Raw genomic sequence first — 144,179 nt, 5'->3', positions numbered from 1 at the left:
TGTATGGAGTGGAGTTTGGAACAGAAAAGAAACTTTGTGTTCCCAGCAAGCTAGGTGAAGGACGGCATTCACACACACATATCTCTCAGAACTGAGCATGTGGAGAGACGTTCGTTCATCTAGCACAGTTGGTAATGGGTTGTAAGCAGAAACATTTACTCTGGGATTTTAGTCTTTTTCCTAGTGCCGGTTTGAAGTTTCTGCAGTTCAGTGTAAAACCGATATGGATCTATTACCTCCCCATATATACGTATGGAGTGGAGTTTTCAACTGAAAAGAAACTTTGTGTTCCCAACAAGCTAGGTGAAGGACGGCTTTCACACACACTTATCTCTCAGATCTGAGCATGTTTAGATACTTTCGTTCATCTAGCACAGTTGGAACGGGTTGCAGGAGAAACTTTTACTCTGGTTTCTCAGTCTGTTTCCTAGTGCCGGTTTGAAGATCCTGCAGTTTTCACTATAAAATCGATTTGGAGCTAGTACATCTACATATATATGTATGGATTGGAGATTGCAACTTAATAGAAACTTTGTGTTCCCAACAAGCTAGGTGAAGGACGGCTTTCACACACACATATCTCTCAGAACTGAGCATGTGGAGAGACGTTCGTTCATCTAGCATAAAAGAAACGGGTTGCAAGAGAAACTTTTACTCTGGTTTATCAGTCAGTTTCCTAGTGCCGGTTTGAAGTTCCTGCAGTTTTCACTGTAAAACCGAGTTGGAGATTGTACCTACCAATATATATGTATGGAGTGGATTTGCAACTGAAAAGAAACTTTGTATTCCCAACAAGCTAGGTGAAGGATGGCTTTCACACACACTTATCTCAGAACTGAGCATGTGGAGATACGTTCGTTCATCTAGCACAGTTGGAACGGTTTGCAGGAGAAACTTTTACTCTGGTTTCTCAGTCTGTTTCCTAGTGCCGGTTTGAAGATCCTGCATTTTTCACTATAAAATCGATTTGGAGCTAGTACATCTACATATATATGTATGGATTGGAGATTGCAACTTAATAGAAACTTTGTGTTCCCAACAAGCATGGTGAAGGACGGCTTTCACACACACATATCTCTCAGAACTGATCATACGCAGAGACGTGCTTTCATCTAGCAAATAGGGAACAGGTTGAAGGAGAAATTTTTTTCTGGTTTCTCAGTCAGAGTCTTGTGCTGGTTTGAAGTTCTTGCAGTTTTCACTGTAAAACCAAGTTGGAGCTTGTACCTCCCCATATATATGTATGGAGTGCAGTTTCAACTGAAAAGAAACTTTGTGTTCCCAAAAAGCTATGTGAAGGGCGGCTTTCACACACACTTATTTCTCAGATCTGAGCATGTGGAGAGACGTTCGTTCATCTAGCAAAAAGGGAACGGGTTGCAGGGGAAACTTTGGCTCTGTTTTCTCAGTCTGTATCCTAGTGCCGGTTTGAAGGTATTGCAGTTGTCAGTGTAAAAACAATTTGGAGATTGTACATCCCCATATATATGTATGGATGGAGTTTGCAACTGAAAGGAAACTTGGATTTCCCAACAAGCTATGTGAAGAAAGGCTTTCACACACACTTATCTCTCAGAACTGAGCATGTGGAGAGACGTTCGTTCATCTAGCAAAAAGGGAACGGTTTTCAGCGGAACTTTTACTCTGGTGTCACAATCTGTTTCCTAGTGCCGGTTTGAAGTTTCTGCAGTTTTCACCGTAAAACCGAGTTTGAGCTAGTACCTCCCCATATATATGTATGGAGTGGAGTTTGGAATTGAAAAGAAATTTTGTGTTACCAACAAGCTAGGTGAATTACGGCTTTCACACAATTACCTCTCAGAACTGAGCATGTGGACAGTCGTTCATTCATCTAGCACAAAGGGAACGGGTTGCAGGGGAACTTTTACTCTGATTTCCCACTCGGTTTCCCTGTGCCGGATTGAAGTTCTTGCAGTTTTTACTGTAAAACCGAGTTGGAGCTAGTACCTACCCATATATATGCATAGAGTGGAGTTTGCAACTGAAAAGAAACTTTGTGTTCCCAACAAGCTAGATGAAGTACGACTTTCACACCCACTTATCTCTCAGAACTGAGCAAGTGGAGATCTTTCGTTCATCTAGCACAAAGAGAAAGGGTTGCAGGAGAAACTTTTACTCTGGTTCCTCAGTATGTTTCCTAGTTCCGGTTTGAAGTTCCTGCAGTTTTCAATGTAAAACAGTTTTGGAGATAGTACATCCCCATATATATGTATGGAGTGGAGTTGGCAACTGAAAAGAAACTTTGTGTTTCCTACAAGCTAGGTGAAGGATGGCTTTCACACACAGTTATCTCTCAGAACTGAGCATGTGGAGAGATGTTCGTTCATCTAGCACAAACGGAACGGGTTGCAGGAGAAAGTTTTACTCTGGTTTCTCAGTCTGTTTCCTAGTGCCGGTTTGAAGTTCCTGCACTTTTCACTCTAAAACCGAGTTGGAGATAGTACCTCCCCATATATATATATGGAGTGGGGTTTTGAACTGAAAAGATATTTTGTGTTTCCAGCAAGCTATGTGAAGTACGGCTTTCACACACACATTTCTCTCAGAACAGAGCCTATTCAGGGACGTGCTTTCATGTAGCAAATTGGGAAAAGGTTATGGGTGAAATTTATCTCTGGTTTCTAAGTCATGTTCCTTGTGCCGGTTTGAAGTTCCTGCAGTTTTCACTGTAAAACAGATTTGGAGATTGTACCTGACCATATATATGTATGGAGTGGAGTTTACAACTGAAAAGAAACTATGTGTTCCCAGCAAGCTAGATGAAGTACGACTTTCACACCCACTTATCTCTCAGAACTGAGCAAGTGGAGATCTTTCGTTCAACTAGCACAAAGGGAACGGTTTGCAGGAGAAACTTTTACTCTGGTTCCTCAGTATGTTTCCTAGTTCCGGTTTGAAGTTAATGCAGTTTTCACTGTAAAACCGATTTGGAGATAGTACATCCCCATATATATTTATGGACTGGAGTTGGCAACTGAAAAGAAACTTTGTGTTTCCTACAAGCTAGGTGAAGAATGGCTTTCACACACAATTATCTCTCAGAACTGAGCATGTGGAGAGACGTTCGTTCATCTAGCACAAAGGGAACGGGTTGCAAGAGAAAGTTTTACTCTGGTTTCACAGTCTGTTTCCTAGTGCCGGTTTGAAGTTCCTGCAGTTTTCACTGTTAAACTGAGTTGGAGCTAGTTCCACCCCATATATATGTATGGATTGGAGTTTGCAACTGAAAAGAAACTTTGTGTTCCCAACAACCTATGTGAAGGACGGCTTTCACACACCATTATCTCTCAGAACTGAGCATGTGGAGGGACGTTCGTTCATCTAGCACAAGGGGAACGGGTTGCAGTAGAAACGTTTACTCTGGTTTCTCAGTCTGTTTCCTAGTGCCTGTTTGAATTTCCTGCAATTTTCACTGTAAAACAGAGTTGGAGCTCGTACCTACCCATATATATATATGGAGTGGATTTTGCAACTGAAAAGAAACTTTGTGTTCCCAACAAGCTAGGTGAAGGACGACTTTCTCACACACTTATCTCTCAGAACTGAGCATGTGGAGAGACTTTCGTTCATCTAGCACAAAGGCAACGGGTTGCGGGGGAAACTTTTACACTGGTTTCTCAGTCTGTTTCCTACTGCCGGTTTGAAGGTCCTGCAGTTTTCACTGTAAAACCGAGTTGGAGCTAGTACCTCCCCATATATATGTATGGAATGGAGTTTGCAACTGAAAGGAAACTTTGAGTCCCAACAATCTAAGTGAAGTACGGCTTTCACACACACATATATCTCAGAACTGAGCATATGCAGAGACGTGCTTTCATCTAGCAAAATGGAACAGGTTTTAGGAGAAATTATTCCATTGTTTCTCAGTCAGTTTCCTTGTGCTGTTTTGAAGTGCTTGCAGTTTTCAGTGTAAAACCGAATTGGAGCTAGTACCTCCCCATATATATGTATGAAGTGAAGTTTGCAAATTAAAAGAACCTTTGTGTTCCCAACAAGCTACGTGAAGTTCGTCTTTCACACAGAATTATCTCTCAGAAATGAGCATGTTGAGAGACGTTCGTTCATCTAGCACAAAGTGAACGGGTTGCAGGAGAAACTTTTACTCTGGTTCCTCAGTCTGTTTCCTAGTGCCGGTTTGAATTTCCTGCAGTTTTTACTGTAAAACCGAGTTGGAGCTTGTACCTCCCCATATATATATATGGAGTGGAGTTGGCAACTGAAAAGAAACTTTGTGTTCCCAACATGCTAGGTGAAGGATGGCTTTCACACACACTTATCTCTCAGAACTGAGCATGTGGAGAGACGTTCGTTCATCTAGCACAAGGGGAACGGGTTGCAGGAGAAACTTTTACTCTGGTTTCTCAGTCTGTTTCCTAGTGCCGGTTTGAAGGTCCTGCAGTTTTCACTGTAAAACCGAGTTGGAGATCGTACTTCCCAATATATATGTATGGAGTGGAGTTTGCAACTGAAAGGAAATTTGGAGTTCCCAACAAGCTAGGTGAAGTAAGGCTTTCACACACAATTATCTCTGAGAACTGAACATGTGGAGAGACGCTCGTTCATCAAGCAAAAAGGGAACGGTTTCCAGGGAAACTTTTACTCTCCTCCTCAGTCTGTTTCCTAGTGCCGGTTTGAATTTCCTGCAGTTTTTACTGTAAAACCGAGTTGGAGCTAGTACCTCCCCATATATATACAAGGAATGGATTTTGCAACTGAAAAGAAACTTTGTGTTACCAACAAGCTAGGTGAAGGACGCCTTACACACACAATTACCTCACAGAACTGAGCATGTGGAAAGACGTTCGTTCATCTAGCACAAAGTGATCTTGTGGCAGGGGAAACTTTTGCTCTGGTTTCTCAGTCTGTTTCCTAGTGCCGGTTTGAAGTTCCTGCACTTTTCACTGTAAAAGAATGTTGGAGTTAGTACCTCCGCATATATATGTATGGAGTGGAGTTTGCAACTGAAAAGAAACTTTGTGTTCACAACAAGCTAGGTGAAGTACGGCTTTAACACACACTTATCTCTCAGAAATGAGAATGTGGAGAGACGTTCGTTCATCTAGCACAGTTGGAACGGGTGGCAGGAGAAATTTTTACTCTGGATTCTCAGTCTGTTTCCTAGTGCCCGTTTGAATTTCCTGCAGTTTTCACTGTAAAACCTAGTTGGAGCTAGTACCTCCCCATATATATGTATGGATTGGAGATTGCAACTGAAAAGAAACTTTGTGTTCCCAACAAGCTCCGTGAAGGACGGCTTTCACCAACACTTATCTCTCAGAACTGAGCATATGCAGAGACGTGCTTTCATCTAACAGATAGGTAACAGGTTGTAGGAGAAATTTTTCTCTTCTTTCTCAATCATTTTCCTTGTGCTTTATTGAAGTTCTTGCAGTTTTCACTGTAAAACCGAGTTGGAGCTAGTACCTCCCATATATATGTATGGAGTGGAGTGGGCAACTGAAAATAATCTTTGTGTTTGCAAAAAGCTGGTGAAGGTTTGCATTCACACACAGTTATCTCTCAGAACTGAGTATGTGGAGAGACGTTCGATCATCTAGCGCAAAAGGAACGGGTTGCAGGAGAAACTTTTACTCTGGTTTCTCAGTCTGTTTCCTAGTGCACGTTTGAAGTTAGTGCAGTTTTCTCTGTAAAACCGAGTTGGAGCTTTTACCATATCATATATATGTATGGAGTGGAGATTGCAACTGGAAAGAAACTTTGTGTTCCCAACAACATAGTTGAAGGACGGCTTTCACACAAACATAACTCTCAGAACTGAGCATGTGGAGAGACGTTCGTTCATCTAGCACAAATGGAACGGGTGCTTTGAGAAACTTTTACTCTGGTTTCTCAGTATGTTTCCTAGTGCCGGTTTGAAGTTCCTGCACTTTTCACTGTAAAATCGAGTTGGAGATAGTACCTCCCCATATATATATATGGAGTGGGGTTTTAAACTGAAAAGATATTTTGTGATCCCAACAAGCTAGGTGCAGGACGGTTTTCACCCACACTTATCTCTCAGAACTGAGCATATGCAGAGACGTGCTTTCATCTAGCAAAAGGGAACAGGTTTTAGGAGAAATTTTTCCATTGTTTCTCAGTCAGTTTCCTTGTGCTGTTTTGAAGTGCTTGCAGTTTTCAGTGTAAAACCGAATTGGAGCTAGTACCTCCCCATATATATGTATGAAGTGAAGTTTGCAAATTAAAAGAACCTTTGTGTTCCAAACAAGCTATGTGAAGGACGGCTTTCACACACACTTATCTCTCAGAACTGAGCATGTGGAGAGACTTTCTTTCATCTATCACAAAGGGAACGGGTTGCACGAGAAACTTTTACTCTGGTTTCTCAGTCTGTTTCCTAGTGCCGGTTATAATTTCCTGCAGTTTTCAATGTTAAACTGTGTTGGAGCTAGTTCCACACCATATATATGTATGGATTGGAGTTTGCAACTGAAAATAATCTTTGTGTTCCCAACAAGCTAGTTGAAGAATGGCATTCAAACACAATTATTTCTCAGAACTGAACATGTGGAGACACCTTCGTTCATCTAGCAAAAAGGGAACGGGTTGCAGGGAAATTTTACTCTGGGTTCTCACTCTGTTTCCTAGTGCCGGTTTGAAGTTCCTGCAGTTTTCACTGTAAAACCGATTTGGATCTAGAACCTCCGCATATATATGTATGGAGTGGGGTTTGCAACTGAAAAGAAACTTTGTTTTCCCAACAAGCTAGGTGCAGGACGGCTTTCACACACACTTATCTCTCAGAACTGAGCATGTGGAGAGACGTTCGTTCACCTAGCACAAAGGGAACTGGTTGCAGGGGAAATTTTACTCTGGTATCTCACTCTGTTTCCTAGTGCCGGTTTGAAGTTCCTGCAGTTTTCACTGTAAAACCGAGTTGGAGATACCACCTCGCAATATATTTGTATGGAGTGGAGTTTGCAACTGAAAAGAAACTTTGTGTTCCCAACAAACTAGGTGAAGGACGTCTTTCACACACACATTTCTCTCTCAGAACTGAGCATGTGGATAGACGTTCGTTCATCTAGCACAAAGGGAACGGGTTGCACGAGAAACTTTTACCCTGGTTTGTCAGTCAGTTTCCTTGTGCTGTATTGAAGTTCTTGCAGTTTTCACTGTAAAACCGAGTTGGAGATACTACCTCCCAATATATATGCAAGGAGTTTGCAACTGAAAAGTATCTTTGTGTTCCCAACAAGCTAGGTGAAGGATGGCATTCACACACAATTATTTTTCAGAACTCAGCATGTGGAGAGACATTCGTACATCTAGCACAAATAGAACTGGTTGCAGGAGAAACTTTTACTCTTGTTTCTCAGTCTGTTTTCTAGTTCCGGTTTGAAGTTCCTGCACTTTACACTGTAAAACAGTGTTGGAGCTAGTACCTTCCCCATATATATGTATGGAGTGGAGTTGGCAACTGAAAAGAAATTCTGTGTTCCCAACAAGCTAGGTGAAGGACGTCTTTCACACAAACTTATCTCTCAGAACTGTTCATGTGGAGAGACGTTCGTTCATCTAGAAAAAAGGGAACGGGTTGCAGGGGAAACTTTTACTCTGGTTTCTCAGTCTGTTTCCTAGTGCCGGTTTGAAGGTCCTGATGTTTTCACTGTAAAACCGAGTTGGAGCTATTACCTCCCCATATATATGTATGGAGTGGAGTTTGCAACAGAAAGGAATCATTGAGTTCCCAACTAGCTAGGTGAAGGACGGATTCCACCCACACTTATCTCTCAGAACTGAGCATATGCAGAGACGTTCTTTCATCTAGCAAATAGGTAACAGATTGTAGGAGAAATTTTTGTCTGATTTCTCAGTCAGTTTCCTTGTGCTGTTTTGAAATTCTTGCAGTTTTCACTATAAAACCGAGTTGGAGATACTACCTCCCAATATATATGTATGGAGTTTGCAACTGAAAAGTATCTTTGTGTTCCCAACAAGCTAGGTGAAGGATGGATTTCACACACAATTATTTCTCAGAACTCAGCATGTGGAGAGACATTCGTACATCTAGCACAAAGACAACTGGTTGCAGGAGAAACTTTTATTCTGGTTTCTCAGTCTGTTTTCTAGTTCCGGTTTGAAGTTCCTGCAGTTTTCACTGTAAAACAGTGTTGGAGCTAGTACCTCCCCATATATATGTATGGAGTGGAGTTTGCAACTGAAAAGAAACTTTGTGTTACCAACAATCTAGGTGAAGGACGCTTTCACACAAAATTACCTCTCAGAACTGAGCATGTGGAGAAACTTTCGTTCATCTAGCACAAAGGAACGGGTTGTAGGAGAAACTTTTACTCTGGTTTCTCAGTCTGTTTCCTAGTGCCGATTTGATTTTCCTCCAGTTTTCAGTGTTAAAACGAGTTGGAACTAGTACCTACCCATATATATGCATGGAGTGGAGTTGGCAACTGAAAAGAATCTTTGTGTTCCCAACAAGCTAGTTGAAGAATGGCATTCACACACAATTATTTCTCAGAACTGAGCATGTGGAGACACTTTCGTTCATCTAGCAAAAAGGGAACTGGTTGCAGGAGAAACTTTTACTCTGGTTTCTCAGTCAGTTTCCTAGTGCCGGTTTGAAGTTCCTGCAGTTTTCACTGTAAAACCGAGTTGGAGATAGTACCTCCCCATATATATGTATGGAGTGGAGTTTGCAACTGAAAATAATCTTTGTGTTCCCAACAAGCTAGGTGAAGGACGGCTTTCACACACAGTTATCTCTCAGAACTGAGCATGTGGAGAGACTTTCGTTCATCTAGCACAATGGGAACTGGTTGCAGGAGAAACATTTACTCTGGTTTCTCAGTCTGTTTCCTAGTTCCGGTTTGAAGTTCCTGCAGTTTTCACTGTAAAACAGTGTTGGAGCTAGTAAATCCCGATATATATGTATGGAGTGGAGATTGCAACTGAAAAGAATCTTTGTGTTCCCAACAAGCTAGTTGAAGGACGGCATTCACCCACACTTATCTCTCAGAACTGAGCATATGCAGAGTCGTGTTTTCATGTAGCAAATTGGTAACAGGATGTTGGAGAAATTTTTCTCTTGTTTCCCAGTCAGTTTCTTTGTGCTTTTTTGAAGTTCTTACAGTTTTCACTGTAAAACCGAGTTGGAGCTAGTACCTCCCCATATATATGTATGGAGTGGAGTTTGCAACTGAAAAGAAACTTTGTGTTCCCAACAAGCTAGTTGAAGAATGGCATTCACACACAATTATTTCTCAGAACTGAGCATGTGGAGACACCTTCGTTCATCTAGCAAAAAGGGAACTGGTTGCAGGAGAAACTTTTACTCTAGTTTCTCAGTCAGTTTCCTAGTGCCGGTTTGCAATTCCTGCAGTTTTCACTGTAAAACCGAGTTGGAGATAGTACCTCCCCATATATATGTATGGAGTGGAGTTTGCAACTGAAAAGAAACTTTGTGTTCCCAACAAGCTAGGTGAAGGACGGCTTTCACACACAGTTATCTCTCAGAACTGAGCATGTGGAGAGACATTCGTTCATCTAGCACAAAGGGAACGGGTTGCAGGGGAAACTTTTACTCTCGTTTCTCAGTCTGTTTCCTAGTGCCGGTTTGAAGGTCCTGAAGTTTTCACTGTAAAACCGAGTTGGAGCTATTACCTTCCCATATATATGTATGGAGTGAAGTTTGTAACTGAAAGGAAACATTGAGTTCCCAACTAGCTAGGTGAAGGATGGCTTTCACACACACTTATCTCTCAGAACTGAGCATATGCAGAGACGTGTTTTCATCTAGTAAATAGGTAACAGGTTGTAGGAGAAATTTTTCTCTGGTTTCTCAGTCAGTTTCCTTGTGCTGTTTTGAAGTTCTTGCAGTTTTCACTGTAAAACCGAGTTGTAGATACTACCTCCCAATATATTTGTAAGGAGTTTGCAACTGAAAAGTATCTTTGTGTTCCCAACAAGCTAGGTGAAGGATGGCATACACACACAATTATTTCTCAGAACTCAGCATGTGGAGAGACATTCGTACATCTAGCACAAATAGAACTGGTTGCAGGAGAAATTTTTACTCTTGTTTCTCAGTCTGTTTTCTAGTTCCGGTTTGAAGTTCCTGCACTTTACACTGTAAAACAGTGTTGGAGCTAGTACCTCCCCATATATATGTATGGAGTGGAGTTGGCAACTGAAAAGAAACTTTGTGTTCCCAACAAGCTAGGTGAAGTGAGTCTTTCACACACACTTATCTCTCAGGACTGAGCATGTGGAGAGACGTTCGTTCATCTAGCACTAAGGGAACGGGTTGCAGGAGAAACTATTAATATGGTTCTTCAGTCTGTTTCCTAGTGCCGGTTTGAAGTTCCTGCAGTTTTCACTGTAAAACAGTGTTGGAGCTAGTACCTCCCCATATATATGTATGGAGTGGAGTTTGCAACTGAAAATAATCTTTGTGTTCCCAACAAGCTAGGTGAAGGACGGCTTTCACACACAGTTATCTCTCAGAACTGAGCATGTGGAGAGACTTTCGTTCATCTAGCACAATGGGAACTGGTTGCAGGAGAAACATTTACTCTGGTTTCTCAGTCTGTTTCCTAGTTCCGGTTTGAAGTTCCTGCAGTTTTCACTGTAAAACAGTGTTGGAGCTAGTACCTCCCCATATATATGTATGGAGTGGAGATTGCAACTGAAAAGAATCTTTGTGTTCCCAACAAGCTAGTTGAAGGACGGCATTCACCCACACTTATCTCTCAGAACTGAGCATATGCAGAGACGTGTTTTCATGTAGCAAATTGGTAACAGGTTGTAGGAGAAATTTTTCTCTGGTTTCTCAGTCAGTTTCCTTGTGCTGTTTTGAAGTTCTTGCAGTTTTCACTGTAAAACCGAGTTGTAGATACTACCTCCCAATATATTTGTAAGGAGTTTGCAACTGAAAAGTATCTTTGTGTTCCCAACAAGCTAGGTGAAGGATGGCATACACACACAATTATTTCTCAGAACTCAGCATGTGGAGAGACATTCGTACATCTAGCACAAATAGAACTGGTTGCAGGAGAAATTTTTACTCTTGTTTCTCAGTCTGTTTTCTAGTTCCGGTTTGAAGTTCCTGCACTTTACACTGTAAAACAGTGTTGGAGCTAGTACCTCCCCATATATATGTATGGAGTGGAGTTGGCAACTGAAAAGAAACTTTGTGTTCCCAACAAGCTAGGTGAAGTGAGTCTTTCACACACACTTATCTCTCAGGACTGAGCATGTGGAGAGACGTTCGTTCATCTAGCACTAAGGGAACGGGTTGCAGGAGAAACTATTAATATGGTTCTTCAGTCTGTTTCCTAGTGCCGGTTTGAAGTTCCTGCAGTTTTCACTGTAAAACAGTGTTGGAGCTAGTACCTCCCCATATATATGTATGGAGTGGAGTTTGCAACTGAAAATAATCTTTGTGTTCCCAACAAGCTAGGTGAAGGACGGCTTTCACACACAGTTATCTCTCAGAACTGAGCATGTGGAGAGACTTTCGTTCATCTAGCACAATGGGAACTGGTTGCAGGAGAAACATTTACTCTGGTTTCTCAGTCTGTTTCCTAGTTCCGGTTTGAAGTTCCTGCAGTTTTCACTGTAAAACAGTGTTGGAGCTACTAAATCCCGATATATATGTATGGAGTGGAGATTGCAACTGAAAAGAATCTTTGTGTTCCCAACAAGCTAGTTGAAGGACGGCATTCACCCACACTTATCTCTCAGAACTGAGCATATGCAGAGACGTGTTTTCATGTAGCAAATTGGTAACAGGATGTTGGAGAAATTTTTCTCTTGTTTCCCAGTCAGTTTCTTTGTGCTTTTTTGAAGTTCTTACAGTTTTCACTGTAAAACCGAGTTGGAGCTAGTACCTCCCCATATATATGTATGGAGTGGAGTTTGCAACTGAAAAGAAACTTTGTGTTCCCAACAAGCTAGTTGAAGAATGGCATTCACACACAATTATTTCTCAGAACTGAGCATGTGGAGACACCTTCGTTCATCTAGCAAAAAGGGAACTGGTTGCAGGAGAAACTTTTACTCTAGTTTCTCAGTCAGTTTCCTAGTGCCGGTTTGCAATTCCTGCAGTTTTCACTGTAAAACCGAGTTGGAGATAGTACCTCCCCATATATATGTATGGAGTGGAGTTTGCAACTGAAAAGAAACTTTGTGTTCCCAACAAGCTAGGTGAAGGACGGCTTTCACACACAGTTATCTCTCAGAACTGAGCATGTGGAGAGACATTCGTTCATCTAGCACAAAGGGAACGGGTTGCAGGGGAAACTTTTACTCTCGTTTCTCAGTCTGTTTCCTAGTGCCGGTTTGAAGGTCCTGAAGTTTTCACTGTAAAACCGAGTTGGAGCTATTACCTTCCCATATATATGTATGGAGTGAAGTTTGTAACTGAAAGGAAACATTGAGTTCCCAACTAGCTAGGTGAAGGATGGCTTTCACACACACTTATCTCTCAGAACTGAGCATATGCAGAGACGTGTTTTCATCTAGTAAATAGGTAACAGGTTGTAGGAGAAATTTTTCTCTGGTTTCTCAGTCAGTTTCCTTGTGCTGTTTTGAAGTTCTTGCAGTTTTCACTGTAAAACCGAGTTGTAGATACTACCTCCCAATATATTTGTAAGGAGTTTGCAACTGAAAAGTATCTTTGTGTTCCCAACAAGCTAGGTGAAGGATGGCATACACACACAATTATTTCTCAGAACTCAGCATGTGGAGAGACATTCGTACATCTAGCACAAATAGAACTGGTTGCAGGAGAAATTTTTACTCCTGTTTCTCAGTCTGTTTTCTAGTTCCGGTTTGAAGTTCCTGCACTTTACACTGTAAAACAGTGTTGGAGCTAGTACCTCCCCATATATATGTATGGAGTGGAGTTGGCAACTGAAAAGAAACTTTGTGTTCCCAACAAGCTAGGTGAAGTGAGTCTTTCACACACACTTATCTCTCAGGACTGAGCATGTGGAGAGACGTTCGTTCATCTAGCACTAAGGGAACGGGTTGCAGGAGAAACTATTAATATGGTTCTTCAGTCTGTTTCCTAGTGCCGGTTTGAAGTTCCTGCAGTTTTCACTGTAAAACAGTGTTGGAGCTAGTACCTCCCCATATATATGTATGGAGTGGAGTTGGCATCTGAAAAGAAAATTTGTGTTCCCAACAAGCTATGTGAAGTGAGTCTTTCACACACACTTATCTCTCAGGACTGAGCATGTGGAGAGACGTTCGTTCATCTAGCACAATGGGAACTGGTTGCAGGAGAAACTTTTACTCTAGTTTCTCAGTTTGTTTCCTAGTTCCGGTTTCAAGTTCCTGCAGTTTTCACTGTAAAATTGATTTGGATCAAGTACCTCCCCATATATATGTATGGAGTGGTGTTTGCAACTGAAAAGAAACTTTGTGTTCCCAACAAGCTAGGTGAAGGGAGTCTTTCACACACACTTATCTCTCAGAACTGAGCAAGTGGAGAGACGTTCGTTCATCTAGCACTAAGGGAAAGGGTTGCAGGAGAAACTTTTAATATGGTTCCTCAGTCTGTTTCCTAGTTCCGGTTTGAAGTTCCTGCAGTTTTCACTGTAAAACAGTGTTGGAGCTAGTAAATCCCGATATATATGTATGGAGTGGAGATTGCAACTGAAAAGAATCTTTGTGTTCCCAACAAGCTAGTTGAAGGACGTCATTCACCCACACTTATCTCTCATAACTGAGCATATGCAGAGACGTGTTTTCATCTAGCAAATTGGTAACAGGATGTTGGAGAAATTTTTCTCTTGTTTCCCAGTCAGTTTCTTTGTGCTTTTTTGAAGTTCTTGCAGTTTTCACTGTAAAACCGAGTTGGAGCTAGTACCTCCCTATATATATGTATGGAGTGGAGTTTGCAACTGAAAAGAAACTTTGTGTTCCCAACAAGCTAGTTGAAGAATGGCATTCACACACAATTATTTCTCAGAACTGAGCATGTGGAGACACCTTCGTTCATCTAGCAAAAAGGGAACTGGTTGCAGGAGAAACTTTTACTCTAGTTTCTCAGTCAGTTTCCTAGTGCCGGTTTGCAATTCCTGCAGTTTTCACTGTAAAACCGAGTTGGAGATAGTACCTCCCCATATATATGTATGGAGTGGAGTTTGCAACTGAAAAGAAACTTTGTGTTCCCAACAAGCTAGGTGAAGGACGGCTTTCACACACAGTTATCTCTCAGAACTGAGCATGTGGAGAGACATTCGTTCATCTAGCACAAAGGGAACGGGTTGCAGGGGAAACTTTTACTCTCGTTTCTCAGTCTGTTTCCTAGTGCCGGTTTGAAGGTCCTGAAGTTTTCACTGTAAAACCGAGTTGGAGCTATTACCTTCCCATATATATGTATGGAGTGAAGTTTGTAACTGAAAGGAAACATTGAGTTCCCAACTAGCTAGGTGAAGGATGGCTTTCACACACACTTATCTCTCAGAACTGAGCATATGCAGAGACGTGCTTTCATCTAGTAAATAGGTAACAGTTTGTAGGAGAAATTTTTCTCTGGTTTCTCAGTCAGTTTCCTTGTGCTGTTTTGAAGTTCTTGCAGTTTTCACTGTAAAACCGAGTTGTAGATACTACCTCCCAATATATATGTAAGGAGTTTGCAACTGAAAAGTATCTTTGTGTTCCCAACAAGCTAGGTGAAGGATGGCATACACACACAATTATTTCTCAGAACTCAGCATGTGGAGAGACATTCGTACATCTAGCACAAATAGAACTGGTTGCAGGAGAAACTTTTACTCTTGTTTCTCAGTCTGTTTTCTAGTTCCGGTTTGAAGTTCCTGCACTTTACACTGTAAAACAGTGTTGGAGCTAGTACCTCCCCATATATATGTATGGAGTGGAGTTGGCAACTGAAAAGAAACTTTGTGTTCCCAACAAGCTAGGTGAAGTGAGTCTTTCACACACACTTATCTCTCAGGACTGAGCATGTGGAGAGACGTTCGTTCATCTAGCACTAAGGGAACGGGTTGCAGGAGAAACTATTAATATGGTTCTTCAGTCTGTTTCCTAGTGCCGGTTTGAAGTTCCTGCAGTTTTCACTGTAAAACGGAGTTGGAGCTTGTACCTCCCCATATATATGTATGGAGTGGAGTTGGCATCTGAAAAGAAAATTTGTGTTCCCAACAAGCTATGTGAAGGACGGCTTTCACACACAGTTATCTCTCAGAACTGAGCATGTGGAGAGACGTTCGTTCATCTAGCACAATGGGAACTGGTTGCAGGAGAAACTTTTACTCTAGTTTCTCAGTTTGTTTCCTAGTTCCGGTTTCATGTTCCTGCAGTTTTCACTGTAAAATTGATTTGGATCAAGTACCTCCCCATATATATGTATGGAGTGGTGTTTGCAACTGAAAAGAAACTTTGTGTTCCCAACAAGCTAGGTGAAGGGAGTCTTTCACACACACTTATCTCTCAGAACTGAGCATGTGGAGAGACGTTCGTTCATCTAGCACTAAGGGAAAGGGTTGCAGGAGAAACTTTTAATATGGTTCCTCAGTCTGTTTCCTAGTGCCGTTTTTAAGTTCCTGCAGTTTTCACTATAAAATCGAGTTGGAGCTAGTACCTTCCCATATATATGTATGGAGTGGTGTTTGCAACTGAAAAGAATCTTTGTGTTCCCAACAAGCTATGTGAAAATCGGCTTTCACAAAATCTTATCTCTCAGACCTGAGCATGTGGAGAGACGTTCGTTCATCTAGCACAAATGGAACGGGTTGCAGGAGAAACTTTTACTCTGGTTTCTCAGTCTGTTTCCTAGTGCCGGTTTGAAGTTCCTGCAGTTTTCACTGTAAAGCCGAGTTGGAGCTAGAACCTCCCCATATATATGTATGGAGTGGAATTTGCAACTGAAAAGAAACTTTGCGTTCCCAGCAAGCTAGTTGAAGGACGGCTTTCACACACACTTACCTCTCAGAACTGAGCATGTCGAGAGACGTTCGTTCATCTAGCACTAAGGAAACGGGTTGCAGGAGAAACTTTTAATATGGTTCCTCAGTCTGTTTCCTAGTGCCGGTTTGAAGTTCCTGCAGTTTTCACTGTAAAACCGAGTTGGAGCCTGTACCTCCCCATATATATGTATGGAGTGGAGATTGCAACTGAAAAGAAACTTTGTGTTCCCAACAAGCTAGGTGAAGGACGTCTTTCACCCACACTTATCTCTCAGAACTGAGCATATGCAGAGACGTGCTTTCATCTAGCAAATAGGTAACAGGTTGTAGGAGAAATTTTTCTCTTGTTTCTCAGTCAGTTTCCTTGTGCTTTTTTGAAGTTCTTGCAGTTTTCACTGTAAAACCCAGTTGGAGCTAGTACCTCCCCATATATATGTATGGAGTGGAGTTTGCAACTGTAAAGAATCTTTGTGTTCCCAGCAAGCTAGGTGAAGAATGGAATTCACACACAAATATTTCTCAGATCTGAGCATGTGGAGAGACCTTCGTTCATCAAGTACAAAGGGAACTGGTTTCAGGAGAAACTTTTACTCTGGTTCCTCAGTCTGTTTCCTAATGACGGTTTGAAGTTCCTGCAGTTTTCACTGTAAAACCGAATTGGAACTTGTACCTCCCCATATATATGTATGGAGTGTAGTTTGCACCTGAAAAGAAACTTTGTGTTTCCAACAAGCTACGTGACGGACGGCTTTCACAATCACTTATGTCTGAGAACTGAGCATGTGGGGAGACTTTCGTTCATCTAGCAGAAATGGAACGGTTTGCAGGGTTAAATTTTACTCTGGTTTCTCAGTCTGTTTCCTAGTGCTGGTTTGAAGTTCCTGCAATTTTGAATGTAAAACCGTGTTGGATCTTGTACCTACCCTTATATATGCATGGATTGTAGTCTGCAACTGAAAAGAATCTTTGTTTTTCCAACAAGTTAGGTGAATTTCGGGTTTCACACACACTTATCTCTCAGAACTAAGCATGTGAAGAGACTTTCTTTCATATTTCATCATGTTGTGTGACGTTCTTTAATCCAGTTGAATGATAGGGTGTATTTTAGTAACACTTTCTCTGATTTTTCTGTAAGTATTCATGGGTCAGTTTTAATGTATATCTTATTTGCTCTTTTAAATGCTTTTGCAGTAGTGATTGCCCTGAGATATGTAGGTAGTTTATTTTTTCTGGACCAGAAACTCTGGCTTTCCAAGAATTTATGTGAATGACTTCTCCAACACACATACTGATGTGGGAATTCACCATGTGCTGAGGCGTTCTATCATCCAGCATTAAAGTTAAGTGACATACAGAAACACTTACTCTGTTTTCTCTGTTTGTTTCTCAAAACCGGTTTCCAAGAAAACTTCTTTGCACTGGAAAACCGTGTTGGTTCTAATACATACCCATATATATGAAAGCAGTGTAGTTTCCCCTGGCCAGAAACTCTGGTTTCCCAACAAGCCAGTGGAAACTTGGCTTCCATACCCATACAGACCTAAAAATTTATCATTTATAGAGGCATTATATCATCCAGCGTAAAATACAAGGGGACTTCTTGAGACACATTCTCTGATTTCTCAGAATGTTTCCTGATGCGGTTTCAAAGTTAAAGCCGTTTCCTGTGGATAACCGTTTTGGAGATTGTGCCTCCCCTTACCTATGTAAGTAGTGTAGATGCTCTAAGACAGAAGCTCTGTGTTCCCAAAAATCTAATTTTACAACAGCTTCCACACAGATTGAGATGTCAGAAGTGATCATGTGGAGAGGCGTTGTTACATCCGTCATAAAAGGTAGAGTGACATGTAGAAACACTTACTCTGTTTTCTCAGCGTGATTCTTAAAGCCGGTCTCTAGTAAAATTGGTTTGCAATGGAAAAGCGTGCTGGAGTTTTTGCCTCCCCTTAGATATGTAACTAGCCTAATTCCCCGTGGCCAGAAACTCTGGGTTTCCAAAAACCTAAGTGAAGGAGGCTGCAACACATATTCCGTTCCCAAAATGGTACATGTGGGGACGCATTCCTTTATGTAACGTATACAGCAAGGCTACACCTCAAGCACTTACCATGATTTCTCAGCATGATTTCTAGAGTATTTTTAAAGCTAAAAGCATTTTTTGCTCAAAAACCTTATTAGAGCTTGTTCCTTCTCTTATATTTATAGGTCGGGCAGTGCCCCTAACACCAAAATTCTGTGTTCCAACAGGGTTGGTGAAGGATGATTTGCAAACACATTCAGTTTTCTCTCCTCCTCATTCTTCTGCTAAGGGAACCATGCAGGTTGTCTATTCTGGAAGCCAAGGAAAGTTTTTTCATTTAGGATCAGCCTCGGAGAAAACTGAGACCTGCTTCTGCTTCTGCTTCTTTTCCCTGCTAGATTTCCTCTTGATGCATTTCCAGATCCTTACGAGTGAGTTCCTGTAACCAAGAAATTATTTCAAAGAAAATGAACAGGTTTCCATAAAGCCGCTACTTCTTTTATATTCTTGCTTTTTAATACCTCATTTCCGTCTCTTTATCTCCAGGTATCTTATTTCTATGTTCTTTGGTTGGGGCTGAAGTCTAATCAGCAATAGTGTAGAAATTATTGCTTGAATTACTGATCTACTTTCTTTCCATGGATATTTGAATTATCATTGGATTTTAGGGAAGATACTTTCTTTAAAAAATTTCTGGTAAGTATCTTGTGGGTGATTCTGATTCTCTTTGTCTAGAATTATAATGCTTAATTTCTGAATAAGTGATGCTTTCATAGAGCTCAAAATTCCAAAGGTTTGAGTGCCACCACTGTCTCGAAGCCTTTCAAACTTTTCCTTGGGGGCACTCAGAACTGCGTGTGTCTCTGTGTGTGTGTGTGTGTGTGTGTCCTTCTGGACTTTGTTTAGCCTGAAATGAGCAAAGGGAAGTACCCCTCTTTTTACACAAACAGCAGATGACTTTCACAAATTTATAACTTTAAAAAATATATGAACTGTAATGTAGAATTTTACAAGAGGCAGTGACCTTCAGAGCTGTCAATAATGGAGGCAGAACAGTTGGAAGGACAGCAGGTTCTCGTGCTCAGTGGCTGAAGTCACAGAACACCCACCGCCACCTCTGGTTAATCTTATAGAGTTGGTGCTGTCTGCAGGCATTCAGGGCTGTGCCCCCTCCCCAACAAATATATATATTAGGAAAACTGGTGAGCCTCAGTATGAGAAACAATAAAGTATTAGAAGGGGAAATTGAGTATATTGTTTTTAAAAAGAAAAATTAGCATCCAGGTAGTTTAATTTCAGCTCCTAATAGACTGATGTGATGACATTGACAAGGATGCGTAAACACCTGTAAGATCAAGGGACAGGACCGGAGACTCTGAAGCAGCAATCACCACACACAACCTTCACTGCTGTCCTTGACAACCTTATTGAATTACTTGATTTAAAATAGACTATAGATGTTAAACTTCATCATTTTGAGAAAGCAGATCTTTTGAAATCTTATATATTAATGTAACTGAATTGGATAAAGAAATGCTAAATGTGTAATAAAGTATCCAAAGAGGTAACGATTACTGAAAACACCACAAATTGAAGAGGACCACAGCATAATGTGCATATATAGTTTAATGATCTGGAAGAATCACTCACCATTGTATTCAAGACATCTAGAGATAATGTTAAATGTGGTTGTCCTTGGATAGATTTTTGTGAATGTTAGAATGAAATCAGGGTCAAGCACACAAGTTTAGTTTAAAAGCAAAAGGTGAAACAGACTTCTTTTCAAAAAGCTATTGTGTCTGGTTAGAAATCATCGAATCCATGGGTCAAGGGAAGGAAAAAAAACCTAGTGACCACGTGACTGTTTCAGGAGCTGGTAGTAAAATGAAAGTTGACAATTGTGTAAATTAGATATGATATTGATGTCCAACTGACCCAATGATTTTTAGTCCATGTGTAAAAAATATATCAAGGAATAAATACTGATTTATGTGTTCTCAGCTCTGTTGCCCCCCTTCAAGCCTGCATTCTGGTTGGGAAAATAAGAACTTCTACTGCAGGGAGGAGGATTTTCAAAAAAGGAATGTCCCCCAACCGAGAAAATAAAGAAAAAGTAGACGTACACTGTAGAGACACAGGGAGATCTGTTGAGCCAGATGACACTTGCTTTACTGTCAATTAGGAGGAGGCACAGCTTTTTGATGAGTTGGGTAACGTATTGCTGCCTTTCTCAAGGTATTGCCCACGGCTCTTGAGAAGCGATGAAGTGGGGTCAAGGAATTAGCCTCCGAATGCCCTTTGCCATGGATGTTGTCTCTATTTTCCACTTTTAAGCTTTAGCTTAGACAAGTTGCCGTGTCTTGCCAAGTGAGCTACAGACAGTAAGTACATCTTGAAGCACACGGCTCTTTCCTCCTCACTGCAGCAGAGAACCTCTGCATTGGAGCATCCTGAGATGTCATTGGTGGTCATTTTTCATGTTAGGAATCAGTAAGGATGCTATGTCCACATGGATGAGGAGGGTAAGATTTCAGTCTCTAAAGTGTAATGATGGGTTTACCTTTTTACTTAAAGAGTCTCACATCAACAAATGCGGGTCTGTTCTGGACCAAGAAGAAACTAGTGTTTCAAAAATAATAGCTTGAAAGGTCAGTGGGACATGCCAGGCATCTTCTTCATGTCTTCAAGTTTGGGTATCAATCATGGGTTTCCTATCCTGAGTGATAGTGACAATTTGTCATGCTCTGTGCCTCATGTATACCGAAGGCTTTCCTAGATAAAAAGTCTAGAAATGGTATCATTCTTGATATCTGTTAAACAGGGGAAGATGAAAGAATTAAATTTAGTCCCTAATGTGCATTGATTTTTTTAAAGGCATCAATTTTATAGAAAATTTGAAGAATTAAAGTGACAGAAAATTGCAAAGCACCTTCTCCTTCTGGTAGAAAACTATTCTGTTTTCGTTTTTTGAAGAATGTGACATAGAATCAGTACTAATATTGTTTGTATTGTACTTAGTGTTTACAGAGTGATTCACAGATATTCTCCTATTTCATCTGTGCAATGACCTCTGGAAGATAAGATTTCCTAGTTATGCTTTTTAATGTCTATTTCCTAACTCTGTCTAAAAGCAGATTGATTGAGCTCCATTTGCTCAATTTAGAAGGCTGGACTGATTAATTGTGTCAGAACATTCCAGGAGGCAGAGGAAAGGAAGAGACAGGGGTTCTACACGATGGAAGCTGCTCCTAAAATGATTTGACCAGCAGCCTTATCCATTTTTCCCAAGGCTGGAAAGAAAACACAACCCAAGGCAAGGAAAACAGGGAGCCCATGAGACTCCAACCTTGGCACGTAGAGTCACGGCTGTCCTCCTGTGCCTTGGAGAAAAGGATGCTTTGTGTCTCTGTTCTATAATCTCTGTTTTGCTTTTTCTCCACAGTGTCTTGTTTTACTAGCATATGCTGAAACTTGATTTACATTTCATAGCATTAAAACAAAAATCAGGAATTCTTTATCATTTATTAACTATTTGGTAAATAGTTTTTGGTGAATCTTTAACTTTATTATTAGGACTTACCGTGGCAATGTACAACAGCTACTTCCCCAGATAACAGCAGTAGCTTACACATGCTAAACTTGTATTTCCCTCTTACATAAAGAAGTCAAGCAATCGGTACCACAGGGCTGGTTTGCATGAAGGTCCCAGGGACAGAGAACCAGATGCCTCTTATTTTCAGCCCGTCAACTTGGTGGCCCAAAGTGTCTGCCTGAGGGTCAAAAATCAGGTCCACATTCCAGGCAGCAGAAAGGAGGGAAGAAAGGTGCTTCAGTTCCCTTTTGGTTTGGTTCTGTAAAGTCCCAGGTAGCTTTCCTGCTTTTATCTTGCTTTAGACAGAGGGCTGAGAGACAGCTTGCTATGAGGTAAGCTCAGCTCAGGACCAGGCATCTCCCTCGAGGGGAGGGGAGGGAGGGGGCGGGGAGGCACTGCTCATCCTGCACATAGTGTAAGACACCACGATGAGACGCCGGGGGCCTCCGCAGTCTGTCCATTGCTTCGGGCTGCACTGATCGGTTGGTAACGGTTGAGATTTTCCCGTAGAATTGCGTGTATGCTCGAACAATTGCTCGATTCATTTAAACTAGTGGCTACCAGAGCACGTTGGAGAGCACATTTGTTCTCACCTTCTAGCCAGTGACTCTCCCGCCATGTTTCTGTCCTACTGTTCATTTCCACCTTATTTTCCAAGACTCCCGGAGGAAATGTAAGCAGCCTGATTCTCAAATGCTTTTCTGTGTGATTCCCCCCTTGTTCTTTGAAGGAAAAACAAATTGCCTAGAGAACAGTGGACGAAATGCCAACCCCCCATTTCTTTAAGGGTCTGAGATTTGGTGTTAGGAAATAGAAGGAATTTCCAGAAACACACTTAAGAAACATTATTTCTTTCAAATGTTATTTGGAACAACAAAGGACAATATATTTTATAGCACAGCTTTTAAGACAACTGAATTGGCAGTAAGTTCGCATAATGAAACTTCCAACGTCTTTATATTTCTCCTGGAATTTCCTTGGTTCTTGGTGTAAATTTTTAATAATTAATATCAGCTTTCTATTCTTTCTCTTCTTGTAGTTGTAGAGTTAACGTGAAAATAGCTTGTTGTGTCACTGAGAAAGCCTCCTGGTCAGCCTTCTAGTTAAACAGCTTGTGTGCGTTTCGGTGGCAGGTGTGCCAAATAGTAGTTTTCAGGCACTGGAAGGATGCCCATCACACCAGCACTGCAGAAGCCTATTTCTCACCCACGACCAGGTGAGACCCTCCTTTCCTCCGCTGCCTCGCCCAGGCCCCCACATTCTGGTTCTTTCTCACGACCCATTTTCATAAAGTTCAGCCCTGCACCAGCAGAGCAAGTCTTGGTTTCTCAAAGACCAGGAACTTAGTTCAAGGTTTTCTGTTAAAGGACAGTGTATAAAATCAGGCAAATTGATATGTCTTTTGAGGCCTCAGGATCTCTGCATTTAAAACAAGAACTTGAGTTACAATACTATACACTTCCACTTTTGAAATTCTAAAGCTCCACACAATAGCTTTTTTTAATTGCTAAAATTTTTTTCTAGACTATATTTTTCGAAGATTCACAAATATCTGTTAATTTAAATTTAAAGATGTTATATTTAAGAAATGGAATAATTATTTACATTTAAATAGGTATTTAAGTCAAGAAATATTTGATACTGAATGTTTACTCTGAGTTCAAGTATGTAAGCTTAATTTTTGTGGTACTGTCGATAAACCACAAAACGTGAGAGTTGTTGGTTAAAGTTTATCTGGGGCAAAATAAGGACCAGAGCCCAGGTGACAGCATCTCAGAGAGCTCGGAGGAACTGCTCTGAAGAGGAGGGGGAGCTCAGAATTATATAAGATTTCAGTGAAGGGGGACATGCGGTCCAATACAAGTTTAGGCAGAGGCTGCTGCTAGTCAAGGAGCAGGTGTCTCTGTTAATGATTTTAGTGCTTTTCTAGATAGGAGGGGATGCAAGAATTTGGGTGCATAAAATTTCCTGAAAATGTCTAACTATCTGAAGACTCTTCTGCCCATTTTCCCAGAGCACAGAGCGCCCCATTCCTGATCTCCACACTTAACTACTTTCAGAGGGTGTTGAAGGTCAGCAGCTGCAGTGGCTCATGACTTAACCAAATCAGAGGCAGATGACAAGTGCCAATTTTTAGTTGACAATATGTATATATTGTAGGAAAAAATGTTACTTTCCAACCCTACCCGTGTTCTAGGTTTAGTTAGAGATCAACGGATAACTGTGTTCGATGACTTAGGTCAGACGAGGGGGCGACGGGGTCGTCTTGTGAGCCGGCCAGTGCTCTATATCAGCCTTCTTGATCACATTCAATTTTCTTTCTCTTCAAACAGTATGCTTCTGATTTTGTGAAGTTTGGAGCCTGTCCTGAGCACATGGGGTCTGGAGGTGGCCCTATTCCTGTGGTCTTTGTTTATTCTCTGAATTATGGTGTGAATCTTTATGTGCCCAAGCTTCATCATAATTTCAAACTTAAAGGATTTAAATATGGGAGATGGATGCCACGTTCTGGGAATAGATTTTCAGGATAACAGCCAGGATTGGTAAAAAGTAGGGAGAATGGATACAGCCTTCAAAAAAGAAAAGTTATTTTACAATTTCTTGTAGATAAATTAAAGTGCTTGTTGGGATTCTATCAGGAATGTTTAATTGGGATACCTACCTCCCATTTTCATGAAACAAAATAATTTTATTATTTGTTTAGTGCCTACTGTCTGGCAATGAAGTAGCCCCTTTGCATACAGTTTTATCATTTAATATCTACAAAGAGTCCCAGGAGAACACACGTGTCACCGGTGAGGGAACCAAGATCATCCAGGGTATGTGGCTGGAAGGCAGATGGGCTGGAGGGCTTACCCTCCTTCAGGCTGAGACAGAGACACCAAGGTTTATTGACAAGCATGTTGCAGAATGGTTTACTTAATACTTTGCTTCCTTGATGAAGTGGATCTCTTGAAATTGTTTATGTCTGGCTTATATTCCCCTCTCTCCTCTGCCTCAGGACTTCTCGTAAGTAGGATGAATTCAGCCTGAACTGATTCAGGAAAATCAGAAAATATAAAATTAGTTCACACAAATGTCTGATTAGTCCTTGTAATTCAGTAATTCCTAAAACTCCTAGAAATGCAAGGAAGGTGTGTTACCTCGGGGACTGAGTGCATTTGAAGAGTGAGAAATTTAGTGTGATCTGGTAAAGGCACAGGCTCTATAGACAAAGATCCGGGTTTGGATCCTGGCTCCACCAAGTACTGGAAACATGACCACACATAGGCTCAGTTTCTTCATGTGTTAAATGGGCTGATGGAGCTCACCTCTAAGCAGTCAGGTCAAAATAAGATGGTACGAGTGACTCTCAGGCAGAATGCTTGGCAAAGTGCTAGTTGCTCTTGCTGCTTTATAATGTCTTCTTAGGTAATTCCGTTGTCCATTGGCTTGCAAATATCTCCTCATTTGATTTAAGAAATATAGCATGCCTTAAGAATTTTAAAATAAGGAATGAAGATTTACTGATTAATGCTGGGTGTATTTTTATAGGTCATTTATTAAAAACAAGTAGTTCTCTAAAGAGAATTTATTCAGTGTGCCTAGAATATGATTCAGTTAAAAATGATTTTCCTTTAAATACTTTTCAGAAATTTTCTGTGATATTTTTATCGAATAGTATTTGAAGTTTTCTGAGGAGGGGTTACATTTTGAAAAGATTATTCTAGTAACAATTGATATATTAAATAAATGATTCATATCCCTGGACAGCGTAAAGCCCTGGTTTTTTTTTTTAAATATATATAATTTTGGGGGTTAGTTCTATGTCATTTTATTGGGCAGAAGTATTTCCCATTTCCATTTTACAGGCAGAGAAGATGAGTCATACGATACTCATTATACAAGAGCAGCAGAGGCTGATTAATTTGGGCAGAGGAGGAAAAGTGTGTGGAGAAAAAATCCTTGATTCTCAAACTGGACACATTCTGCAGTGCTGTGCAGCTGGAACGGTTTTGAATTTGCTTCTGGGTTGTCCTAGGTTTCGGCCCATGTGCCTGGAAAGGTCTCTCGGGTAAACATCCTAATTTAAGAAGTTTGTCATTCTAAATGCTCTTAAGAGGATTAAACAAAGTCCACAGCAAATAAATGAACATGTTTGGAAGGTTTTCCACCCTCATGTAATTTCCAGAAAACAGACATGATTCACTTGCTAAACCAAACACACAGGTATATTAATGAGCCTGGTTCACATGACTGGTCAGCACGGAGGGAGCCTCATCTATTGGCGTGGGTTCTGCTGCAGGAACCGCACCTGAAGGTTTAATTAGAATTTATTTCCAGCGAGTGCTGCTCCAGCCTTTTTCTCCCCAATGTAAGAAAGTGCCCTCCTTGCCTGGCCGTTAGTCTGCAGAGCCCCGTGGCTCACACACTCCCCTGCTCATCAGGAGGCTGATGGAGCCAGTTTGCTTAGACACACTTAGCTACACTCGCAGCGGGGATCATCAGTCTCTTCTGTGTGTTCACCTCCACGTGCAGGGGAGAAAATCGAGTTTTGCTGGCGACAAACACTAATTGACCACCAGTTGTTTCAGAGGGACTGTGATGTTGAAACCTGGAGTCCCTTTCATTTTTATATGTTGGATGCCGACAAACTGCATTTTATATGTTGGATGCGACACCCCCACTGTAAGTACACCCACCAGGGAGGGGGTCGGAATTTTGATCTGCACGTATTCAGATCCTGGCACTGGTCAGCTTACAGTGTTCTCGCTGGGTTTGGGAGACTGTTTCCGTAGTGATTTATTTGGTTTCCAATAAATTTGCACAGCCGTCTCCTTCAGTTGAGTTCTGATGAGTTCAGTTGGGAGGGGCATGTGAAATTGGGGCAGGCAGAGAGGTGCAATGAAGACTAGACACCATCTGGTTACCTCTCATTTTTTATGGGCCCAAAAATGCTTGTCTTGTTTTCTTTTCTCCTCCATCCACCCCTTCACGTCAGGGAGTCGTCTTCAAGAATTTCATCCTAAAATATAAAGTAATGAAGAAGGCAGTGTGTCTCTTTGGTTGATTTCATTTGACTTGGGTTCATTGTTAAAGATTTTCCTGTGAGGATTTTGTGAGCTTTTAAAAGCTGGAAGAGCAGCACAACCAAGGAGAGAAAGTCAGAGAAACGAGTCAGCGGCCCCTGTGAGTTCTGCAGGACGAAGGCAGGAGGTGGGGCGGAGGCAGCACCGTGTCCTCCCCTGTAGCCCTGAGGCCAACGTGGGCATGAAAAGCCAGCGTCTCTTGTTACCATGTGTTCTATCAGGTCTCCAACTAAAGGAATGCGAGGAGATTTGGGGAGGCCTTACCTTTTAACCTCTTGTCAAACATCTTTAATGCTGACTGTATTTATTCAAGATGACACAGAGATCACCTGCAGAGCTTGAGGGAGCGGTGCTTGCTTCCTGACTTGCCCGCCCCAGGCTCACTCATCAGACTCCTGATTCTTGCAGGCACTGCAGTGCCCATGAGGAGCACTCTGCTCCTGGGGGTCTCTGCTCCTGTGGGGGGAGCTGTGCTCATCGAGGAGCTGGGCACTGGAGTGCTCACATTGGAGCCGGTCGCACCAGCGCTGATCCCTCACCACGTGATGAGCCCTTTGTGTAAGTTGTAGAGGTGGGAACCAGAGTCTTCCTGTGTCTACGGAGTTCTCCAGTAAAGCCAACTTGGAGGAAAGAAAGAAAATGCCTACTGTTCCATGACTGTGTCCTAAGGGTTTAAAGCTCACTGCGGAGAACACGTGAGAACTCATCCAGTAAATACTCTGGGGTCTTGACTCTGACATGTCATGAATTTGGCATTCTCATAATGTTATTTCTCTTAAAATATGTCTAAGCAATCATTTTTGTGTGATGGTTATATGTGCATAAGTGTCCTGAAGAAACTGTTGTGGATGGAAGTGTGGGCATCAGTGGTACCAGAATGGCTGGTGGTCCTGGGGGCTGCCCGAGCTCCACACCATTTGTTACCAGCAGTCTTTCAGGTCGCATCTTATTCCAGAGCTCACCGGGGCTCCCATCTCTCACTATGTGTCTTGAGAGAATATTTGTTCAGAGGGGAGGGGATGGGGTGCTTCCAAGTCTGGGTTCTGGGGTTCCCTGTCTAAAGGTGGCACTGGCACAAATCCTTTATTCGTGGGGTAATTAAGCCACACAGTCTCGTGGTTAATTTGGCCTCCCTGTCCTTCTTCATGTTAGGAGCTGGAGGGCTTGGGTAAGGCCCCCAAACCTGTTTTTGGTAAGCTTTCAGCCCTACTACACAACCTGGGTTGTTCCGTTTCAGTCACATGACTTTGATTTTTGCAGGTAAGTGTGACTCCTGGACAGTGCCTGGGACTTCCAGGTTTCCCCTACAGTAGGAACACTGAAGAAATTTCAACCCGTAAGTTGTGTTTGGGGGCCTCGAGGACAAGTAGGGACCCACAGAAAGATATCTGGATGGGTGGCGATCAGGCCCGAGTCTTGGAAGGACAGAGATTCCATTATTGTTGTAACAGTGAACTTAAGGGAGGAATTCGGGAAGGTCTGATGCAATTGAAGTTAAAAATATTATCTGGCTTTTATTGTTAGTAGTAGTGGTTTTTAAACCTTAGACCCATTCCCGCTTTTTATAAGAAATATTTTGCAACCTTTCTTTTTTGGTGCCCGGAATTGAACATCATGGAAAGTGTAACCTAAGTATAAATATGATAAACAAATAGACAGGTAGATGGAAAAATGGGGTACCTAAATTCTTATATTATGGGGTATTTTATATTTATGCTAATTAGTGACCTCTCAGGACAAAAGGCACATACAAAGGGAGTCACTTCTAATAAACTGTTTTTCCAAGCCTTACCTAACTGGGAAACAAGTGGGTTCAGAATGTTAGAGAACCTCCCATGTCCCCGGGGAAATCTCCTTGTCAGAGTTACACTTGCTGATGGTGTCCTGTGCTAAGTGCAAGCAAATGCGGTTCGGAAGCTGCCCGGAGGCTGACTCCGGGGATTCCTTCTCCGTCGCAGCTGTGAGGGAGCCTTGCCTTTCCTGACCACAACTACAGAGGCGATTTTGAATCTCTGAAAACTGCCATACCAGTGTATATCACAACCCCCACAAGATATGTTGAATAAAGTAGAAAACTTTAAGTGCCTCCTTTAGGATAGAAATAGGGTATAAAATAAGTCATGATTTAAAAAATTCTAGTGCCCGAATAAGTGCTACATTACACTGGCTGCATTATTAGGTTAGACAACTTCATTACTGCTTTCCATACCACATCTTCTAGTTAGATTTTATTTATCTTTTTTTCCCTAAAGAAAAAAAATCATATGATGCTTTCTTGTGTCAGAGGTGACAAGGAGAGAGCAAGTGTAAAACCAGAAATCGTGATACTGGTCAGTCTAATATCAGCTCCGTCACTGCGCAGATCATCTTAACTCATTTTACTGCACTTTTTGGAATTAACTTCTCACTTGGAAAATCCCCTGTGTCAGTTAGATTTGCTAGTAAAACAATTTTTTTTTTCTTACTTAGTGCATCAGTGATGTTTTCAAGATGATAAAAAATTTTGCCCATGGCATTTAAACAGTTGCTTCTTCTCGAAATTCATGGTTCACGGTCTTGTATTTGTCACAACTGGAGAACTGTGTTTTCTGTGTGCAAATTCTCATTGCTTTGGTGACGCAGGGACACTTGTCCTTACTGGATGGAATATGATAGTTGTTGTTTGCATTCTCTCCCTAAATCTGGAGTCCTGTGTTATGATTCCTGTTAACTTAAAAAATATGAATATTGTTATTTACCTAAATAGATAACATCACACCAGTGATGTATATCAAATTGGTCCAACTAGGAATTCCAATATTAAATGAGACAGTAATTTCACAACTCACTATTCCAAAAATTTGGATTGATGGTTCAATTATACCAGGGACATTACCTGTTGTAATTGAATCAATCATTGCTTTCTTCAATAAAAGTTTCCATTCCATCTGCTCTTTTGTTTTATTGTCCTTCAGTGTTTTGTTTACTTTCTTTCCCAAATGTATATGATTTTGGATTTTGTCATTGAAAATCCTTGCTGGTTTTGCTACCTCATGCTGGAGAGGAAGCCTTGTGACTGTTTTATAGTCACTGATTTCATGGTTGTATGAGTGCTTAATGCCACATTGCAGGGATGTGGAGACCTAATGAAGTGTGTGCATCAAAGGCTTAGTCTACATTGAGTGCAGGGTTAGTGTGAGCAGCTCATGTCATCAGTATCATAGTTAATCCATTACAATCATCCTCTGTTAATCAGTGTTATCATTCTAACATCTCCAGTAGAGGAAATGTAGTATTCTAAATGCAAATCTTTGCCACTCTTTTAGTCAATTCAACACCTTTAAAGCTTTGCTGTAATAGGACTGTGTGCCTGGTATCCCTACTTCTGCTTCTCCTGACCCAGGACGCGGTCTCCACGGCTGATGATCCATGAGATACTGGATTCTTGGTCCCATGGCTCTGTGTTCTGGGACATCTGGGGACTTCAGCACTGTTTTAGGGGCTTTGGGTCCCACCTCTTCATAGCATTGCTGAGATGAGATCTGTGGGTTCACCCTCATTCTTGAGTGTATGGTGCATTTTTTCTAGAACCAACACACACCACCGTGGCAGCACTGCTTTGACCATGTGCTGGGACAGCGTGTGCTTCAGTTCTTGGGTTTAAATTTTCTGTTCAAATTTCTAAAATGGGGTATATTGACAGATACACTCCATGTAAACAGAAGCTCTGGGAGGTTTTCAGCAACTTCTAAGAGCATAAATATTCCTGAAGCAGCTAATCTTCCTCCCAACAAGTGAGGAGCAAGCCGGCAAGTCCTGGGGGCCTGTGGCGGCCAAGCTGTGCAGCCCAGGCTGCTCACCGAGGAGCAAGGAGAAAATCTTAAAAACCTACTTCCATGCTGTCTTTCACAAAATCTCAGAAATGAATGTTTCAATATCTATAGAGGGGTGATTTTTTAAAATAAATTTTTTATTTTTTTCCTTTTTCAGTATTATTAGGTAGAATTTTTACAGTTCAACTCCACATACACATTGCATGTAAATACATGTATAGAGCATACTGCATTTTTTAGTTTACATATATGTACTAATTATTCTTTCTAAGAACAGATTAGAGCTTTAGATTTTTAAAATTACAGTTACCAGAGGAATAAGGACATCTACAAAAGAATAAACAGAATATGGTAATCCAACCAAAAAGGACAGTCAGATGTGCTTGCATATATTCAAGAAATCAAAATAATATTTAGTTCATTTGTGGTCTTATTATTATTGCTATTAATTTTAGATTCCCCATAAATGAAGCCTTATGGCATTTTTCTTTCTCTTTCCACCCCACTTCACTTAGAATGACAGTCTTCAGGTCCATCCATGTTGCTGCAAATGGCATCTTTTATGGCTGAGTAGTATTCCATTGTAGATGTGTATCACCTCGTCTTTATCCAGTCATGTGCTGATGGACATTTGTGTTGTTTACATGTTCCTTGTTCTATGTCTCTTCTGTCAACAATTATGGATTTTAAATATTTTCCACCTTAAAATCCTTCCTGAAGGAGATGTGGTAACTGGAATCAAAAACAGTTACAGCACAGGGTTGTGTGTGAAGGGCCCTGGGGGCTTGGTAGAAAGGTTGGCAGAAAGGATTTCAGATTCTGATCAAATGATTCCTCCTCTTGTAGCCCTGCTGACTGCCTCTCTCACGGCCGGCCCTACAAGTCTGACCAGTCCCTTCTGTGAATCCTACTGTATTGTGCACAAAGTTTGTCCAAATGGTGTCATCCAGTAGGGACCTTAAGTGAGGCACCCAAGCTCCTGTGTTGGTTTCTTCCATCAACCCTTAACTTCCTTGGGAGCCAGGACTGTCTCATTGCCCCAAGGGTCCCTAACGCCTAGTGAGATGCCTGATACAGCTGGTACATAACGAGCACATGGGTCAAATGGAAAAACCTGATCAAAGAAAAGGCCCTCATTTTTCAGACATGCCTACTTGAGTACATAGGGTAAAATGACATGTCTTCTTGGATTTGCTGTCAAATAGTTCAACAATGGACAAATTAAAGAACAAAGGTCTGAATAAAGGAAATATGGAAAAGTTTGTGCATTCCTTAATCTGGGTGATGGGCTTATTGTACTATACTTACTGATGTATACTTAAGTTAGTTTATAATTTTACTGTCATTAGCTGAATGGCAAGTATTATTACGTATTAATTGAAATCCTTAGAACTGACCAAACTTACCCCACACAAAATCCTTAATGTCCTAGTTGTCTGTCTTACAGAAATCTTTCCCCACAAAGACAGGAAAAAAGGGAAAGGCAGATCCGTGCAGTATTTCCACGTTGTCAAAGACCAAAGTCCGACACAAAAGAATAGATTGTAAAAAAGATAAAGAGGCTGAAATCAATGTCCAGGAAACCTAGCTAAGAATCCTGAATGGCCCAACTTAACTAACCTCAGCCCTGCCACATCAAGAATGGGGCAAATAGCACCTAGTGGATTTTCTTTTTTAAATAAATAAATAATGATCCAGTTCCTACCACAGGCAATTATGATAAGACTGAGTATAAGATCTAACAACAAATAGTGTACAAATCATAATTTCTACTTGATTCAAACTGCTTCTTCTATAAAATTTGAATCTTTTTATTCTTAAGACAGATTTGTGGCATATGACCTAGTGATAAAATTTTCAACTGGCTTGTATTAAAAAAGTTCACCATAGTGAGAGTTTATTACATCAACTATGCCTTTTTGGAAAACCGATGTGCCTTGTCACTCTCTTTCATAATATTTCCTGTGGAAAATTCAATCCTTCATTCAGGAAAAGGCTGAGCAATATATCTCATGGAAAACCTTCATAAGCTGCAACACAAGAAAATGAAAATGACAGTGAGCAGCCCGTGAAGCCGGCAGACACACACAGCGCACGGCTGTGTTTCCGCCTCGACTTTCTGTAACCAGCAGGGAAAATGTGCATTTCAAGAAATAGACATAAACACTTTTCAGGAACTGAGCACACAATTTCCCTTTCAGGGTTTAGTGGGCTTCCATTTAATTCTATGAGAAATGTTTAAAACAACAGAACAACATCTGAGATAGAGTTTAAAGTTACTTTTATGGCTTAATGAAAATAAAACCAGCCGATAGTTATCATTTTTACTTTATTTGATCTCACTCTCTTACTTTACCTCCACAACATCCTCCACAACATGATGGTGAAAGTCCCCTCCTGGGTCAGAAGGCTAAGTAGAAAGTACCAATCACATGGAGGTGTGCTTTGTTGTTTTATTTTTCAAAACAAACAAGTTTCATTCATGTGATTTAATAATTAAGATCAGAAACAAAGTCTACTCAATAAATGGTAGCCAACACTTGTCATCATAGCTGCTCATCAGGTTTGGCCCCACGTTACACACTTTTACATGGACATGTGCCATGTGCTGTCATGGGAAACGGTGAGTGGGGACAGGGCCTCTGCTCTCACAGGGCACACAGCCTGGTGGGGGAGGCGGTGTTCAATCATTGCCCTTCTTTTTTAATATACTTACAAATTATGGGAAATGCTATTCAAAAAGAACAAAATGAGTCAATGAAAGTGAAAAATACAAGGACAGTATTTAGGCTGAAGGAAGACAGGGAACCTGTTTGAAGTGCTGACACTCCACTGAGACCCAAAGGACAACTCGGGTGCTGCAGGTGAAGGGCAGGGACACACTGATAAAGGGCTGATATCCAGAATATACCAAGATTTCTTTAAACTCAACAAGAAGGATGAATAACCTGATTAAAAAATGAACAAAATGCCTGAACACACACCTCATTAAAGAAGAAATCTAGATGCCAAAGAAGTCTATGGAAACATGCTCCACAGCATCTGTCATCAAGGGGATGCATACTGAAACAGCGAGGTACCACTGCATACCTGTCAGAACTGCCAAAACGCAGAACACTGACAGCACCGAATGCTGGTGAGGATGTGGAGTGACAGGAATTCTCATGTATTGTTGGTGGGAATGGAAAATGGCCCAGATACTTTGGAAGGTGGTCTGGCAATTTCTTACAAAACTAGACGTACTCCTACCATATGATCGGGCAACTGTGCTCCTTGGTGTTTACTCGACGAAATGGAAACTTGTGTCCACACACAAATCTGCATACAGATATTAATAGCAGCTTTACTCATAATCACCAGAACTCAGAAGCAACTAAGCTGTTCTTCAGTAGGTGAATGGATAAACTGTGGTCCAGCCAGAAAATGGACTATTATTTGGTGCTAAAATGAAATGAGTTATCAAGGCATGGAAAGACATGGAGGAACCTTAAACACATATTACTAAGGGAAAGAATCCAATCTGGGAAGGTTCTGCAACTGTCTGATTCCAACTGTATGGTGTTCTGGGAAAGGCAAAACCACAGAGACTAAAAGATCAGTGGCTGTCAGAGGCTAGAGGGGAAGGAGAAATGAATGAGGTGCAGCACGGAGCATTTTTAGGGTCACTAAGACAGACTACTCTGTATGATGCTGTGACGGTGGATACGTGTCATTGCACATCTGTCCAAACCCACAGAGTTTGGACACCACCAAGTGTAAATCCTAGTGTCAAGCATGGGCTCTGGGTGATGATGACGTGTCAGTGCAGGTTCACCCATTGTCGCAAATGTACGCTCTGGTGCAGGCGTCAAATGTGAGGAGGCTGTGGGGACAAACTGCAGTTCATACACCCAATCCAGCCCCAGCCACCGCGGTGAATAAAGCTCTGTGGGTGTGTGGACTGTCCGGCTGCTCTGGCGTTTGAAAAGCAGAGCTGAGCAGCTGCACCAGAGATCAGGAGGTTTGCAGACACTGAAATATTTACTCCCAAGCCCTTGACAGAAAAAGTCTGCTGAGCCCTTTACTACACGAACCAGTATTCACCCTGATGAGACAGGACAGCAGGGCCCAAACCAGGCATGGTTAATCGGACTGAAGCAATGTTTTAGTTCCAACACCTTTGCTGAAGTCCTGCAGAAACAGCGACAGACTGTAGCCAGGAAGCGTCTGCAGAAGGAGTCGGTAGCAGGCCTTCCTGCCAGGCTCCGGGATGCCGGGGGCCGTGCGCTGCACGGGGGCCACCAACTTGAAGAAGGCGGAATTGCAGTGGAAGCCGATCAACTCATAGAGCTCGGAGAGGATGCTGCACTGCTGAATTCTCTCCTCGGAACGCTGAGGCACAGGGAGAAAAGCAACAAGCATCTGAACAAAACAGGTAAGTGAAAAAAGACACGAAAAAAGTTTTCCCTTAAAACAGAGACCCGATGACACAGGAAGGAAGAGGAAGGCTGACTTAGTGCCCTGATGGGACCGGATGCAGAAACGCAGGGAAGCAGCGCTGTGCAGACTCTCCAGACCCCCTCCGGGCCCCACCTCTCCGCGTTCCGCCTCTCCTTTTACTAGAAAGGCCCGTATTCCCTGAAATAGAAGAATCTGCTACCTAAACATTGGACACAGAGAAGGGAAAGAGGAAAAGGAAGGGAAAATAAAGGGAACACCGTTTCATCTAGACCCGAGGGTTTGGGCGGGACTTTCACCGAACACACAACCTCTCAAAGCACAGAGCACACAGTGAGAGGCTGACAGAGTGACTGCGACTTCTGCTCCTTAAACACCAGCTACCTGCCAGCACACGCTGCGCCCGTTACTGAATCATTACAATCATCTCAGAAACTATTACTACCCCGGCTCACAGGCAAGGAAACCTGAAACTCGGGGAGGAATTATTATCATCCTGGACAAAGCCCCACAGCCGAGAAGTGTCAGAGACTCTGGCAGACCCTGGACTAAAATGCTCCTCATCACCACGGGCCCTGAGCCTCAGGCTGAGGCCACGTCAGGTCTGCACTGGCCCAGAGCACGAGTCTGTGGACAGGGAATGCTCCCACTCGAAGTGCAAGGCCAAGGCCCTCAGGAACCTATGTAATGAAACCAAATCCCCAAACTCATTTCCAACCCACTGCCCTGTCCGGGAGGACTGCTCGGCACATCTGGCTTATCACCTGTGCACAGGCTGTGCAAGGGGCCCAGACAGTGACGTGACGTCACAATGGAAGTGGCTCGGTGACCGCTTCATCGCAGGACAGACTCTCCCGGCTTCCAACGCTAACTCTCCATTCCATTTACAACTGGAAAGTAAGTTTAGACTTGTTTTCCTCTCCAGAAACAAAGAGAGTGGTAACATCAGCGGGAAACTCAAGACTGAGGAAGAGTCTCCTGGCCATTTGGAAGGATAGGCCGGGGAGGGAACAGAGACAGGGATCAGAAAGTCCCGTGTTCCAGTCCAAAGTCTGCACGTCACTCGCTTTGACAGTTTCCTTTTTAATACAGGGGATAAAATCTAATTATGATTGTTGGGAAAACTAAATGAAATAACGTATGCCACTAGCATAGGTGTAAAATCCTCCATGAGTGTTCCAGAAATGGACGTGACCGTGGTTAGTTACTGTCTGCCAAGTCTTGGGTGCTAAGCCCACATCAGCCAGCCAGATATGTGCCAGAGAATGCCTCAACAGCCAGCAGCCTTCTCCAACTTGGAAACTCACAGTGTCTGAAGAACAGGCAGTGGTGGATGCTTTGGGGCACTCTGGAGGTAGCACTCCAGTGATGACTTTAAAAAGATGGGGAGAATTTAGGGTACCATACAGTTCAAATACAGAAAACTCATTCCATGTCTACAAATATTCATCTCCAGCCATGAAGATTCAGAGAGGAAATACATATTCAAACGTACATCATTTTCCCACATAAGTGCATCAAAACAATTTGGAAAGAATGTAACTTTCTTCTCTAGATCACACAGCGGAGATTACAAGGTTTGTACTGAAAGCCCTACGTGTAAATCATCTGCAAATGTAACTCGGTCAACTATCAGTCATAATCATTTGAAGGGGAGGATGGAAAAGAACAAAGCCAAGCTAATACGCTCCAGTCTTTTGTTTAGTTACGATGTCACAGAGGAGACGGACACGTCAACAAGGAACCACTCTGCAGTGATCACGGAGCCGGGGAGCGGGATGGGCGGCAAGATGTATGGCGCAGCCGCAGCTGTGCCCTCGCTTCTAGGCAGGTACCCAGTCACCTCGACAAGGTGTCAAACGTTTATGCCCACTTCCTCATCACCTGACATGTATTAAAGAGAAATGGAAACCTATAAACGGCCAATAACCTCTGTGGGTACACCGTCCAAAGAGCAAAGTCACAGTTTGACAACTGGCCATCTCGGTTCCCTGGGATTCATTCTTGGAGAACCTTAAAAGCCACTCCTCTGTCCTCAAGAAGTGCTGCCTACTTGTCCTATCTTTGGCTCAGGGAGACAGCACGTTCACGTGGACTTTAATGTCTGTACAGATTTGACTGTCTTTCTCCAGGTTCACTTGTCCATTCTGAAGAGGCCTGAGTTAAGTCCAAATTCCATAAGATCAATTCCCTCCAGTGACAACTCAACGAGCCTGCAATTACAAGCCAACTGAACAGGACTGTCCTCAGCTAAAAATGTCACCCAACCTTCACTGCTTTCTTAATCTCCTCCCCTGGCTAATTGCAACAGACTAACACCACCCTCCACCAGGTTCCCCAACTATGTCAAATAGAAAGTAAGGTCCATAAAAGAGGAGACAACTCCATAGTCACCTCTGAATTCCTAGCATATAGTAATGCCAATAAATAGAACTATGATTATGGCTTCTTTTCTTTAAAACCTTTCCTGTTATTTAAATGAGACCATGGAAGGGAGTAGTTTGGGTCCAGTATCTTGATCCAGAAGACTCTGGAGGCCTTTATTGGAATGGCTGCCCACTGATTCATTCAAAACACAACTTCTCTTTCCGGGAGGAGCTGTGATTTTCTGCCAGGAGTTTGTTGTCACTCTCATGCCAGTACAGATTTAAACTAAATCCTTACTTTGGATATGTTATTTTTCCCCGCTTCCAAAAAAATTGACTTTTCTTACTTCCTTGCCTTGAGGAATGCTTTTTTATTTTTCTTTCTAATTCACCCTTTTATAAAGCAGGATTCTCAGGATGTGCTTGGCCTTACATAAGAACAGCCATCCAACTCCCAGTGTGAGAGGCCTCGGGCTCACCTCCTGCCCTCCTGCCAGGGCAACTGAAACTCAGTTCAGGAGCCAACCGGCACCCCAGGGCTTCTAAGGCTCACGTATCTCCCAGAATCCCTGCTTTCTGGTTTGTCTTGGCTTCTGAGAATTTCCCCTCACTTTCTTGACAATTAGCTGTGCAGCTTGAAAGATGAGGAAGGAAAGTTTTATTTCTTAATCAACATTTTAAGGAACTTATGTAATGAAGGTTTTCACGAGTTTCTAGAGCCCTCCATTGCCGAGACAGAAAACACACTAGATATTTTCTAAATTTAGATATCATGTGCATTTTTTCTTTGCTTTTGTTTTCTTAACTGCTAACATTTTTTAATTAAAAAATAAAATAAAGCCACAAATAGGATAGAACATTGAAGAGGAAACAAAATTAAAGGGCAAAGGCAGAAAAATGATAAGTACTCTACAAAGTTAATAGAAAACATACACTAAGGATCAGATCAGCAATTCTCAGTAACAGCTAATTGAAACCTGACCATGAGGTAAAACGTGTCTCCTGTCAGGAGACGGACATCAGAAAATAGAATTAAATCAACAAACTAAAATTCTAAGTCTGGCGAGGTACAGAAGGCTACCAGCTAAATGTGTTTTCTTCTGGAAAAGAGGGAGGCTCACCAGCTCTTTTCTGTGGAGCCTGAGCCCAGGTGAGGACGGTGAAGTGAGCTCTGTAAGTACCCAATTAGCAAAGTGAGTGATGAATAAAGAGAAGTGAGCTTTGATGACTATTCACTTGTCCTGTAAAGTATGCCTTCACGTTCAGTGATCAATACCTCGGCGTCCTCAGGGATTGAGATTATAGGAAAATGCACAGCCTGGGCCCAGACCTCCTCTGTGATTGTGACATTGCACTTAGATGTTTCAATGGCACCTCCAACTCCACCAGCAAAGAGCTGACTTAACGGTGCTCCTCCCATAGCCGTCCTGCCCAGGACCCATTGTTGGGGGGCAAGGTCTCCCTGCCTCTCCCAGCTCAGGCCCATAACTCACAGATGTGACTGGACCCCTCGTTCAGGGTCCCGATTTCCTCAGTCACCGAGTCCCACCACCCACACCTGACCTACCAGGTACTCAATGGCACTCCCTCAGCACTGGCTGTGTGCTGGGGACCATGCTGCACACTGTGCACACGTTATCTCACTGGACCTCCAGAGCAGTCCTGGGAAGTCTGTATATCACTGCTTCAATTGATAAGATAAATTATTTCACTTCCTTGAGTGCGTCATCCAAAGTGACACGGCTACTGAGCCACAAACCTGGGACTGAAAATCACTTGAAAATTGAACACTGCTACACCTTGCAGCCACCCTACTCTGACTTATCACATCACCTCCTGCCGAGCCTTCTAAATGTTTCTAAGCATTCTACAAACAAAAGTGATCTACGAGAGCACCCCACTCCCCTACTTAAAATCTGTCAATGACGGTCCACTGCCCTTAGGAGAAAGCCCCACCGGGCCTGAACACAGCCCAACGGCCCGGCATCCGCATTCCCTGCGCGGCCTCGCCGCCTCACCCACCACGCAGCTCTACACGTGACATGTCCAGGACAGGGAAGCTGACTCCGTACAACCCGGGGCTCGTCTCACTCAAACAATGATCACCCTCTTCAGTGGTCACCCTCTTCAATGCTGACTCTCAGAAAAATATTTTCTCTGGATGAATCAATATCTTTTTCCTTACAACTTCCCATCATTGATAATGAGCTAACCCCAAAAGAGAGAAGACCTAATCCTCAGTCTCCTTATCTGTAAATTGCAAATAACAAGGAAATATGAGAGGTTTTAAGCAAAATAATATTCATCTGAGGCTGAGGGACAATTCCCAAAACACAGTAATCACTCAATATGTGCTTACTTAATACTAAAAAAATAGATTCCATTCCAGCAACCTTAAATCAATGCTTTATGTCTTTGTCCAAAAGACTACCGACAAACTGTTGGACTAATTTGAGCAGATCAGCCCAAGCGTACTGGGATAGGTAAGCCTTGACTCTAATTACAGCTGCAGCCACTGAGCACTACGGGGCAGGGGCAGTTTGCTCAAACTATTACATGTTGTTTGAGCATTTAGTTGTAGTTATTGAATAAAGACAGGTATTATATAGTCAAAGCTCCTGAAATATAAATCTTCAAAGATTGATGCAAATTAGGTTTCAAGTACAACACTGTCACTAGAAATTATTTGAAAATCATAGTCTTAGCTCCTCCACACATCAAAAGGGCATGTTCTTAATGTATCTGACTGTATACACTGAAAGGATTCTTTGAAAGAAATTAAGATGAAGCCATACTGAATAAGCTCTCAGTCTAATCTGCACAAAGCCCCACCCAAGGGTCTCACTTCTCACTTCCACATAGGTGTTCAGGTAGCTTAACCTGGGTTTTGGTTTCTTATGACACAGGGGTGGGAAGAATTGTGGATAGATTTATGTAGCAAATATAAATCTAGGGTATTTGCTGTGTAGGAATCCTAGAAATAAATAAATTGTTATATAGTCCCACCCTTAGGAAGCTCAGCCTTTCCAATTACAACAGCATTAAAAATAAAATGAGTGATACATTTAACAAAATTTTACAAGATTTGTACATTGGATATTTTGAAGTATCACCAAAAAATTTTTTAAAGATCTACATATATGGAAGGCATCCCATGTTCATGGAATGGTAGACAATATTGTTAAAAATGTTAAGACTCCCCAAAGTGATCTAAAAATGTAATGGAATCCCTATCAAAATTCCATCTGACTTGTTTGCAAAAATTAAAAAACTGATCTCAAAATTCATATGGAATTGCAAGGGACCCAGGTCAGCCAAAACAATCTTGAAAAAGAAGAGCAAAGTTGGAGGACTCACTCAAAGGTTATTACAAATCTATAGTATTCAAGTCATTATGTTACTGGCATAAATTTGGATGCATAAATCTATGAGACACAATAAAAAATCCAGGGGGGAAACTTACATTTACAGTCATTTTTCCAGAAATGTGCCAACAACACTCCATTGAAAGAATAGTCTATTCAACAAATGGTGCAGAGACACCTGGGTATCTGAAGGCAAAAGAATGAATCTGGAATCTGGACCCCCGTATTTTATATAACAAATAAAATATTAATTCAAAATGGATCACAGACAGAAATGTAAAAACTAAATGTATAAACTTTCTAAAAGAAGACAGTATAAATCTTTGTGGTCCTAGGATAGGCTATGGCTTCCTAGATACAATATCAAGAGCACAAGTGGAAAAAAAAAGATAAACTGGACTTCATCAAAATTAAAACCATTTGTTACAAAGGGCATCATCAAGAAAGTGAAATGAAAGGGGAAGGGGGTAGCTCAAGTGATAGAGTGCATGCTTAGCAAGAAAAATAAAATGAATAAATCTAATTACCTCCCCTATAAAGAAATAGCTTTAATGTTTAAAAAAATTAAAGTGAAACAACAATCTGCAGAATAGGAGAAAAATTTTGCAAACATATATCTAATAAGAGACTAGTATCCAGGATACAAAACAAATGCTTACAACTGACCAATACAAAGAAAATCGACCCAATTTTTAAATATGACAAGGATGTAAATAGATACACAATTGGCCAATAAGCATATGAAAAGATGCTCAGCATCACTACCGAAATCAACAACAAAATGAGATCTCATTTTAAACTCACTAGGATGGTTATAATCAAATCATGGAAAATAACAAGTGTCGGTCAGGAGGCAGAGAAATGGGAACCCTCAATACGCAGCCGTTGGAAAGGGGCAATGGTGCAGCTTCTTTGGAAAAGCCTGGTGTTTCCTCAAAAGGTTAGAGTTATATGGCTCAGCAATTCCACTCCTACATATAAAGTCATCCCTCAGTATACTCGGGGGGTTCGTTTCAGGAAAGCCCCACCCTGGATACCATAATCCAAGGATGTTCGAGTGCCTTTACAATCAGCCATCTGGATCCATGAAGTGGAAACTACAGATATGGCGGGCCAACTGTACAGCCAACAGAATGAAAACATATTCTCACAAAAACTTGCACATCAATATTCATAGCAGTATCATTCAGAGTAGCCAAAGTTACAAACAATATCCATCCATCAATGAACGGATAAACAAAATTACCAAGAATAGGCCCACAAACTTTTGGTCATTGAATCTTTGACAAAGGAGGTGAGAACATACAATGGAGTAAAGACAGCCTCTTCAGCAAATGGTATAGGGAAAACTGGACAGCTGCATGTAAATCAATGAAGTTAGACTACTCCCTCACAGCATACACAAAAATGAATTCAAAATGGCTTAAAGACTTAAACATGTAGACAAGACACTATAAACCTCTTAGAAGAAAACATAGGCAAAACATTTGTCATACATTTCAACAATGTTTTCCTAGAGCAGTCTACTCAAGCAATAGAAATACAAGCAAAAATACACAAGTGGGATCTAATTAAACTTACAAGCTTTTGCACAGAAAAGGAAACAAAAAGCAGAACAAAAAGACAATCTATGAAATGGGAGAAAATAGTTCCAATAAATGAAACTGACAAGGGCTTAATTCCCAGAATATGTAAACAGCTTTTACACTTAATAAGAAAGAAAACAAACAATTCAATTCAAAAATGGGCAGAAGTCCTAAAGAAACATTTCTCCAATGAAGAGATACAAATGGCCAATAGGCACATGAAAAAATGCTCAATATCATTATCAGAAAAATGAAAATCAAAACTGCAATCAAGTCTCACCTCTCACCATTCAGAATAGCCATCATTCAGAAGTTCACAGACAGTAAATGCTGGAGAGGCTGCGGAGAATTGGGAAACCTCCTACACTGCGGTGGGAATGCAGTTTGGTGGAGCCATTGTGGAAAACTGTATAGAGGTTCCTCAAAAGACAAAAAATTGACCTCCTATATGACCCAGCAATCCCACTCCTGGGCATATATCCAGAAGGATCTGTAGTTCAATAAGACACTTTCACCCCAATGTTCACAGCAGCACTATTTACAATAGCAAGACATGGAAACAACATAAATGTCCACTGACAGATGACTGGATAAAGAGGTTGTAGTATATTTCTCCAATAGACTACTATTCAGCCATAAAATAATAATAAAATAATGCCATTGGCAGCAACATGAATGGACCTGGAGAATGTCATTCTAAGTGAAGTAAGCCAGAAAGAGAAAGAAAAATACCATATGAGATTGCTCACATGTGGTATCTAAAAAAAAAAAAAAAAGAAAAGAAACAGAAAGATAAACTTATCTACAGAACAGAAACAGACACAGAGACATCGAAACCAAACTATGGTTACCAGAGGGGAGAGGGTGTGGGAAGGAATATATTGGGAGTTCAAGATTTGCAGATACCGACTCTGTATAGAATAAACAGCGAGTTTATACTGTATAGCACAGGAGAATATATTTAATATCTTATAGTAACTTATGTTTAAAAAGAATATGATAATAAATACAGGTATGTTCCTATTTAACTGAAGTGTTGTGCTGTACACAAGAAACTGACACAACATTATAAACTGGCTAGACTTCAATGAAAATATTTTTAAATAGACGAATAACGAAAAAAAAGAAAAAGGATATTATCAAACCAAAAGAATAAAGTACTGATTCAGGCTAAAATATGGATGAAACTTGAAAGTTTATGCTAAAATAAGCCAGACACAAAGGGCAAACAGTGCCCTTTTAGGTGAACTGTATCTAAGCGTTTACTGTACTACTCCTCTAAATTTTCCGGAGGTTTTAATTCTATCAATATCAAAATAAAATGTATTATTCATTAAAAACATAAAAGGCTTCCTCACAGGAGGGCTTTAATTATTAAATGCAGAAATGCATGTAAAGCTCCTGGAACAACACTTTGCACATCCACACACAATCACTGCTGTCACTGCCACTCAGAGGGTGGTGCCAGCGCTGATGAGGGCTGCATCCACTCGCTGCCCTGCAGACAGGAGTGAGGGCCTGGGCTCTGACACTCAGGGTGACCGTGAACCTGAGTCAGACACAGCCACGTCCCAGACTCTGCGTTACCCAACTTTCTAATACAAACTGCAACATGTAATGTAATCACGCTAGAGGGATGTATCTTACAACACAGGGAATACAGCCAATGTTTTACAGTAACTATAAATGGAGCATCTATTGTACACCTGAAACTTATATCATATTTTAAATCAGCTATATCTTTGTAAAAAATTAAAAAATAATTTAAAAATGTTATCATTTTAATATTCAATTCAGTTTTTAAGTAACTACTAAACAGCTTAGAATGTATAAAAGCATTTAAGTGTGCTGTTTGTTTACATATTTATTTACTTTCAGCCTCCTGCTAAAAGAGAAATTAAACAATTTTTTTAAACACAGCTTAACAACCATAACAACAAAAAGGCAAAACTGACAGTGAAGAGAAAATAGAGATTCAATACTTAAATGAAACCAGGGGGAGGTAAAGTCATAAAAATGGATTCCATGAAGTCAGGGCAAGTGTTAAAGGCCGACTAGAAATTCAGATGTAAGATTCTTGGCAGCTAAAGCAAAAAGAAAAAGATGATGGGGCGGGTGGTAAAGCGTGTTCTTAGCGTGCACAGGGACCTGGGTTCGAGCCCCACGGCCTCCACTAACAGATAAATACACCTTATTACCTATCCCCCCAAATGAGCCCCAAAGAAAAGAAAAAGAGAAATTTCTTTCCAAAACAAACCTGATATTAAATTTGGATTAAATACTTAAAAAAAAAAAAAAGAAAAGTAGAAAATGTGAGTGACACTGTGAAGGAAAATCCCAGCTGGGCTAACAAGCTAAGTCACACATCTAAGTGTGATAAGTGTCGGTTTACTGATCTAAGTTTTGCTGGGCTAACTCGTTAATCTGAAGTTTAGTGTCAGTTTACTGGGCTAATAGGCTAACTCGTAAATCCAAGGTTAACAATTATCAGTAACGTGATCTGTTCCAAATTGATAAGCTTCAGTGTACTGATACCTCGCTTTTTGTTGTTTGAGCCTTATTGGCTAATAGCCCCTTGCTTGTAATTAACCCTATGAAACCTCATGTGCAGGTCTTGGAGGTGCTCAGAGCTTCGGAGCAGAAGCCCCTCTGAGCCCGCCTGCGTAATAAATCTCAGTGCTTGTTTCTTGGCTGGCCTGTTGTTTCCGTAACAACACAAGCGATAATGCCCGTGAGATAAATCTGCGATGGCTGCTGGCAGGTCCCCATGTCCCACGTGGGAAAATCTGAAACATCCTTCTCACCACTCAGAGTCATCCTCAGCCCACCCCACTGCTCCCCCTGTTAAATGCAGGAGAACAGGCAGGGCCCAGCCTTTGCTCTCTCTGTGTCATCACAGTGAGACAGGATGGAATCAGGCAGAGCACAGCCATTCAAGGAAGGCCACAGCAGTTAACAACAAAATGGTGAAGGATTCAACCCCCAATACGCCTTGAGGCTCAGGATGAAGAGATTTAACTTCTAGCAGATCTTGAGCTTAATTATACACCCATTGTAATAGTAACATGGTGAATAACACGCCCCCAGGCACCATGGCAGTCCCAAGGCTAGCCACAAAATGTCACAAGGTGGGAAATGGCCAACTCCCTGGGAATCCCAGCCCCTTCCCCTTAGGCCGGTCCTTCTACTTATTAGCATATGAAACCACCAAGCCCAAGAAAACAAGCAACACAGGGCCGCCTCGCCGTCACCACTCTCTCTCCCTCTTCGGAGAAGTCCCACACTCTGTCTGTGGAGTGTGTACCTACTTTTAATCTGAGCATCAAACCCCCACACCTCGTGACGTTTCTCTTGCCTTTCAATGTATCTCTCTGAGTAAATCTACCTTTACTCAACAGTTGCTTGCTCTTGAATTCTTTACTGCACGAAGACGAGGAACAAAATCTGGTGGGGCACATCCCAGGGGTTCAACAAAAGCCTGGGACACAGCCCTTCTCATGCCTCACATTTTTTTTCTTGTATCAACAGGACTGGGTTGTGAAGGGAGCTCTGAGGCCCCAGATAAAGGACAGAAGCAGCACCCGGGCTCGAATTGGCGAGCAGCCTCTTCCCCAGCAGGGGCCTTGGGGTCTGCCCGGTTCTCTGAGGTTCCCTGTTGTGCTGACTCCCCAGCCAGACAGCGTTCTCCCTAGGCCTGTCCCCACAAAACCCTTCTCTCCAAAATACAAGCACATCATGTCACAATCCTCTTGTTCAACCAGGAAATGTACAGCCCACTATTTCCCTCCCCAGTAAAGTACCTAACTGTCCTCCCTCCCATCTCACCACTTCTTTCTTTGTGAGAACTCTGCTCTCCACACACACCATCCTGAACGCAGGTGCCTTGCCAGCTGGAACCGAGATGCTTCAGTCTCACACAGCCTGCATCCGTTCACTTTCCCCTTGTTACCTTAAAAAAGCCTTTCCTGAGTCACCCACAAATCTGATTCTGAACTTCACAATGTGCTGAGGTTGCAGTCACTGTGTGCATACCTCCCAGGTTTTGACTAGGTTTCCTTCGCAAGATCTTCATTAAGGAGCTGCATCAAGAATATTAAAGAGGCTATTCTTACATCTGAGCAGCGGAGCCTGCAAAAAATTTAAATGGCTTTGAAGAGAGGGTTAACCAGGTACAGAGAGGTCGCAGGTCCTAGTCAACAGTGTCATGAGGCAAAATGTTCTTCAAAGGCTCAGAGAGGCTTCTGAAGGCGAAGTCGGCAGGGAGGAGGTGCCAAACAGTGAGTGGGGTGAGTGACACAGGGTACGCTCCCCTAGCTGGGGAAGAATTGGAATTTTTTCTAGTTTTCCAAACAATTTCTTAATACCTTTTTCTCCTATTGTCACATACCATTTCCTATGAATTAAGAATATCAATGTCAGTCATTTGGGCCACTCAGGAGAAGCAACAGGATGCCATTCACAGGGCTGGGATATGACAGCCACACCAGTCTAGGTTGAAAGACCAGTGGGGGTATTTCCAAGGTAATCACCGGCATGCAGCAAACACCCCAGCTTCAATGACCTCATCTCAAAGGTGGGGCCAATAAAACTACCAAGCAATGTGCGTGATGATTATGGCCGACAACTGTTTACTAGGTAAGTGCCCGTGACAGCTGCAGCTTAATGGGGAATGAGTATGACCAACGAGGCCCAGTCTACCTGGTCACACGCGCCCTGCCTTCCTGCCTTGGTGCAGCAGCAGAGCTTGTTTAGCTGAGATGAACGCCCCCAGAGCAGCCCCGACGGGAAAGCTCCCAGCTCTGCACGGCGAGATGTGTTCCTTTCCTTCTCAGAGCTGATCACAGTTTGCAGTCGTCTGTTTTTATGTTTATCCCTTTAGTACCTGCCTCTCCTCCGGAGTTTTTGCTCAAGCAGCGCAGGGCCAGGTGTGTCTTGCGGCCTGCCGGATATTCTGGGCTGGGAAACAGCCGACCACACATCTGGCTCTGGTGCTGAACGGAGACGGCAGAAGGCCCAGGGGCCCATGCTGAACCGAAGCCCCTGCACCCAAAATTATGGTCTGACTTTCGGCAAATTACACAGTCTTCTTTACCCTGAGATTCCTCATCTGTCCATGAAAATAACTGCCCATGGCACACAGAGTTACAAGGATTAAAGGAAATCACCAAATTCACAACCTAGCCAAGGGGATACAAGTGCGCCCTCAACAGGCAAATGCTGCCTTTACGGCTCTGACACACGCCAAGTGGGGCGGCCGCACACAGTGAACACTGCTAAGTGCCAGTGTGTTAAGTGCTTCATGTGTGCTACAATACTCTTTAGAACTTACAACAATCCCAGGAAGAAACGAATATTATCATGCCCATTTCACAGATTCATCAACAGGTTAAGGGAGGTTACATTCTACTCCAAGGCCCTATGGTGAGGAAATGGCGATTTAAACCGGAACCTGGGCCCAGGCCTTGGCTCCATCTCTCTCCCTTCCACCTGACCACTTGCCTATGAATTCCACCTGTCCAATACCTAAGTTTGCAGCTGGCCAGCTCTTAAATGCAATGTGTGCCACCGTTTGTCAATGTTGGTTAATTACCATAGACTGTTCTCAGAAATCACTACAGTAAAGAAAGGTGGACTTAAGGAATTCTGCTTTGCGTTCTCCTGTAATGTGCAGAAACCCTTCCCTACACCACCAAATCCTTTTTTATGCTTCCTCCATGATTATGTTTGCACACAGCTTATTAAAGTAGGAGGTACCTGCAGTAATTCCATCTCGGTTGCTTTCCAAGGTTGCAGATTATCCATAATCAGTCCGTGAACGAAAATACTACAATGGGAATGAAAATACTGCAACCATGTCAGTAAACAAAGAATGCTGAAACCAAGTCATTAGCGGCTGCCACCACCCCCCAGCGAGGACAGGCCTGCAGCCCAGCCTCTGCAGCAACTCACAATGGTGCCCTCTGAGCAGACTCAGAATAAGAAAGGACAGGATACTGGCCCTAGATAGCTAGGTGCTTGTCTAAAGAATGAATTCAGTGAGTCCAAAATGTTTGCTTCCTCCCATACATGGAAAAGCACTAAATACTTGAACTTGAGATACCTGGCTTTCTTTAGGTAACAAGCAATCTTTTATTGTTCCAACAACCTTGTCTTTGTTGTAAAGCTCCTATATATCCTAGCTCCTCCTCAACCTCTTGGGAGCAGTCCCTCAGAGAGATCTGAGAGGCTGTCATCCCCGCTCGAGTTGTCCCGCCAAATAAAACATAACTCTTAACTTTTAGGCTGCACATGTATTTCAGTCAACAGTTTTGGAAACCATGAAGGGACCCAGAGCAGACTTTCTCCACCTGAACTCTCCGAGGAACTGGAGCCTTGGTACCAGCAGTGGCCCTTTGTGCCCGTCTGCCTCCTCGGGGAGTCCAGATGAATTTGGGTGAGTCTCTCCTGGTTCTCGGATCTCACATATTGGTTGATAATCCTGAGTTTTATTTGGTGGTGTTTCCAGGTACCTGGCCCTCCAGTTGAAGGAGACTGGGGGGAATTACCCACCCAGTGGAGACATACTGGGTGGGACCTGGTTGAAAGATAACGAGAAATACCCACCTTGAGGAGACGTCTGAAGTGGGCTGGTGGAAACATATCAGGAAAATACTCACCCAGTGGAGACTACCCGAGTGGGTCCAAGTTGAAAGACACTGGGTTCAGGACTGAGTGGTTAGGTAAGAGGCTGGTCTAATGTTTTCCTCAATTTGGTTACCTCCATTGAATTTTTCAGGATAAAAGTAAAACTCTTATGAGGAACCTTTCAACTCCACAAATGGGACCCTCCTCCTGGCTGGTAACAGCTTTCTCGGGTGACAGAGAAACTTGCAGGAGTGGTAGAGGCAAAGATTTCATGCCATAGAGTTGTCCCTGCGGGAAATCTTACTAGCAAATTTATTCTGAGAACCCGACTTTACAATGGGGAATAGAACTTTCAAAAAAATTTAAAAAAAAAAAGAAAAGAAAAAGAAATGACAGATTGCCTGCCTCCAACTATTACCCCAGCCAGGTTTATGTACGTACAAAACTTACAACATTAATTAGGAATTAGAAAAAAAAATCTCACTCTGAAAGTAACTAACCAGGCCTGATAAAAACATTTTTTCGAATTCTGAACTTATAAAAACAAAATCCCCGTTAGGGGGAACTTGGATTTCTCTTCCTGTTTCCCTGAAATGTAAACGTTTTATCTTTCTCTGTTTCTTTTAAGTGTGTGTATGTATGTATATATATATGTTTACTTTTTTTTTTTTAAGGAAACCTTGGACTCTGCCATACAAAAGGTTCAAGTATTGTGTACATATTGTGGCCATGCAAATAAGTTGGGATTCTAAGCAATTCTTTGATTGTACCAATTTTCAGTTATTTTGCCATCTTAAACTTTGTTGCATCAGCCTGGACCACAAAGGCCTTTAGCTTTTGGGGAATAAACCTTTGAATTTTATTTAGGCAACACCCCCACTCTCATGTGGAAGAGGCTCTTCATCTTATTGGTTTAAAATCACTATATATATATAAATTGATGGCCATATGATGGATCCTTTAATTTGGGAAAACTTTTAAATTGGTGAAAGTTGAAAGAGATCTCATTATAAACAGCTGTTTTATTCGTACCTATTAAAATCAAGTTTAAAGGTAGAAAATTATATCTAATGTTTAACCTAAGAAATTAGTTAAAAAAAAAAAACTGGTTTGAAAAGCTACATTTGTGTTTTTCCTTTCCAATAAATGGTTCTAGAGATGTTAATAAAAACTTAGAATAATTAATGTTAATTAGATTGAATAACTGGAAAAAGGATTGTAAAAATGTCGAAAAAAAAAAAGATAAGGAGCTTATCCCAAGTGGATAAATATTTTTATATGGTTATTTTGAATGAGATAAATAAAATGGACATTTTTGGATTTAGATATAAGGTTTTGATAATACACTACTTAAAGTTAAAAAAAAAAAAGGGCCAAAGAGATCACCTACTGCCCCCCAACATTAAAGTTCAAACAAGTCCGTTTTATTTACCACAGTTTAAAATATATGTATATATAGACTGAAATACTTGATCAATGATTGGGACAACAGACCAATTAATCAAATTAAAAACTGAGAAGGGTCTAAGCTCTTTGGCTGAAACTTGGGCATCTAGAGAATTTTCTATAAAATTAGATACAATGCACAAAAAAAAAAGACTTCTGGCACTCCTTCTAGAAATTAGAATTATTGATTAAACCTAATAAAAATAAAAATTAGAGGTATAAGACTTAATCAAATTGAGATAAAAGTTTGTAAAGTTGGTATATTTAAATGGTCTTTATATAAAACTTTTGCTTATGTTGTGGGATAGATACGTTTCAATGGAAAAACGCCTCCCCTTCTTGGTATTATAAGGCTGGGCACATATCTGTCCCTCAGAAAATATTAATTGAACAAAGTAAAGGAAACCAATAGAGTTACATGAGCCGCCCAGTATAACGTAAAACTAAAAATTAATATTCGGTGGCTAATAAAAAAATATATTAAGAGGTTTACCCTGGGTTTAACTTATAGCTCAAGGAAAAGAGACCTTACTAAATGCCTTATGCAAGCTTTGGAAGACATGATAAAGTAAACCTTAAAGTTTTAAAACACGGAATTCTTTGTTTACAGCTCTTCTCACTGATAAAAAAAATGCCAATTAAGGAGAGAAAATTGGGTCTGGGTGATAGAGCAGTTCTCTGGGGAACTGGAAGCTTGTGTCTTTGTCTTGCAGATCAGAAATGTAAACACAGCAAACAGTGACCTAGGACTGAGCCTAATTAGCTCAACGAAATAAAACTTAAGGCCAAGAAATTTTTGGCATATTAGAACTCAGAACTCTGACGCATCCTTCAGACTTTGTCAAGAAATCTTAAATGTCTGTTTCATAAACAGTAAGCCTTAGTGATTTGAGCAAGCAAATTCAGCTTACTCCAACTATTATTATACCTATCTTATAAGTAAGTTTTAAAGTGAAGCTATGAGATCTCTAGATTTTCTCTGTTTATAAGACTGCATACACATTATAGATGTGAGATACTTCTACAGCTAAAAAAAAAAAAATCAAAGTCAAAGTGCTCTGCTTAATTGACGTAAAAAATAAGAGCTTACAAATTAAGTATTTTTAAAATAAAAACTGACCAAATTGAATTTCAGCTTCACGTGAACTGGAAAATATTCAATATTAAGATAATATTTGATATTGTTTAGTTTAAGAAAGTTCTAATTAATATAGACATCTTTAAAGTCATCAATATTAAGTATAATACCTTTACTGTACCTAGGTTTAATGAAAGTCAAATACGATCCTGTTATATCTGTTGCAGATTGGTCAAGAAAAAAAAACAGTAATGTGGTGTGGTAAAATTTTAAGTAAATTAAATGCAAATGAGATGAGAGCTTTGGGTAAATTTTTAAAATATATTTTTAAAATGTATGCTTAAGATAATCTCTAAATGTTTGGTATCTTTAAATTCTAGAGTTGTACTAAATTAAGTCAAATGATAGGATTTTATTAAATAGCTATGCCATTTTCAGATAAAATAATATTGAAATATGAATTACTTAACATGTAACTTACTCTTACAGAGAAAACAAAGGTGTTTAGAAATATTAATAAATGGTTGGTGCCACCCTGAAATAGTCTCTATTATTAAGGGAATGATCTCAGTATCCTAGGAAAATAAGATAAATGTGTAAAGAAGTTATAAGAATGGAATTATATTTTGTTAATGAAAAATAGTGAATATCTCCTGAAGCTGGTTACTTCTGAATGGAAGAGAATATAAGGGACACACTAATATGAGTATAGAAAGCTGTGGAAAGCTTGTGGAAGAGGAACCCTGAGGAAAGAGCTTCATACGTGGTAGGAATTGGCTAAGTTTAGAATCAACTTGGGCAAAGTAAATGAATCTTAGAAGTAAGCAGGTACAAGACTAGATTTGGTTTTCTCTCTGTTAAGAGGAAAAAATTTTCTTAAAATGTTAATCCACCTTCAGTAACAGATTGTAAAACTTCTTATATCACTTAACTGATCTGTTCTGCCTTTACCTTTGACGTATTTTCTTGTTAATGAATAAGTACTACTTTACAGTGATCTATATGTTTATCTGACCAAGTGTTCTGAAATCTTTTAACAAGCTCCCCAAATATCAATTTCTAATTAAAGTTCTTTTAATCTCCAGTTAAGTTTGGGATGTTACAGAGGGCCCCTGAAACATTCCAAAGAGAGATTTTAATCTAGTAAGTTTCATTTGGCATGTTAAATAACATGGTATTGTCAAATGAATAATAAATCTTCTAAGGTTATATTGTATGAGAAAATATTATTAATATAGATATTGTAGAAATTAAATGGACTCCCTAAAATTCTGGTATATCTGAAATGTTACCAGTGATAATTCTGGGTATAGTGACCAGGTTTCTTTATCGATTATAGTGTAACAGTTTAACCATGCTTTTAAATCTTTTGTCATTTATAGACAGTTAATGGTTGTCTTCTGATGGTTTTGCAAAATGATTTCTCTTCAAGGAGATTTACTGGTTTCTAATAAATTTCAAACTATAGCACTGAACTAAACTTGGTAAGAAATTTTAAAGTTCCAATGAAAACTGTGATTAAAAGAATTAGTTACATGGGACTGAGTAAACTGTTGAATATGGTTATAATTTTTGATTTTGTTTAAAATACTACTGGCTTTTAACCTGTTTCCCAGACATAAAGAATCTCTTCTCTTTAAGCGAGTTATGATTCACAGCAATTTGATAAATTATACCTATGTAATCAGACTTGGAACAGTTATCTTTTCTCTCTATCTGATCCCTCAGTCGACTAAAAACTCTTAGGTCCCCAGTGGCTCTATCAGACAAATTAGGAAGATCATCTCCTAACAGATATAGGAATCTCAAGGTATTTTAAGGATTTTAAAGACAAAATAATTTACCTAAATCTGTAAGGCAGAAATCCATGACAAGACCTTGACGGGGCTTTCCTGGCCTTAGCAAACCTTATTAACATTCTACCCTGAGACTCCTAATTAAAAGTTCCAACACAGCCAATTTAAAAAAGCCTATATGATCAAATAATCAGACTTAAATTGTAAACAAATTAATCTTGACATGGCTTTATTTGAGAAAAATGAGGGTAACTTTAGAGAGAAAAAAGATTATAATTTAGTGGATATTAAATTCTAGTTTTGTTAATTGAGGTCCGTATTTACTAAGACACTTCCCAGATCATTCCTTGCTGTTATGTCACATTGCTGTACAGTTTAACTGAATTATGAAAAGGATACTCTAGGTTTGTTTCTGAAGCTCAGTAATCTATCCTTGGGTAAATTTCCAATGCCCCATGACCTGCAGCCAGGGGATTATACATACTGGAACAGGCATGACTTAAAGAACTCTCTCCAACCTGAATGGAAGGACCCTTTATCAGGAACTCTTAACTAGACCATACACACCAAAACTGAAGGAAATGGACTTTCGGGTTCATTTCCTATCAGAAATAGCCCCTGCAGTGCACTGGCCTATAGAGCACTGCTCACCTTAAAACAATGCCCAAATGGAGAAAAAGCTACCAGGCCAGGATGAGAAGAAGACGACATCTGAGGTAGACAGCTGACCCAAGAAACCGGACCAGGCCTGCATAACAATTACTGTGATAATTTCTCCTACCTTTAATTATGAACTACTCCAATTGTTAAGTTTATGGTAAATTGCCTATGTCTAGTACTTCTGTGTTACCTTGGTGGGTTTCCCTACTCCAAGGCTCTAACTAGATAGCCCTCAGAAACGTTATTCTAAAAATAAATTATAGTTCTGTTTAGGCCACTATTAATCTTACAAGGTGGGAGACATCACCCGGCCAATTAATACCTGCTCTGACCCTGACCATAAATATGAAATTTCTCATAAGATCACTCAAACTCAATCAAAAACACAAGCAAAATTTTAACCCAAAAATACAACTCCTTGACTATTAAATTCTTACTCGTGACTTTATTAACGTTACTAGCTGTATTACTGATATACTGTCTATTTTATAAAATTGTTGTCTGTTACATTTCCCAATGTTTAACTAGGCCTACAAGATTGATGATGGCTAAATATCTTGAAGAAATAGATAAAATTTATAACCCTGAATAAAGTAATTGTAATAGTGTGATTCTAGGTATGGGAATGAGCAATGAAGGGTAAACACTTCCTGGATCATAATAGACTAGTAAGACAGGTGATCCAGAGAACTTTTAGTATCAACAGGGCCTGATAAAAAAACTAACACCTTGAATGGCAACTCAGAAGATTCTTCGCCTGAACTAGGATTGAGCCATCCTAGCACCGTGGGACGAAATTTGTCATGAAATGTCTCTCAAAATATTGGTCGAATTTAGGACCAAAGGGGAGCACTGTGAATGAAAATACTGCAACCATGTCAGTAAACAAAGAATGCTGAAACCAAGTCATCAGCGGCTGCTGCCACCCCTCAGGGAGTGCATGCCTGCAGCCCAGCCTCTCAGCCACTCACAGTGGTGCCCTCTGAGTGGACTCAGGGTAAGAAAGGACAGGATACTGGCCGTAGATAGCTAGGTACTTGCCAAAGGAATGAATTCAATGACCCAAATGTTTGCTTCCTCCCATACATAGAAAAGCACTAAATACTTGAACTTGAGATATCTGGTTTTCTTTAGATAACAAGCAATATTTTATTGTTCCAACTACCTGGTCTTTCTTGTAAATCTTCTATATATCCTAGCTCCTCCCCTACCTCTTGGGAGCAGTCCCTCAGAGTGATCTGAGAGGCTGTCATCCCGGCTCGAGTCCTCCAGCCAAATAAAACATAACTTTTAACATTTAGGCTGAATGTTTATTTCAATGAAGTCCCACAATAGTCACAACTCATAAATTCTGTAATGGAACACACTGGATCAGGAAACAAAAGCGTGTTTTAGTCCAGAAAAACTACGGTTTCCTCTTTCTTCCTGTCATTATACAATCCCACCAGAACTCATTAACTTGCTGTCTGCTCATCTGGCAACCAAACTCAGAGAAGAGTCAACTCAGCAGAGTGCTCTACTGGGGAGAACACCCCGCAGCAGCACTGCAGGCTACCTGCCCTCCTGCACGCTCTGCTGACCCTTGGTGTCCTCCGTGATGACCAGGACAACAGAGCTGTTCCCAATAGTTGCAAAGTCCCACACGTTAAATAAATCATTTTATTTTATACGATATTTTACGTATATACCCATCTCTGAAAACAGATTTGCCAGAAGCCCAAATCTTCAGCATCAATCTGCAAAGGCAAATCCAGTCCGCAAGGGAAAACAAGACTTAAGACGAAGCTAAGGCGTCCAAAGTACTCTCCACGACCTAAGGCCTCCAAAGTCCCCTCCAGGACCTTCAACCAAACTGCCTGCAGGTCTGCAGCTGCAGGCGGCAACATGTCTGCATTTAAAGCAACCCCTTCCTGCCCTCGGGCGCTACAATGTCCCTGTACGCCCTCCCTTCTCAGGGTAAGAGCAGCCGCTGCAGAACCTTGCAGGGCAGCACTGACAGGACTGGACAAAGAGGATCAGAGCTAAACTAAGCCTTCTGATGACACGAGCTTGTCACTCTGTCACTTTACAGATGAAGATATATATAGAGAGGTGGGGTGATCTTGCTCAAAGTCACACAGCTAATAAGTGGCAAAGTCTATAACTCTTCTCCTCCCTTCAGCGTGACGCCTCAGCTGGGACGCCCACAGGGTTCTCTCGTGCCTGCCTGACCTGTCCTTTCCTGTCACTCATAACACACCAAAGGGTCTGACCCTAGCCTGCCTTTTCAGCATCTTTTCCCTGCAGTCTCGCAGGAACAAGGCGGTTCGGGCCACTGTATGACTTCCGGCTCCCAGAAGCCTCCGTGCTCAGGCTGGTCTTGCCTGTGCATCCGGCCCACTGCTCAGAGGCTCTTCCTCCCGTGCAGGAGGACGTTCCCATTCTCCGCATGACACCCCCTCAGGGGAGCCCTCTTCTCGCCCTCAGCATGGCAGGTGTCCCAGGCCACATCCCGAGCTGCCCCATTAGGACTGCGGGTGCCCAGGTTTGCTAGTCAGACCAGCAGCCTCAGACCCAGGGATTATGCCCGGTCACCCTGCAAACCTACTGCCCGCCTCACAGCCCCCAGCCAGCAGCTCACCTGGAAGTCGCAGCAAGTGCCCCACCCAATCCCGAAGTCTTCATTTGCCAGCACCGCTGAAGGCTGGTTTCCAACCTTTGGTCAGTTTCGCACAAAACAGCAGCTTCAACTGTGAAGCAGGGGGTTTTCTCTTCTGCTCCCATACTTACTGGAAACGTCAAGGGAAACGAAAAGGCCTTTCCTCAACACTTTTGTGATGACACCCTCCCACCCACAATACTCATATGCACAAGAGATTTGGGTCTACGTGATTTTGTTTCCCTTACGCTAAGTGGCTCAAAACACTGTGGGATTCTTTCTCTTTGGAGGGTATTTGTTCTCAGTTTATCAGCTTTAATCTGTTTTTGTCTCCTTCAGTATCCCTAGAAGTTGCCACTTCTTACTTCCTTCAGCAGCCTCCCTCCAAACATCCAGTCTAGGAAATCAGCTGTGACGAGGGGCCTGGGGGCAGTCACAGAAGATGCAACTAAGGCACAGAGAGGTGACATAATTTACCCGAGAAGATCAGCTTCAAACCCCAACACTGTGTGTCACGTCCCTCTGTTTAACTCTTATGCTAAGCAAGCTAAATTTTTGTAGATTATGGTTATAAACAGATGAGGTATCAAAATACATACAAGGACACACATCAACTCTAAGATGTTCATTAACTCCACTATTTTGTTTATATTTATTTTATTTCTATTAAAAAAAAATTAAGAACCACTGCAGTCAATATACCAAAATGTTACTGGGCTTTAAATACAGAATATAGAGGTGTTAAGTGTGTCATTGCTCATACTTATTTGTATGTTCACAAGACAAAATGATTTGAAAGTCCCTCTCCGCTCCCCCTACTCACTACTGCCTTCACCAGAGCTCCCAGACCACACATCTAAAGGCCTTTCACTTTACCCATAGCTGAACTCATCAGTTTTTCCCCAGAACACCCTCTGCAGCTTTCCCTCCTCAGAGCACAGCAGGACCATCATTTACCTCATTAATCCACCCAGAAACCTGGGCATTACTCCATCCTAACTTCACAGACAGTATTCATCCTTTCCTTTTTACCATCTAAACATGCCCTCAATCTGTTCACTTTTACCCACTGACCTTCCCACCGCTCAAGTGGAAACCATCAACACTGCCCACCTGGACTCACGGGTCTCCAAAGTGGCCCCACAGCCACTCTCCCATACTTGAGACAAATGGGATTGTGTCACTCCCGCGCTTTTTGGACTCTTTTCAAACCCACTGTTCTTAGAAGAAACTCCAATTTCTTCACCTGGTGAAGGTCTTTGCCATGAAACTGTCAGCTCAGGGAGGGCAGGACACGCCCTCTCCCCTCGGCCCTGCCCTCTGGCAGATCATCAGCTTGGGAGGACCTGCTGAGCTACACCAGCCTGTATTCTAAACCTGGTCTTGGGTTCTTAGCAAACTGCTTCACTTATCCATACAAATCCAAGGTAGATTAGAAAGATTTTAGATGTTGAGCTAGACTATTGATTTGGGGATTTTGCACTAGCAACCTGCAAGTACATGTTCTAATGATTCTGTCTTCTTAAAACCACACCCAGATTTAAGTAGTATTTGTGGAATGTCTTCGGAGTAAAAGGGATTGTACTTTTACAGACTTTATGTTTTATAACATGAACAACCCGGACAGGGTCACAAATTGAACCGCCTCACAAGTGACAGAAGACAGGTGAGAGACATATAGCAACAGGTCACAAAGATGGTAAGAGCAAAGTTGTTTTTCCAACCCCTCAAAAAATTTTTGAAAGAACCGAAAACTCTGAATTTTGAAAGTAAAATTCTATCATATAAAGAAATAAAATAATCCTCTTCATCAGGGTTTCAAGATCTGACTCCAGAATTTTTAGCATGCAATATTGAATCCTAGCACAGAAAAATCAGATGGACTAGTGGTAAGTAAGTTCCAGGAAAACTGCAGTAATTCCTCCACTTATAAACGGACATAAACTCACCTGCTGAAGGTGAACGTAGACCGCATTCTGGAGAAATTCGGAAGATTCAAGGCTCCGCTTCTCGATGGCGAGGATATGGACAGCTTCAAAGCATGCTTCTAACTGAGTCAACAGCATTCTTACACTGCAGGGGGAAACGGAGGCCCCCAGTCAAGAGCAGAGATGTTCCTGTCGTGTCTCACAGCCCGTGCCTCGGGGACTCAGTGCCCTGCAGCAGCCCGGCCCCAGGTGAGGACCCGCAGTGCGTCCCACCCCAGCAGGAGGTGCACTGTGCCTTAGAAATCCCATCCCCGATGGGGGCAAGAGGGGCTGGTGGGGTTGAGTGAACCTATAAATGCCCACAGAAATATGCCTGCATTCATTCAAGTGATACAATCAATAGTAGCAGGCTATTTAACAAAATTTCAATTGTCAGTGGAAATTTACCATTCCTTTCTGCTTGTCCCCTGCCCTCTGAGACAGGCTTAGGCTCTCTCACACCGGCAGCTCTGATGCAATAGTTGTGAAGTTGTTTTACTTTGCTGCAAGTGTCCTCACTTCCTGTGTTGCTGTGTTTGTCGTCTCTTAACACAGTCAGATGTCTTCCTGGATCTCTCCCTGCGTTCCTTGTTCCTGCTCCTCAGATCCTAAGATAAAGGGCAAGTGAAGACACATGACCAGAAAAGGCACCGTGGACTTGAACGAAGTCCTCAGTGATCCCCTAGATGAGTGCTGCCCACCCCTTACCTTCGATTCTCAAGGTTCTGCCCAGGGTGACATGCAGACAGGAAAGCGTCCTGGTCAATTAAAAGCTGTGTGGCCTGGGTGCGGGGACAGGTGCAGGAGCTGGTTCCGGAGCCGGGCCCCTCCCCACCTCTGCTCCCCTCTCTCCCGAGGCCCCACTACCAAGCCCCCAGGCTCCCTGATCTTCTGTCCTTCTCTTCTACTCTAATCCAAGCCCTTTTCCTCTTCCTTTATTCCCTAATTATCCCCAGTTGAAGTGGTTTTTCAGTCACAGTATCTGAAAAAATTTCCGGCAGCTGAAAAAGAGGTCTCCAGAGGTCAATGCCCATACGCTGGTTCCTGAAGAGATCCCCTGGTTATGGGGTCCCTCACCAACACCCAAGGGACATCAGACATGTTGCAGGGTCGGCCACCCCCAACAAGAGTTTGCTGTGACCCCAGTGCCCGCACAGCATCCCTGCTCTTATAAATGTATTTGGCCCACTTATCCGTTACTAAGAAGCAAAAGTAAAAAAATTACTCATGTTTCTTACTAAAATTATTTATGAGGTAGATAAAGAAATTGTAATACAAAAGAATAAATTTGACTGCATGTTAGATCTGTTCCTTTGGCTTTAAACCTGTGCCGTTTTCTAGGCTCAGACTTGCTAGCTCTGTACCTTTTGTAAAAGTAAGTTGCCTTTAGCCTGAAATATCCAGGAGAGCCTATTCTCCGGGCTCTGAACTTTCAGGATGTTAACTCTTCTACACTTATGTAGAGATGGCAAGTTGCAAAATAGAGAATAAGCTTTTTTTTTTTTTGGAGGTTTTACAGGGGCACCATGATTTGACACACATGGACAGCTGCAAGAACAAAGGATTCCAAGAACAAACAATTCGTACAGCAAGAAGTTTGCAACAACCAACCATACCCCCGCCCCTTTTTAGTCTAAAAGGAGACTGAATTCTGACTTGGGGAAGAGGGTTCTCCAGGATAACAGTATGCCATCTTCTGAGTCTGCCAGCTTTTCAAATAAAGTCACTATTCTTTGCTCCAACACCTCATCTCCCGATTTATTGTCCTGTCATGCAGCAAGCAGAACGAGTTTGGACTTGGTAACAAAATGACTGCATTGCTGGTAGTATGTCTCCACTCTTTCCTCAACTCCAATATGTCACAACCTATCAATTTGATATGCTGTTTAACAACACAACCATAAAACCTATCATAGGGAATTGATTCTACGGAAATAAAGTTATTTCTATTCCTTCAATACTTGTTTTTCTTTTCTATTTTATTTTGTTTTGCTTATTGAAAAGAAATTAAAAGTGAAATCATTTTATTTCACCTATTTTTTTTACAGCTACATATTTTAAATACAGAAAGATTTAAATTGCATTAAAAATTGTTCATATATTAGTATAAATATATATACACAATCAATGCGGATTAAGAAAGGAATGGATATTTACTAAAAATCCACTGCACATCCAGGCTTTTACAAGCATATCCTGGAATATAAGCTCTAGAATCCAGGGTTCCCCCACTCCCTTTCTCACTGCCGAGTGCCTTAGTAATCAACAACCAAGGCACCATCATAGAACAACGCAATCAGTATTTTAGGTATAAATGAGGGAATTAGCTCATTCAATTCTAAAACAAAAACCTTAAAATAAATACTGAACTTATTTACAGACAAAAAAATTCTACACAAAAAGTAGTTCCTTCCCCAAGTTCAGAAAGCTAATAACTGGTAAAGGCAAGATTTGAACTCATCTGCCTGATTCTAAAAACTAAGGTGGAAATCACATTTGATTGTTGAGGGTCCAGAAGCACAGCCTATAACCCTATCTTTGTTCAGATCTAGCCATAGACAGCCTGAGACAGCACCCCATTTCTATGGAACTCGAGGGCTAATGATAACACAAAGGATTTTATATCCAGTAGTTTCTTAGGTCTCATTTATTTAAAGTGTCAGCAGGTCAGCAGAAAAAACTGGGAAATATGAGTGGGTTCAGAGCTTTTTGCTGATTAGAAACTCTATTTATCAGGACAGAGTGACCTTCCCATGAGAGGCCACATGGACCTAAACTAAAGGCAGGTGAGCAATGAAAACTAACAAGACCCTGGAACTCAAGCAAGAAGGATCCCTGCCATCCCCCACCAAGTTGCCTCGTCACCTGCGTGGACACGATGGCAGAAGATCCAGGTTCTTGTCCAAGTTACACTATCATGGATTCTCACCCATAAACAGTTATGACTCTATGCTGTCTTAAGGCCTTCCCAACACAAATATGATGACACCAACGTCTCAGCAGAATGTCTATGTCTCCACTTCCTCTCTTCTATTAGGAGAATAATTCTATGGCCACAAAGCAGAAATCCAACTAAAAACACCATGCACTAAGCCAGGTGAAGTCTGCGTTACACACTTTGCTCTCATGGTCAGTGAATGAAAACTCAGAATAAGTGGTTCTTCTCCCTCAGTAAGTGGGAGGTAGCCTGATTGTGTGTGTGTGTGTGTGTGTGTGTGTGTGCACGCACGCATGTGCGTAAATCAAATACAATGAATTCTGGGATGTGTACAGATTTTTTTTAAGTTACTATCATTTCATCATTTTAACTAATTTGAATCTAGTGTTCTGAGACAGTCTCAGGCTCTTTTGATGGAGGAGGGGAAAGGGGAAAGGAAAAGAGGAAAGAAGTAAATGAAGCAAAGGAGTAAGAATACTGCTAGTGAAAGGCAAGACATTAATTTTGTTCCTACTTGCATCACACACAAATTAGGGACTGGCTTTCCCCTGATGTCTTGTCGAGCACTGAGTTGCAGAAGAAGAGGCGACAGCCCATTTCTCACTGAACTTGTGCCAGTACTTGGCATCTTATAGACACAAAACATTTACCCTGATCAAACACTCTAGCAGCAGGCCATAATTCTCCTATTTTGAGAGACAAGAAAACAGGAGTTCAAAGAGTGTATGTAACTTGACAAAAGTCAGAGGACCAGTAAACAAGAGAGGATGAATTCAACCTCAGATCTGAATGCAGAGTCTGAGCTTCCCACTCCCAGGACTGGAAAATCCTTAACACACAGGCTCCCCAGCTCCCCTGCAGTGTTTCTGGCACCAAGCATTTCCCATGGCGATGGACTCCAGTTCTCACAGACACAGCGCTCTGTGCAGCCAATGGCCTCCATCGGACCTTGTTCATCTACCTGCCACGCCCACCAGGCTTCACCATAAAGGCAGGAAAGCTGGCTTTCAAGTGCATACAAATCCATCCCTGGTCTTACCTGGGCTCTTCGGAGGCCTCTCCAGCCTAAAGGCAGCCATGAAAGTGCTCACAGTTTGTACGTGAGCCACACTACCTCTCTCCATCTGTCTCCCCACCTATACTACTTAGCTATGACCGTTTTGAGAATCTTGGAAACAAATTTTGAAAAACAGAAAAGAAAGGATTCTGGAACAAGTATTTAATACTTACAATTTTAAATGAAAAGTTACAAAGTGAGTATTGACAATCCGAATCTGCCTTCCTAGGTGTCAGTTTAAACAGTTAAAAAATATAATCGCAAAAAATTCTCACTTACAAAATTAACTGAAACATAAACAATAATCCGGAATAAACTCAAGAATAATGCCCATGTTCTATATGGAGAAACTACAGGACTGTACTGAGGGGTAAAGTAAGAGATGTGGATGTAGAGACATCAACATATTGCATGGAGGAAAGCAGTTTTGTAAAGATGAAAGTTCTGCTAAAGATAATTCAAAACTTACAAAAAAAATCCTATGAAAACCCTTATCTGTTTTTTTTTTTTTAACTTGAACAAAGTATTTTAGAAATCTTCAGGAATAATAAAGTCATAATACTAGCCAAGAAAATTTGGGACGGAAGGAAAGAATCAAAAAAAATCACACTTTCAGATATTAAATAAATTTTTACATTATGTAAGTTATGATGCTGGAATAAGAAAGTAAGACTGACAGAAATAAACCATGAGCTCAAAAAGAGACTCTAGTGTACATAAGTATTTTGTACACGTGGGAATTCAAATCAAAGAAGCAAAGAATGAATTCAATAATTGTCCTGGGACAATCAGAGAATCACCTGGATAGAACAAATTCTATTCCTGTCATAATGAACACCAGAAAATTTACAGATAGTGATGTAAATATTAAAACGTACTAATAACAGCAAATACAACTCTTTGCTCATATTAATTCAACTTCCCCTCATTATAACAAGTACTATTATCATCTCCATCTTAGAGATTACAAAACCTACAGAAGAGATTTGTACCATTATAAGAAAGTATTTCTAAGAATAATACCAAAAATAAAACCGAAAAAGGAGACATTTACTATCTTAAGTATATTTTGGGCCACAACAAAAGTAAACCTACTGAACAAAATGAAAGGCAAGAAATGACAAGTAAAAGCTGTGTGATGCATGTTGATGAAGACAAGGGGTTAATATTTATAACATACAAAGAGCTGTCACAAAGCAACAATAAGCTCCCTCACTTAAATGTGTGCAACGGACAAAAGGGATCATTCACTTTTTAAAAGTCAGATGGCTAATATGTGAAAAATGCTGAATACCTCACTGGTCATCAAATGCATGCTAAAAAAATGAAAAAACACTTTTGCTCATCATATTGGCAAATATTTTTAAAAGATATTCTAGCTAGTGTCCATCTGTGAGAGAACAAACTGTGAGCGACTTGTTTGGAGGACGACATGTCAGTGGATATGTAAACTCTGAAAAACGTGTGTACACACAGACTCAACTCCACTTCTAGGAATCGTTTCGTTTAGAAAAAAAAAATCAGTTCAAAAAGATGTACTCATCAGGATATTTTCACAGCACTGTTTACAATGGTGGGAAGAAAAGCTGAAGTGAAATCATATCTAGCAATAGAGAAATGGTTACATAAGTAATTCTACATCTTTTCATTCCCCACTGGAGAAGAAATTTCTAGAGTCACTTGAAAAGAGCCTGTGATGAATGTAAATGTCACATCCAGGGACTAAATTTCGAGAAGACTTAACTAAAGGAATACTCATACGAGTTCACAGGAATATTTGCAGAAGAAGGATGCCAGTCAAACATCTTTTCTGATAGTGGAAATTGGAGAAAACTTAAGTGTCCACCATCAAGACAACGATGCGGTAAATCACGGCGAGCTGTGGGCACTGATGGGGCCGGCGTTTCGGCATGGTCCAGGGCCTTGTCCACAGCACTCTCCCACCATAGGTGTCCTTGCACAAGAGGCCACACCTGCACATCAGGGGACCCCTCCACTCTATCTGAAAGGACCGGGTGAGTCTGGAGTGGGAGGACGTCAATGATATACCCCTGAGTGAATAAAGCGAGCTGCAGAAAACATATAGTATGGCCTTATTTTTCAATAAAGCATATATACACACACATATACATAGATTTCTCAGATTCGTGTATGTATGTATGTATGTATGTATGTATGTATATATATATATATATATATATGTCATAGGCATAAATGTCATGAAATATATACACAACATTGTCAACAGCTTTTACCCTCAGGAAATAAGGGGAAGGGATGTAGGGGCCTATCGGTACGACCACAGTTCTCTTTTCAGTATTTTAGTAAAATATACTTGGAATTTAAAAGTTTATTTAAGTCCGAAGCAAAATGGACGATGCCTCCACAAGACAGAATGCTATACTGGTCATTAAAAATCATACCAGGGGAGTTAGAATATTGTAGTAAAACGTATAAAAATCCGAACGGAAAATGGAGTTCTCCACACAGTAAACAGGCACAGAGTGCTCGCTGGTTTTTATGAGATAGTTGATACACGCTGACAAAAAGGACAGAAAATAGATGTTAAATTGTTAATTATTATCTCTGAGTAGTGGGACCAGGATAGCCTATTTTGTCCCTTTTTTCAGACTTATTATATTAAATACACATTATTTTTCATCTGAAAAAAGCATTTTTAAGATGTGTAGTACCACACATTGAAGAAAATACACGATTACATACAGAAACAAGTAACTAGGAGGCACGGCAGCAGCGTCACACAGTGTAGAACGGGCGATCCTGATTAACACCGCGCAGTTACGTAAGGACCCACAAAGTGAGAGCACCTGCTGTAACAGGACACGGCCCCCTTCTATTTGTCAGTTGTGTCTTCAGGGCTGAGGCAGTTCTGAGCACGGACAGTGTCAGTGCTGGTGTCTGGATGGATGCCACTGTAGGTGAGGGCACCTGTAAGCCGAGAGGAAGAACAGAAATCATCCTCTGCTTTTTCTGTCCTGTTTCTTTGTTACTTTAAAAGAGAGGCATAAATAAGATAAACTGTGAATCTTCCCTACTGAAATTTCAGTAATGAAACCTTTCTTAAAATCTTCACAGCTTATATTCTGCCTATAACTGTCTTTTCAACAAAGCATCATATTTATTAAATGTTAATTAACTCAGTTAATTAGCTCTCTGTTGAAACCTTCTATTAAAGAATATGAAAAGCACTACGTAAAAGCACCACGCCTGTAGTGACTACCTTAGATGTCTTGACGGCAGTGCAGTCAGCCCGCACCATCCCGTGGCACTGAGCTCCTGATGCTGCTAAGAGAGCACGCTGCCAACTCAGATGGAGAGAAACGGTGAAAGCATTCTCGGAAAACTACAGCACTGACAAAACATAACTGACAAATCCCAGGCTCCTTGGAGGCTGTCATTTTCTGTTTCTGTCCAGACACAGTCAATGAGCAGAACCACCCCATTCCCGAGCCATGGGACTCAGGTGGGAAGGAGTTTTGGAGAAATTTCCAGATATAGAATGTAACCAACAATATGTAGAACTCTGACAAAATAAAAGATGAAATACTCTGATTTTGGAAGACACTCAAAGTATTCTCCTAAGCCTTAGTAGCAGGAAAGGCTGGGCCTCTCCTAAGCCACTTATTTATTTCACAGCCAGTGAGCATCTCCCACAAACCCTGTTTCCATGTGTCTGCTGGGAGCCTCAGGAAAACTCTTGCGGTCAATCTTATAAATCACAGGGCAGAGGCGTGTGTCTCACACCTGCCACCCTCACACAGGCTCGCCTCCTAGCCTCACTGTCTGAACTTGGCCCCATTTTCTCACCTGTTTATTTGGTATCTGTTCTTCTGTAAGCTGCCTGAAGTGCTCCTTGGAACAAGTCAGAAGAATGAGTGGGTAGAGAAATGGACAGATGGACAGGTGAGAGATGGGCAGACAGACAGACTCCAAGAAAAGGGGAACAAAGAAAATTTCCTCTGCAGAACCCTCTTCTAGTCAGGGAAGAAAACCACCACGGAGAAGAGTGAAGGGGCAGGTAGCTTAGGGCTGTTTCCTGGATTCCATGAAAAGTCACACCAAGAGATGAGAGGGTGGAACTATAAATAATAAAAGAAAAAAACACGCATGCTTGAAAAATATATCTACAATATGTACTTTCTAAAAAATAGATTCAAATCAGAAGAGCCCAATAACACAATCATTGGGTATTTACAGAAATGAGAATCCCATCTCCAATCCACAAGGCATCCCTTTGGAGCACTGAGAGTCTACACGGTGGGGCCATAAAGCCGTCTCCACAAATCCATTCTATCCTGCACTTACGAGGAACGAGCAGCTGTGCTCGGGCTGCCCACGTGCGTCATTTACACCCCACAGCACCTCTACGGGAGAGGGGACGCCTAGAGAGCCCCGTCTCTGCAGGACAGAAAACAAGTCCGGGAGAGGCTAAGCCGACCTACCAGTTCTCCATCTCACAGGACTGGTCACTCCAGAGCAGGACTCGAACTCGGACCCACGTTTGTAATCACGGTACTACCGTGTTTTGTGTGCTTTTTGTGTGTATAATACATTTGTTTCCGGCATGAAAGGATATTTAACAAATGTTCGGTTGTCTTGTCTATCTCATTAGCTCACAATCAATCTTTATACTGTTGAATTGTACTCTTTTCCCCTGGAGAAAGTAACGGAAAGAGCAGGGGTCAGAATGAGGTGGGGCTCCATTCTTTATCTCGTACCTCATCTCATCCAAGTCCCCAACCAGGGAGAAGGAGCAAATGTTCTCTTCATCTTTTAAAGAGAGGGCTCCACTGATGGTGACTTAACTCCAAAACCAAGGCTGGGGGAAGGGCACAGGCAGCAACCAGAGCAGTATCACCTGTAGGAAGGCGAAAAGTGCTCACGGGAGGGCTAAGGGGTGTGCCTCATTTAATTTCAATCGATAAAAGAATACCACACTCTAAAAATACTAGCATGCAATGGATTTGCTCTTCCTTGACATCTAGCAAGTTTCCACAGCCCCCATGTAACATCATCATGTACCAGTGAAAGGAAGAGTCTACAGACAGGGAAAATCTGTACCACAGGCAGGCTGAAAACCAGGCTGGAGGAAAGGAAGAGAAAGGGCATAATTAAGAAGAGGGGAAAGGCTGGGAAAAAGACATCATAACAAGGACTCTCAAGCATCATCCAACAATCATATAATCATTCATTCAAGAGAGAGTTACTGAGGTCTTATTTTGTGCAAGATCTTACACAGGGCAAAGCAAGAGTGCAATGTCCATGGTGGCAGCAATTGGCGGGGATCAAATACACTTCTGATCCCGGTACCTGGCACACTTGTCCTCAGTATAAAGGAAAAGAAAAAAAGTAAAATAATACTCTGTAAACTCAACGCATTGTTGAAAAAAATTAAAGAAGACCTAAATACCTGGACAGACACACCACGCACATTCATGGATCAGAAGACAGCGCTCTTGGGATGGCAGTGCTCCCCAGAGCGATCCGTGCATTCAACGTGGTCTCGATCACAATCCCAGCGGCCTCCTCTGCAGAAACTGACTAGCTGCTGCTACAATTCATATGGGAATTCGAGGGTCTCAGTAACCAAAACGTACTTGAAAAAGAAGAACAACGTGAGAGGACTTGTAATTCTCAATTTCAAACCTTACAACTGAATCTCCACGTGAGTTTAGACGCCATTTTTAAGTTATTATTGTGTTTATCCTTATTTTCCAAATTCTGTACAATGAAAATAACTGTTACAATAAGAAAACTAAAAAGCAATGTATCTTTTAAAACATGCACACCGATTCACTCATTGGGAAAAATATATTTTAACTAAAAGTGTTAAACAAATATCTAGTGAAAAAGGACTACTTAAAAACAAGAGTGCATTTACATTTTTCATAAATTGAAAACTGAAAAGCACAAACACATCAAGTTTCTAGGGAGACCGATGCAACATATTAATAGTTATTTCCATAATTCTAATTTAATGATGAAAACTCAAGAAAGAGTAAATCGTGATTGACAGCCAACTGCAAACACATGGAGAGCAAAGGCCTAGAAATCACAGTTCCTTTAAATCTGCTACGAACTCAATAGGAGAGGAAATTCCTCACTGAGGGGACAGTGGAATCCCATGCATAAGACAGTATACACAGTACAAACTGCACTAGAATCGGGGGTGATTTTCTTAGAAGAATTCTAAAGTTACAACATTGCTGGAAAACTATAAATACACTGACAGACAGATTAAAAGACACAGTCATATATATTATATAGAAACATATGAAGTCTGCTCCCATGTTGCATAGATATACAAACATATTTGTTCATTTATGGGCACTGATTACTTTATCCCAGGTAGAGTATTTCAACTAAAACAAATAATCAATAATGCACTCCTCCGGTCAAATCTAGTTGATAAGTTACTCTGCTTTGTAACCATAATGTGTCTAAGATAGATCTAAAATTAGTGAAAAGAGCTTTGTATGGCTTCTTGAACTCTTCTCAAAATTCCAATCTTAATTTTAAAATAGATCTGAGCAGTATTTCTATATGATCTTTTCCCTCGTGAAATAAACAACACAGTCTGTTGTCAAAATTCTGTCCTTACAATGATTCACGAGCACCGTATCCTAACAAAACTGCTGGACAGCTAGGCACTATCCAGACACTGTGACCAAACAAGTGAAACACAAGGAAGACAGTGACCCTATTCTGGAGGGCTTATAATCTGTGCCAACACCGGGGATTTTATTTGATTGGTTTGATTGGGTTGCAAAATGAAATCAATTAGGTACTTTCTCCTTTGAGCATTCTGTAAGTCATGACTCAGTTTTTAGTGTCATGAACAGGAAAGACTTAAGCATGAATTGATTAGGTCAACTAGCAACAATCATCACTGGAGAGTGAGTAATAAAGAAGTAAACTGATAGCAATGCTTCTGCCTACATGAGACCTAAAATAAACCTACACTGATCTCTGCAACAAAATGAGGAGATGAGGTCCCCAGTGAGAAAACAAACTAACAAGAAATCATAAAAGGAAAGACATTTTTATTAACAATTCCAGGAAGGAGTGGAGCATGTTGGTGAAGAGCACAGATGCTGGGGACAAACATGAGGGCCTGAAGTCCCACAGCACAGGGTAGCTATGACACTGATATGTCAGTGAAATTTTCTGCATCTCAGTCTCCTATCCATAGGCTGGGGACAACAACAGCACCTGCTTCCTAGAACGGTCCTAAGAATTAAGTTATTTTATATATTAAAGTTTAAATAAAATACCTCAGATTTTAAATATTACCCCAAAAGCACAAGGAACATAGAAAACAGTGATAAATTGGAATTCATCAAAATGTAAAACTTTGCTTCAAAGGACACCATCCAGATAGTGAAAAAACAACAGACAGGAGAAAAGTTATTCAAATCATTTATCTGATTAGGAGTTTGTATCTTCAAATAAAAAAAAAAGCTCCTACAACTCAACAATAAAATGGTAACTCAATTAAAAGTGAATAAAGGATCTGAAAATGTATTTTTCAAAGAAAATATACAAATGGCCAATAAGCACAATCAAACGATGTTCAATATCACTAGCTCTAAAGGAAATCAAATCAAAACCACTAGGAGAAACCGCTTCACACTCCCTACAATAGGTTCTAATAAAAAAAAAAAAGTGTAACAAGCACTAATGAGGACACAGAGGAAGTGGAGCTCACAGCCCTTGCTGGTGAGGATGTAACGCTGCGTGGCCACTTTGGAAAACAGCCTGGCAGGTCCTCAGAGAGTTGAACATTTGGTTTATGAATGACGCAGCATTTCTGCTCTCTGGTCACACACGTAAGAGAACTGAAAACAAATGTCCACATAAAAACTTCTACAGGAATATTCACGGCGCCATTACTCATCACAGCCAAAAAGCAGAAACAACACAAGTGTCTAACACCTGATGAATGGGTAAACAGTGGGGCCCATCCATACAGTAGAATATAATTCAGCAATAGCAAAGCATAGAGTACTGACACAGGCCACAACGTGGACAAAGATTGAAAACGTTACTCAGTGTGAAAGAAGTCAGTCACAATAGACGGTTCCATTTACATGAAATGACTCATTTTACATGAAATGTCCAGCACAGGCAAATCCACAGAGAGAGAATAGTGGCTGACTGGGGCTGGGGGAGGATGGGGAAGATGGCAATGACTGCTTGTGCATACGGGACTTCCTGTTGGGGGATGAAAATGTTCTAAGATTGACTGTGATGCACAATTCTGGGCATAGAGTAAAAACCGCTGTACATTTTAATGGGTGAATTGTATTAAAACTGTTAAGGACAAAAGCACCTAGGTCCAGTACCTTCAAATAGTAAATTCAAATTGCTAACTTTTATTACAGGAAGAAGAAACTGTCCTCAGCATGAAAGCAGCAGATCAGCAAATATGGGTTAATTGAAATTGGACAAGAGCATTTCACTTGAAACAGTTGCGGAGTGTACACGAAATATTCAGAAATAGGAAAATCAGCTTGACATCACGAAGAAGCATTCTGCTTCAAATGCAGATCAAATATTTAGCAAGCCCAGCTGCTAGAAATGACCAGAGAAGAAACCTGGTTCTTAAAACAAGCACCAGAGCCAACAAGGAAATGGTGGTGAGTAAAGCAGGCCGCCGAAAATCTGGAACAGTTAGCTACAAATAATTTCTCCACTGAAAATTCAAAAATAAAATGAAAGTGACACAATGCTGTGCTGGCCTGATGTGAATGGGCTTCCTCCGGTGCTTGACAGTTCTGTAACCCCGAATGAGAGACTCAGGAGAATCAGCATGGCTCCTGGCAGTCCCCAAGTGACTGCCCACCAGCACGCCGACCACCATCACATCTGCCAGGGTTGAATTGCAGAGAAGAGACCAACTTCTAAAAGGCACAGGAAATGTTGACAAGGGAAGAAAAGGCTGCAGTAAGTCCTGGGACAGAGGCCCTATGAGCAGAGGCCAGAAGGCTGCAGGTGAACTGGGGTGGCCCTGGGGCAGGAAGGGACCACGGAGGAGAAGATCTCAATTCTCTACTCTCTCTCCCTCGGGTAGGAGAGATAAAGCCTGCATCCTTCTCACCTGGAACTGTGGGTTCTGGCTGGCATAAGTCTTACCTACAGGGAATGATTACTCAATACTCTGTGGAAAAAGTCAAGAAAGCGAGAGGGAGTAGGGAGCCAACTCCACAAGCCTCTTCAATGCTCCCATATTTATTGTGTATAATCAAAGGAAAAAGTCATTAACAGTTGTGTGATAGTAAGCAGGAACTTGGGGAAAGACGGGGTGAGACAGAGATTGCAGAATCCACAATGAGTACAAAGGCTTAGTGTATCTTTAGGGAAGTCATGGGGTGAGGGGAACAAGATACATTCTTTAGACATGTGAATTACAAAGCAGACCACCAGACCAGCTAGGTCCTTGTTTTGGGGATAATAGACTATCTAACTGCACACAAGCCCAGCGTTTATACCTGAGGGCCTGGGTCATTGCTTTGCATTGAGCAGAGTGCAATCTAAAACCTCAACTATGCAAGCAAAGCATTGTCTCTGCTTTTTAAGGCAAGGAGACAGGTGTGAGGATGCACAGGCCCCTGCTTGCAAAGCAGTTACTAAGCATATTTTTTTCTTCTTAAAGTTGACAGGCAGCTGGGGTCGGTTAAAACTTGTTAACCCAATCATGGGCTCCCACATGAAACCATTAATGAGGACACCCTAGGGTGACATATCCTGGCTTTGGGCGTTTTCCTGCCAGCTTCAGCCACTCTAGCAGGGTCTAGGCACATCCCTGAATAACGATCCCACAGTACCACCCACACTCTTAACTCCTGGTGCTTGAAACTTAATTTTAGCTCTACACAACTTAACGTAGAAAAGTTTCAGAAATAAAAGATATTATATTCATTTTATATCTCATAATAGGACTGATTTTTCTGATTGCTCTAAGCTGCTTCTTCTTGGTAAAGCACCTAATTCTGCAGGTGAATTCCGTACTTTCCTTTGGGCATAACTAGCCAGTTTGGTCTCGCTAACTTCTATTGGTCAAATACCGATACACTTAATTGATTTCATTGTTCATCAATTTCAGCTGGGAGTAGAGGGAGTGTCACTTTGATCCTCAGCCCACCCTCAACTCTTTATCATCAGCAACTCAGGCCTCTGGAAAACAAAAAAAAAGCATCTGTTTCCCTTCTGCACTTTCAACAAACCCAACAGGATACATCAGCCTGGAGAAAGAATTCAACACATATGTTAAAACAAAAATCTATGAACCTGAAGAAACTCCATCTCCGAATCATGTTACACAATGACATGAAAGTAAGTGTGTCAGGCACAAAGCATGGGTGAGCCTGACCACCTGATTTCTATTCTTCAAAGGAAGGAAGGTTTTCCCATTTTTTATTATCACTCTGTCATTGTTTCTGATTAAGCCAAAAAATAGTTTATGAAATAATTAAGCACTGCAATAACAGATTATTGTTGTATCAATTACAGAAGACATTCAGAGGGGTTAGGAAAACCCACCTCTTTAAAAAAATGCAATATTTCTTCCCCTGTGAAGAACACGTGTACAAAATGCAACAGAGAATTCAAACTCTTGTGGAGAGGAGCAAAACCCACAGAAACAAAGCAAAGTCATTAGTATGAGTCAATACAAAATTCACTGGACAATCATGTTCAATGCATTCAATGAAATTTAAAGGCACACTGCAAACCATTCACTTAATGATCTGCAGGCTAGAGGAAGAATTTCTCTCTTTAACAGACAACAGTAATAAATAGGGTGAACCACCAAACTAGGACCAAAGAACAATCAGGTTTTTAACAGTTCTGATAAATCAGCATGTTCTAAAGATCAAAATCCAAAAATTTTAAACATTCATTCACACCACAATGAAACAAGCACTTAAAATAAACAAAAAACCCAAAGAAACTAAGCACATAGATCATGTACCTGGATCAATGAGAACTTCATGAACCGCTGGAAGAAAGAACAGGCTATAGCCTTTTACTTGAAAAATAAAACTACTTTTAAAGATAAATGCTAAAACACATTTCATCATTCATGTTGCCTTGAAAAATCTGAGGCACTTGTATCTGATTAGAAAAGCAATTCTGAGTAATAGTAGGTTACAATTCAGCGCCAGTTTGCTTTAGGAGAAAAGAGAAGAGAAAAGCTACTGTTTCTCATCCTGCACAGAGTGTGAAGTGCCTCCCTGCCTCTTTCTCCTCCCGTTTTCTAAGCTCATGCTCCCCAACCCTTCTGAAACAAGTATGAGAACGACTTATTCCCACCAATATGCCAAATGACAAAAGAATATCAATTTATTTGTGTAAATATATGCCTACAGCTTAAACTAGAGGAGAAATATATCAGAAGTCTATATGGAACTTCTTTCTACCTTCCTGAAATCACACACACAATCATTCACACACACAGACATATTCCCCCTGGATTACTGGACACTTCACAAGCTTAGGACTTCCAACTTCTAGAAGATAACTTTGTAGTTATTTTAAAATACAAAACTGTCAGCTTTTGAAAGCCTTGTTCATCTGCTAAACCATCCAAATATCAAAGAGACCCAATTAGCCTTCTCTGTAGTACGTAATTTACCATGATGGCAAAACAGACCCTTAGAAGCACTGGATACAAGTCTCGTGTTTATCACTAGCTATGATCGTTTTTAAGCACATTAGCAGATTCAGAAAGGTATGTCCCAACATTTATTCTTATTGAAATAGTATACGTGTTCAATTGCCTATACAGAGACTAGGTCCCATGATGGTGTTTAAAAGCTATTTTGTGTATTGCAATATGCAGTTTTAAGTGCAGACAAGGAGGGTGGGTATTACTCAGTTGTAGACCACCTGATTAGCATGCACAATGTCCTGGCTTCAGTCCCCAGTACCTCCAAAAAAATAAATAAAAGTAAGTGCATATTTAAAAATAAGAGAAAAGTTATAAAAAAAATGCAGACTAAAAACCACTGCCATCTTGGAGCCACAATTAAAATAAAAAAACAAGAGTTTCTATCAAATATTGACTATATGCCAATCACAGAGACAACCACAAATCACACCTGACAACCATCACGTGTAATTCTCAGCAATCCTACTAAGTAGACACGGAAGAGAAACCCGGCACTGTGGATGAGGAGACGGAGCTCGGAGTAGCCGGGGACGCTGACCGTCCTGCTCCCCGTGACAACACGTCAGCCCAGGGCAAGCGCTGACAGAGCTGCAGTGAGGGGACACCCAGCTGCATGGAACCTTGGGGAACTGGGGAGTCCTAGAAAACTCAAAAAATTGTTCAGTGAAAAACCAGCTCAAATATGTTACACAGTGCCACATCCTTTAAACAGGGAACACGACTGAGACCTTTTTGATGCCTCCGTGTCCTTTCTGCCATTATCAGTTTCTTGCCCTCTCAGCATGACCAGTGATGATTTGGACCCCTTATGAAGTGCACTCAGATGGCAGAGCTTTTAAAGCTGTTTTATGAAGTTTGTAAGACTCTGTCTATGCCTCACACAGGCGGTCATCCATCACTTCTCACCAGTGTGGATGTACCACCTGAAAACACTCCTTTCTGCTTTTTAAAATCCCTTCATCTAATCCAGACATTTCAACAGCAAAGAAGCAGCTCAACCACAGACAGTGGACAGCTCTTCACCAAATTACTCGAACAGCCCATCGGACTACCTGGAAGCCCTTTTCTTCTATTAAAACCACTTCCAGGTACTTCATCATTTTCTGATTGGTGGACTTGGCCGCTGACTGGCCTACTGAGAGAGCTCCCAGCCTCACATGCGGGGGTGGGAGAGGACCCTGCTGTTGGGGGAAATCAGTGAGGAAGGCGTACATCTTCCAGTCAGATCTGCACGGGTAGAATTGCCACAACGTGCTCAGACATTATACCGTCAGCACCCCTGGGCTCCCATGGACTGGTTTCACATTAACCAAACTCATGACACACTGATGCAAGAAAACCATAAATTTAACTTATTAATGTAACAGAAGACGTGAAACTATGAACCAGACTGCAATATCAGAGTTCAACCATCAGTACATGTTCTCCTCAATGGCCCAATCACGGGCAGGCAGTCACATGGCAAGCGTGGACAGAAGCAGAGCAGGAAGGGTTTCTAGATAAATTCAATGGACTAAATTTCTGTTATACCAACAGATCTACTGCCTGGAAAACAACGCTAATCACGGTGCACTCTTCATGGACAGTGGCCGAGACACGACTGTGAGCACCTGTGTGACTCTCCTTTCTCTGTCCTTTCTGGGCTAAGTGATGCACAGACGTTCAGAAATCCAAGGATGCAGATACATATAAACACCCAAAGCCCATTCTAGAAGCCTCAAAACCAGACAGCCATTGTTAAAATACTAGCTCTGCCACTAACTAATTTTGTGACCTTGGCCAACTTATCCTCTGTGTGCCTCAAATTCCACACTGTAAAACTGGGATAACAATCAAATCTTTCTTACTCGCTTGTTGAGAAGATTGAAGGATTCATTTCTGTAAAATGCTCAGAAATGAATGTAGCACATTTTTGGTGCTCAACAAATGTCAACTTAATATTACAGTGGTTTACAAGTCTCCTTTCTAATCATCTTCTGTGTTTCCTGGCTAGACTAAGTCCCAAAGGAAATCCTTATTTCTCCTCTTATAAACTCTTGGGGTCCACCCTTCTCTTCCATCCCACCACCTGTTTAAACTGAAGGAGAGGATGCCTCCTCCCCACTCCTCTGGGCCATGGAGAGTGCTTCTCCCTTCACACCTCTGACCCCTGGCAAACGGCTAGCCCTCCTCACACTAACAGAGTGAGGTGTGATTCCAGGGAGACAAGCAGGACATGTGAAATCCTTCCTTTCCCTCCAGGGTTGGCCACCCTTGGGAAGCACCTGGGATGCTCAGCTCCATGGCAGAACAGCCCTGTGCATTATGGGGCTGATCCTGTCAAGGGAAGGCTCGCTGTGGTCCAGAGCTACCTGGGACAGGGTAAGTCTCTACTTCTGGGACACAGTATCATGACACTCATTTACCCACAGCCCTGAAGTTCATGGAGAACGTGGCTTCATCAGTAACAAAGAAGACATTTATCACCTGCCTAGTCTTTTGTGTCATCTCTCAGTTGGCTGCTGGAGACAACATGTGTATAAGTATTGGATCCACTTAGGCCCCAACATATATGATGTAACGAAAAATTCTGTGGCTTAACGTTGGTTCAGGGCGACTGTGTAACAGTTCTGACTCTGCTGATGCTAAACTATGGGTATAGAAATTATAGAACCTCCTCAAATATCTTTCAACATAAAACCAGCTTTTCTTATTTACCTGTTTCTTAGTAATTGCCAAAGACCATCAAATGATGGCTTCACATAAAACAGCAGCTAAAGTTTAAGAGCCCTCTTGACATACCCACTGTGGTAAACACTTTACGTAATTTCTAATTCTCACAATTCTACAAAGCAGATATGAGCGTCTCCATCTCACAGACAAGGGAAAAACTCAGAACGAACTGACTCAGGCTCACGTGGTTCAGTGGCAGCATGTGCACGCAAACCCAAGTCAAAAAACTACACCCCTTCGTATATGTACCTAATCATCTCCCACCAATTAACACACAGCGGCGGGTCAATACTCAGGGAACTCAACAAACTTTTTAGCTTTAAGTTGCTCCAGAGGCCGCTTCTAGCTCTTTTATAAAATCCCGGCTCACTGGTTTCTAACACTGGAAGAAAACTCCGATTTTGCCATTGTTTTGCACAGCAAGTCTGAAATGTTCACAGCGAGATGACAGAATAAAACTAAGATATAAGCAGAATAATTTTTCCAGTTAGACAGGCACAATGGACATTGTGCTATTCTGAAGCATTAAGCAAAGTAATCAAAATAAAATAACGTTGTTTAAGCCTTCTTTTACAAACAGGAAAATTAAGAGTGTAAGAAGGTGCAACAGTGCCACCTATGGCTAAAAAGACCTTCCAGGTTGCCGGGAAAGATGCAACACAAAAATTGCCTGTAGGATGAGAAACGAGAATCAGATAACTAAAAGCTTATGTAGCACATACTGCACTTTGGTTCTGGGGAAGGGAGGGGTATTCAGTATTTAATCTGACATTGTTAATACTCCTGAATATAAACAAAAGACATAGGCTCATGGAAACTCATCTTAGAAGAAGAAAGAATCAAGTCCAGCCACTTCATTTTACAGGAGGGGAGACTGAGACTTTGGATTTGTCCTCCTGTCAATCAGCAGCAAAGCTGTCCTAGGCCTCATGTCTTGCACTGTAGCAAAAACCAACAGATCCATACTAGGCCTATATTCATAAAAGTCACGTCTGTATTTTTCCAACAGTAGGTAATCTAAGTATCTTGCAAAATACTTCTCAAAGAGCCAGGAAATCGTACAAGTTTGTTGAAATACAAAAACTTTTATTTACATATTAAAACAGCATGAGCTTTATTCTCTCTATTAAAAAAGTGACATGTGAAATAAAAATTTTGATATTTTAAAACCTGTTAAGAGTGCAGAAAAAAAATCAAAATTTTATTTAATCACAAAACAGAGAAGCTTATTCCCTGAAAATGATCAATGTGGATTTTTCTAAACTTAATGGTTCTGGTCAGAATCCCAGGAATTTAAATATCTGAGTGGATGGTTACAGGACAACAGGAATTCTGAGTTCTATCAATACACATTCTGTGTAAATAATTTTCAAGGTCCTCTGCTTAAGGCAATTTAACTAGTCCCTGTTTCACTAGAATGATACAGATTTCATTAAAACTTCATACTGCCCTAAAAGAAAAGAAAACTGAATCCTTGTTACTTTAATCCATATTCATAAATATCATATATATACATAATGAATATGCATCAGAAATAAGCTACCCTTTTTAGTATTCAGAGTTGATACTTCTAAAGTATCAGTCATTGTGACAGTACATTTTTATTAAGCACCTCTACGGTGCTTTGTATACAACGCGTCTAACTCTCACAGTCAGACAAGGTAAACGATATTACTCAAATTTCACAAATGACAAAATGTACTTAAGCCATGAAAACAATTAACATATTCATCATCAGGAAAGGAAAGAGTAAGGATTTTACTTACAATACTCACTGACAATATTTTCTTACATACTAAGACTACGTAAAACCAATTCAGTCTTTGTAAATTTTTCAGTCAATAAGCGCCCCTAGAGAAAAACAAGTAACATCATTAGCAACGGTTGGACGTTCAAAGCCCACTTCTCTTTTGCACTATAATTACTTTTAATGATTTGTTTTTAGTGCTTACAGAGCACTAAAACAAAAAAAATATTAATTTTAAGTCATTACCTGAGAATAAATCATTTGTGAAAATGTACAATTTTATTTTATGCCACTCTGTCTCACATTGTCACTGGTGTCTCTCCTTTGAAGAACTCATCAAGCTAAGATCGCTAAAATCGGTCATTTATGGACTCACAGGAGTTCGGGAAACCACTCAACGGGATGCTGATTAGAGGAGCAATTGAGAATGCATCATGTGCAGCCTGGATTCCAGCACCGAGCTAGCCACCCCCAGCTGAGTGTGATTTGGGACAAGCTGGCCCATCTCTCAATCCTTCAGCTGCAAAAAAGGAGACACTGATACCTATGCTCAAACACCTGCTATGAAGTAAAACATGAGGAAAGCATTTTGACTTTAGGTATGTGTCCACTCACAGCGAGTTGGTCATTATGATGATGAGGATGGCTGTTAATAAATTAAGCTAGACCAAAAAGTAGAAGTCACCATAAAGGAGAAACACTTTAAGTCAAACAGCATTTCCTTTTGGAGTGGATTGCAGAATATTCTATTGATTTTTTTAATAAACCAAATTTTGTCCATTAATTATAGATTTACAAGTTCATGGACAAGTCTCCAGAAAAAGTATTAGAGAACTCTAACCTCTGATTACTAAGAAATTAAAGTTTAAAAAAATCAGGGGGGATATTTTACCTCATTTGGGAGAGTATGTGCTTAGCATGCATGAGGTCCTCAGTTCAGTCCCCAATAACTCCATTTAAAAACATTTTTTTAATAAATGGAGAATTAAAGCAAAAAGTTGGAGGAATACAGAATTTTTTTAGAGACTCAACTCAGATTTAAGATGAGGAAAAAAACTTCCATTTCTCAGAGGAAATCTTGAGAACTATGTAAACTGGATCTGAGATGTCTAGTCTTTTAACATTATTCATGAATTCATATTACCAAGTCTTAAAACTACCTGATAACCCACATTGGTGATCCTGATCGTAACAGCTGCCAACGCGGATAGAGCTCCGGCTAGGACTGCTGTGTACTGACATCTCTGCCCCTGAGGCCTCACCAGGCTGAGAGCACTAAATTCGGTCATTCATGAGCATCTCGTTTAAGTCCTCCATTTGTGCTTCTCACTCCCCCCTCACCATCTGAGGGAAGCACTGTTATCATCTTCTCCACCCGCAGATAAGGCCACTGAGGCACTGAGACTAAACCCGTTCCAGGTCACATTGTTATTAAAGGATATCTGTATTTCTGCTGTTTTTCTTTTGACAAAGGAATCTGAGATATCAATTCAAGGGAGACTGTTAAATAATCAAGTCTGTCTGGCCTTCACAAAGAGCAGATACTATAAATTCCTGATGTAGGATGAGGCTGCTGCCACAAACTGACTCAGCTTGAAATTAACATCCAAAATGAAGCAGCGGATACACGTAAGTATTCATGACTGTCAACTCCGCTCACGGGTCTGGGCCCTTCACTGCCTGAACGGGGGTGAAATCCCCACCCGTGTCATGGAGGGATGCACGGCTCTTCCAGGTCTCACCTAGGCTTCACGGGCAGTTTCCCCGCACAGACTGTCCTCAACGATTAAAAAGCTCTCAAGATTTTTACATCATGCAAAACTGAAAGACATTTCTGCAGATGGAGCACTTTCTCAGGCTTAAACCTTTTTTGCCTACACTCACCAAGGGGGAAAAAGAAACATGACTGTACATAGTCTCTGACCCTCACCACTCACAGGAGTAGAACGGCCTCAGCACAAGATGACTCTTCACATTGCAGGGTGAGAACAAAATAAAGCCGCCCCAACATCAGGCACTCCCAGAGACAGCGCTCAGCAGTCTTCTGCACACTCACGGTTGTGCAGCCCTCACCACCATCTATTTCCTGAACACTTCATCACCCCAGAAGAAACCCCCTGTCACTAACAGTCACTCCTTAACAGCCCTCCACCCAGCCCCTTGCAACCATCACCTGCTCTCTGCCTCTGCATGTGCCTATTCTGGGCATTTGAGATCACTTAAATCAACAATATGTGGCCGTTTGTGTCTGGTTCCTTTCACTTAACGTGCTGTTATCAAGGCTTGTCCATTTTGAAGTGGCATAAGCATCTCTCTCTCTTTTTTTTTTTTTTTGAAAACGTTAAAGTTTTTTAGAAGGTGGTAAGTACTATCAAAAGAGTATAGTGGAATATAAGGGATTGGGTTTCAAAGGGAAAAGGGCGGGTTGAGCAGTCAGGGTGGACTTCCCAAAGCAGGAGGCCTTTTTCATCTTCCCTTTTATTATTTTTTTCTTTTTTATTCACTCTTACATCTGAATAATGTTCCACTACATGGAGATACTACATTCTGTTCATCCATTCAGCAGCTATGTATGGACGAGGTCCAGAAGAATGAGTTTAAGAGGTGACTAGCAGGGATGGCATTTAAACAAAGGGCAAGATGTGCTTTAAAAGAAAAGTCAACCAACAGAGGCACAAAGAAATTCACTGCGTTTCTGAGCAAAGTGCTTTCTTGCTTCGGCAGGACTATCGTGCAGGGCTGGGGCGGATATTGGAAGGGATCACGGTGAGGGAGTCACCTGAGAAGACTCCCCACTGCAAGCAGCTCAGACAATTCTCCTCCCTCATCCTGTATTTTTAGAGCCATGTTTCTATGTTTCTCTTATTTCAAGTAAAAGCACTTTAACTACACATCTGATCATCTGCATCAGACCACCTTACCTCCAAGCCACAGAAAATCATCCACTGACCGGAGCAGCTTCAGGACATTACGGTGATGGATCAGGGAGTCCTGCAGCATCCCAGCCTGCAGGAACAAACCCCACATGTGCCCTGTTGATGTCCAGAAATTAAAATGCGTGGAAATATCTCACTGCTGGTGCATGACATCTACCCCCAAATTACCCCAAAATCATGCTGGCAAAGCACTACTCAACCCTCTCACTACAAAAAAAAAAAAAGCTAAGAAGGCAAATTTAGGGTCTTCCATTGAAAACCAGCAACCGTCACTGCCAGTATCTCCGCTGGAATGCTCCTGACTTCAAAAACCACTGGGTTTTTTTAAACGTGTAACGCATATATGTATTCCACGTAGATGACATTACAGAAGGATTTTTCTTTTCAAAAGTTCCAGTTGCAACATTAGCACAAGAAAGTTTATGTTTCAGCTCTAAAAAAATTCAATTATCTTCCACTTTCTTAAAGTTGATCCTATTATTATTTTTTAAAGGGAGCTATGCTGCATATTATAAACCAACTGTTTGGCTTCTGCAAACAAGACCTTTATGACCTCACTATTTCAGAGCAAACTTTAATGATGCTTTGAGGGGTGGGGCCTGGGGCGCTCACTAACAGCTCTTTAAATACAGACAAGGATGTGCTATTAAGTAATGCAAAGGCTCTAACTCCACATTAACTCAGAAACCAAAGAAACTACACCAAAACGTTACTTTATCATTTTTAAATATTCCGATTCTTTTGAATATTAAATTTCTTAAAAGATAATTTCTTTTTGAGAAAAACAACAGCTGTATTAAACTTCCTTTCACCAAGAAAGCAATCTTTATCAAGAATAAAAACCCCTATAAAAATCCAAAAGACTGGACGTTTCTAGCTAAGTGAACATGCAGATCTGAAAACAAACATATGTCCTATCAGATCTCACTCGAACGAGCGCAACAATGTACTGGGCTACCCTAGAACTTACCTCTTCTGTTCCAAATGTTGGCTGAGCTAAGATCATCAGCCAAGGCAGGGAAGGAGAGAAGAGGAAAGTCCACCTGGAGGCCTCCATCAGTTTTCTTCCAGCCACAAGGTGCCGCAAGGGCGGCCCCACTAACAAGCCCTCCCCATAAGGAAATCCGTCATCCACTTGCCCCTGCCGTCCGCAAGCAGCCCCGACGCCCCACTCCCACTGGTCACCTCCCAGCCTGTGAATGGTCTTCTAATGACCCCGCCAGTTGGTGGCAACCTCCCCCTCTTCCCCGCTACACACACACACACACACACACACACACACACACAGAGCCAAGGCAGCCTTCCCAAAGCACAAATTTGATCACATCAACCCCCACTTCAAACCCTTCAGAGGCTCCCTGTTAGAGTTCTAGCCCCACCCCTGACCCTGACCCTGACCGTGCTCGCCCAGCCTCACCTCAGTACCCAGGTCCCCAGTGACCTCAGGGGCCCCCTGACTTGCTCTTACTTCCCACTTGCCTCCAGGCTCATTTTGACTGTTTCTCAAGGAAGCCTTCCCTCCCTCCAACCTCCGCAATTTGTTCCTCTGTTCCTAGAACTTTCTAGGTTAAGTCAACTTCTGACACTGCTAAGCTCCCAAGAAGCAATTACATTTTGCTTACTAATGTGGGTCCACCCTCTCTCCACTAGAAACTCAGAAGTGCGCGTGTTTTGAATAAATGAATGACGGGGTGGGTCTCAAAGGGAGAGACATACCTGCTCTCGCCCATCCCGGCCCTTCTTTCTGAAGAATATCAGAAGCAAAACCAGAAATACCTTTCCTGAGGGTCACTTCCTGCTGACATCCTTCACTGCCTCCTGGGTCAGTTCTAGTAAAACCCAAGCTCCTCCTAAACCCTCCTCCCAGGACCTCTCCAGTGTCCTCCCCAGCAGGGTCACCATCCACCCTGGACCACAGAGGGCAGTCTCTATGAGTCCCCACCCACAAACCTCCAGACCTCTGCCCGGGCTGCACCTGCCACCTGAGACACCTTCTTGACTCCTTCTCCTGGCTGACTCTTACTCTGTCCTCAGAACTGAATGTAGAGCCCATTTCTTCCAGGAAGTCCTCTCTGATGATGTCCTTTAGCTCTTGGCTGGGATCCCTCTACAGCAGGACTGCTTGGTGACCAACTGGTGTTTGTCCACCTGCTCCTCGGAGACCATGACCTCTTGGAGGCCAAGTGGGAAAAAGGAGCGAGACAACAAGAGGGGTGGGAAGAGCAAAAAGCAAAATCAGAGCCCAAGTCCCAGATTCACGGATTCTGTCTCAGAAGAATAAAATGTTTCATACATGTGTCATTTGGCTACGATTTTTGTGGCTCATGGAAAGCAAGAGCTTGGTGTTCTAGTCCAAAAACCAAGTTACATACAAAGAAATGTATATATTCATATATAAAGCAAGCCAGAACTGCTCGACAACAGTTTGCCGTTAAATTCCAAAGGAAATTTGATAAAGGCAATCTCTCTCTCTCCTTTTTTTTTTTTTTTTTTTTTTGGAATCATATAGTTTCAGAAGCGTTTGTATAACTAAGTGATTGCTACAGCCCATGATTCAAACACTGGAGTGTTTGGGTCTGAGGAAGCCCAGATTACATGCACTGTGTAAATGCAATCACACCAAAACACTGACAGGCGCCCTAGTGGCTGAGCTGAATTTTCAAAGCAGACAACCTTACAATGGAACACAGTTCTATGTAGAAAGTAAGAAATGCAATGTTCTGTACTCAATTTCATACGTTATATGGGCCATTAACCAATAGTGCATCTTGTCTAATGAAACCCAAAAATAAATTGCCAACGTCGATTTTCTCCATCTGATCATTTTATGTTAACATTGGTTATCAAACCCTCAATCCATACAGAAACCTCAGGCTTACGCTGCAGCAGAGTTACATCCCGCGGAAGAAAGCCGATCAAGGAAGAACTGGAGAGTTCCCCTTCAGAAGCTGCTAAGTCTGTTTTGCACCTGTACGTCATTTGCAACCACGTCATCGTCAAAGGAGTAAGACCTAACCTCTGTGGGGCGTAAAGCACTGCGTTGCTTCCGAACAAAGAACACTGAGCTTTGTGAAACAGTCCTGAGGCACTTAAATCTCACTTTTTCTGAAAGGCTCCAAAACTGACCTACTTGACCATTCCAGGTACAACAGGGAGGTACCGGAATTAGTAGAGAAAACATGCCCTTGAAGTCTGACAAGGCCCTGCTTGAATCCTGCTACAGCATTGACTAGCCGCTAAATGGACCAATAAATTAACCCCTCTGAGAAGGCTTGCCAATCCGCAAAAGGGGTCTACCACCTCCCCCATGGGAGGGATGGATGTGAATGGAACATGCAATTAGGGCTGCCGACTGGTACCTGAAACGGGGCCTGGCTAGTTTCCCTCCACTGCCCTTCTCCCCCTTTAAACTTGCACTGTTCCCCCTGGTAAGGATCAAGCCCCCAGAATAGATTGCCCGAATCTTCTGTATATCCCCGGATACATGCCTTACCCATAGGAGGCCAGAAAAAGAACTGTCTCCTCCCCAGTCACTATCACTGTTCTTAAGAGTCTGACTTTTTTAACTCTATTTGCAGGGAGACTATTCCAGAACTGTCCAAGCACCATTCTCCAGGTTGGCTCCTCTCCCAGCGCCCATACCTTCTCACCTCAGATCCTCTGTCTGATTGCCTTCTGTTCATGGGAAAGAGAGTCTGGTAGGGTGGGGACTCCCTAGGCCTCCCTCCCTCCCTGACAGGTAAGTGTGACTACCTTCTCCCCACTCCCCACTCCAACTCCAGCTTCTGAGGAGTCTCCCCTCCAGGACCCTGCAGCCTCTGCATCGTCCCAAGTCGCACACGTGGCCACGACCCTCCCTTTAGATTTCATCCTGGCTGGCCTGCCCACCACCCGGCCCTTTAAGGATAAATGGCATTGCTCTGAAAATCCCAAATGCCGCTGACTGACACAACAAAGCTGCATTGTCTGGGCTTTCCTCCAACCGAGGCAAAGCCCTGCCCTCCCTCAGCCTCAGTCTGCACCTCTTGGGAAGAACTAAACCACATTTAAGGCTGTGAACACCAGTTAAGAAGGACGAATCCCAACGTGTATCTCTAGTCCAGCACCTTCAGCTGAGCCCCAGGCTCATAGAATCGCGTGCCTATTTGAAGTCCTAACTTCGATGCCAAATGACATCTTAAAAATGCCTCATGTCCACCATTTACTCTGGAATTCGATTCCTGGCAGTTACCTCCCAGACTCCCCATTTTAGTAACAGCCCCAGCACCCACCTAGGTGTTTGAGGTCACATTCAATTTCCCCTGTTCCCTCCCACCAGCCCTGCCCTGGAATCAGTCCTGTTATTTCTGTCGCTAAGCCTATCTCATGTCTGGTTCCGCAGGGACCATGGCCGTAACCACACAAGCTCACAGCAAGGTGCAGTGAATCACAGTCCTCCGAAGGGAGCTCCCTGGAGGAGGAGGCATCTCCTGCCGATGGTCACCTCAGAAGGCACTGGATTCTCACACAGGAGGCCCAGGAGAAGGGACTCAAGGTTCTCCCGTGGTCTGAGATTTGAAGGACCCGAGGTCTGGGGGATCTCCTAATTAGCAGACACACCTGCCAGTGAGCAGATGAGGATGGAGGAACCCAGGCAAGGCTGTTCTCACTCTGACCCCTGGGCTCTCAGGAGCCACGGGAAAGGCCTGTGTCCAGGGCACAGCCCAGCCATCACAGATCCCAGCCTGCATTTGCCAACCCGGACAGCCTAGACTCCATTTGCCACACTTACTTCTGTTCTGTTCCCCACCCAGAATGTGATGGACTATTTCAGAAAATCTGGCCTGTCTGAAGCGATACCAAGTCAGTGAAAAACGCAATGTCCACATTTGGACCAGAGCATGAAGGGAGAAACAAGGCCTCATGGTCAGCATGATGGTGGTGGCCAAACCCTTCCCCCGGGGGAGATGAACCATGGTAGGGGTGAGAATGCAAGGTCCTAGTTCGGCCAAAGCATCTTCCTTCACAGCTGACTGTGGTGTTGGGGTCTCACTATCGAAAACTAACGACGCGGCTGTCAGTCGTGGACGTCAGCTGCAACAGACACAGAGTTAGCTATTTACTGTAAACGTGGGTTAAAAGTAAAGGCCGGTACAGGGAGGCCTGCACGGCTGCTGAGGCAAACCACAGACCCGGCTCTGAATGCCCACTGGATGAAGCATAGTAGAACATTCGGTCCCCTTTAGCGGTCCGTTTGTCCACCAGATCCAGGTGAGCCAGCCTCTTTGGAGAAGGCCATGTTGTCCTGATACTCAGAAAAACCAGCCTCGTACAGGGAAAAAAAGAGTGGCATGGATTATAGACCCGGTACTGTCCCTTTATGAAGGCAAACTAAAGTAAATGGCAGGGGGAAGTTGAATGCAAAAAAAAAAAAAGTGACTGCTTCCTCCAACAGCGTCCCCTGCAGCTGCTCACCCCCGAGCTGGCCACTTCCTCCTCACCAGTGACCACCGGCCAGTAAGCGCCATCACGCACGTCACACAGCGACAGCCAGGAACCGCGTGCTGAGCACTTTTGTGTAAAAGCAGGAATCGAGCAAGGTGCTGAAGACTTTGACTTTCCAAGTTTAAATACTCCATGAAAAGAATCCCTCAGCAGCAGCCTAAATCAATTCGCATCTCACTTCTTCAAAACAAATTTAATAAGGGCGCATTTGTCACCAAATTTAAGGAGGACCAAACAGCTTCTTCAAAGCAAGGATTTTAACAGGTATCAAACACCAGTGGGTGATGTGCTAACAAAGCAAATATTCCAAAAAATTAGAAAATAAAAAGTTGACTAGGATAATACATGGATCAAGGCAGCTGTTAAGTTTTTGCTTTTTAAAGCGATGGAGACAGCACGGAGGGCGATCCAGCTGTTTCCAATGCAGGGTGTGCACAGCCCACTTTTTCAGACGCAACAACATGCTCACAGGGCAGTACAAGAGAAAAAGGAAAAAAGAAAAAGGAAAAGAGGAACAAGCGAAAATTAGAAAGAAACAAGAACAAAAGTGACTTTGACAGCCTGTACAAGATCTTACGTGAGTGTGATGAGGACAGGGACGTGGGGACGGTGAGACCCACCCTCACCTCCTGCTCCAGGGAAGGCAGGGGCCTGTGTGGAGCGGCGCTGCCGGGGGACACCAACGTGGTCAGAGCCCCAAACCAAAATTCCACCTACAGCGTCTAGATAGCTTTTGAGCTACAAAATGTTGTTGCATTCCAGGCTGGAAAATTTTACTCAATCCCACCAAGAGCAGCAGGAGAGAATTAGGCTCTGCTCCTGCACCAAAACATTGTTTTATAAATTAATGACTGCGGAATAGTAAAAGGAACAATGGAGTAAAAGTGACTGGAGGAGAACGTGATTGACCCGAGCTCACTGGCTGCGTTATCTCACTGACGTTCAGATGCTGGCTGGGCGCTTATTGTACCAAAACAGAAAGACCCACCAGGAGGGAGGTTTAATGCTCTGCTGTATTTTGATGCCGAGAACCATGACTGATACACGAGGTTCTGGGTAAACTATGGTGACAGTGTCAAACACTATGGGCTAAGCACACATCCAGCTACTCTGCCAAATCCCAAGGACAGACTTAAAAAGGCAAAAACAAGCTGGCATTCTCTGGTGGGTCTACAGACTCAGAGTCAAGCAGTTGCTGAGCAAACATGTCACCAGTGCCTCCTATGACAAAAGAGGAGGCACTGGACAGGGGGCTGGGGCAGGGCTCCAGGCTTCCACTGCTCACCCACCGGTCTGTGCAGGGGGAGAAGACAGTCCCTGCTTACGTTGCACCGATGCACCTACCCGGACTAATGCCTGGGGGCTCACCAGAAGGTGACAGGTGAGGTGAACGGAGCCAGTCTGGGAGTGGCCCGGTGCTGGCAGCTGTGCCTTCAGCAGTGCCCAGGCTCCTAAACTTGCCACCTCATCTCCAAGTAGCAGAAGGGGAGTGTGGACATGTAGATCACAGGGCCCTTTGAGGACAAGTACAGATCATGGCCACGACATGCCTTACCCCTTCCTTAAGCCATAGAGGAATGTCCGGGAAGGAACTGAAAATTCATCCAGAGTTTGCCAGGCACCACAGGCAGGTGGGACTCGGGTCCCCTGTGCCTCTCACTCACAGGGCTGGTCTGGACTTTCTTTTTATCAATTCTCTGCAATCTTCTCCTCCAACTGACCAACAACCAGAAAGTAGGATCTGATCTTACGTAAGTTCAAGAATCACAGAGCACCGCCTCCACAGTGGGCCCGGCAGCACGTGCCAGATCCTCCGACCGTCACCTGTGGGACCGCCATGAGAGCTCTCCAGACTCAAGGCCCGAGGCCGTAGGCCGGGGGGACACAGCTTCCCTCACTCTCCCCAGCAAAGGGGGACCACCTCTCGGCAAAGGCTTCTCAACCTCTCCTGCCCGAGGGACAGCACATTGGACACATGGGGAAACAGAGCAGAAGATGGGGGTTAGGCAGCCCAGAAGAGCTCATCTGCACTTTTGAGGCAATGTGAGGACTTTGACGTAATAACAGGGACAAAGTGAAGATGAACCATTCCCTGCTCTGTCCCATACTCCGTGACACGCCTTTTCCTGTGTAAGTAGTTCATTCGGAAGTCCCTGGCGGTGTTTCTAATGTCCTAACCTGGCATGGTGGCTGTCGGGCATGAATAGAGGGCCTGAGCCGTGCAGGTGCTGGGCCTAGGAGTCAGGAGACACCGGCTGCACCCTCAGCTCAACCAGAGCCTCGTTCTGCATCTCAGGATTCAGCATCTTATCTATAAGCAAAGGGATGAGACTGTCCCAGGAAAGGCTGTCCAACAATAATAAAATGAGATCCATGTAAAAAGTTTCCCATTTGCCACATTTAAAAAGTAAACAAAGAAATAAACAAACAAACAAAAAACAAATACTAGAAACTGATTTTAAGAACATATCTTACTTATTCTACTGTATGTAAAATACTATCATTTTGACATGTAATCAATATAGAAAGTAACAAGGTAGATTACATTCCTTTTACTAGATAAGTCTCAGCGTCTGATGTGCATTTGACCTACAGCACATGTCAGCTCAGACCAGCCCCCTCCCCAGCACTCCTAGCATCAGTGGCTGTGGCTACTCTATTGGACAGCAACTCCAGGGGTCCCACCAGGGGTCCTGGCTGAAAAGCGGAAGAAAGTGTCCACAATAACCATAAAAGGATCTCTCTGAAACAAAGGCGGATTCACTTTTAAATGTCTGTAAACCGGCGGGCTGCACCTCCCTCCACCCTTGGCTACAAGACAGCCCTCTTCCTTGCTGATCCCTTCCTGGATGTAGGGAAGCAATCCGGCACACAGCCAGGGTGGCCGGGCCTCCAGGTAGACTTACCTGCTGTCTGTGTCCAGTCCCATGAAGTCCTCCTTCTCAAACAAGGTGCAGAGGAGGGGGATCTTGTCCCCAGACTTGTTGGGGGCCCTATCCAGCCACTTGTACTTGAGCATGATGAAGAGTGACTCAGTGAAGTCCTCGATCCTCTTCTTCACCAGTCTGCAGTCCTCGTAGATTGAAGGCCACGTCGGTGCGTGTCTGCTCGGCTACCTCCCCATGCAGCACAAAGACAAATAGCTGAGAGTCATTAACGAGGTGCCATACAGCTCCTCTGCACGTGGAGCTTCTCAAAGGCCTTAGCCGAGAGGCAGTCGGTAATGGTGACAAGGCCCACTACATTGCTGTGGGTCTGGAAGATTCTCCACCCATTCTCAGGCGCATAGTGGTGCCTGTAGTGGATACAGAGTGCCCAATGGGAGCCGCACGGGCTGATTTGGCTCACCAAAGAGATTCGCTTATAGATGCAAAAGAAATTCTCCTCTGAGATGATCCCAATGGCTTGGATCACCACGGGGAGAATCTGGTCGTTCTCAGCGCACTGCACGTAGAGAGGGATGCTCATGTTGCAGCCCCTGCTGAGAGGGGAGAGGAGATCGAGATACATACTCTGCTGTGGGCTGTGGGCTGCGGGCCCCTCTGGATTGTGGTGACCTGGTGTGTACCAGCCAGAAGGCAAGGGAAGCCCAAGCAAAGCCGGGGGTACAGTTTATCCTCAGTGTCTGCACATGGCTACCGTAGGTCGGATCACATTACCCAGCTTTTGGTCCAGGCTTCCTGCCCATGCAGAGCAGGGTCATTTCTTGTTTTCTGTTCCAAGCACCTAGCCAGACCCTGATGGAAAGTCAGTGCTCAAAACTGCTAAATAAAGAAATGAACAAAGGAACTGCTTTCCAAACCCCTTTAAGCAGAATATAAAGAAAAGAACCACAGTGGGATCAAAACATCTGGATTTCAACTCCAATTTATTTGAACTCCTAAGCTGCAGAATAATGGATAAGATAACTTGCTTTGGGGAGGAGGGTACACTTCAGTGGTAGAGCACGTGCTTAGCAAGTACGAGGTCCTGTGTTTAATACCCAGTACCTCATTTTAAAAAGTGAAACAAATAAACAAACCTAATTACTCTCCTCAAAAAAATATTTTTTAACTCAAAATTCAAAAAAAAAAAACCGCCTTGCAATTGACACAACATTGTAAACTTGACTATACTTCAATTAAAAAAAAAATCCTTGCCTAACAAGAATATATCTGGATTATGGAAGTTTGCAAATGTAAAATGCCTAGGTTACAACCTGCATAAAAAGTGGGGACTGTACAAATTTACTATCCCTCCTTTATGAGCTATATTTCCTTTGGGGGTGGGTTATAACATCTCAGAGCTAATTTTCTCAGATTAAAAAACAGAAAATATTACCTGATTCTCAGTACTGCTGAAGAATCTGATAACCCTATTAAAGCATCTGACACACAGAGGTTACTCAATAAATGTTTGTTGAATGAATGAATAAACACGCAAGTGAATGCTGCCCCTGCCACAGACCATCACAATGGTACTGCCTGGAAATCCCAAGCCCATGTTCCACCCGACTCTACATTAACCATGTGGGTGAGCTGTGCAGGTCTGTGTGCTTCTCTAAGCCCCAGTTTAGTCATGAATACAAATGAGGGCAATAACACAAACCTCAAAGGGTTAGTGAGTCAGTAATGAATTGTCCCCGAATTTTGCAAGATTGAACCATTAAGGAAAATTGGGCAAAGGGTACATAGGCCCTCTCCAAATTATCTCTTATGACTACATGGGAATCTACATTACATCACAAAATTAAAAGTCTAATTTTTTAAAGAAGCTATTGAGGTTAAATGAGCTCACTGTCTCAAATAAGGAACACACAGCACAAATAGGACAATCCCTAGGCCATGAGATACACTCAGTTAAATTACCCACTGAACCCACTGGTCCCTCCAACTTCAGAACACGAGGATGGGTCCTCATGGCCAGAGGCCACTGCACCTGAAGCTAACAAAGCTAATGGTCCCCACTTCCAAGAGCCCCTGTCACCACCCTAGGTCTAAGTTTGTGTTTGTAATTTTTTTCTTTTTATTAAATAGAAACCCCCAATTGCATAGCCTTCAGGTCACCAAAACCTGACCACAGAGATCAAGATGGCAGCCCTTGGTGAAACAATAAAATGAAAAGCCATTTCCACAAGAACTCTGTGTAAATCTACTAGGGAACTTCATCCTGGACTGAGGGGAAGAGGACTGGGGAGGAGGGGGCAATCTGGGGCACAGAGAACTGTGGGCCACCTGTCCCACGATGGACTTTAGTTTCAACACTCACCCTCTAGGAACTTCAAAATACACATAGACAGAGTGCTATGGACAAGATTTTTTTTTTTAAAGAAATCACTGACTCCCTAGCAGGTCTTGTTTCTACCAAGACACAAATGGATTATGTGTATAATGTTTCACAAAAACCCTAAAATACTATCACCCCAACTTGACACATGAAGAAACTGAGGGAGAGAGGTTTATCACATTGTGCAAGATTAGAGAGAGGCCACATTAGACAACGTATTTAAACCCAATCCCCTGCTCCATTGCTCACACTAGAAAGTGTGATACACTGCACCTTTCCTGCCCTTTCCCTGCAATAAATCTCTGAAGAGTCTTTTCTGTGCCACCTGGAATCACAATCACATCAGTTTTCCACAAAGAGCTATGTCACTCCTTGGAGGACGTATCAAAATCTAAAGGGTTGGAATGGGAGGAGAGATTTGCATTTTCTGTTTCTCAAAGGAAACATGACTTTAAAAGAAACTGAAAAGGACTTATCTAGTCTAAACCCTCATTGTGCAGAGAAGGAAGTGGAGGCTCAGAAGAGATTAGGAAAGGTCCTTATTAATAAATATTGCCTGAGCGCAGCACCAAGCCAGCCCTGGGCACTGCTGTGGGAGGATCTGGGAGGCCCAGGAGAATGAGTGTTCGAAAAAGGAAAGAGAAGAAGCATACAAGGCGCTGTCTCTACATCACCATAACATGGAGTTCCAGCAAATTATCCAGTATGGGTGCAGCCAACATTAAGATTGGCTAGAGAGGTTATAGAAACCTGGAAGTCTCAAGCATAGTGGAAATTCCAACATTTACTATGTTTTTTTCCCAGTTCAAGCATCAACTCAGTGGGTACTCTGTACCAGGGACTACATGAGGCCTGGAGTTCTCCCAAATACAGATCTCTATTACCACGTGTGCAAACCTCATAAAGGCCACCAGAAGAAAAGCGCCCACAGATAAGATGGATTTACTGAAACTGAAAGCAGCCAAGCAGCATATATTAACTAGGAAAAATGGTGCTGCTAGAAATGGACTCATGGGCATAGAAACAAACTGTGGTTAGCAGGCAGGAAAAGGGGGATTAACAGATACACATTAATTAATATAAAATAAATGACAAGGACCTGCTATATAGCACAGGGAACTATACTCAAGTTCTTGTAATGATTTGTACTAAAAACAATCTAAAAGGTATATATATATGCATATTTTAATAACTGAATCTCTGCTGTCACCTGAATCTAACATTGTAAGTTAACTAAACTTCAATAAAAAAATAATTAGAAAAATAAAAGCAAGTCATTAAAAAAAATAAAAGAACACTGTAATACCTGTAGCTGTAGGTGGTGGAGAATTCTGGCTGCAAGCAGCAAGTCCACTGGATCACTCCAGCACTGACTATCACCCTTTCTGACCATCAGAGAGTCACTTGGCTTCACTGAGGTTACTTTTCTCTTCTGTGAAAGGCTACAATTGCAACTAACAATGTATAGAATTTCATCATTCACAAGCCCAAAAATTAGTGAGGACTTCCCATGGGCCAGGCTCTGGACAGATGAAAAGATAGGGTTTCAGATATATTCATGTAGAAGAAGTTTTTGCCATAAAGACATTAATTCTTACTGTTTTGATAGACAGATTCAATGCAATTCTGATTAGAATGCCTATCAGATGTTTCATGGAATGTAACAAGTTAATTTATGGTCAGGAAAAGCCAAGAAACTTCTTTAGAACCACCACTGGGGAAGAGTGGATAGGTCATTGATTTCCACTGTTCTTTCTGAAGTGATGAAAACGTTCTGGAATAATAATGCTTGCACCACTGTGAATATGCTAAAAGCTGCTGAATTGTACCATTTAAATGGATGGACTTCATGGTGTGTGAACAATATCACAATAAAGCTGTTATATGAAAAAATGTTTCTTGACAATTATTTTCACCTCTATACAACTAGTCTGCCACACAATTTAAGAAAAACAAAAAACCAAAACAAACCAAACTGTGCCAGGAGCTATTTAGGACTGCAATGTCCCTCGGTCTCCAACGCCTCTGGTGGTGCTGTTCCTGTTAACACACACTAGCTGGGCTGGGCTAGTTAGGGACTGTAACTATCTTTCTAAAATCGAGGTTCACACGTTTCACCCTGGGAGAGGGAAGCCTGGAGGATGTCACAGCCTCATGCTTTCAGATCATTTTTAACTGAACCAAGCTCTGCTTTCAACACTGTAATCCCTCTCACTATAAAAACACGTGACATCATCAAGCACCGCCATCATAACACCTGAAAGTGTTCAAGGAATTTACCTGCGGCAGAAACACTGAGGGGGGAGACGGAAGTGCCCTCAACACTGACGCTCCATTTTGCCGACTTCACCAGGAGAAGCTGGTATTTACAGCCTGAGGCTCTCAGCCCGGGGAGCAGCGCCCATGCCACTGAGCTGGCCCTGAGGGAGCGGGAAAGGGAGAGGAGGGCAGCCCCAGGGTCGCGGGGCAGGGAAAGCGGGGTGGGGGACGCGGGCTGCAGCCCCGTTCGGAGGCCAGACCCAGCCCCAACCGCCCGCCCCCGTCCGGGTACGCAGACCCCGCCCGCCCGGGACACAGCCCGCCCAGGGGCGGGGACGGGCCGGCTGCCATGGAGAGGAAGCCCGGGAGGAGAGGACTCGCGGGCGGGAGAGGGGAAGGGGACGCCAGCCGCGGACTGAGGGGAGCCCGGCTGGGGCGAGAGGCGGCAGGTGCACACCTGGCCCTGGACAGCTGTGGCCGGGGCGCCGGGGCAGGTGGCGCGGGCAGAGGGGCCTGGCCCGAGCAATTCAGCTGAACACACGCTGACTCGCGCCCTCGCGGGTTGTGACACACGGACCGCCCTCCCGCAGCCGCCTTGAACTTTCCCGTGAACCCCCTACCTTGCACTTCCACAGCCGGAGGCCCCGGCCCCGGGCAGGAGCCAAAGGCCTACCGGGCAACAGAGCTGAGAAGCCTTTGGGGCCGATCCCCGGCTCGGAGCTGGAGCTTCCAAACCTCGGTCCAGCTGGCACCGACTGCACATGCGCAGGAGGTCCAGCGATCCTCTGGTTTCTGAGAGAGAAGGTGGGGAAGCAAGGGAGGGAGAAGATGGGAGGAGGAGGGGAGAAGGGGAAAAGTGGAGGGAGACCGATGGACAGGAGGTGCAGAGAGAAGGGAGGGATTTAGAGAGGGGAGGGGAGTAGCAGAGATGGAGAGAAAAACTTTACTTCTGGGGGCACCCCGACACAAGCGGCAGTCCTGCCTCTCTACCCTTCTCTAACACTTCAAGACCCGCACCTCAAAATTTCCCTCCCTTGTCCACCCCTTCAGCCGAGGCCTCTGCAGAATCCCTACGGGTATCACACCCGTTGCCCCCACGCAGAGCTGGGTTTTCTGTTGTTCTGGGAACCAAGCACCCGCGGGTGTTGCCGCTCAGAACTACCTTGGGAAGAGTATATATTCCCCTTTTACACGCTGAGAAACAGGCAGGCACGATCTCTGCCTTAGCTCCACTGTCCCAGGTGTTGGGCTGCCTGGGAGCGGGAGGTACAAGATCAGAGCCCCAGACAGAGCAGACTGCCTGAGTGTTGGTGCATAGTCCCCTTCCCTCCTGAGTAACCACACACCACCCTAGTGGAACCATCAAGGGCTCACAGTAGGTCCCTGGGTGTGGGAGAGCTGTCCTCAGTTCCAGTGCCCAGCTTGCTAGGTAGATAGGAGTGTTACCGAGTCCAAATTCATTCTCCTCAGTGCAGGACAGGCCAATAATTTGGGAGACCAGGTGTTGGGGCATGGAATAGCCAGTTTCTCTAGACCTTGATAGCAAAATAATGTCCTGGAAAACCATCTCCCCAAGTCAGAATTCAGGCTCCTTTCCTACATGCTTGGTTGTAGCAAACTTCTTGGTGTAGGAATTCTTTGTTGTTAGAATCCTTTGTCTTGCAGCTATCTGCCTGGGTCAAATCTCTGTAAACCACCAGCAAAACTAACGTTATTTTCTATTCTGCAAATTGTTATCTTTATATGAATGGAAAAGTGTTAAGTATCCTTAAAGGTCAGAGCTTTGAAAATAGGCTCTCCTGTATATTTCAGGCTCTAGGCAACATTGTTTCACAAGCAAGATGAAGCCTAGGAGACAGAGCACAGGGTTAAAGTCAAAGGAAAAGATCTAGTACAGAGTCAGATTTGTTCTTTTCTATTACCCGGGCAGAAGGCACTTGAGGATTTAAACCCGTTTAAGTTAAAAATAAGTAAAAGTTTAAAGGAATTTACATACATAGGTGGGAACGTGCTTAGCATACCTGGAAAAGCACACAAAGGATAATAAACAGTGACATCTCCAGGGAGGGCTGAAAGAACAGAGGATGAGGGAAAACTTCTTTCACTTGTGTATTTTTGTGCTCTGTTTGAATTTTTTTAACCATATGCATGGATTTCTTTTTCAGTTAAAAAACAATTGTAATGGAGCAAAGGAGTAATTAGCACAGCAAATACAGCAGCCATGGAATCACTGAGCCATCAGTTTTAATTTAAGCCAGGAAACATTTATTGACTCTCCTATGTGCCCAGTGCTCTTTTAAGAGTTCTTTTATTATTTTTATTATTATTAATATTTTTATTTTTATTTTATAAAATAATAACATGCTATCCCTCACCCCTGCCCAGGGTTGGCGGAAAATCAACTGAGTTTTCTTGAGTTGTTTTCCAAGGAGTAGAGATGATTTATAAACAGAACACATCTTCCAGGCAAAACAGTCGGAGTGGTTTTCCAGCAGGCCAGACAGCTATGAAGGGTTTACAATAGAGGCGCCCAGAGGCTGAGAGAGAAAGCCTCCAGGACCCTACAAAAAGCTGCCCAAAGTGCCTTCTCCGTGGCACTACAGAAATAGGAAAGAACAAATATGACTCCATATTAGATCTGTTCTTTTGACTTTAACCCTGTGCCCTGTTTCCTAGGTTTAGTCTTGTTGGTTCTGCACCTTTTGTAAAAGTGTTGCCTAGAGCCTGAAATATACAGGAGAACCTATTCTCAAGGCTCTGACTTTAAAGGATATTAACACTTTTCCATTCATATAAAGATAACAAGTTACAGAATAGAAAATAACATGTGTTTGTTGGAGGTTTACACGGATCTGACCCAGGTGAAGAGCGGCAAGAACAAAAGATTCTAACAACAATGAATTCATAAACCAAGTTTGCAACAACCAAGCATTCCTGCTTCCCCTTTTTAATATAAAAAGAGCCTGAATTCTGACTTTGGGAGATGGTTTTCCAGGACATTAGACTTCCATCTTCTCAGCTGGCTTTCCAAATTAAAGTCGCTATTTCTTGCCCCAAAACCTGGTCTCCCGATTTATTGGCCTGTAATGCACGAGCAGAACAAGTCTGGACTTGAAAACACAAACATACATTGAAAGTACCCATTTGGTATATTAAATGACTTGCTTCCACTCTTCTTCCTGACATTTTCTTCTCTTGAAAACTCCTGCTATGTTTATGAAAACCCTGTTATGTGGACACATTTGCATCTCTAGCCACTACCCTTCCAGGTAAGAACTGATGCCAAGAAGTCAATGGAAGTTGCTAGAAGGTATTACCTGGCCAGAAAAGAGCAGAAGTGGTTACTGGTTGATGTTCAGGAGCAGGCTGGGACACCTGACAAGATGTCATATGTACGGATAGACAGCTGGGCACCAAAGGAGAAGCTTCTAAGCCTCCATGAGGGACTTGTTGGATAGGAAGGAAAAGTCCCAACCTATAGCTATGATCCCACCACGAGCTTCCTGGGCGAGGCTGGACAATTCATTTAAATTCTCTAGGCCCGTGCTGTCCAACATGGGAGCCACCAGCCACATTCAGGATTATGAAGTTACTCTGTAGCCAGACAGAATTATAAATACACATTTTATTGCAAAGGTTCAGCAAGTATAATATTTAAAAACATTATTGGTTATCTTGCCCTAACGAGTTATTTTTGTATGTCTAGCTTTCTGTGGTTTGCAATGCCTGCGACTAATGTTTCCCTTACAGTGAGTTATTTTGAAATTATAAGTTACTGGACACAGTACCCTCATATCACACTTGAAAAAAATTGATCCACATAATCAAGGTGATCTGACTTAGTAGTTATGAGCAGGGGCTCTGGGGTCAGCCTGCCTGAGTATAAATTCTCACTCTGCCTCCAGGGGATTCTGTGTGAATCTTGGAAAAATTGTTGTTGTTGTTGCTGTTGTTGTTGTTGTTATTTGTGTCTCTTTTTCCTTCCCTTTTAAATAGCGAGGAATATGTAGACTATATCTCGTACAGTGTTGCCAGGATTAAATGAGTAAACGTCTGTGCTGCCCACTTCCCTGGGTTTCAGCATTCTCCAGGCAATCAGTGTCAAACTCAGAGGCATTCTCCACTGTCTTCGTCAGTCTGGGATGCTGTAACATATTACCATGGGTCGGGTGGCTTAAACAACCAGCATGTTCCTTAAGTTGTGGAGGCTGAGGTCAATGTATCTGGGAGAGGATAGCCTTCATAGCTCGAAGATGGCTGTCTTCCCACTATCTTCATTGGCCAGAGAGAAGCAAGCAATCTGGGGCCCTTTATAAGGGCAATAATCCCATTCATGAGGGCTCTACTCTCATGACCTTATTTTATCCTAGTAATCACTTCCCAAAGGCCCCGCCTCCCAATACCATCACCATGGGAGATGGGGTTTTGACATATGAATTTTGAGGGGATGCATTCAGTCCACACATCGGCTAACTCTCCCCAACATGCAATCATCAAACCTGTAGCTAATTTCAAAGTAATGTTTATATCTCTCTGCCCATTTCCATTCCTGCATCCACTAACACTGAAGCACTGTTATATTTTATTCCTTATTTTTCTGGTAGAGATTTAATTGATTCCTCTACTCCAAAGCTCTCCTCACACCAAACAGTCCTATTAACAGCCCTGTCAGGTAGGTCTTCCTTAAAACACCTTCCCACTGCACCTGGTTTTTTTTAGGTGTAAATGTCAGAATTCTCTCCACACCCCAGCCTAGAACTTTAATCCCTTACACTACCGCTCACTATGTTATTTTTCTATTACCACTGTAACAAACTTCCATAAGCTTAACAGCTTAAACCAGCACAGATTTATCACCTTATGGCTGTGGAAGTCAGAGATCCAACACAGTTCTCATTGAGCTAAATTCAAGTTGCCAGCAGGGTTCCTTCCTTCTAGAGGATCTAGAAGTGAATGTTTCCTCATTTTTGTTTTTTTTTTTTCCAGTTTCCAGAGGTCACCCACCTTCCTTAGCTTGTGTCCCACGACTTCCTCCATTTTCATGGCCAGCAGCCTTTCTGAACACTGCTCCATGGCTACACCACCCTCTGATTTTAAACTCAGCTGGGCTATGTCCTCCATTTTAAGGACCCCTGTGATTACATTGGGCCCACCTGGACAATCCAAGCTACTCACCCTATTGTCTCATCTCAGGATCCCCTTCTCCCCTCCCATTCAGGCATTATGTATGTGGCTGTGACACTCACCTTGTGTGACATTTCCTCTCATGAGCAAATTAAGGTTCAAGGCACTTATGAATGACTTTTTGTTTTTCTTCCTTAGTCTAACTACCTTCAGTATGTGTGGTGAGATTATATGAATCCTTTTTATTTGTGGCCCTCCACTAATCTTTAACAATGTATCATGGGTTTAAAAGGCTAATAGACAATTTAGAAGACAGAAATCCTCTAAGATTTTTCTCCTAATATATCTGTCATCCCTTTTGCCATGTACAGTAACATGTCACAGTTGGCTAACCTGTGGCGGGGGAGGAACATGATTCTGCAACCACACCCCCCTCATTCACACCAATTTGATGATCGGCTAACCAAGGATCTATGCTCCCCGCTTCGCTCACTTCCTCCTCCTTTCCATTGACTATCCTGTTCCCACTGTTTCCTTCATTCACCACATCAGGATTTCATGACCACATTCTTCTCTAAGTAAAATGGATATCTTGCATCTAATGTCTGATAACTGTTCTTATTGTATATGCACACACTGACCTACACATAACCCCACCCATCTCTTTATTTTCCTAGAATCTTCCAGAGGAATCAGTTCCATGATAATGATGATAATGATACTGACAGTGATGACAGGGGCCTCTCAAGGATTCTGATAAAGAGGGAATCAATAAAGGGAGGGAATCATTGCAAAATTGCCCCAGGAACAGGCTTAAACGTAAATAACTGTTAAAGTGTTTAATGAAATTGACTAATATTTAACTATTTTTAAAAGTTTGTAACACTGAATTTAAAATTTTAATGGGAATTTTCATTCACCCCTAACCAAGATTCAACTCTAGGTCCAAAATCTAACAATTTCTATCTTCTAACATATTTTCCACTAGCCTTTTAAACACATGATCCTTTAAAAAGGGTAAGTGCTGGGCTGAAAATAAGCAGGATTCATATAATCTCACCAGACACAGTGAATGTGGAAAGACCAAGGAAGAAAAACAAAAAGTGATTCATAACGTCTTCAACCTTACGTTGCTCACAGGAGAAAATGTTAGCCAAGGTGAGCGTCACATCAACATGACGCCTGAGTGGGACGGGGAAGCCGATCTTCCTCATCAGACATTTATGCTGATTTGTTAGATGCCAACACAGTTTCCTCATTGGATTTGCTTCTAACAAGTATGGAAGAGTTTAGGCTCTACCAAGAGCAGACTAAACATTTTCCCCTGCTGTCAGATCACTGGACTGAATGTCCCCACAAGAATGATATGATTATGTTTCATAGAGAAGTCTTCCTGAGAAGCAACAGGCTTTTCGAGGGCAGAACTGCAGGTCCCCCCATGGGGGGCTTGAGGAGGGCAAGAGGGGACACTGGAAATACAGGAGGAGTGAGTTCAGATACTGCTGCTCAGGTCACCAAAGTCAGCAGTGCTATGTCTAAGTATATGTCATTGTCCCAAAAGTTCCATGAGTGAAGGAGCCTGTGAACACTAAGCAGGTTTTTAAGACACAGCAGCACATAATTTGCATCACAACTCAATTACAGTATGTTTTGATATTTGGAAAATAATTAGCCCATTGTTATTTGAAACTGCAGCAGTAGTAATAGAAATAAAAAAGACTGAGCCGTCTTGGAGACAATAATCAATAAACAATTCTAAATTTGCAGGATTCCTTGACAATATGCAAGCAATGAGCTAGATGTGTGCTGCAGATACCTCTTAGTGCAGGGGTCACCCCTGCAAAGCACAGAACTAGTTTTCTCAGCAGACATAGGGAACCAAGTCAAGATTCCTAATCTTGAGAGGTTTACTATATGGCAGGGAATATCAGACAAGTACATACAGCCAAATATGAATAAATGTAATCAAATATTATGAAATGTGAATGGAGCACAGACAAAAGAGAAATTCCTTTCACCTGGGATCTAGAGAGACTTCTTCTGAAAATGTGGCTTTGGAGATGGCCAAATTCACGGGTGGAATTTTGGCAGAACAGGATGTAAGGAAATTAAAAACTGATTCTAAAATTCATATAAAAATGCAAAGGATCCCAAATATCCAAAACAACTTTGAACAAGAAAAACAAAGTTGGAAGACTTACACTATCTGATTTTCAGACTTTTTTTAATAAAGCTACAGTAATCAGAAAGTATGCTGTTGGTGTAAAACAGGAAAATAGAATAATGGAACAGAATAGAAAGTTCAGAACTAAGCCAACAGTTATATAGACAATTGATTCTCAAAAAGGATGCAGTGGAGGAAAGGATCTTTTCAACAAGTAGTGCTGGAATTGTTAGATAGTGATATGCAAAAAAAAAAAATGAACTTTGATCCACACCTCACAAAATATACAAAAATTAACTCAAAGTGGATCATAGATCTTAATAGGAAATCTAAAACTATAAAACAGCTAAGAGAAAAAGTATAGGCTTAAGCTTTATGACCTTGGGTTTGGCAAATATTTCTTTGCTATGATATGAAAAGTATAATCTATTTTAAAAAGTAACTGATAGAGTGAACTTTACAAAAATGAAGACTCTTCAAAGCTCTTCTAAATACTGTGAAGCAAATGAAAAGACAAGCCTTAGACAGAAGCTATTTGCAGATCATATATCTGGTAAAGGTCTCTCTTTGTGTCTGATCCAGAATATAATGGTTTCAAAACTCAATAATAATGCAAACACCTGAATGATTGAATGAGGCCAGAAAACACACGTCAGTAAAGATATCCAGATGGATAATAAGCATATGAAAAGATGCTGATTAAAGATGCCATTAGTCATTAGAGAAATGCTTTTAAAAACCACAGTGAAATACTAGTACACATACATACTAGAATGTATACGATTAGAAAGACCGACCTTACAAAGTGCTGGCAAGGAAGTAGAGCAACCAGAACTGATACATACCATGAGGAACTTACAATAGCACAACCATTTTGGAAAACTTTTTAACAGTTTATTTAAAAAAGGTAAACACCTATCTACCATATAACCCAGACATTCCTCATCTGATGCTTTAGAAAATAAAAGCATATGTCCATACAAAGACTTGTAACCAAATATTCACTGCAATATTATTTATAATAGCTCAAGTTGTAAATAACCCATGCATCCATCAAAAGTAAATGGAGAAACAAAGGATGGTCTATCCAAACAATGCTCACAATAAACTATTCAGGAAAAACTCAGCACTAAGAAATACTCTGCTATAAGAAAAATAAGCTATTAATACAGCAACACAGATGACTCTCAAAATAATTACACTGACTGAAAGAAGTCAGACAACATAGAGTAGATACTGCATGAATCCATTCATACAACGATCTTGAAAATGCAAACCAGTATGTTGTGATAGAAAGCAGATCAATGGTTTCCAGGGGAATAGACGGGGAGGGAGGGAGGGACAACAAAATGCAGGAGAAGAGTTTTGTGGGTGATGGGTATGTTCACTGTCTTGAATGTGGTCATGTTTTCTTGGGGATATACTTATGTCAAAACGTATTAAGTTGTACATTTTAAATGTGTGAAAATTATTTTGCCAAGTATACCTCAAAGCTGTTTTAAGAAAAAAGGCACTTCTGTCCTGACACAACTCAGGGCCTGATTGGAGTGAGATGATCAGTTCCTCACCCTGTCTGCCTAACGGGAAGGTGGAAAACCTCTCATGGAAGATAAGATATGGATTTTTCATTTGAAATGTCTGCCATGTAATAAAGAATTTCTAGACATGTAACATGTCAAGACTATATGATGGATAAAATGAGAATAAGAATCATTAGACAATGGATGCAAACCCCCAGGTGATGTAGGCATCAGAGTTACCAATAAAGGCTATGAAATACTTTTAATATATTCAAGAAAATAAGGAAATGATGGGAGAATATATAACAGGGTCAAGACTTTCACCAGAGAAATATACTGGAATGTATTTTTAAGAAAAATCAAACAGATACTCTAGAACTGAAGCTTTCAGCTCTGGAAACATGTAAACAGAGTTAATCAGGATCCCTTTTAAGTAAAACTTTCAGTAATGCCGGATAAAATACAACAACAAAAGTAACACAGAGCTAACTATGGAGAGAGAAGTTCCCAGGTGACAATAAAAAGAGGACACTTAACGCCAAAATGGTAATCTTGTGAGCTGATGCAACCGCACCCTGGAGGGAAGGGGTTTTAATCTGCACATAAATAGGGATACAATGTCCATTTAGGAAAAAGGGTTCATACCAGATGTAGAAGAGTCTTCCTTTATAGAAACCTCTGCATAAGACGTATTGGAAGACTTGCCTCTTCACTGAAAGGGAGACTCACAGTTCTCCACATGTGCACACAGGAAAGGGGTGAAACAACCGGTTCTCTAGGGAAAAACAAAGTCTCCCTTAAAAAACTCTAATCTCCACGCCCTTGCTTTATATGAATGTGGAATCCAAATTGATACTCCACTTAGGATTCCGGAATTCCCAAACCAAAAAATATAATAATTCAAGGTTGATCATATCACCTGGAGCCTTAGGATAAGCAACACAAAATTGTTCTCTAGGGAAAATTTAAAAACCAGGATGTAAGGGACAATCATAGGAAAAAAATTGTACTCACTATAGAGAAGATCCCACAACTCTGCACACACACAGACACACAACTAAAAACAGAAAGAAATAAGTGCCACAGGGAAGAAAGAGCTAACCGTAAAACACAGGATGATTAATATTCCAGAGCCTAAAATTATGAAACAATCTAAGAGAGAGCATAAATAAGTATGACTGAATCATTAAAAGGTAAAATTAATCTTATATAACATAATGAACAATCAGGACATCATGAAAAAGAAAACAGATCAATTTTTTAAAGAACTAAACAGAACTTATGGAAACAAAATACAGATATCATTTGGTATATAAAATTCAATGTATGGGTTAAGTAACATTTTAATCTTCAATATCTAGGGTGTTCATTAAAATTCAACAGTAATCTCTAAAGTAATTGTTTAAAAAGAGAATAAAAATAAAGAAGTCAAAATGAAGAATGCAAAATAGGCCGGTCACTATTCTAAGTTCTTCATCTATTTTATCACTTAATGCTCACATACTGTGAGGTGGATAGTACCACTCTTTGTATATGAAGAAAGTGAGTCTCAGAGGGATTACATATCCTGGTTACATGGTTAGCGAGGGAGGGAGCCAAGCCCGGATAGGCTGTCTCTAGACGCCATGCTCTTAACCATGACTGCAAGGTATATAACAGGCAGGAGAAAAGCAGAGCAAAGCAAATAGAATTCACAAAACAAGATGCCAGAAATAAAACATCATCACTAATCACAATGTATTTAGATGAAATAAATAATGAGTTAAAAGATTTACAGATTTCATTTGTTTACCTGAGACAAAGCAAAATTAAAACTTAAAACTGGTTGAAAGCTTAGAAGAATAACAGAAAGAGGTCAAAAGTTAGAGCCAGAAAAAGAGACACCTGAGAAATACTAATCAATGGAAAGGGAATCACTCAAGCCTCCCTCAGGTTCATAGGTACCTGAAACCCACCTTGGCCTGACACTTACCAGCTCTGTGCCTGAGCGAAATACTCAGTCCCCCAGAATCTTCGTTCACTCACCTGTGAATGTAAGGAAAGATCCCTCCTTCCATCTGGCCAATTTGTATTGACTGCTGTGCCACGGGTCCTGGTCAAGCCACCTGAGGTCCGTCAGTGAACAAATAAGGATCCTTGTCCCTGTAGGACTGAGGAGGAGCAGAACATAGACTACAGTCGTGACAGTCATGTGAAATATATGGTATTCTAGAAGGTGATAGAAATAATATGATCAGGGAGAGGGGGTTTCTGGGGCAGAGACAAGGGGAAGGCAGTTTCCAGTTTAAAATGAGATGGCCAGAGCTGGCCTCACTGAGGACCTTGAGAAGGGGGTGCTAGTTGCTGAGCTCCCTATAACACAGCACCGCACACTGGGTGACATGAACCACAGAGGCTCACTGTCTCACAGCCCTGGGTGCGGGGAGTCTGCAGGCAGGGTGTTAGCAGCGCTGGTTCCTCCTGAGGGCTGGGAGGGAGAGGCAGGTCCAGGCCTCTCTCCTTGGCTTGGAGACGACCGTCTTCTCTCCACATCTCATCACGTCATCTCCCATGTACACGTGTTTCTGTGGGCACATTGCCCCTTTTTATCAGAACACAAGTCATATTGGATTAGGGCCCACCCTAATGACCTCTTCTTAACCAATGACATCTGCAACAACCCTATTACCAAATGGGGTCATGTTCTGTAGTCCTGGGGGTTAGGACTTCAGCATATGAGTTGGACAGAGACCTGCCAGGGCAACAGGCCTGTGGGTGCATGTCTGATGTCCCCAAGGGCCAGCAGGGAGGCCAGTGTGGCTGGAGCGGAGAGAGCCAGGGAGAAAACCGGAGATGAGCTTAGCTTGGGGAGCGGGAGGAAAGCTGTAAAGTCACCATAAGGACTCTCACTTCTTCACTGAGTGAAATGAGAAGCCATTGCAGGATTTTGAGCAGAGAAGATCACACCCAGGGTCTCAATCATGCCTGACTTAGGCAATGAGGATGAAAATATTCAGGCTTTTGAGCTGATAATAGTCAGACTACATGTTGGACTTTGAGTTGATGGTGTAGTAAATGAGACTCTGGAGGGTGTTCGGATGAGGTGGATGCATTTTGCATGTGGGATGGACAAGAACCAGTGGGGCCAAAGGGAAGAACTTGGTAGAATAATGGCCCCAAGTATGTCCACGGTCTGATCCCTAGAACCTGGGAATATGTCACTGTGCATGGCAAAAGGGACTCTGCAGGTGTGACTGTCAAGGACCTTGGGATGGCAGATCACTGTGGGAAAGCAAACGTCATCACGGAGGTCCTTAGAGGAGAGAGGCAGATTGGTCAGAGACAGAGATGTGAAGTGGCAGCAGAAGTCACAGTGACACAGGGCCCTGGGCCAAGGAGTGTGAGCACCTCTGCAAGCTGGGAAAGGTAGGAAGATGAATCCCTCCCAAGAGCCTCGGTTTGGAACGTACACTTGGCCACACGTTGGTTTTAGCCCACTGACAATGACTTTGCACTTCTGCACCCTAGAACAGTGAGACAATGGATGTGTGTTACTTTAAACCAGAGTCTGTGGTCCTTTGTTACAACAGCAATAGGAAAGGCACTCAGGAACCAACATGAACATGAACCACAGGCTGCCTGCTGTAATGGCAGGAAGTCCTTTGTCTTTGATCCTGGGGGAGTGTCCTGTCTTCTGGCAGCATCCACACACTACCTCATGCTAATCTGGCAGCTTGCAGGGGGTCAAATCTTAACCCTGCACAGTTCTTGATATTTAGTTAATAAAAAAGATGGTGTCATCATGGGTATTTTTCCATCTTTTAAATACACTTCAGTCTTCTAATTGAGAGACAGTGTACATAGTTTTCAATCTTAATAATAAATAACTGTGGTATTATTTGGTTATTTAAATTATGAATAATAATATTCACATTAGTAAAAGTTATTAAAATCAACATTTTTCAATGAAAATATCAAATTTTTTTTTGCATGAACATGTATTAACTACAAGAAATGTTCCATGATTTGTTCTACGATTTAGTGTTAGAGTCTTAGAGAATAATATTTTCCTCAAAAGTTATTATGGCGAGGGGATTTCTTTTGGTGGTACAGTTCCTACATAAAATCTGGTGCATGGCTCAGGCCACTGGGAACCTAGAGATGATAGAAATAAGGAGGCATTATAAACACAGAACAATTTTTAAAGGAATTAAAAAACTGGATGTGTGAAAACAAAGAATCAGAGAATATTCTGGTGAAATAAAAGTATTTTCCAGCTTAAGCAAGACACTGGGTGAATAAATCTAAAATGAAAAAAACACCCAGAGATTAGCAGCGAGTCATGCATGCAGTGTGACTGATCAAAACCAAGTTGTTTCCAAACCAGTGTGCAGGCTTGATGCCTTCATCAATCAAGTCTGTGTGGCACCAGACCACCTCGAATACATGTTGATGAGGTATTTATAAGCTCTTCAACATCCCAGCTCAAAGCCCACACACGAGCCACACGACCATCACCTACACATCTGCAAAACACACAGCATGGTGAATAGCACTTTTCTTGCTCAGTAGCCAGTGTCAGGGCACTGTGAGCAGACAGAGATACAGGGACACAGGGACACAGAGGCACCTCCCCTTACTCAGCTGAAAACCTTCCGTGCATTCCTGGGGACAGGATTGTCATAAAATGCACCATGGATTGATCCTCCTCCTAGGAAAGAAATGACAGGGTTGTCCTCAGGTTTGAGCAAGGGTGGCTGGAGGATCTCAGCTGAGCTGTTTCAGCACAACCAATAGAAATTATGGCCACCGTGACCAAGAGAGACGTCCCCTGGCATCTCGGTAGGCATTTGGGCTCCTGACAAAAGCTGGACTCAGTAAAGGGTTGAGTAGAAGGCACAGACCTGAGGGATGCCCCAGCGAGAGACAAGTCTCCTGCCATCCCGGTAGGCATTTGGGCTCCTGACAAATGCTGGGCTCAGTAAAGTGTTGAGCAGAAGGCACAGACCTGAGGGATGCCCCAGCAAGAGACAGGAGGTAGGGCCTGGTTTATACTGCTCTGGGTGTATCCCAGCCTCATCCGAATACGAAATCAGAAATTTTCAAAACAGCAGAGCTGGGATGGATCACCTACTCCAGACTCCTCTCCTTATAGTTAAAAGGGTGGCAGCCCTGAGAGGCAAAGCAACGTGCTAAAGGCAGAGTGTGGAAGTGGCAGCGCCAGATGAAACGCACCGTGCCAACCCCCATTCAAGGACGCTGACACTGAGTACGGGGCCAAGGTTTCCAACTAGGAGAATGAGACAGTGTAAATACATTGTTGCCCCCAAAACCCCAAATGTTTTTTAAAGGCACAAAAACTCACTTTAACTAGCTCTCTTCTGAGGGGGCGCTCTTCTGTCTCCGTCTTTCTGTCTGTCTCCATTTCTCTCTTTCAGACACAAACACAAACAATTTCGTGAAAGGGGAATTCCTGCCATACAAAGACATACTTCACATCTTCAGAAAGACACTTGACAAAGCACGTTTTCTCAATTCAAGTCTTTGTGTGAGGTCTGAGCAACTGGCTTATCTTCTAGAACAATTGGTGGTTCCAAAATCAGGAAATCATCTTCCCCAAAGGAAGAGTTCTGGTCCGTGTTGATGAAATTGGGGATGTCACATTTCATGAGCCTGTTCGGCTCCTCCTCTGGCCACCTGCTGCATCTGATGGCTTCCTGGAGCCGAATATCACTGTCAAGGGCTATGGTTGGGATACCAGCTTTGGCCTTGTCCAAGCGGTCCACTTCATTGACGTAGCAGTGAAAGAGGGACCTAGATTCGTCATTGTGCTGTCAGAGAACCCCTTGGGCACCAGCGGTCTTCCAAAGCCTGACACAAAGCTGTTCAGTCTGAATCTCTTCTCGGGAGACTCTGCATTGCCATAAAGAAAACCAAAATAAAATATCGCTCACACTCTAGCCCGGTGACCTGAAGAATCATAGTTTTTGCCATCTACTGAGTGCAAGTCCCTGCACAGAGCATGGTGACAAGCACTGGAATTGAGAGACATCACTTCTGAACACATACAATTATACCCAAGGCAAAAGTCTCAAGTGAGGGCCCTTGGACCATCCTAAACAGACATCATTCCCTGAGAATCCTCAATATTGTTGTATCGCACAACACTGTTTCTCAATGGGGCACTCAGATCATCTTCATCAGAATTAGTTAAAGTGCTTCTTAAAATGCAGAATTCTGGGGTGCAGACCCACAGCGTCTCCAGAGTTAGGGACCGGTAGTCTGTATTTTCAGAGCCGCCAAGGTCACTAAACATGCTCAGGTTTAACACCGCCGTCTACATCGGGTCACCTGAGCATCGACAATGCTGTCTCACGGGGTGGGGGGTTGCCATGTGTGTCAGGGTGCTGTCCTACCCACGAGACTCCCCTGATTCTCAGAACTGACAGTGCTGCCCCATTGGGCAAGAAATACCACCATTTCACAATGCATACACAGGGTGCCCGACTGACAGATACAATCAGTGATAGGAGAGGGGACAAAACTCAGGTTCCTGATACCTTGTTTCACTTACTATGGGACAAGTGATCAATTCAAGGGTAATAAATCAGTGAATGAGTGAATAACATGACTCTCGTTAGTCCTACGAGTGCCTGGATGAGGGAGCCTAGGCATAACAGCCCATCTACTTAATTGCCATCCTCCCCAGATCTATGTAAAAGTTACTTCCACCCAGGCAGTGACTCCTGAAGGGCAAGAATCATGTCTGAACACACTCTCAAATCCAGAACAGAACCTGACAACAATCAGGCTCTGGAGTCTGTGTTTAGCGAGTGTGGAATCTCAGTGATGTCAGCTCTTACACCTTGCCTTCCCATCCCACCCCTCACGATATGGCCCTTATGACCAGCTCTCCCGGGGCTGGGGCCACGGAACCCATTTACAGGACTGGAAGAATCTGATCATGTAAACCATCCCCAGATTAACATCAAGAGTCACCTGCATTTCAGGGATCAGTAATCCCAGAAGCTTTGCAGTTCAGGCAGCTGAGGGACTTTTATATCAGCTCTGTCTTCTACTGTGACTGCCTGGGTGACATCAGACAAGGAATTCTCAAAAGCCTGAGCTTTTCCTTTCAGGAATAATCTAATTAACAAATCTCGTTGACAAATCAACAAATGTGATGTGAAGATCAATGATTTACACAGGAGGACAACATTCACTAGGTCGTGGATTTAGAATCAGAGAAAAATCATTTGAGAAAGATTGACAGAATGTAGCTTTAATGCAAATTTAAGTATTCTTACCTTTCAGTAAATCATCTTCCCCTACTTATCACTTCACCCAAATTTAAAAGATGTTTGAGAACAGGGATGAGTGTGCCAGCAATCTTTGACCCAATAACCTAAAATGTCACCTAGGAAAAAGAGGGGAGTAACACATTTTTAAAAACATGGTGAGGATGGCGGGAACATCCCACAACTCCAGACTAAGAACCTCTGAGTAACAGCTTTCCTGCCTGCCTGGGGCATCAGCTGATGTGAAAACCCATCCAGAAACCTCACTGTCCAACAGCCCTTCCGTAACACAGGCTACACTTTCTCAGGATTAACAATTGGGTCCAGTAACCACTTCGCTGAAGAATAAAGACAAAGGACAACAAGAGAGTTCTGCCCCTCCCCAGGGGAGAGCCCAGACCTTGGGCTGCATGCACTGCGCCCACCTCCCAGGAGAAGGATAAACTGGAGAAGGGCGTCTTGCGAAACTGGGCTGCAAAAGTTGAGATGGGAACAAATTGGCCAGCTGGCCAGGGACAGCCCCTTCCGTCGCTGCCTTGGCGGCTGCCTCCGCCCCCTCAGCACACCCTGCCCACTTCCGGTGGTTAAACTGTCAGGGAAACTGCTTTGCGACCTGGGGCAACAGAGGCTGCCCCCAGGGTAAGCTGCAGGGGAGATGGGAGCTAAACCACTAGCTCCCAAGCGGCAGGCTCCACACCCCCGCCAACACCCCGCCGCCCCCGCACCCTACTACTCCCCCGGGGCAATATGACCAGGAGAAGTGTGACCTGGGAACGAGGGGCAGCAGAAGCCGCCCCCACGTCATGCCTCCAGAGAGATGGGAGCTTATCCTCCAGCTCACCAGGGGCAGCCCCCTCTGTTCTCCACCCCCTGATCTCACCGCACCCACCTCCCAGGAGCAAACTGACCGGGTGTGGGGTGTCAGGCGAATCTTGGGCGGGAGAGGCCATCCCCAGGCCAGGTCAGGGGAGAGGAGAAGAAGTGGCCCTATTAGGCGGGGCAGCCGGCCGTCGCAGCTGCCTCTGCCCCTCGACCGCATCGCGCTCGCCTCCCAGGAGCAAGCTGACCTGGAGACGGGCATCCGGCTTCTTGAGCAGCAGAGGACGCCCCCATCATTGGCCGCGGGGAAGAGGAGAAAAAATTGTCAGGCTCCGTGCTGCAGGTCCTCTACCCCCGCCTTCGCCACCCTCGCACCTTAAAGGCACCGCCCAGAGCGCCCCTCCCCCAGCAGGCTCAATGGAACAGGTGTGTCTGGTGATCTAGGGCTGGAGAGGCCACTCCCACACCAGGCCTTCGGGGAGACGGGAGCCAATCCACCAGCTCCCCAAGGCATCCCCCTACCCCCGCAGCAGCCACCATTCTTGCCCCCTGACCTCACGGTGGCCTCCTCTAGGGAGCAGGCTGGCCTGGAGATGGACGTCCGGCGAACTAGGGACAACAGGGTCCGCCCTCAGGGCGCACCATGGGGGGAAATGGGAGCAAATGGACCAGCTCCATGGGAAAACCTGCCACTGCTGCCACGACCCCCAATGAACCACGCCCGCCTCCCGGGGTCAGGCCGACTAGGATACACGTGTCTCGCAACCCAGGGCAACAGAGACCGCCCCCAGGACAAGCCGCGGGGAAGATGGGAGCAAATGGGTCCGCTCCTCTGCTGCAGGCTCCTGAACCCAACCACACCTGCACCCTGACTACCCTGCCTCCCGCCCCCAGCAGGCAATGTGGGACAGGGGTGTCCCGGGACCTGGCGCAGCAGAGGCCGCCTGCAGGCCACGCGGCACAGACATGGGAACTAATCCACAAGCTCCCCCAGGGCAGCCTCCCTATCACCGCAGCCACCACCTTACCAGCCCCCTGACTGCACAGCACCCATCTCCCTGGAGCAAGCTCACCAGGAGTCGGACCTAAGGCAAATCTCCGGCGGCAGAGGTCGCCCCCAGGCCAGGCCTCGGGGGAGAGAAAAAATGGAGCAGCTAACTGGAACGGACCCCCTTCCCCTGCCGCCGCCGCCGCCGCCTCCCAGGATCAAGCTCACCTGGAGACCTGCGTTCAGCCTCTAGGGCAGCAGAAGCCGCCCCCAGGCTCCGCCGCGGGGGAGAGCGGAGCGAATTGACCGGCTTCCGCGCGGCAGACCCCCTACCCCCGTGGGCCCCGCACCTTAATGGCACCGCCCCTACTCCGCACTCAGCAAGCTGAGTGGGACTGGTGTGTCCGGCGACCTGAGGCAGCAGAGGCCGCTCCCAGGCCCGGCAGGCGGGACAAGGCAGCTATTCCACCAGTTCGCCAGGGGCAGCCCCGCTCGCCCCCTTGCCGCTGCCACCGCCCCCTGACCTAATCGCCCCACCTCCCAGGAGCAAGCTTACCTGGAGTCCAACATCTGGCGAATCTCCGGCGGCCAAGGCCCCCTCAGGCCAGGCTGCAGGGAAGAGAAGAAATCGACCGGCTTGCCCGGGCAGCCTCCCACCCGCCGCCGCAGCCGCCGCCGCCCCAAACCATTGCACCAGCCTCCCAGGGTCAGGCTGACTGCGAGGATGTGCACTTGCCTTCTGATCCTGGCCACGTGCATAAGCACCTCCCTGCACCCCTACACTCCTTGCACCTCTGCATTCCCTGCACTTCTGCACCCCTGCAACCCTTCATCCCCTGAACTGCCTGCGCCCTCCACAGCCCCTGCACCCCTGCCACCACTTACACTTTTGCACTGCTTACACTCCTGCACCCCTGCATGTCCCACACACCACCTCTTGGGCCTGTGGCAGAGTCTCTGCTGTTAGACCAATGCACAGGAACTCACATCTTTGCCAGTATATGATGCATCAGTGGACGTCTGGGGTTGGCTGCAGGAAGGTACATGTTCCCGGTCACTAGCCTGGGCCACTAGGGTGATCTCTGTGAGGTCACCCAGGACGGGCTCAGAGATGCTGTTTTCCGGGAAGAGAGGAGTTGAAACCGGTCTTGAGGGCAGAGCTGTGCTCACCAGGCCGTCCACGCTTCATGTTTTACACAGGGCTTGGGGATGTGAAATGGATCTGGCCAAGTAAGACCTGCCTGCTATGCGCCCACCTCAGTCCTGGGCTCTGAGGCAGACTGACTGGCTCCCACCCTCAGGGCCCATTTTGGGCACCTGAATGGTCCCTTGGAGGCATCCCATCAGTTCTCAGGAAGAAGTCTGGATGCTTCCACCCCATGGCCCTCCCTCCCACTGTGCTGGCCTCAGGAAGTTTCCTTATTTGGGGAAGAAGGCAGCCCACCCCTACCCCACCCCTCACCATGCTCTCACTCAGGCTGGTGTTGTCTCTGCACGTCAGAGTCTGGAAAGCCATCCCTCTTCAGTTATGCCCCTTTTAAAATGGACTTGCTTCCACTAAATTCTAGGTGAAGATGCACCATGGAATGCACTGGGTAAGAGAATCAAAATAAATACTTTCTTCTGTGAGGTTTTCTGTTAATCTACTGGGGCTGGGCTGTGTGTAGTTTGCTACAGCTATTCGTGCGAGAGGCTAAAGCTGCCTGTGTGTCCTCATTTTCATCTCCCCGCTGTCTTTGGGTTTTCCCTAGACACTCCTGAGACATTTACTTCTTTTAGTTTTATTCCTGTCATTACACAGGGGCCCTAATGATGTGGAGGTAAGGGTTTGGGGGAGCTGGACAGAGCAGGGCATCTGTAGTCTTGTGATTAGTTCTCATTGAGCCTGTGCCCTGAGCTGTGACCTCCAAAAGTGTGTCTCTTTCCTCTCACCCCAATTTGGGTGACACAGAAGGTATTTCCCTTCCCCCAGGTTGGTTAGGTTTCGGTAAAATAATTTCTCATTAAAAAAACAAACAAATAAAAGACAACTTCCCCCAGTGAAACACAATGTTATGGGTGTATTTCAATAGAGTTATTTTCTGCTTTCCAGGCAGGAAGCATGAGGAGTCTTTCTCTGACTTTCAGTCTGAGAACAGAGTACGGTCCTGGAGGTAAAATGTATGAAAAAGAGCAGGGGGCCCCTCTGACTGACCCCCTGGAGTGGTCACACTCAGACTTCCCCACATTGAGCCTCCCGCTGGCCTCATGGACCTGTTAAATCTGCCTGCCGCCGGGGTTCTTACAAAAGCGGGTTCTGCCCTGGGAGCTGTGACTCTCCAAGCCTGCCCGGCTGCCTCTCTGGGTTGGGAGCAGCTTTCCCCCTCAGTTTTCTTGTGGATCTAAGAAGAGCAGTGGGTTTGCAGCTCCCTCAGCCCTGGTGTTGTTTTCAGGACAGAAGGAGCAACTTCTGAGCTCCTCACAAGCAGGACCAGAGGCTGGAAGCCTCCCCTCCTCTGCCTCCGTGCAATCATTGGCTGTGCTTCTGGCAGAGTTTCTGAAGATGTGGATTTAAACACACACATCCCAGCCCCTATAGGAGCACACAGTCCCAATAAATCCCCCCAGTTTCGACTGGGAACTACAGAGCCAATGGGGACACGAGTTTTGGGACCACAGAGGCCTGACTGCACGACTTGCTCCGTGGCCTATTAACGTGGTTGCTCTGGGCCTTGCATGAAGTGGCTTGCTTACCACACCTGGTACGTGGGAAACACAAAATAAGTATTAGAACCTTCACTTTTGCTCCCTCCAGGGCCTTCAAACATAGAAAGTAATAAGTGAACTCAGACGGCCTAGTCACCACAATGAGGTCCGACCAGCCTGGCTCTCCTGAGTGATGGGCACTGACTTGCACCTTAACTCGGAACAGTAGGAGAACCGCCTTCCTCTAACTGGGCCTCTCCCCACACCAGGCACGCCCTCAGCTGAGACGGTGTCAACTCCCTTATTGAGGTGTGTGCTGGTGGCTTCAGTGTGACCTGGCCCTGCCGGGACGTGAACCTGCAGTGAGTGAGGTGGAGGGTCAGGTGGAGGGGGGTCCATTCTGGGGTGGCAGGGGGCCCGGTAGCACCCTGCCTGGTCTGGTGCCTGGGGCTCCCTAACACCTCCTACAGCTCCTGGATTGGCTCTGGTCCTGGCCACTCCACACACCCTCCCAGTATCTTCTCATTAAGTCCCTTTTTTGCTTTTATCAGCGAGAAGTGGCTTCTGTTGCTTGTTCAGTGGAACAGTGCATCGGGAAACCAGACTATTTCTAACATCAGTAAAATACCAACCTCGGTCAGCTCGCCGGACAGACCGCGCAGCACAAAGGCCTGTAAAGGGCTGTGCGAACGGCTTAAGTGAAGGGTCTCCATCATCTGTCTTCAGAGATACAGAAGCTGGTGGTTCAGGTAAATCCTCAGGGAGGGATTGAGGAATCCAAAGCTGGTTGGTTTCAAAGGCTAACTGGTCAGACCAGACCCCTGAGCTGTGGTCAGAAGCCTAGCTCAACATCACGCAGACTCAGCGCCCTAAGTGCCGGGTGGGGCCGGTGTTGTTCCCTTTGCAGGCTCTCGTTGGGGATTCACTGTAGCCCCTTACATGCAGCAGAGATTCCAGCCTCCTTAGCCCCCACCCTGAGTGATCCATGACACAAATCCCGGGAGTGTTTAATTTTCATCTTTGTTTAGGAGGATGAAGGTGGGGCAAGAGGAGACATAAATTCATACTGACTGACACAAGGTCACAGCCAGTACCTCCTCCTCGGAGAGCTATGTGCTCCCACAGTGGTGGCTGGGGGGCTGGGCAGAGACCCTCCGCTGGTCCCAGAGGGACTCGATCCTCTGGCCACAACTGATGGGTTGGAAAACAGATCCAGAGGGAGTCAGAGCATCTTTCCTAAGAATTTGGAACTGACACACAGAAATCAAGTTCACTCATCTAGCGATTAGCGAGGGGGAGGGGAGGTGGTTGGAAATCAAATGAAACCAGAGCATGAGAGAAAGTTAGAAGTGAAAGAAAGAGAGACAGAGAGACTGAGCTTGTGAGAGCAAATAGTTAGAAAGAAGGAAAACAATCAGGGGACAGAGGAATTCCAGCTACTGACTGTCTAGTCTGTCCCAGCCCATCAACGACCCCGCGGGATGGTTAATATTATTCCAGTTTTGCAGATTAGGAAACAGGCTGAAAGAGGTGGGGGCTGGGTTTGGGTGCACAGTTAATTTAAGTGCCGCTGGACCCCTCACTTCCCATTGCCTGAAGGCACCTTAATCCCCACTGGGACCCCTGCGGTCCCCTGACCGCCCAGCACCCTGATCAAAGGGCCCCTGCGGGAGTGGGAACCCCTCTGAGTGTGGAGAGTTCCCTGCACTGAGATGCCACGCATCAGCAGGCTCCCGCTCACCCCAGGTTAACATCTCCCCAGCTGTGCAGTCTCCCGACCCGCTTCCCTCCCTGCCAGGCACCCCCGTCCTTACCACCAAGTGTACTGCAGGAATTCAGGCATAGAGATGTCCAAAGCAACACGAGCCCACCAGCTGTACAAACAGCAGACTCCCAGCCCCACCTGGGTTCGGAGGGGACAGTAGGCGTCCTCAACTTTCATGTGTCTAAGACAATCTTCTTCTTCAGCTGGAGGTTATAGAGAAAAATAAAATGTCCAAAACATAGTTCATTGAGGAATTCCTCCAAGGACCTGACTCCAGAGTCTACAACCACGTGTACCTACCCCCCGTACTTGAGGTGAAGGTGGATTATTGATCAGCACAACCCCCAGTGGCCCAGCTCCTTGGCTTGGCTGCCCAGAGGGGGCTGGGGGAATGGGTAAGGCCAGGGCACTCAGGAAGAGCACAGAGGACCTGAACTCTCCCCTCTGCACTTGTAAACCCTTCCTCAAATCTCAAGGCATCGGACAGAAAGCAGCCACCACAATAAGGATATGCTCCCATCTCTTCACTCAATCCTGTCGATTCACTTACGTGCTGAGCATCCACTGGGTCCCAGGACATGACACACAGGATGGCCGATGAGACAGGCTTGGTACTTCCCCCTGGACCCTGTTCAATCTGATGGAAGAATGATCACTCATAAAGAGTTTCTCAAAATTACACAGAGACTAAAGACAAACTGCAGAGTGAACCAAATTTAAAAATATATATGAAGATCCCCCAGTCTCCCCGCCTAAGGTTAACAGCATAAAGCAAAAAGATCTTGCCTTTGACCACCAAGGAAGTTGTCACCCCCTCTCAGGTGGAAAGGAGAGTTATTCTTTGAGCAGGACACAGAAGTGCTCCATCGGATTTGACCAGGGCATCTACATTCATTCAGCAAATGTGTATAAGCTCCTACTACGTACGGGAATCTCCTAACTAGACCCGTTCCCAAGGCTCTCGGGCTTTATCAGTCAACAAAATAGACATGACTCCCCATCACTGGGGGCTCAGAGTTTTAGCAGAGGAAACAGGCAGCATGTTGGGAGTAGCAAGAGCTTGGAAAAATTAAAAAAAAATGAGTGATATGAGCAAACTCGGGTGATGGCGGTGGGGTGGGAGGCAAGCAGGAGGGAATAAGGCAATCCTGGCAGATCTCACGGAGTAATGAACTTGAAGCAGAATAGATCCAGAGGAAGAAGGAAGAGCCGCAGCCAGTGGCCCCCAGAGTGAGGGGGAGAGTGTGGGCGGAGAGGCAGAGCACGCCGGGTCCTGAGGCCTTTGTGACGACTTTGGCTCCTAATGAAATGGTGAACCGTTTAGTGAATTTTGAGGGGAGGGGTGATGTAGTCCAACTTATGCTTTTGTGTTTGTGTTTTTCTGGGGGAGGTAATTTATTTATTTTAATGAAGGTGCTGGGGATTGAACCCAGAATCTCATGTATGCTAAGCATGTGCCCTACCACTGAGCTGCACCCACCCCCTCAATGTATGCTTTTACAGGCTCCTTTTGACTCTGTGTGGATGAGAGATTGTAGGAAAGCATAGATGGAAACAGGAGGCTATTGGTGTCCAGGAAGGGCTGAAGTTGGCTCTTAGGAGGGCGGGGAGCAGGGAGCAGGTGGTTAATGAAGACAGAGTATCCAGAATTTTCTAACAAGCTGGATTTTCTGTCTGTGTGTGTAAGAGAAAGAGAGAGAAAGGACATGGTTCCAACATCTGGACCTGGACAATGGGAGGGATGTCCTCTCCATCCACAGTGTATGGGACAAGGTGGGGCTGAGCAGGTGGAAAGGGGCTGGTTTCAGCTCAGTTCTTCAATGTCATGGTTAAGTGTTGTATTACATATTGCCACAGAAATGCTTAATAGGTAGACGAGACTGTTTTCTTTTTATTTTTAACATTTAAAAAATATAAATTAAATGTATTAATTGCATTATGTGAATGATTTGGGAATTTTGTTTCATGCCAAGGTATATGTTATATATAGCCAAATGGAAAATATATCAGAAAAGGGGAGAAATGAGGGCTTTCACATAAACTGACTGTCCGTAACGTAGGTAAAATTTCAATAAAACCAGTTTTCAGTGCAAAAACCTCATCTCGGTTTTACATAAAAATAAATGAAAAAGGACTATGTTGATGTATCATTATTTCATGTTACATAACAGCCCGAAACAAACACACTGTTTCACTTTGAGGCTTGTAGAAATACTATTTGCTTTATTCGCATAAATACAGAAATGCAGAAATGTTCTCAGGTAAAATAAGCATCTTAGTGGAAATAATACAGATTTGAGCATTTTACATGATATATATGTACTGATTCAAAATTTGGAAAAGTAATTACATAGTAGAACACATGTATGAATGTGAAACCAAGATGAATGAAAGAAAAAGAATGTGAGTCTCAGGGATAAAGGTCCAGATGGAAAGGGCAAATCAGGGATTTCTGGAGAAATCGAGAAATTGATGGCATGCCAATTTCCAAGGCTGGGTTGTTTCCACCAAAGGAATAGCAGAAAGAGAGAGGAGAGGCCTAGGAACCAGCTCTGGGACACACCCACAGTATATGTTTGGAAAAAAGAGGAGACATTGCGAAAGGACCAGCCAGTAGACCAAAAGCAGACAGAGCGATGGGCTAGAGGTTGAGTGAAGCAGGAACACGGAGGAGGAGGGATGGAAGAGCTGGGTCAAATGGTGCCGAGGGGCCACGCATGATGAGGACTGAAAAGTGACCACTATATTTAGCAACATGGGGTCACTGATGGCCTTGACAAGGCAGTTTCCATAGAGCGAGGGGTCAGGGGAAAAGCCAGAGTGGGTGTAAAAGGGGATGGTTCAGGAGAAGATGCAGACAGTGAGTTTAAACAACTCCTTAAAGATTTTCTGCAAAGACACAGGGTGGCAATTGGTGGGGGTGAATTAGGGTCAAGGAGTGCTGTTTGTTTCTTTTAAGAGGATGTACGTTTATATACTGATGGGAGCCAACTAGCAGGAGAACAAAATAAATGAGGTAGTGAAAGAGAGGATGGTTTTGGGAGTGACAACCCAGAGAAGATTGGAGGGAAGGGGCCCCGGGGACTTTTGGAGGAATTGGCTTTCCATGTCACTTGTAATAAGAGGTGGGGAACAGAGTGAGGTCACAGACATCAGAAGGCGAGCGGATGTGCTGGGAGTTGCTTGTGAAATTTCTCTTCTGTTGGCTTGTAGGCTTGTTCAAAGTAGAAAAGTAACCTTACCAGCTGAGGGACGAGGAGGAAGAAAGAGTGACCGGAGCCATGAGCAGAAGATAAGAAAGAGCCTTCCAGGGAGAATGGGACAGTGAAAAGAGCAGGGGGAGATGGGGGATTGCGCTCCCAGAAAGTTAAATTTTATCTTTGAGGTCCCCAAGTGTGTGATGTGTGATTACCCTTCCTGCTCTCTACAAAATAAAAATTAAGTATGATTCAGAGGAAATGCTATTTCATTCTAAGAGGCTGCCTGTTTCTCAGGAATGGTCATCTTAAACTGCAAACATTACAAAAATTGTTGAAAAGATGAAACTGTGTACCTAAAATCCCCTATTTTCTATTAATCTGGTTACTATTTAGTTCCTCTATGAATAACACATAACCAATACTGCCGTGATGGAGGTACATCAAAGCTTAAAAGGAAATGAGATCTGTATACTTTTCCTAAATTCCGTGCCTTCCTTAATATGCAATTCCCCTTGGAATTTAGGAATGTCTGGTATAAGAAGTGAGAAACAGTTTGAGAAAATCCCTGCTCAGAATTACACAGCACAACCGCATCTCAGAAGTATATACAGCTGTAAAGAATTTTAGAAGCAAAACTCCGTAACTACTCTTAAAGACTTTTGCAAACCTGGGCCTGCCCCGTTGTTTCCAAACAGGAAAGGAACTCCAATCACTTCCCTGGTACCGGGACCAGAGGCTGGCCAGCCTTTTCTGTAAAAGCAAGAAAGGAAATATTTTCAGTTTTGCAGATCATTTTGTTGTAACCATGCAGGTCTGCAATAAGAAAGCTAAGAGCACTGGGAGACAGGAAACAAATGGGCATGCCCACACCCTCCCTTCCACTCAGGGCAGCTTCTCTGTGGTGGGGAGCTTTGCCACAATCACTTGCTTCTTTGTTTCCATTGGTTTCTTTGTTTCCACCTTACTGCTCAAGCTCAGAACTTCATGTTGGCCTGGTCCTTCTGCATCCATGCAGAGAGAAGGCTGAGCGGGGGTGGGAACCCCACCTGATGGAGAAGAGAGATTGCTGGGAGGGACACAGCGGTGGCCACCATGACACGACACAATCACACCTTCCGAGGTGAAAGGGAACGAAGACAAGGGAGGGACACAGCAGTGGGACCCCTAGGTCGCCTGCCAGGCTTGCTCTCCCTCCACGGCCACCCTTGGGGCCTGGGGGGTGTTGGGCTTCAGCTACGGACTCAATATAAAGGACCCTCCACCTCCTCACTAGGTTCCAAACGCAGCTCCTCTAAGCCCACCCTCTGAGTTTCTGGAACTCAGCTGGAAGAAAACGTGATCAGGCCAGACCCAGAGCCCAAGCCAAACACGACAGGGGTCACGTGGGGTTGTAACCCCGTGCTCAGTGGTCGGGGACTCCTTGCAAATCTGCAGAAATCCCTGTTCCGCCTCATTCCTGGGAGAAATCCCAGATCTCCTCCTGCTCTGTCTGTTCTTCTCTTGAGGCTATTGTCCTGGAGGGATGCAGAGTCCTTGAACCTGGCCCTCCAAACGTACATAAGCAGCTTGTTCAATAAAACAAATTATGCACTTTTTCACATTTGCAATTTTTTTGATTCCAGAAAGGCTGTGGGACTCATTCTCACAGTCTCCTGTGCCCCCAACACTTGGTGGCCCTCTGCTCATGGAAACACGATTTCCCACAACTGCACCCTGCCTCCCAGATGGTCAGAGGGGAGTGTCCCACAAAGACACAGGTGTTTGTGAGGATCCTGTCCCCCAGCAGAAAGACTAATCCTGGAGTGACGGACAGGGATCTGGCCTACTGAGCCGCTCAGCTCTAATTCAAAGCGTAAAGTGGGGACCCCGAACATTGCTGAATGACTTTCTGAGTCACCTGGGCTGGAGGGGCCTGATTTTTCTTTCCAGGAATGGAGGTAACGCAACTTCCACTTTCAAGGCTGACATTGACGATGGATCTAGTTCCCCACACTGCACCGCAGGAAGGAGAGACCCTTCCATCCCACAGCTAGGAAACCCAGCCCAGGGGAGTTCTGAAGCAGTGCATCGCTGCCAGATCCAGCATCCCTGCAGAGTGGCCTCTGTCCCTGAATGAGCCCCTTCCCTGGGCCTTTTCTGCCCCGACACGACCACACTCCAGCCTGTGCCAGAGATCTGGGGCTGTGCATGTCCAGGGCACACAGGTGGGACCTGAGCCACATGTCCCCTGGGCCTCAAGGGGGAGAGGTCTGCCTCTGCATCAGGGGAAGGTGACCACACATGGCTGGCAGGACGCTCTCAATATGGACCTCCAGGAGCCCTGGGAGCAGTTTCCCTACAGGTGTTAGAAGCCATCATCAGGAGGGCAGGCCCCTCTTTGTGCAGGCCATCCAGCAGTGCTGGGCCCACGTGCTGACCACAGAAACCTACATGCCCCCAGGATACCCCAGGCAACCTCACAACTTCGTCACCTAGTGACCAGGGTACCACGGGCTCCTTGGCCATCCCATGAGGGTGGTCCTTGCAGGCATGGTCTCCAGGTGCTCCCGTTAAGAAATCCCCCTGGGTTTCTGTGGTCACAGAGCCCACACCAGAAGATTCTAGTCCTGCAGTGACCCCCACAGCAGTCAGCTCCCCTGTGCATGTCCAAGGACAAATGACAGCAATTTATTGCCAGGAACCATAATGAACAAGGGGGTGGGATTCCATACTAAGTTCAGGATCCTGGTAACTCACTCTGCACCCCAAAAAGCATCCATGAGAAATGTGTGTATTGGGATGCCTGTGCCCCTAGAAAAGCTGTTCCAGAGGGCTCCTGGGGCCCTCCAGCCCCTCTCAAGATTCTCAGAGCCTGGGTCTAAATTTCTATCTCCCTCCTTTGGTGTACAGCCACCTGTGTCTCGTGGTCACGGGTCACTTTATTGCATGACTTGGCATGTTTTTAGTTCTCGTACTCCACCCCTGCACTAGACTCCCAAGATGTTCCCACTGACCCTTGGTTCCCTGTGTGGGTCAGGGGGCCCTAAGTCTGCACCCTTCACTCTCCTCCTCTACTCCCACCACTGGGGCCACCCCTAGGTGGACTGGGAGGTGTTTGTAAATGAGTCTTACACAAGGACATGACTGGACAAAGCAGGACCCCACCCCCGGAAAGCACACCTGCTCCCTTCTCTGAAGAGGACCCCACAGCCCCACATTGCCTCCCAGGGGTCAACTCAGGACACAGACGCCTGTTCTGGGCAAGGCATTTCCCTGGAATCCTTGCTTCCAGGCAATCTCTCTGTCCTTCTTCAGAGTTTAGAGTTGTTCCCATGTCTCTGAGCAACTAGGTGCCCAGCACAGGCCCTTCAGTGACCTGGAGAAACAAGGAAGATATGTGGCCACAGGTCTCACAGGACAAACCTGCAGGGACCCCAAGACAAAGGGCCGTCCATCTGCCTTCTCAGGTGTGGATCACTTTTTGCAGGGGGTCCAAATGGAGAGTGGGGCCCAAAGCAGTTCATGGGGCTCTCTGGGCAGGGAAGACTTGGGCCAGGCGGCCTTGCCTGGTTTCCCTTCTGGGCCACTCTGAAAACCCAGGCTCCTCTGGCTGTGGCTGGAGGCCCCCCAAACCTCAGGGCGGGGCCCTTTCTCTCAGCCTCCACTGCCTCCAAACCACGCTGGCTCTGGGGTGGGGAAAGAGCTTTCTTGCTCCCTTGTGGCCAAGTTGCCATAGGTGGATGCTGCGGGGAACTGGAGAGAGAGGTAGCACTTGCTCAGATGTGAGTGGTTAGGCAACTTGACACCCTGTCAACTGGCCTTAAACATTGGAAAGAGGACTTTCCCGGGAAAGCTGGAAGTTACTTTCAGTAATTTGTCTAAAGATTTCTTTTTTTTTTTCCCTTAAAGACTCATAAAACCTCTCCCAGGTCATTCCTGGTATGGACCATTATCCAAGGATCAATCAAGAACTGCAGAAGGAGAGGGGTGGGGCTGAGGGAGAGGGGAGGGGAGATCAGAGCCCACGGAGAGCAGATGCACCTCCCAGGAGCCACACATTAGGCAGTGGCTGCTGGCATCCAGCTCTCCTGTTCTCAGGCCCATTTCATCTGGGGGGTGTTTCCAAAAGAAACAATGGTGGAAGGGCCATGGAGGACACCTAGACCTCCCAGAATAGACAGGGGGAGCAGAGTCACCATGCTGGCCCTGGGCTTGGAGACAGACCTGTAGTGGAGACCACAGGTCTTCTGAGAAGCCAGTTTCGAAATGAAGGCAGTATGCACTGAAATACCCAGTTCGAGCGAGTGCTTCATCGTAGACATGTAATTTACATAGTCCTTCTCACCACGAAACTCTGTTCCCAACACGCTACGTGAATGACGGCTTCAACACACATTCATTTCTGAGATGTGAACAAGTGGAGAGCCGCTCTTTCATCCAGCATAATGGGCATGGTTACACCTAGGAACGCTTACCAAGATTTCTCAGCAACAACCAATTTCGACGTAAAGGCAGTGTGCGCAGGAAAAGCCTGTTGGATTCAGGGCTTCCCCATACACCTGTAAGTTATATAGTTCCCCTCACCATGAAACGCTGTCCCCAACATGCTACATGCATGAAAGCTTCGACACAGATTCAGTCCTAAGATGTTAGCATGTGGAGAGCCGCTCTTTCATTCAGCATAAAAGGCCTGGTTACACCCAGGGAGATTTACCCAGGTTTCTCAGCTGGTTCCTTCACCGAGATTCAAAATAAAGGCAGTTTGTGCTGGAAAAGCCTGTTGGAGCGTGTTCAGAGCTGTTTCGGGCTCTGTCACAGCTGGAAGGTGCAAACCCCAACCTTCAGAAAGAGGGGCCAGGCCCCCCACCCGCCAGGTGGTGTTGCCTTTGTTGGGGAACAGTGATCTTTGCGTTAGATATTTTGCGGCTCTCTCTAAAAACTGCTTTGACTTAAGTTTGCATCCTAGTCACCAGTTCCAGGGCAACAGAAAAAGCATAACCTCCATTCCTTTTCACTCAAATCTTCCCAAAAGAGCAAATATTTGCCCATGAAAATACCAGCTGCTCTTCTAAGGCCCCCTAAATACCCAGCAGTTTGGGCAGTGCACTCTTGACCAGGGACAGTAGGAGAGGGACCAGCGGCCCTCAGGCAGGCTTGGCCCAGTGTGGCAGCTGCGCTGTGGGTGTGTGGTGGGGAGGGCCATGCAGGGAATCCTGTTTGAGGGGCCTCTGTGCACGACTGCATTATGGTCTGAGGTTTCATACAAGGCTCCAGGCATCCTAACAGGTCAGATAAAGCACCCACCCTCGGGCTGGAACCACCAGGAGTTCAGTGCCTGTAACAGGGACAGTGCCCGGTGTGGGGAGAGGTCATGGGACACTCCGGGGGCAGGGGCGGTGGTGCTGGGGAAGGCAGGGGATGCAGTGAAGGCTGGAAGGAGCAGGGTCCCTTGCTTGGGGGTGAGAGTTCTTGGGGAGACCACAGAGCATGGCACACACCATCCCCACCCCATATCCCAAATTCCTAGCCCCGCCAAAAAGGGGCTGCTCTACACCCTCTCACCGTGGCTCTCCTGTAAGACCACACCCAACCCGGCATCTGGCACCCCTGCCCTACATCCCCTCTTGGGACAGATCCCGTCTTCTTGGAAACTGCCCAGCAGCGCGATTTCAAGTCCGACAGAGGGCCTGGCGGATCTGCACTTCAGGTGCCCTACCTGGCCAGCCATGCGTGCCTGGGCTCAGTCCTCTATCTTGCCCACCGGCAGCCTGGGTCCAGGTCCGGTGCAAGTGGAGGCCGCGGAGCCCAGGCTGAGCCCCGCACACGGACAGCTGAGGGTGCACCCGCCCCGCTGCCCCGCTGCCCCGCCCACTGGTGGCAGCAACGCCCCAGCCTCCGGCCGGCTCCACCTGCATGTGAGGATGTCCGCTCGGCCCCGCCCGCCCCGGCCCCGCCCAGCTGCCCCATAAGCCTCCCCCCACCCCCGTCCTGGCCGCTCCCTGGCTCCCATTGGCTCCGCAGGTTCTGCCCTCGCACGTCTAGCCTCGGGAGGGCGCACGACGCAAGCGCTAGGGGAGGGCCCCGTGACGTTGCCATGGCTACATGCGCCGCGCTCCGCGCGTGCCGGCGTGCGCTTCTTGGGCGGGCAGCGGGCTCCGGAATTGTGCAGCTGCCCGGGACCATGGCGGTGCTTGCTGCTGGGGCTGGCGGCTTGCTCGGCCGGGCGACTAGTTCTGGCCTGGTCTGTCGGCGGCCGACATCCTGTCTGGGGCGGCGTACCACAGACGGTAAACTTACGTCCGCGCCGTCGGCGGGGCCGGCGGACATGAACCGGGGTGGGATCGGGGTTGGGGCTGTGGCCGGGGAGGGCTGTGGTGCCGGGGAGCGTGTTGGGGCGGGGCAGGGCAGGGCTTGGGCACAGCCTCAAGCTTTCCTCCCCCTCAGGCCCTGGGGCTGGGGCCGCGAGTCTGGGTCGCCCTTGGTGGCCGCGGCCTCCCAGAACCCCCCGGGAAGGGCAGGCGGAGGACCCATCTTATATGAAGCGGGGCCTTACCCGGGTTTTGAAGAGCCCCAGAATCAGATGTTGGAATGGGGTGGTTTATCAGCCTTGTTTATCTGCAGGGAAATTTCGGTTCCATCCAGATGTTGGTTCCTTCAGTCAACCTCAGGAATAAGACACAAGGGTCAGTGCCGATTAGCAGTTATCTAGGGCTTGACTCAAAATAGACTGTGCGGGCTGTAGGGATGGTAGATGGGCCCTCCCTCTCAAGGTTGGCAGTCTTCTGGGATTAGAGGTCCCAGTTGAGGATTACCTCAACTGCAGTAATGGAGGCTGTGGGAAACATTAACACAGAGAAGGGAGGGGTGTGGCTGCGGTAACTCATTAAAGAAGCCAGGACACTTGCCTGGCTCTTGTGTAGGAGAGTCTCGCCTAGGGTAGGGCAGCAGTTATCAAAGTGTGTCCGAGGCCCCTGAGATGCAAGACTATTTTCGTAGAAACGCCGGTATGTCACCTGCCTTTTGCACACTATTGCACTCCCGAGTTTCCTGTGGGGTTTTCCAGGGAAAACCTGGTCTGTGATACCACAAAACAGGGAATATAGAGGCAGATAGAATTCAGCTCTCACCAGTCCAAAAGATATTTGCAGAAATTAAAATCACTGCTATTCTTCTCATTAATGATTTTTGTTTAGAAAAATATACTTATTTTTTGCCTAAGAGTATTAATGGTAACAGGTAGTAGGTTGTTATTATTTTTAAGTGAACTCATAAGCATTTTTTAAAGTTCTAATTTAACTTCTAACACAGGAACTATTGATAGATTTAACCCACATAAATAGCAGCCTTTTGGAGTCCTCAGTAATTAAGAGTGTACAGGGGTCTGTAGACCAAGAAGCTTGAGAGCCCCTGGAGAACGGGTGCTCAGGTACTAGTCAGGTGCTTAGCGTTATTAGACAGATGCCAAAATGTCTTCTGCATGTGCTCCTGGACTCGAAGTAATTGGCCACATGGAGATGGGTGGGCAGTGCCTCCACTATACAAACCAGAAGCTGCTGAACGTGTCTTGAGTCTAGGCCATGTGCTGTGCAGGGATTCCCATTGTATCTGTTATATCTAAGCCCGGATTCCTGTGCAGAGGCCTGGCCCTGAAGACCCGCTCTCCTTTGCTCCCTGCAAGGTACCTTCTGTGTGACGTCAACCCTCCAGAGGGCTTCAGCCTCCGTAGGGGCGTCTGTATCCACATCACCTTCTTCCTGAAGACCCTGCTGAAAATGGTGGAGTTGGTGCTGGTGCTACCCCCTTGGGGTCGCCTCTACCATTGGCAGAGCCTGGACATCCACCAGGTCCTGATTCCCTGGTCTGACTTTTTTGATCTCTCAAGTCTCAACAGAAACATCCCTGACACTGAGTACAAACAGTTCATTGCAGGTGAGATGGTGATCGTTTAACTGGAGCCAGACGGTTGTTGTTCTGGTTCCGATGTGAACATCGGGCCACCTTGCTTCGGGCTTGTCGGTCTGCTTAGGGGTCTTGCTGCTCATGTTTCCCGCACTGCAGGTGAATTTGTTCTTTCCATAGTTTTTCTCAGGAAATAGATCTGAAGTGTATGAGCTCTGTGTTCCCTCCCCTCTTAAAACCCTGGCCTCCTGGTGAGATGGAGCGGTGACAAGGAGGCCACTGCCACAGAGGCCTTGTCCCAGCAGGACTCGCTCCCTGGGCAGTAAGGGCCATTCTTACCTGAAGGAAAACACGATGTGTGTGTAGCATGGGCCACATGATGGAGAAGGTATGTAACCTCTCATTCAGTATAATCTGGTCTTGCTCAAGCTTCCCATTTTAATTTCTGTAAGAGGTAAGTGTTGAAGATTTTCTTTGAATAAAGCTATTTAGAGCTTACCTTTTTTTAATTGAAATGTGGTTGATTTACAGTGTTTTGTTAGTTTCAGATATACAGCTGTTTTGTTAGTTTCAGGTATACAGCATAGTGATTCAGTTGTACATATACATAGTCTATTCTTTTTCAGGTTCTTTTCCATTATAGGTTGCAAGATACTGAATACTTTCCCCTGTGTTCTACGGTGAATCCTTGTTGTTTGTCTGTTTTACATATAGTATTTTGTAATTGTTAATCCCAAACTCCTAAGTTTGTTTTCTAAGTCTGTGAGTGTGTTTTTGTTTTGTAAATAAGTTCATTTGTACCATTTTTAAAAATTCCACATATAAGTAATATCATATAATACTTGTCTTCCTCTGTCTGAGTTATTTCACTTTAGTGTGGTAATCTCCAGGTCCATCCATTTTGATGTAAACGGCATTATTTCTTTCTTTATTAAGACTGAGTAATATTCTTTTATATCTAAATACTACATCTTTATCCAGTCATCTGTCAGTGGGCCTTTAGGTTGATTCTATGTCTTGGCCATTGTAAACAATGCTGCTGTGATCACTGGGGTGCAGGTATATTTTGGAATTAAGGTTCCCTCTGGATATATGCCCAGGAGTGGGATTGCTGGATCAAATGATAAGTCTTTTTTTAGTCTTTTGAGGAATCTCCATACTGTTTTCCACAGTGGCTGCACCAAACTACATTCCCACCAAAAATGTAGGAGAGTTACCTTTTCTCCACAGCCTCTCCAGCATTTATGGTTTGTGGATTTTTGAATGGTGGCAATTCTGACTAGTGTGAGATGATAACATTATAGTTTTGATTTGCATTTCTATGATAATTAGCGATATTGACCTTTTTTTATATGTCTATTGGCCATTTGTATATCTTCATTGGAGAATTGCTTGTTTAGTTGTTCTGCCCATTTTTGGACTGGGATGTTTATTTTTTTTATTAAGTTCTATGATTTATATAGTCTAGAAGTTAAGCCATGTTCAGTCTCATCTTTTGCAAATATTTTCTCCCATTCCATAGGTTGTCTTTTTGTTTTGTTTACGGTTTCTATTGCTGTGAAAAAGCTGATAGGTGTAATTAGGTCCCATTTGTTTATTTTGGCTTTTATTTCTCTTGCTTGGGTGGATTGCCCTAGGAAAACTTGCTGAGATGTATGTCAAATGATGTTTTGCCTATGTTTTCTTCTGAGAGCTTTATAGCATCTTGTTTAATGTTTAAGTCTTTAAGCCATTTTGAGTTTGTTTCTTTTTGGGTTTTGTTTTTTGCGACTCTATTGTATGCTTTCGATTTGGGGTTACCTTATTTTTCAAGTATATCAACCCATTACTATATCTATTTCCTTTAGACTGATAATCACGTAGGCTCCAATACATCCTAAGAATAATGAGAAAAAGAAAAGAAAGAGAAAAAAATCAATCTTTTCTTGCTACTATCTCCCATTCCCACCTTTTTGTATTTTGATGTACTTTTTCTTTTTTACATCTTCATGTTTATTCTCTTGTAACTCGTTATTGCATTTCCAACTATGGTTTTCCCATTTCTATAGCATCCTGCTTCCTTTCTGTTTAGAGTAGAACCTTTTAATGTCTCTGTTTTGTTCAATAATGCTGAATTATCTCCCCACCCCCTCCCCCCTTGCCTCTGATTCCTCAGTCCAGGGAAGCCAAACCATCCTAGCCTTCATTGGTTCTGGGAAAGCAATCTTCAGAGTGGGAAAAAAACATTGAAAAGTAATATTCTGTGTGTTACTTTCTACCCTTGCCCAGAGAGTGAGAATCACCTCTGAAGGCAGAGGAAGAAAGTTGGAGGTGTGGAGCACAAAGTCTTTTCTGCTTTTGCTACTGAAAAAAAGATTGCTTTTGTAATTAGTGATGATACCGTTTAAATTGGTGAGATCGAGATTCCACAGCTTCAGCGCCTGTGAATAACCAGCTGGGAGAAAGCTCTCCAGGGCCCCTGCAGTGGGAAAGGCAGCCCCTCTGAGCACCTGTTGTTCTGTATTCTTCCTGCCTCCACACGTGTTCACTAGGCACCGTGCAGGACAATGCAGTTACACAAGGTGGAGGACGGGGAGACCCCTGCTGGGTGGCGAGCCACAGGAGCCCACACTTGAAGGACAAAGTGAAGAGTAGTGGGGCGGGCGTAGGAGCAGAGGATGGTTGAGACACAGGATGGTGTCCTGGAGTCCAGCAGGCGAGGCTGGTGGGGCAGATGGGGCCCTGGGTCATGGGCAGACCTTGAAGGATCTGAAGCAAAGATATGAACCAAGAGACTGGGCTCGTGTGGGCGTACAGCGCCCCCTGGGGGCCGCGGGGCAGAGCAGCGAGCCCAGGAGGAGAGGGCACTTCCACAAAGTTGAGTTGACAAGTCACAACCAACTCACTGGGAACCGAGAGGTACCGAGATATTGCTAACTTTTTGTCCCTCTTCCTTGAAAATAACTGCTTCCTGTTGAGTAGCCTGTGTCGTTAGTGAGAATTAAAGACATGAAGCAACATTGCCTCAAAGGTCACCCATTGTGTAGCTGTTAATAAGGGTCAGATGCAAACTTGAATAGATGAAATCAAACATTCATCATCGGATTTTAAAATCCTTTAAAATAAAAATTCTTGCTGTCTTTGTTCTTCATTTCAGGGTTCACTTGGTGAGAAAAATAGTAACCAAAGAAAAAGCAAACCCTTACAGAACTCTGTCCTGCTGTTCCAGGAACGCTGTGTTCACGACAAACAATGATTTGGCACCACTATGAGTTCCACTTTAAAGGTAAGGACATTCATTAATCACACGGCTAATAAATGGCAGAGCTGGGACTTGAACCCAAGCTCTCTGGCCCCAGAGCACCCTTTCAGCCCCTTCACTGCAGCTTATCACTTGGCATGCCTGACACAGGCCACCATTAAGGAGTGGCGTGACCTTGGCCAAGGCTGCTTCACCGCTTGGTCTCTGTTTTCTCATCTGTAGAATGGGGGTGTGGGCAGTGAACTCTGTGAGCTCAGTTGTCACTTCCTCCAGCCCTACTATTCTACTGCTTTGAGTTAATTTAGTAAGTATCCAAGCCTCTGAATGGCCCACGCATGGGCTGGCGCTTAGCTAGGCCCTGGGTTACGGAGAAAAGTAAGATCAGCCTGCTTCTCCAAGGAGCCTGTGTCCCTCCACGGCAAACAGCTGTGAGGCCCAGTCTCCCTCACTGGCGGTCGGGGGCTGCGCAGGAAAGTCTGATAGAAGATGGAGGTAGAGCCACTCCGGGAACAGTGGTGGCCACACAGCTCTCAGGAGCGGGAGCGTCTGTCCAGGCTGCTGAGAGGGGGGTCCTCATGAGGCCAGTAGCCCCCCCAACCTAAGCCCTCAGGACAAAGTTCCAGCCATCCCTGCAGTGTCACCATAGAGCCAGTCCATCCTCATCACTGTGCCCCTGTGCTCCTTTGTCCTGGGGCCTCTCTTCCCCCTACACCCAGAAGACTCTTCTCCCTCTCTTCTCTGGGTGTCCCCTCACTTCACCCGTGGTCCCTGCTTCCTGGGCCACCATCTCTGGAGTTGACACTTTGCCCCCTCACACCCCCAAGTTTGATCAGGAGCCTGGGTTGGCCTCCTTGTGCTCACTTTCCCCCTTCAGATGATTGCTCCCACTCTCCTGGGAGCACCTGGAAAACCCAGATCCTTTCCTAGCAGTGCCTGCCACCCTGGCCTCCCTGCTCATCTGCTTCAGTCAGGAGCACCTGGACCACCAGCTCTGTATTGCCTCGCCTCCTACCATCAAGACGCCAAAGTTCATTCTCCCTCCTCCACCCAGTATGGTCATTGTAGGGTCGTCTTCTCCATCAGCCTGAGCCAGCCACCCCCCATTCACCCTACCCCTGGGCTCATACCCGGGCGGGTCTCCAACCCCGGTCCAGCCTCTCTCCTTTAAGTGCCCACCTCTAGCCATCCAGCTGCTTCTCCACCAGCCCCCTTGGCCCTCATTCACCCTCACTGGGGCATCATGTGCTGACTCCTCTGTTTTCCTGCCTGTCCACGTTCCTCTTACTTCCACTTCCCCACCTTCCAGCTCTGCATCCACAGTCAGCACCCTATGACAAACAAAACCCCCTTGAGCCTTGACCTTTTCAGTTCCTCACCAGGCCGACTTCCATCTCGGTTCACCCAGCTCTACTTGTTCTGAGCCTGCAGGCAGCAGGCTCTCCCGGCACAGATTTCTAAGACTGCAAATCAATGCCCACCATGTTGCTGCTGCCAGGCAATCCTCCAGGATTTCTCTAGTGAGCACATTTCCCCACTTACCACTCAGTGGTGTCAACATTCTCTGCTCTCTGCACACCTCTAACCTTCCCTCTGTCTCTTCCCTGACTCCCAGCAGATGGCCTTGCCTCCTGCTTCAGAGAGAATGGCATGTCACTGGAAAGGAACTCGCTCACCTGCAGCAAATCTGCTCACCTCACCTTTTCTCTGTCCCTCTCCCACCTGGACTCTAGCTGTAGTTGTTCTTAATTTAGTGAGTTTAGTTGACATATATATACACAGTTAAAAGCATAGCACACTATCGGCTACCTTCTAGGGCTTACTTTTTCAATTTAACATAGAGTGTATGATGCATCCACTTCATTGCATGTACCTGCAGTTCACTTGTTTTAACTGATATTAAATGTGTGTGTGAAAGTAACACAAGAGAAGGGTAAGCCAGGATTCAGGATGCTGGTTACTTCCTGTGAGAAGAGGCCAAGAGCAGGATAGGACACAGTATGTCACTGTCAATACTCCTGTTCTGATGCTGGGTGAAAGGTTCACAACTGTTTCTTATAATATTAATTTTAATACATAAATACCTCTGACAGGCACCTAAGGTGAGAATGTGTCATGAACCAAGACATACAATGGGTAATATTACATCATTATTGTTATGTAATCTTGTTATAAAATATATTAATCATAATCCTACATTGATATGTGTTATATATTATATAGATGCATGAATTATATATTATGTATATAAATACCTACATATGTATTATATACTATCTAATAATAAATAAACAGAGCACAATATGCTAGTATATCTACTATTATGTATTATTTAATAAATAATAACATACTATATCCTGTTATATGACATGGCACATAATCTTCAATCAAATAAAAATATGTCACTGTATGTAATGGTAATTAATAAAATTAAGTGAAAATGCCCACAGCTTTTAACACTGACACCACTCCAGCTGTCACTGTCTTTTCTCTTCCCTTTCATGGTCGAGGTCCTCACAGTGCTGTCCGTTACCCCTTTCATCTCTTTATCCTGAACCTTCCTCCTCCTACCATCCCATGCTGCCTTCTGCCCCGTGGTCCCTCTAGTCACCAGAGGCCTCTGGGGCACTGATTTGTGGGTGTGGTCTCAGGCCCCAACTCACCTGCCTGTCCGCCGCCTCTGCCACCGCTGGTTGGGGCGGGGCGGGGGGCAGAGTGCACCTCTCATCCTGGAAGCCAACCCAGCACAGACTCAGTGACCAGCAGCAGGTGTGGCCGGGACCTGCAGGACTGGGGGGAGAGCCAGACTGTCTGCATCCAGACCTGGGGCACTTGGAGTGTGAAGAAGCCCCGTCCTCACTGCCCCTGAAGTGAGGAAAACACCCTCAGGTGAGTTAAAGTGCTTATGACCTAGGTCTGTTGGCTGGAAAGGACAAACGGGCCCCTAAGGGGAGGGTAGTTGATGTTCCAGGCCCCACCAAGGCCCTAAGGGCTGGCGGGGAACCAGGCTGGACGCTCCACTGGACCCAGTGCCCCCTCGTGTGTGGGGCCTTCGGGAACAAGCAGAAAGCCCTCTGTCTCTTTGGGGGAACGGGGCAGTGTGGGAGCATCCTTGCAGCGAGTCAAGTGACGTCCGGGCTTGTGGGCTCCCTTTTTATGGCCTCATCGAGCCTCAGCAGAAACCATAGCAGAAGTGGATTCCTGTCTCTCCAGCTGTCATCGTGTCTGAGTGCCAGGCTTCAGACCCGATCCCCTGGGGTGCTAGGACAGTTATAGACAGAGGCGGCTCGGGGAGGCCTCAAGGGGGCGGTACTGGACTTCCTGCCGACACGATTACACAATGATCAAACAATCCATTGATGGGAATAAAATAAGAAACATAGTCACATCTGGATGCCAAACTTAGACGTGGTGTATGGGTGACATTTATTGACAATCCAGCGAGGTTCTGGCCAGAGCTAGAGGCCAGAGCAGCAAGACGGGAGTGGCACTAAGTAGCATCGTGGTGCAGAGGCTGGACTGGGGGTCTGCAGGCTCCTCCCAGGAGGAGACTCAGTGTTTTGGAGGTGGCTAACATGCCTCCTTCGTATCACCAGCAAGTGATGCCACCTGCGGAAAATCAGCTATAATCCTGAGCCAGATCAGCCCTGGTGATGTGATAAAGCTCCTACAAGAGGGGGCACCAGACAGATAGTGAACCAACCAACAGGCTGATGAGTTTCTGGCCTGTGTTTATCGTGCTTTTGTATCAAGAATGAGGAGAGAGTTGAATGGCTCACCATGAAGATTTTAACAACTTAAGAGGGTTCCGTGTCTCACCCGAAGGAATTCAGGAGGTGTTTAGACCCTGTGGAGACTAACGGCCTCTTGGTTCCTCATGAACCTGGCAAACCCACCAGCCCTCTATGGTCAGACCTCAGCAAGTGCCTTCCCTTGTTCTAACAAAACCCTTTCCACCCACGCCTGTGGTATACTTTTATTTTTTTTTAAATAATGGGAATTAAGTTACCTTACAGCCTCCTCAGAACTCTCCTTAGGGTTTCTGCCCTTAGACCCCAGCAAGGGGGCCTGCTGCCCTGGGTCCTGAAATACAGAGGGTCCCTCTGGCCCTGACACTTCCTCTGGCCACGCCCTCCATGGGGTGGATTCAGCAGGGCCAAGGGTACATGGTCATTGGCTCCATCCCATGCTCTAGAAACCCAGGACCCCAAATGCCCTGCCTCAACAGTCCCTGACCCATTTCTTGTGCCTGCACCTTCTCTCCCTGGAGTTCAGATTCCCAGGACTCACAGAGAGGCCAAAGGGCAGCTGTTTGCATGGAGGGTATGGACAGAGCCCGGATGTGAGGTCTGAGTGTCCCCCTGTGCACATCCAAGGCCCCTTGTGGCAAGGGATGGACCCAGCATTGGGAAGAAAATGGTCAGGCTAGTGATCAGAGACTGGGAATCAGCTATCCCCACAAGCTCACTTTCTTTGCGGGACTCCCCTGAGTCTGGGAATTCTAAATTTGAACCTGGACTTCCCCCTTATAATCAATGTATATTTGTAAAGGCAGGAGTTTAGAACCTACTGCAATTAACATGTTTACATATATAGGATGTGAGCTCCCAGGTATGCTCTAGCCCTGCACTTCCAAAGGTCCAGAGCAGTTATGTTGGCACTACTGAAACTGTAAGTGGTAAAGACCACCTCCAGAGAGGAGGGGCTCCTGCTTCACTCTCCAAAGTCAGGAACTTCTGAGTGGATTAAAAAATAGACACTGTGACCCTCAATTGTAAATTGATTTAGAATAACGCCAAAGTGTGTATGACGTGTGTGTGCGCACATGCGCACATGGGGACGTGTGTGGTACATGACTGTGACTGTGTGCGCTCACGCGCGCCTGGGGATGTATGTGGTTCTGTTTGTTATGTGTGTGTGTGCTCCTGAGGACGTGTGTGGTTGTGTGTATGGTATGTGTGTGTGTGTGGTACATGACTCCATGTGTGTGTGCACATGGGGATGTATGTGGAGCAGAGTCAGTGTGTCTGCACTTGTGTTTGTGTGTACGTGCATGCATTAGTTTTAACAGTAGAAGCTGTCCTTTAGAATTATGAAGAAGGAAAAATTGTATGATGTCCTTTGCTGTATAATTCAAATTTAAAATAATCTTCAATCACCAGAAATTTAGTCCCCCTCAGATTCTGATTTTTTTTCCATATTGATTATGTCTTCATTTTACTGATGGGAAAACTGTAGCTTAGAGATGTTAACTGACTCAACCAAGGGCATGGAGCTCGCGAGCCCAGGACCAGGACGCAGTCCAAGCTGCGCTGCTCCAGAGGCCTGGAGCCCTGCTCACGATCACGCGTGGCCTCTTGGCGGGGGAACAGATTCTGATGGGCTGTGGCCAGCGTGCAGGCTGCCCAAGCCGGGGACTCGGGAAGCCGGGCGGAGAGTACCAGACAGCAGACAAGGGTGAAGGGCTGCTAAGAAGTCAGATAGTTTCCTAGGTCTTGGATGAGGAAGGAGGCTCACTGCTCATCCTTGATCCCTTTGCTGGTGGCTAAAAGGGACAAAGGCCCACAAGAGCACTTCTGGGAGCTGCCTGCCAAAACCAGGAAAAGGGCTGCTCAGGACTGGCTCTGCAGTAGGAGCAGAGGGAGGCAATGTCCCCTCCAGGTGGACATCCTTGGTGATGGCAGTGGGAGGCCTAGCAGTCTTGGTTTGGAGGTGGCAGGACAAGGTCCTAGTGGATGATCATTTTCACGTGTCTTAAAAATCATTGCTTCATATATTTTATCCATTTTGTGGTTTATTTTAGGATGGTAAATACGGTCTCTGTTACTCCATATTACATGGATTGATTAATTTTTTTATTGTTAATTTTCTCTTCAGTGATTTGGAAGCTATATTGCCTCTTAATGAAAATTCTCTCTAAATTTTTATAAATGATCTCTAAGTTCATTACTTTATATGTAATTGAACCAGTATTCCTATAAGAGTCTCAAAAGTGAAATAATCTATTAGACCCTGTTCCTCAATAATGATAAATATAGCATATTTTACCTCTCTGCTGTTCCAAATAGTGTGTGTGTTTCTGTGTGTGTGCGCCAGTTACTACTTTTTAGACTGTTGCTTTAAGTTTGTTACATTAACAAAGAAAATATAGGTATGAACACCTTGGATTTCATTGCTCACTACCACTATTTAATCCCATGTCTTTCCCACTTTTCAGTTATTTACTTATAGGGATTTCCCAATCAACTGGACACATGATTGACTAATTTTTTCTAGCGGTGGACTTGTAACACTTACATATCTATATGCAGATTTATGTTCTCCTGATCAACAACTCTCAGCGTGTTGTTGATGGCCCAAGCCTTGTATTAAAATAAGGCATAGTTTTTCATTAGCGAAAAAAAAAAAAAGTCTTAATTTAAGGTGCTGTCTTTTTATGACTGTCTAGTCTTGTATGGTGAATGGATATTAATAGAGATTTCCTTAACCTTCCTCCTTCTTTTTGCCATATCTCGAATTCATTGAGAAGCATGTTTTTACCATTTATCAGATGGGCTTCCACTTTGACTTCAGCTTTAAACCATCACCCCACTCTTTTTCTCCATGCTCATTCCTGAAAAAGTGAGCTCTCTATCGGATTGAAGGTGGTTCCCGTCAGAGATGTGTGGCTCCCTGTAAAAAGGTTCAAAGGAAGAGAAAAGGAAAGATTCCTATTTTTGGTGGTTACATTTTGTCAGGTTAGAGATCTAGTTATCCGTGTGGCTGTGGTGGAATCTGCAATATCCTAGCTCATAGTTTCCTTTTTCTGGCTTACTAGGGGAGCCGCATTAGCTGGGGTCATGGCGCTGTGGCCGTTGTCAGGATCCCGGGGCTGAGGCAGCCCCTCTCCCCCCTTGTTATTTTGATCTTGCAAGCTGGATCCCAGCTATGCAAACCCTGCTCCTGGCGGCCAGGATCGCCACCCATGTGACGTGTCCCCAGTTCCTCGGCGTCCCTCACTGCTATCAGTTAGCTCCAGTAAGGGTACAAGATGGCTTCCACTGCGGTCCTTCATCTTTCCTCTCCAGGCAGGCCCTCCTTTCCCACTAGGGGCCCTAAGCCTTCTCTCCTGCGCTACATACGCTGAAGGAATTCCTCAGGGTTTCCATCAGGTAGATGGCGCTCTTCTATGTTTGGACCCCTCAGTGCTTGCAGTGGAAATTTAGGAGGTGGGAAGAAGGAGCTTGTGGGTTCTCCATATCTAGGGGCTCCCTATCCAGCAGATTCAACTAACTGTGGATTGAAAATATTCGGGTAAAAAACAGAAAGTTTCAAAAAGCAACACTTGAATTTGCCATAAACTGGTAAGTACTTACATAGCATTCATGTTGTATTAGATACCATGTGTAATCTAGAGATAATTTAAAGTACACAGGAGGACACAGCGAAAGAGAAAGTGACAACAAATATATGTGTATATTCATGTATAACTGAAAACTTGTGCTGTATGCTGGAATTTGATACAACATTGTAAAATGACTATAACTCAATAAAAAAAATGTTTGAATATATATAAAAAATTACATGGGAGGATGTACATGATTTCCATGCAAGTCCTATGTCATTTTATACAAGAGATGTCAGCATCCATGGATGTTGACGTCGGGGGGAGTCCTGGAAACAGTGCCCCATGGTTACCAAGGGATGACTGAAAGTCTAGGCTCCTTATCACAGCCTGTCAGGTCCCCACGTGGTCTGAATCCTACCTGTACCACACTTCCCTTGTCACTCTCCTCCAGCCCTGGCAGACTGCCCTCAGATTCTTGAACAGGCCACATTCACTGCACTTCATTTCTGGCCCCTAGAAATACCCGTTTCTTTCTAAGCATGGCTCTGTTTTCACAAAATGGGCTGCACTGTCACTAGAGAAGACAGTGTGGAGGTTCCTTTAAAAACTGAAAATGGACTTAACTCATGATCCAGCCTTCCCACTCCCAGGCATATGTCAGAAGAAAACTCTAATTCAAAAAGTCACATGCACCTCAATGCTCACAGCAGCACTATTTATAATAGCCAGGACATGGCAACAACCCAAATGTCCATCAGCAGCTGACTGGATAAAGAAGTAGTAGGATACAATGGAATACTATGCTGCCATGAAAAAAAACAAATAATGTCATTTACAGCAATATGGATGGACATAGAGATAGTCATTCTAAGTGAAGTAAGCCAGAAAAAGAGAAAAATGCCATATTATATCACTAAAATGTGGAATCTAAAAATGACACAAATGAACTTAGCTACAAAAGAGAAACAGACCCACAGAGTTAGAGAAACAAACTTTCGGTTACCAGGGAGAGAAGGGGATGGGAAGTGATAAATATGGGAATTCGAAAAGTGCCCCTATTGGGGAGTGATGGAAATGTTAGCTATCTTGATTGTGGTGATGGTTTTCTGGGTGTAGACATTTATCAAATTCATCAAATACTACATGTGAAATATGTGTATTTTACCGTACAGGAATCATACCACAATAAAGGTGTCTGTAAAAGAACAAGAAAAGATTGGCGGCATTGTGTCCTATTTTTTTATGTGTCTTCAGTGAGTGGGTCTTCAAGTTTCTGATCTGCCATATTTTCTGAACCAGAAGTGCCCTCCTTCCCTTTTCTTTGGTAAACTGTCAGTGGGTGGCATTTATTCCCGTGGCTTCAACTGCTCTCTGTCCACTGATTAACTGTCAAATCTTTTCCAGCATGGACATCTCAGTTCAGTCCCAGAAATATACTTATAATTGACAAGTAGATATTCCCATATGATTAGCCCATAAAAATCTCAAGCTCTGTATGTTTGGATTTACACTCGCTCAGAACTAGATTTACTTCTTCAAACAATGGCATCACTATCCCATCTGATTTCCGAGCCGTACATCTGGGAGTTTTCCATTACATTTTCACTCCTTCACCCCCATCAGTACTACAATTCTATTCCTTAATGTCCCCCAACTAAGTCCCCGCCCCTCACTCCCCACTGCATTAATTCACACCTCTTGCTAGTCCCCCCAGTCTGTTCTTTAGAGTGAACAATCCACTTTGCTCACTTTTAATGACTAATCTGTGTCACTCTCCTCCTTAAAACCCCAGAGAATTCCCCGCTGTGTATGTGAGGAAGTCCACGCTCCCTGATTTAACGTCCCATCTTCTCATCACCTAGTTGCTGCTTTTTTTCAGCCTCAGCTTCCGTTAGTTCCCCACAGCCTCTAGCCACACTGACCTTCCTTCCCTAAGTGCAAAGTGCTCTTAGACACGACCAGGCATCTGCACGAGACACGCAAGCTGCTGAGAATCCCGTCCCCACCACACAATCTCCCGGTCTAGAGATTTGCTGGAATCCTTCAGATGTCACTGCAGGAAACATTTCATCTCTGACACCTTCCCTACCTTCTAGAACCCAGCCCCAGGCAGTGCAAAAGCCCCTCTGAACATACAGTACACATGATGCCAAGTGACTCTTACTGCATTGTTTTGAAAACCTATTTAAATTTGTCTCTTCCATGACACACTGTGAACTCCTTGAGGGATGGGGGCTGTATGGTATTTGTCTAGACAGCTAATGTCTGGCACAGACCCCGGGCCATTGGAAACAGTCTACTGACTCATCAAGAATTGTCGTCTTAGCGATATAAGAAAGACTACATGATTTCTGATCTTACACCATCCGGCAAGGGTCAAAATAATTTCACATAGAACTGCACAGGCAAAATATGTGTATTCTTTTCCTCTTTGTGAGCCCGAGATCATAGGCATCCTGGAACGGAGGTGTCACTCTAAGCTGTCTGTCCCCTAGGCTGTCAAGTCCAGCTTCAACATATTTTTTAGGAGTTGTAGGGATACGTGTACATCACCCCGTCTTAGAGCAAATGGCGCTTCAGCCTGACCCAGTTTAATGTACATATGAAAATCAGAAATCTTCCAAACTGAAGCCTGAAGAAACATTTCCCGTCTCTCCTTGCAGTCTGTCTTCCATCTGCATCCCACATCCCCACTACTCATCTGCATCAGGCCACATTCTACCTAGAAACATTGTCGGTGGGACACTTGGACGAGAACTAATTACAGCAGTCATGAAAATGGTCCCATGAACGTAGGCTCTGCACAACAAGGATGTTTTGACCGGAGGCCTCAGCCGTGCCTGTAGGGTCTGTTCACGTGTTCTGCCTGGCTTCCCTGCAGACGTTCTGCAGAAAATCAAGCCTGCAGTTAAAGTCAGAGAAGGTCCAAGAAATCCAGAAAAATGAAGTGAGATTCAGTTCCTTGGGAATATTTCTGAAAACCATCCACTAATAGGAAGAAGAGATTTTAAAAGTTTGTTTCAGAGCAGATGATGTCCAACTGCTGGTGGGTCAGTTTTGTCATTGTTGCTCGCTAGTTGGCTTTCTGCTGCTTCTAACACGTCTCTGTATAAAGAAGTGGCCTGAGTCGGCCCTCAGAGCAGAAAGGTGAGCTGGGCCTGGTGACAGCCAAGCTCTTCTGCTGTGTAGTGACCCGCTGAGAAGGAAGGGATGGCCCAGGGCTTCCTCTGACTCTCTCCCTCAGTTATAAACTCTATGAAGGGAAAGTGGAACAAAAAATCTTAATTCAATATAGTATTGTCAAAGTATAAAAATAATTGTCTTTGGAGGGGATGGCATAGTTCAAGGGCTAGAGTATGTGCTGGGTTCAATTTGCAGTACCTCAATGTAAAAATATAAGTAGAAAAATTCTTTTAAAAAAAGAAAAAGAACAAAGAAGAAAAGAGATCTCAAACAACCCAAGTTTAAAAAGAAAAAAAAAGTCTTTTAAAAGTAGTAATCAGGTCGGCCTTTTGCTAGATTAGGAGTTTGGGATTAAAAGATACACACTACTATGTATAAAATAAATAACCAACTCTCAGGTCCTTAATAACCTAGTTCAACCTGAATCCTTGCTCTTTTCCCCCTAAGCAACCCGTGGAAGCCTCTGAAATTTTCATCTTATAAAATAATTCATTTAAAGGCGGTTTGAAAGTTACTGGTTAAAACAGTTATTTGTGGTTCCATGAATATAGGCCTAGTAAGAAAGACAGACAATAAACCAGTAGGCAAATAAATATATGATGTACTGCCAGGTACTAACAATTGCCACAAAGACACGTAAAGCATATTAGGAGAGAAAATGATTGAATAGGAAATATGTGTATGCTATTTTAAATAATGTGGTCAGATAAGTCCTCTCTGAGGGTAAAATAATTTGAACAAAGTCCTGAATGAAGCAGAAGTGTAAGACACGTAGGTAACAGACAAGAAAAGCCTCCCAGGCCGGGAGAAGTGTAAGTACGAGACTTGGAGTTACAAACACAGCTGTCCTGGTGGGGACCATCTGGGCGGTGAAGATGGGCTGGAGCAGAACGCTGAGAACTGAGGCTGCAGAGACGGGTATGGGACCGGATCACACAGGGCCTTGGTAGGGACTCTGGATATCCTTCTGGATACAATGGAAAATCACAACACTATTTTGCAAAGGGGAACAACTTGATCTGAGTCACAATTTAATAAAACCGCTGTGGGTAACATATGGGGAATAAGCAATGCAAGCAGGGCAAGGTAAGCTGATGGGAAGCCAGTGGGAAGAGTGCTGCTGACCTGGAGAGAGACACCGAGGTTGGGCTGGGATGATGGCTGTAGACGGGCTGAAAGGGGACACGATTTGACAGTAACGGTCACAGGCTTTAATGCTCGAGTTGGACACAGACACAGAGTGTTCCAGGGTGATGGGTATGTGATATTTGGGGCTGAGCCACAGCTTTTGTGCAGAGACCTGACAGGAGAGTAAAGTGGGGACGTTGACGTCGGTAAGAAGAGCTGGTGGGTGTTGACTTCCCCCAAGAGCCGCGACTCTGTTTCTCTGTAGATGAAGTCAGCAGAGCAGGGATGGGTGTTCCTACTGCTGCAGAGAATTCCGTGTTCTCCTCATCGACAAATTCGAGAGGCCGACCTGCCCATCCAATTGCAACATCTTGAATCTGCTTCTTTCTATCCAGGAGGAGATTTCCAACTAAGATGCCAATCAAAAATTCCCGTGTCCAGAGTTAGAACTGTGTGCCTTTGGGATGATCTCAGAGATGCCTACACAAAGGCTCTGTGTGCTCTCTCTCCCTCAGAGCACACAGTTCCCTTCAGTCTGCTGGGTCTCAGCAAAGAAGATTTCACAAATAGCCCCTCTCAGGCCCTGGGGACCAACCTCCTGCTTGGCCGAGCTCTGAAAATGAGCATGAGTTATGGGCAAAGGGCCTTCTCCAGGGCGCCATCTGGCAGATTACATGAGGACAGTGCACAAAAGAGTGGGAGGGTTGATGGTATAAATGGATTTAATTTTTGCTCTGAATCTGATTCTGTCCTTCCGTTTTGTTAAGGAAGAGTTCTTAGGCCAGACATGATTCTCCTTTTTTCTTTCTATTTGATCATCCAAGAGGTTTAGATAGGGTATTTGTTTTAGGGTAAGAATCTTTAAAAAAAAAAAAAAAAAAAAACCTTGCAAATTTGTCTTGTTAGGCATTTGGACAAGAATTCTCCCAGCAGTATTGAACCCCCTTGTTCCTCCAGGGGGTCTCCAAAGGTATACATGTTCGAAATCTGACCCAAAATCAATGAGTCTTTTTGTTTTAAGCACTTCACCATGGACAAAAGATGTCACTAAAGAAGGTGAGAAAAGAGCAGGTCCCCATCATCCAGAGTCCCTCCCAAAGGGCCCACAGAAGTAAAGAGGAGATGAATGAGAGAAACGGTTTATTTATACACACGCAGGAGCCAACCAGAAAAGTAACTACCATGTTAAATGGTGAAAGTTAAAGGCTTTTTTATCAACCTAACTTAATAGGGCAAAGGGGGTGGAGAGAACTGGCTTCCATGACAGGTTTTCTTCTACATCTATAGAATCTCAGGTATCTTCAGCTTAAAGTGCTTTTGTATTAACCGTGGGTTCCATCTGACTTTCCATTCCTCGAAATTTGTTCTTCTTTTTCAAGATTCAGTCATGTATTCTGAGCCC

At 44.0% G+C, this 144,179-nt stretch overlaps 1 long non-coding RNA gene and 1 pseudogene across 1 annotated transcript; both read right to left on the bottom strand.

Moving 5' to 3' along the window:
* Positions 1-32,743: 32,743 nt before the first annotated feature.
* On the bottom strand, positions 32,744-95,228 carry LOC135319017 (trafficking protein particle complex subunit 9-like; annotated as a pseudogene).
* A 12,597-nt stretch (positions 95,229-107,825) lies between these two features.
* On the bottom strand, positions 107,826-111,645 carry LOC135318946 (uncharacterized). The gene is made up of 4 exons (XR_010377419.1): positions 111,475-111,645; positions 110,576-110,685; positions 108,634-109,181; positions 107,826-107,979 (listed from the first exon to the last, which is right to left on the bottom strand). It is a non-coding gene; the product is annotated as an uncharacterized LOC135318946 (long non-coding RNA).
* Positions 111,646-144,179: the final 32,534 nt, after the last annotated feature.

The sequence above is a fragment of the Camelus dromedarius genome, chromosome 23, assembly GCF_036321535.1.
Source record: "Camelus dromedarius isolate mCamDro1 chromosome 23, mCamDro1.pat, whole genome shotgun sequence".
Classification (NCBI taxonomy): domain Eukaryota; kingdom Metazoa; phylum Chordata; class Mammalia; order Artiodactyla; family Camelidae; genus Camelus; species Camelus dromedarius.
Note: the sequence above shows the minus strand (reverse complement) of the source record. Positions and strands in the feature narration are given on the sequence as shown.